At 38.9% G+C, this 142,620-nt stretch overlaps 2 protein-coding genes across 2 annotated transcripts in view; both read left to right on the forward strand.

The window, feature by feature from the left end:
- The first annotated feature begins 12,136 nt into the window (after nt 1–12,136).
- Nucleotides 12,137–79,999, forward strand: TPPP (tubulin polymerization promoting protein). The gene is made up of 5 exons (XM_027896355.1): nt 12,137–12,268; nt 25,681–25,935; nt 52,506–52,659; nt 62,434–62,624; nt 79,866–79,999. The coding sequence occupies exons 2-5, from the start codon at nt 25,685–25,687 to the stop codon at nt 79,879–79,881; spliced, it is 612 nt and encodes a 203-aa protein (XP_027752156.1). The 5' UTR covers nt 12,137–12,268; nt 25,681–25,684; the 3' UTR covers nt 79,882–79,999.
- A 37,346-nt stretch (nt 80,000–117,345) lies between these two features.
- SLC9A3 (solute carrier family 9 member A3) overlaps nt 117,346–142,620 on the forward strand; it is a 56,695-nt gene continuing 31,420 nt past the window's right edge. Inside the window, exons 1-2 of the mRNA XM_027896352.1 lie at nt 117,346–117,622; nt 142,123–142,425. Coding sequence (XP_027752153.1) covers nt 117,433–117,622; nt 142,123–142,425 — 493 coding nt within the window. The 5' untranslated portion in view covers nt 117,346–117,432. The remainder of the gene's footprint in view (nt 117,623–142,122; nt 142,426–142,620) is intronic.

Here is a 142,620-nt window from a genome sequence, read left to right on the forward strand (position 1 = left end):
ACACGGTGTCTGTAAGTGGATCCCTTGTGACTTCAGAAGTGAAACAGTTGTGGAAATCAAGCACCTTTGAGAAATGCCCAGGTGGTGCTTTGCCTTTTGCTGATTCTTCTGTAAAACAGCTTTCAACTTTATTACTAAGCTTTGACTGTATATTGTAATCTCTTGTTTGATTAGTTAAGTATAGCTTCCTAGGAGAAAGTAGCATAGATTTTTCTAATGGCAGATAATATTGCACTGGGAGGCAGTGTTTTCAAGAAGAGAGCTGTTAGCCCTTCTCTGTTTTCATATGAAGCTAAAAAGCTCTTGTAGAAGTGTCATGTCCATGGGATTTTTCATTCTCATTTCAGTCCAGGATTTCTGGAACTCCATCACCCTGCTGTGCTGATTGCAGCTTTGTTTTCCTTGTGAAGCTCAGCTCAAAGCTCTAAAATTGTTTTGTACCCTACTGTATTCCCATTTGATCCAAAGGAAGGGACTGTTGGGAGGGGATGGGGAGGCTGACCAGGATACCAGGAATGAAATTCTGTTGTAAATGAAGTGAGAGGGTGCATTTGGTCATACACACGAGGCAGGCTCTGGCCTCATGTAAATGCAGCTCTTCCTTGCTGCTATCAGGTTTGGGGGTTTTTTTTAATGTATTTAAAAGAGAAGTGAATTTGAAATGGCTCGAGATATTTATATTCCTTGTTCAAGCAGAACTGTGAAGGCACTGTAGGTGGTATCATGTGAGAATTTCCTGGGATTTCCAATCTATTCCTGATTCATTAGAATTGCCTGACGTACTCCTGGCCAGCAGGGGAATGGTGTAGGCATCACTGCTGTATTTTAGTCACTGTCTAGGGTTCTCCATACATGAAATTTCATCCTGACCTTTCTTTAAAGTTTTGCCTTGTTTGACAAAGTACTAGTAGTAATTATATTTAACTTTGTAAGCGTAATTTTTTGTTTCATTCATCTCTCTTGCGGACACTCAGTCTGAATACAAAGTTTTAAGAATGTTTTGTCTTCTAGTGTTTCTGGTTAGGTTTGTTGAAGTTCTAGAAATGTGCACTTTTGTATTCCAGGTCCTGAATATAAAGCTGTATAGACAAACTTCCAAACTGGATAGCTTCATGGAGAAATTAGTTGGAGGGAGAGTATTTAAGCGCTGCAACAGGTTCCACAGTGAGCTCTGCCTTTGGAGATAGCAGAGAAGTTGACTGAATCAAACCCTGAGCACTGAGCTTAGCCCTGCTTGTGCCATAAATGCGGAATGAGAGGATCTCAAGAAGTCATTCCTTCCAGCCTAAGTTATTTTACAATTGATCTGAATTCCTCCTACAGTGTTTCTGAAGGGAAATTTAATTTGTACTATTAGCACCGTAACATTTTTTGTGGGGGGAGGGGTGTTTAGCAGACTTCTCAAATTCTCAGTCTTCTGAGGAGGTTACCATTTGAAAATGCAAAGAATTGAAATTAAAGGGCTGGTGTTGATTGCAAAGTGAAACCAAATTTCTTTTACCACTGTTCAGAAGTCTTTTTGTATTTAAAAAAATGTTTGTTAGTGTTTAGAGAGAGAGGATCTGTTCAAATTTATTTTAAATCTTTTTGATTTTCCAGCTCTAATGAGCTTGAGTTTATGAAATGGAATATTGGCATTTTATATTCTTAAGAAATCCATTTAGTAGTTGGTAGAAATTCTTATCACTCTTATACCAGTTGATTTATCTGCTCCACTTGATCTTGTGCAATATTTCAGTATCTTATTTCAATATCTTCTTAACATTCTGATAATAGTGTATATTTTAAAATGCCTTCATCTAAAGAGGAGTACCTAAAGAGGCCTTACAGGGAGTCAGGAGAAGGACTTTTCACAGGGGCATTAGTGATGGGACAACAGGGATTAATGGCCTTAAACTGAAGGAGGATAGGTTTAGATTACGTATTAGGTAAAAATCCTTTACTGAGAGGGTGGTAAGACACTGGAACCGATTGCACAGAGAGGCTGAGGATTCCTCATCCCTGGAGGTGCTCCAAGATAAGGCTGGACGGGGCTCTGAGCAACCTGATCTAGTAAAAGGATGGTACGGGGTGTCACTTGTTGCTCTTGTGTTTTATTTCTGTCTGTCTTTTTGTTATTTCCCTTTTCATTATCATTATAATTATTATAATATTTACATTTATTTCAGTTATTAAACTGTTCTTGTCTCAACATATGGGTTTTACCTTTTTCTGGTTCTCCTTCTTGTCATGGCAGGGGGGAAGGGGAGTGAGTGGCTACATGATGATGCTCCGTTGCTTGGGGTTAAACCACAACATGCCAGAATGAGGAGCAATGGTTATTAAGTCCTCAGCACACCTCCTGGATAATTCTTGATCAGTAAGAATTTTCTAGATGGGTTCTCAGTAAGGTTTTCTAGACATACCCTTTCTACCTTTCTAAATTCACAGTGATTGTTATCTTTTGTTTTTTCGTGTCCTACCTGTGAGGATTATTAGACAACATCACTATTTTATTAATTATCCTTTTGTCTCCTTTTCTGAAAATAGTCTGTCCTTTGTTTTTCTAAACTAGGTGCCTCCACAAGCTGCATGTTTATGTGCTGAAACTGTGACCACCTGCTGTTCTGCACCAAGGGTGTGGGTGAGGTGAGAGGAGATCCTGCAGGGCTCTTTCTGCAGCTTGATAAGAAAGATCTGATGACAAATGGCTTAATAAAATAGTTGTTTTAAGAAGACAGAATAAATAAGACAGAATAAAAAGAGGGATATAGGTAGTGAGTAAACCTTTTGACCCTTCAGATGCTGAGAAGCATGCAGCAGCATCAGATGGCCCCTGGATGGATTCTGCCACAGTACACTAGGCAGAAACCTTCTATGGAGAGTATTTCCTCCTCTTTGGTGCTTTGAAATAATAAACAATTCTCTTACAAGAAAGCAGCTCTGCTCCTGAGAGTTGTTGAGGTGAGAACTTCTGGATGCACTGTTGGACACGGGCAAGGATGTTCAGGTGTTTCAGTGGCAGGGTTGCCTGTGGGCTCCTCTGCTGCAACCAGCTGCTGGGGTGACCCTGTGGCCACAGGACATCCACGCTGGATGTGCAGCACAGCACAGTGCAGATCTGCCTCTGGTCATGCGGGCTGAGATGTGGATCACCAGCTCCTCTGCTTACAGCAGGTGGTTTTTCAGTCAGGATCAGTACTCCCACTGATCTAGGTGTTACCAGCACTCGTGGTTTGTTTTTTCCTCTCCTCAGCATTAACTCTTCCATATTTCCATTCATACTTGATTCGTACCAGTCCCAGTGTTTCTGTTTCTCTGCAGCACTACACTTGTATGCTGCTCCAGGAAGTACAGTGCAAAATTCTGGCTCTTTCACTCAACGTCTTTCTCCTCCTTGACTCAAAAAAGATCCGTGATCGAGTTTATCCTTTGAAAGGCTTTGCTTGAAAAAAATAGCTATTCGTGAAATCAGATCTCCTCTAAATTAAAACCCACTAAAATGCATCAATCAGCATACCCATCTTTCCCTCTTGCCATCAAAGGAACAATAGGACTGGGTTATCTGTCTGGTGGCCATGAAACACAGTGCTCTGATTCGTTATACAAAATACTATGCTGGACATGAACTGACAGAAGTGTTCTGAGACATTCATTATGTAACCTGGATTTTCTTTTAGTTTCTTCTGGGTGTAGTTCAGTATATGAAGAATGCCAGGGCAAAATTTAGTGGCTTTATTGCTGATTTATTTTGTTGTGAAAAAAGTGTAGCTGGTGTTGCGTGCTGTAAAACTTTGCCAAATATTTTTCACAGAGATTTCTCTCTGTAATGCATGATGCCTTTTTTTTTTTTTTAATCTTTGTATTTAATTTTGGCTCTTTGCTTAGCAGTTTTCTGCTTTACCCAACTAGTAGAACAATAGTGCTTTTAAAAAATATCTTCCATTTGTACTCAATAAAGCAAATTAATACCATTTAAACCCAGTTACTTATGAATCATTGACTTACAGGGGAATGTAAGAATTCACAGAGCTTTTGAAACTGAGCTGTAGAGCTCAGTTGAGATGGTAGCTGCTAAATCACAGCTTTCAGGATTTTGCCTTAAGGACTTTGATATCCTTAGAAACCTGAAGAAGTTGCTTCTCTGATTTCAGTTATTTTCACATCTCTCTGCCTTATGAGACAAATTAATTTTTCTGGTTCATATTAGAGGTTCTTCTGCTGTAACAAAAGAGTCTAGGAGCATATTAAGCAAATTTCCAATGTTAACACTTACTTTGTGTGATAATTTTGTACTAATGGCTGGAGTTTTTTGTTAATGTTTGTATTTCTCTCGCTTCCAGCACATCAAGTATTTTCCCTCTGCATCTCTGATGTAATCAGAGTTATTGTTATAACCAACATGAAAGTACAAAACTGATAAAATACGTCACGTTTGCTCTGGGTAACTCAACTGACATGAATTTAGTGATCATTTAACCATGAGCATTTAAATGTGATCTGAGACTATTCCAGGGGAGGTCTGATCCCATGCTGAGGTCTGGTGATGCAAACAGCGTAGCTTTGTTGTTTGTCAGACGCGACATGTGTGGCTGCTCCATGTACACACACAAAAAAAAAGAGAGAAAAAAGAGAAAGCAAGGACATAGTAAACCTCAAGCTTCGAGCCTTTGAATGTCCTCTAGCAATTCATGCCTGATTAAACCCCATTTTAATGCCTGAGTTCTTTTCCTCCTTGTTTGCTCTTGTTCGCTGCAGGAGTTTTACGCTCCTAGAGCAAAAGTAGAGAGCAGGCTTCCCTCTCCCAGGTATTTCCACTACTAATCTGACACAAAATAACCCACCTGTAGCAGTACTTTGACACATCAGAGTATGAAATTACCTGTTTGAGACGCGGAGAAATGCTCCGCTCCAACATCCTGTTACGGTGGTGGTAAAAGTGGAAGAAGTCCAATCTAAACACCTGAATTCAAGGATGTAATGATCAACTTCAGCAAAATTTGACAGAGAATATGCCTATGTCTCTTAGCCTGGAAAGAACAGTCTCTATGTCCAACAGGTAACAGAAAGCATTCTTATATTAGGTCTAATTCGGCAACAGAAAACATTCTTATATTAGCTGTAATTATTGACCAGAAAATTCTCTGATTGTACTCTAGTTGACTGATACATATTTTGTAGTTGCTTGGATTTTGTTTGCAATAGATGAATACCTAAATCAAGAGTGGGACTCAGCTATTCAAATACTTCTAAGGAATAAGCACTAAGTGGCCAAATAGGACATTAGACCTAAATTAAATAACAGCACAGAATATGGGAACCTTTATTGTATTTGACCCTTTGCTTCACGTTGAACCACATGCTTCCTAAGCAGTAGAGAGCAGGTTGTATTTTGGTGTGGTTTTGCTTAGTTTGTTTTAATTTTAATGCGACTTTTCCTTGGTTTTATTTAGTAACAGTAAATAAGAAAGTAAGGGAATTACAAATGAAATGCTAACTCCTTTTATGCCAATCATAAAGCTCTCAAATTTAGTGGGGCTAGAACTTCACAATGATTTTAGGCTGCATTACAATCAGTCCAAATGTGGTGACAGCACATATTCACACTGATGGGATGAGCTCTGACAAAGGTCTATTTGTCTTAACACTGCTAGAAAACAGAAAGTATCACAACTAAATCTCTTGGATGGCCTCATATTATTGTCTGTAGCCAGGAAAAATTGTGGCACGTGGTAGCTGCTTGGATAACACAAACCTACACTTCTTATCACTCCGTTTCCTAAACGATGAACATTTTATAACAGTAGTCTGCTACAACATGTCACAGTAAAGGAATTCTTATTTTTACCGAAAGAAAATAGGAATTTAGTGCCAGGAGCAGTCAACAACATTTGAGATGAACAAACGGGTGACTTTAAGAAATACTTCATACATTTTCGTATCTACTGACACAAAGTAATTCAGCTGAAGTGAACAAAATAGTACCCAGCTTCTTAGATTCCAGCAGCTAATTGCTGCGAGTACCTCTTCAGGTACCTTCTTCTATTCTGTGACCAATCTTGGTACATTTTCATCTTTTCTTTTGACTTTTCCACCTCTCCTTGAAGCATTTGAGAATGTAGGTCACCAAAGGCAAAGCAGTGGTGAAAAAGCCTTGCAGTAAGGAAACAGCATGGCCTGGCCGTTTCCATATAAATGCCATCAAGTTTTGTTTACTCTCTTAAATGATGCCTACCCTCCCTGCAGTTTCAAGGTTCACTTCCTGGCCATTTCCCCTCCTGTCAAAAAGAGAAGTGCGATTTATATCTCCTCCTGAGAGTTTTTTAAGGCTCTGAGATAACAAAAATAGAGTAAAATTGGGGCTATATGTGATAAGTTGAATAAAATACCAAAAAAGGGACAACAAAATGTTTTCAATGGTTAATTGAGGGAGAAAAAAAATCAGAAAATTAACAAGACTGCAGCAACTGCTTTTGTCTTGTCCATTCTGTGGAATTGTATAGAATACAGGTATTTAGAAATGGCTAAGTGCTACAGGCTTTTGAACATGCCACCTTTAACTAAAAAGTCGGTGGCTTTAACTACCAAGTCACTTCACATATAGCTAAGATATTCAGTGAATGGAGGACGTGCCTCTTGTCAAAACCTTCACATCACTGAATGCTTCTCTCGTACAGACCTTTTTTCCTTTTAAGTAATGTCTTCGTGCTACAATAATTCTATGTTGCTCAGGTTTCTTGCTGCAAAGTGGATTATCCCCAATTTATATCTGCAAAATATACACAGAGTGAAACTGAATGTGTTGATACTTTCTCCATGTACAAAATACACTACTGGAATCCTTATTTCGGAAATGTTGGTCCAAAGTAGTGGATGTGCTGCAAAATTTCTCTTTTTCTAGAGCTGCTCTGCATTGTCCTAATTTTTGTTCATTTTGGCTTTTTGGTAGGACATTGGGGAAGAGAATATAATAGAGGTTGGAACAGCATTTGTCTGAAAGAAAGATCATGTGATGAGTTATTCCCAAAAAGGGTTTGTGTGCAACAGAGAAGAGTGAGAAAGGGTGTGTTTAGCCTTACAGCTCCTGAAGCTCTATGTGCTCCGATTGAAGTTTAACTTTTCATTATAATTTTTGATGGAAGGTTTTACAAATAAAAATTCTATCATGTTCAGTCACTTGCAGGACTATGCTCTGTACTGAGTGACCAAGTTATTTCATTATTACATGTGCACATCTCCTGAAGTCTGGCTTTTGCATCTGCGTGCTTTTAGTATTAATTTATATTTCAGTAAAATTGATGAGCAGTCCTGATTCCATAAATGTAATTGGATTAGCTGCTGTACAGTGTTACAGAACTGCATTTTGCAAAATACAGAACGACCTAAGTCAAACTTTCCGTGCATGGGAATGGCCCTTTATGCTTGGCTACCTACTTGAAATTCTGTCACATTGTTTATGCAATTAAATATTCCTTGAAATTTCATATATTAAAAAAAGTCATTGGTACTGCTAGTGGGTGCCTGGCAGGCAACTAGTTTTGCCCTCCTGTAAGTGACTCAGACTATACTTGTGGCTGTACATAAATTGATAACAAGCATAATATGACATATTGACCATATGTATGTTGCACGTATATATACAAATGACAATGTTTATGACCATTTGTATAACTTGCAAAATTGTACTTAGTTTTCACAAGATGGAAGACTGGAATAGGCTTAATTGATTTTTAATTTCTGTAACTATTCCAAGAAGTGATTAAAACAAGTTAAAAACTGAACAATGAACAACCCCTATTTTTCTAAATGAAGTGATCACCTGGCATTTAAAAATTATTCCACCGTTTTGATGGTAGTTTCAATAAAATTTTTTGATTCACACAAATTTTCTGATTAAAACTTAGAATGTTTGAAAATTACAAGTGAACTAAAGTGACCTTTTATAATAATAATAATAATAATGTAATCTTGGGGATACATTTCCCTACCCAGGCCTCATGGCTTCATAAAATCCTTTTTATTTATTGTTTAATACTTCTGGCTCAAGACAGGATGTATCTGCTGATTCACTGAGCACCCAGTGTTTATGTAATCTACCATTCTGTCAGTGTTGCATCTCATCTCTCTCAATCTGGGAACTAACATTGGCCACGAAGTTTTCCAACTCTGGTGGAACTGGCTTAATGTATTAGCAGAGGAGCTGCCTAAGCAGGAAAGAATTCTCTGTCTTGTAGAGAACGAGGGAAGGAGGGAAGAAAAGCAAAAAAAGGGATTTAAAATAGCAAAACTTTTGAACAGAATTCATATGAGGATAAACGTTATAGAAATTACAGGGATGGGCAGTAAGTACAGAAGCTTGAAAAGAAGCTGTGTCAGCTGCAGGTAACAGATCTGCATCCCTCCCAGAAGACTTTGTCTTGAAGACGGATTGGTATGTTAGCTGATGGAGAGAATGAAGCAGGGAAGTATTTACGGTTTTATTTTTAGTGGATCTGCGTACTTCTTGTAGTGTTGATTAAAATCAGTAATAATCTAGAATTCAGCATGAAATCTGTTTGTGCTTTTATTGTGTAGCTCTGGAAAAGGTAACTGCAGATCCAGTTTTCTGCTCTCTGTTGCCATCAGCCCAGAGGCAAGAAATCCTTAAACTGCAGCTTGTAAGAATTTTGCTCTCTCAAAGTCCCAGTGGGACCCAGGGTATGGGCAGGACCAGCACTCTGCTCCCTTCCTGGGTTCTAAGGATAAGTACTCCTGCTGCAGTGGCTTGTGAGTGTTTAACAAGAGTGTGTCAGAGAGAATGACATTTGATCAACCATATTTTCAAACGTCCATTTAGTAGAGCAAAAGAGAATTAAAAATGCTAGGTCACACTGAAAAATCATCAGGTCAGGTCTCATGGGAACTCACACAATAGCCTGTGCCAAGAAGAAAAGGTGGTGTCCTTCAGCCACAGTGACAGCCTGCAAACACAGCTGTGCTAACCTCCTTGGGAAACGCAACTCATCTTAGGATAAGATAGTGAGATCTCAAGGTCACGGTCAAAGGTCTTTTTTTTCTTGAGAGAGAATAGACTTCCAAAAGAGACCAAGATAATCAAGGGTTGGACTACTCTCTGGATTTCTGTGAGGTTCTGTTCTGTGGGAGAGCACTACTGTCTCATCTGTGTAAAACAGAATAGATTCTTTTCTGGACTGAGAAAAATCATTCTTTGTGTAAGGATGAGAGAGGACTTCTGGGAACTCTAGGGAATTAATTGTAACAGTGTAATTGTATCATGTAAAATAAGTGTACTGAGTGCTGAAGAAATACACAACATGGTTTTGTGAACATCGTGCATGGTCACATTCACATTATTTTGTTTTTCAAAAAGATGTCCAAGGCACGCATAGGACCCAGTTAATTTCCACACAGGATTAAGATGAATCTAAAGTTATTTTACTTTATTAAGGTAGTGTGATAATATGATGTGTTGACCTTGGCTAGCCTGACAGGTGCCCACCAAGCCCCACTATCAATTCCCTGCCTCAACAGGAGATGTGACAAAAGGCTCATGGGTCAAGACAGGGACAGGGATATGACTCAGTAATAACCATCGCGGGCAAAACAGGCTCAGTGTGGGGAAATTAATGTAATTTATTGCAAATCAAAAGGACAGAGTAAGATAACAGGAAATAAAACCAAATCTTAAAACACGTTCTCCCCACTGGTCCTTTCTTCCCAGGCTCAACTTTACACTTGACTTCTTTATCTCTTCCTCCTGAGCAGTGAAGAGGGATGGGGAATAGGGCTTCAGGTCAGCTCATAATGCCATGCCTTTCTCCTCATACTCGTGCCCTAGCATGGGGTCTCTCCCACGGGAGACAGTCTTTCACAGACTTATACAACACAGGTCCTTCCCATGGGCTGCAGCTCTTCATGAACTGCTCCAGTGTGGGTCTTTTCCATGGGATACAGTCCTTTAGGGAACAGACTGCTCCAGTGTGGGTCCTCAGGTGGGATCACAGGTCCTGGCAGAAAGCCTGCTTCATGATGGGCTCCTCTCCATGGGGTCACAGGTTCTGTGAGGAGCTGCCTCCAGCATGGGCTTTTTCTTCATAGGTTCACGGTTTCTTTCCTTTCTCCATCTGCTCCGACAGGGTGTCCTCCACAGGCTGCAGGGTGGTTATCTGCTCCATGGGCTGCAGGAGCATATCCTGCCTCACCGTGGTCTTCACCATTAGCTCTGGTGCCTCTTCATCCTCCTTCTTCAATGACCCTGGGGTCTGTGTGGGAGGCAGCTGGGGAGAACAATGATCTAGGCTGGAAGGACAGCCTATCAAATACACTGGGTGCTGCGTGCCCAGGAAAGATCCAGTGTGCATGTTTATGTGCCGCTGCGTGCAAGGAAATCTGAAGCAGCAGGTGGAGTAGGACTGGGGGGTCTGGGGATCAGTATGTGCAGATGTCAGCAACTGGGCAGAGCTGGGATCCACAGTCCTCACTGGACAGACTGCATGTCTGAGCCAAACTACTGAGAGAACTGTGATTCATGGGAGTGAGGAGGTCTGTACCAGGAGTCTGTACCAGGAGGTCTGTACCACGAGTCTGTACCCAGTCTAGGGTACAGCTGCAGGGGAGATCAGGGATCCAGGTATCAGCCGATCCGTAGTGTGTGTCTGTGAGTGTGGTCTGTAAGAGCAACCAGAGTGGGATTGTAAGTCTTGGGAGCTTGTATGTCCAGGATACAGCAGGTGGGGACACTGCAGATCCAGGGTTAGACTGAGTGTTTAAGCTCAGCTACTGGAGAAATGCACACTATATGTATGCGTATATTTTCTACTAATGGATTTGCATCCTGATTAGCCAGCGGGCAATAAGATGAGGCCATTGGTGCTATTTCTGTTTGTGTGAGTGCTGAGTATTTGTGTCTGTAGTGATCTGTATATGGGTGTATATGCATGCGTTTCGGAAATGTGTTTGAATGGGCCTACTAAGAATACATGTTTAGTCTCACTACCAAGTACCAATACAGGCTGGGGCACGAAGAGACTGAGAGCAGCCCTGCGGAGCAGGACTTGGCAGTGTTTGTGGATGATTTTGTTTTGTGCTCTTATGAGACATCACAAGTGCCTTTACCCATCTCTACCCCAAAACCTCCATTGGTAGTACAGCCAATCTCAACCCTAACATGAAGGTGCCTTTAAAGCTCCTTTATGATATTCTGGGTCATTTCAATAATTACCTTAAGTTACTGAAATCACACTTCATAAGCTAGTTCTATAATAGTTTGCAAACTATTGTTGTGCGTCTTGAAGCAAGTATAGGTATATGACCAGTTAAAAAAGTTAGCCATATATCTCTTCTGCATTTGAAAAATCGACTCTCTTGCACATCAACATTTTACTTTCCTCCTCTCCCTCACCTCTGCAGGTAGATTGTTTTAAATTCATTCCAGTACAGCAGACTATCAAATTATAGCCCACCAAGCTCTGCGGGGTCATTGGACTCCGCTTACAAATTCACAAATGAGGATGGACAAGCATTCATCGGACTTCTGCTGAATCCTGTACTGTCTCTGCGCTCTAGGATTTGGAATGGGATTGCTCCAGGCTCGGTCGTTGGCTGCGCCTCCCCGCTGTACCAGCCCAGGCAATCAGGCAAGCTGGTGAAAAGGCGAGGTTTTTATGGAATGCCCACTGTGCCACACAGCCCCATCCTCTCGCGGGGTTTTTAGCTGCGTGGACAACCCTAGCTTCGAGCACGGGGAGCGGAGACCCGGCCCCAAACCGGCCGGAGCCCGCAGGACACGGAGGACCCCCGGCACCCCTGGGTGTCTCGGCAGGGGGACACGGGAGAGCGCACACGGGAGGGAGCACAGGAGGGCACACACGGGAGGGCGCACAGGGCACTGAGGGCTCTGAGGGGGCACAGGGCACTGAGGGCTCTGAGGGCACACAGAGCACTGAGGGCTCTGAGGGGGCACAGGGCACTGAGGGCTCTGAGGGCGGCCGAGCCCCCCCCGCCGCCCCGCACCTGCCGCCCCGCGCGCGCCCCATGTAAGGCAGCGGCGCCGTCGGGCCCCGCGCGCCGCCTCGGCCCGTGCGCGGGGCGGGCCTCGCGGCCTATGGGCGCTCGCGGCGGGCGGCGCGGGGGCGGCCGCCAATGCCCGCGCGGGGAGGGGAGGGGGGGGAGGGGAGGCGGTACCGCCGCAACCGCCGCGCCCGCCCCGAGAGCAGCGGCCGCTGCCCACAGCGCCGGACGCAGCCCGGGCCAGCGCCCCCGAGACCTGCCGCCCCCTCCTCAGCCGGCGGTGAGTGCGGGGACGGCTCTCCCTGGGGCCGAGGCGAGGCGAGGCGATGCCCGCGCTGCTGCTGGGGGTTGGGTGGGTGGGGTGCGTGTCGCGCGTCGCGCCCCAGTGTGCCCGCTCCCTCCTTCGTATCGCGCCGATGATGATCGATCGCCGCTCGCTTATCGAGGGCGCGAGGGCGGGAGGCGATGCCGAGGGGCTGCCGGCCCCGGTGCCCCCCGCCGGTGCCCATCGCCAGCGGAGGGGCGCCCAGCCCAGCCCAGCCCAGCCCAGCCCAGCCCAGCCCAGCCCGGCATCGCCGTTGCCGTTATGTAACGGCCGCGGGGGGCTGCGGGCGCCGCTCCCCTCCTTGGGGTTCATCCCCGCGCTGCTCCCCCGATCTCCGGCGTGTCCCCCGCTCGCCTCCGGGCTGGCGGGGAGAGGGGCTGGACGCGGGGCTGCGCGCCTTCCCCTGCCATCGGCGTGGGCTCCGCCAGCCGCATCCCCCGGTCGCCATCGCGGGGGGACTCGCGGCCGCAGCCCGGTGGGGCCCGGGAGCGGCTTGTGGGCTCCCGGCGGCTGCCGCGGCGGCAGCTCCGCCGTGGAGGTTGGCTTCGGGCGGGTGCCGAGCCCGGCTCTGCCGCCGCGGGCATCTGGTGAAGGAGCCAGGGAAGGATCCACCTTGCGCATCACACACCGAGCGCTCCGCTGCGCTCCGGAGCCGACAACAAAGCCTCGGCCGCTGCTGCTGCGTGCGCTGGTGTAGAGGCAGCGGTCCCCTTTTATGGAGACCGATGGGTAGAGGCGACTTGCCTTTCTTTTTTTTTTTTTTTTTTTCCCTATGTAAATGCTGAAGGGGCTCCGTCTCCGAGAGCCGCTCCTGTATAGGGTCCTCCACGAAAAGCGACATCAGATGTGGGAGACTATTTAGGGGCTGCAGGGTAACACCCGCGGGTACGCAGCCGAGTACAGTACTCCGGGGTGGAAAACAAGGACGGGACAAAGTGCTGTGAATTAATCTGTAATCCAGGCTAGCTCGCTTGAAAATAAATTTGCTTGCCCGCCCCCCTCCTCCGGTTGCAAATGGTTCTCCAGACCTAGGTAAAAGCTCTTGAACCTTGGTGAAATTATTCCGAAGGGAAGTTGGGGGTGCGCTACGAGGTGCTGAACACACGCGAAAAGCGTCTTAAACGTTGACAGCTTCGATTCTTGCAGGAGATGCTGCTGACAACCGGTTTCCCTGTTGGTGTTTTGCAGGCTCTACATGGGCAGTTCTGGGAGGGGGCAATTTTGTGCGGGTTTTACAGAGGATTGCATAACTGCTCATGTTTATTTGAAAAGAAAAGGAGGAGCAAACCCAACCCCCAGCCTGAAATGACACGCACGATATATGTCTTTTACTGAGCCTGCACGCTGTTTTCTCAACTAGCATCATTAAATATCATGTTTTAGATGGTTTGAAAGGGTTAACGTGATAATGTAACATTAAGGTTTGGGGTATTTTTTTCCTCTAGCGCTGTGAAAACTTTGGGGAAAACCGGAGAGACACCTATACACTTTCATAGTCTCAGAGTTAAAATAGCATGGCTGTTTATCAAATGTGTATGACTTATTTTTAAAATGGTAGTGGCCATTTTTATTTCCTTTCCTGATGAGCCACTTCTTTATGTTTTTACAGGCCCTTGCAACCTTGCCTCTCCCCAGTCCAAAATAAAATGCTGTTTTGAATGCTTTTGTACATCTCCGGGTCACAGTCAGATGCTTTTAAATAGTCTATCATTTGTAACTGCAGAAGTGTATGTCCAGTATTAAATTATAGTACAGTGTAATGCTTAGACAGCATGCTATGCAAGGATCAAATTGCAGATAAAGTTCACACAGGAATCTCCTACAGTGCTTGCACTTGACCCTTGTAAATCTAAGAAAAGATATTTATAAATGGAAATATACATCCAGCAAGTAGTTGTTTCTGTGTCCAATTTAATCTGTGGATTGACTGTAGTAAAAAAGAATGTCTTTAATTTTTAGTAGATATATTCATTCTAGTTACTTTCTATGGCAGCTGTATGATAGAAATTACTTTTGCTTCTCGTATCTTGAGCTTAACTTGAAAAAAAATGAGGATTTTTTTAAGGAGAAAGGGAGACAGTTATGTCAACTTATGTTAACATTACTGTATTCTCATTGTAGGTAGAAGCAATTAATTGTACTTAGTATATCTCATAGTGCTTCAGAGAATAAGCCACACAATATCTAAACTTGATAACTTTCTCTAGGATGATAAACTAGGATAAAAATTAAAATAATATCAGATATTTTTCTTGCTTATAACACTGATTATGTTAAGTCTTCAGTGTGAGGATGTTACTGTATTCACAAGCCTCTATGTCTGTATTTATTTATATATTATTATATATATATTTCATGTATGATAACAAGAACAGTCATTTTGTGGTGTAGCCAGTCAACTCAGTGATGTCATATCCTTTCTATTTGTTCATGCCTACTGCTTGGACTCTTTTCAGCAAGCAACAAAATTTAGATTTTTTCTCCCCTCGAACCCCATTTATATACTGTGCGTAGTTGAAGTTAAATGCAGGTGTACAGTTTTCACCCCTCCTGTTTCTCTGCCATGCTGTCATGACTACCATGGGCATAAGTGCTTTTAGGTGCCTCTGCTAGTTGAAATATTTTGCTTGCTGTTTGTATTGCATAGTGTCTGGTAGCTGTGCTCAGGGACCTTAACTAATGGTTATGGTCCGGTATAACCATGGAATAAAAACTTGAGCCCACCCCACAAAATATTATGATCCAAAATACAGAATAAGCGATGCAAAAAAAGGAATCAGGTTAAGGAGGAGGATACGCTGGTACATGTGTGTATTAGCCATCTGTGTACTTTCTCATTCTCATATGTTTGAGCAAAGGGAATTGTAGAAGTAAGTATAAGACTTGCACCGTTCTCTGACAGCATTCTTGGGACATGTGAATGGCTTGGTTTTGGGGGGTCTCCAAATGAATTTAACTTGACTAAATGCTGAAAGTAAAAAAATCTACATCAATCTAATATGAAAAATTTTATCTTCAGACTATTTATTTTTACAATTTTTAAAATTTAAGGTAATATTTTAAAATTTTGAAATGGAGTTTTCATTTCAAATTTAAAGTCTTCTATGGGAAAAATCATATTATTTTGCCTTCTCCCAGTGTTTTCTAGCTTCTAGCTCTTTCTTCCTCTCATCCCCCTCATGTGTCAAATCCCTCACAAAATACATAATAACAAATATACCTTCAGCTGTAAGAAATTTCTGAGTGAATGCATCACTCTGCCCATCCCAAATTGCCCATACACAGAAGTACTGCAAGGGTTTCCCATTTCAGTATAGTCTGGTTATTGGAATACTTTGACATAGTAGTGAAGATAACTGTACATTGAGAGGATATTATTAGCAAAATCCCCCTATATAAATATAGTTTTTAAGTACCCAGGGCCTGTACATGTGTTACAGGACAAGTATGTTTATCCTGCTCAGCTTTTAGGACATCTTTCCCAGTGGGTGTTTATCTCAAGTGCTGACAGAGCAGAACAGACTGATTTTGTGCTACTCGTTTTTCTTAGCTCGCAGTGGTACATCCATCAAAACAGTTGGGAAGTTTTTCTTTATTGTTACGTGTAGTGGGTGGGCAATTCACTTGGCTGCTGCTAAGAGGGGTTCTTAACCGTGTCAGGATTCTGAGGCAGCTCTGAAGAAGCTTAGGCTTGTAGTCTTGCTAGTTGTCTTAAGGTTCCCTCTTCTTTTTCTTTTCCTCCTCATCTTTCTCCTGCCTCAGAGTATCCTGAGGTGTGGTAAGAGTTTACCTTGCCCTGTACAGAAACCCAAGAGCTAGCAACCAAAAGTGTACAGACCCAAGTTACAATGCATTACGGAGCAGATGAAAAGACAAACATGAATCTGCAGTATAGCTGTTCTAAATAATCTCTTGAAGATAACTCTTGCCCAGTTTGGCTAATCTCATGATTAGCCAATATGCTAACGTGTCAGCGTTCATATATTGGAGCACTTGGCAAAGCGAGAATAGAGAAGCTTGAAAAGAAATTAAGGATGTAACAGTTTTTGCTTGAATCTCTGAGGGTTGCAGTCCTAGTTCAAGGTCTTAAACGGTGTTTTATTGGATCAATGCTAAGGAAATTCTTTTAATGGAAATGAAAATACTTAGAGGTCTTGCTCAGAAACTTATTTCCTTGTTGTTTACTCTGTTCATTTTTAATTTGAAAACAAATATATTTCTGCCTGTCTCATCTGATTTCACTATTAGAAGGACTAGTACCCAAATGTTTCATCTTAGAGGAGCTCATAGGTGTGAAAGAACTTATCAGTGATTTAGCAAAGGAAGTAATTAATTCTTATTTTGTACCAAGCTGTTGGTAGTTGAAAAAATTCTGTACTTAAAGGTTGGTCTACTTTCTTGGATTTAGACAAAACTGAGTAGCAGACTTTAAGAACATAAGGGATCTTTGGACAATCTAATCTGATTCATGCATTGGTTATTTTCAGTTAGTTATCTGGGGGCAATAACCTACACTGATAAAAGTCTGTCTTTCTAAGATGTTTGATGAAGTGTATCTTCTGTATTAAATGAAGTCTAACGTGGAGACATGAAGATGTGAAGTATTTGCAGCTATTCTTGGAAGTTCCCTTTAGTATCTGGCATGGTTGATTGTCCTTCCTAAGGAAGTCATATTTCTAATTTGCACTGTCATACCCTGAATTTTCAGCTGTTGAGTTTTTTTGAGATCTTTGACAGCAAAGAGCCATTTAGTATGTGATAACCATTTAGTATGTGATTCAATTTGTCTACAAAGGTATTTGGATTCAAGTGACTTCAGTCACTTCAGGAATTCCACCAATGTAATTTGTAAAGTCTCTTATGGTAAAACATCTTGTCTCATGATTTTGGAGCTCTTACATCTCACCTCCAGTTCTTTGATCGGAGGTGATGCTTTCAAGTCTGTAAGCCTCTGTTAGCTCAGATATATCTAATGCTGTCCCTGTCAATAGCATCATTCTTGTTCTCTAGATACTTTTAACCTGTAGGGGGTTCTCAAAGTCCCCCATCTTGTCAGAGTTTGAAATGACCTTGATATACAAGCTCTGATGTCCTTTCATCAGTGGATCTTCATTACTCATGGCTTTCCCTGAAATATTTTGAAAGGATTCTGTGGAAGTTCAGGTTAGTAATCTCGTCTGGGCGGGGGTGGTGTGAGGATCCAATGTACAGCGTCTGAAGAAATTAGGCAAAGCAAGCTCTGCGATTGTAGTGGAACCTGTACTCAACTAATTCTGAAGTGATGACAGGTCCAGCATGTTATTTGGAGCTGTAAATTAATTGTATGACTAACTACTGTGGAGAGCAGCTGTTGTCATCCACTCTTTTTGAATCTGTGATTCCCAGATCTTTTTTTGATGCACTGTGAAAAAAAGAGCTCATCTAAACAGTTAAGTCTCCTCTTTTGCTGTGCTTTAATCAGTGTTGTATTCACTTTCTTCTGTGAAGGCTATTCTAGACACTGGCCTATGTGTGAAACTGCAGAATGTTTGTGTCCAGGTTATTCATATACCAATGACTGCTATCTGCTTAAGAAGAGTACTTAGTAAGCAGAACCTTCAAATGGAATAGTGGCATAATGGAAAAAAATGCATAATAAGAGTTGACCAGTACATATATTTATATATTTCGTGGATGCTTGTATTTATTCTTTACCTTCATAGTTGAAACCTTGTGTGATAGACATGGTGGTATTATAGTATACTGAGTATATAGAGCTAGTGAAGAGTTATTTAGTTAGAGAATTTTTGTGTAGCTTTGAGTGTTGTCTGTGTCTTAAGTGAACATGCATCTTTTAAAAGAAAAAAAGTTGTAATAGAACTATTATTGATAAATGTTTGTGTGTCTGTATACAGGTGCTTTATTTATATAAAGAGGTGATATTTCACAAAGTGGTTCTTCGAAATGGAAGAATGTAATTTACTAAGAACTAAATTTAGTTTTGTATGTAACTGGTGTCATAGAAGTAACTAAGTGGATAGCAATAGTTCTTAGAAATAGAACAGTAACAGTAATTTGTCAGCAGTCAAGCTAATCTCAGTGCTTGATAATGTGTTTTCTAAATTTGTTCCTTTAATGGTATGTGTCATGGCATTTGTTCACAGCCTGAAATACTGTTCTGCTAAGGAGAAACACTGGACAACTTGAGTAGCCACCTTTTTTGTTACTCTGTGTGTGTCCTGCTGAAGGTCTTAACCTGTCTGTATGATCTGGCCAGCCTTGCCCTTGTCCATAGTGCTTAGGTTCACATACATCGTTAGGAGAGCTTGAGGCTGAGCCTTGCAGTTCCTCATAAAGCCCAGGGAAGGATTTGTGTAAGTAAAGATGGGTTTAAATGCAGATAGAGTTGCGTTAGCTTTGCTTGTTTGGCAGTGCTCTCTGCTCTCTTGCCTTCTGTGTTACACACCAGGGAAAATGGATGACTCTCATTCACTTCAACATCACATGTAGAGGAACGTCACCACAGCAGATCTCTGAAGAAAATGCCGTAACTCTAGTTTTTACAGGTACATGTGAAGGAAGCTTTAAGAGCATTGCCTAAAGCGTTGCATTTTATTAGGAGGATGTTGCATTTCGCCATCTGTTTATTCCTTCTCTCAGCTTGAACGTTTATGCAAAAATGTGGGAAAAAAGATTCCAACTGTTGTACTCTGTCTCTGCTGTTTTTATTTGGCATAAATAATTACAGACAGAAAACTAACGAGAATTCCCTTTCAATGCAATTTTGTAACATTTTTAAAACAAGGAGAAGATAGATCAAGTACTAAAATAAACCAGATGCAGTCAGACAAATTCAAATGCCTTGCATGGTTTCATAATGTTATGAATCCAATTCACTCATAAAAATAGCACCTTCTATGCTCATTGAAAGGTCCTAAGAAATTTTGGATGACAACTATTTGTGGTGCAGTGGATAGGTTTTACCAACAGTGCAAAACCAGATTCTGATAAAAATTACATCCGAAGCACTTGCATGCTTACCAACAACTGATGTGCAGAAAAGATTAGCAGGAGAATGGAAGGTAAAAACAGGTAACACTTGACATAAAACTACTAGGTTGTGTGCCTGTGGGCAGAATGCTTTTAGTATGCCAATTTTCTGAAAGCCAGTGACCTGTGAGGTTTAAAACTATCTAGGAAATATCTTTAGGAAGGCTGGTAGTTTGGGTAGGCTAAGAATCTGAAAGTGTAAGTGTGAAGAGGCTCATGCATTTATAAGGGAATGGCACAGAAATAGGAAGCTTATTGAAGCTTATTGTGGTTAAAACAAAGGTAAAATTGCTAATGTTAAAAACATATGGTTTTTCAGGTCTTTATGCAATAGCAGACTTATCTCAACTTACTGGCTGTGTTATCTGCCTTGTGAGGGATCCACTATCTCTCTTTTTTACCTATTTTGTTGAGCATTCATTCAAATGTAATCAATGCATGAGAGATTCTATCTGATTGCATAGAGAATCCCATTTTTCTTGGCCAACTAAATAGATGTATAGCTGCTATTCCAGATTAATTGGTGATATTTTCCTCCTTTTGGAAGGTGAGGATGCAAGGAAGACCAATTGTATGAAATTTGCCTATCAGCTGGGGAATTTTGTGGTCTGAATACCCATTGCAAAGAGCAAGAGCGTTGTAATGCCTGCATGCACATAACTTGACTTAAAGACCAGCCTAAACGGAACAGAGTGCTTCAAAGATATGTTTCTTAACCTGCTGGTGACATTTTGCAGATAGTAGGGCAGTGTTTTCACTAAAGTCTAGGGTTTGTGCTGTAACTTATCTGCCTACCCTTCTCACCTAGCAGATAACGGAGAGAAACTTTGCAACAGTATTGCTGAGTGGCAAAGATGTTGCAGAAAGACTGGGGAACCTCCGTTTTGGATTTTATCTTGGGGGATATTTAGGGTACAGCTAGGGTACCATCTCACTCTACACTGTGACCAAAGTTTAATTCTGACTAAGCAAAGTAGAAGCTTGGACATTGTGTAAAAACAACAGCAAAAGGAATTGAGGAACAGAAGGAAGTCAGGGACATAATTTGTAGATTTTTGCTGTGTAGTTGTCTGGGACATATGGAAGAAGTGGTTAAGAAATTAGGACTACCGTTGAGAATCTGAGGAGATAGTGCATTTTAGTGTGTAGAAGCCTGAGGAATTTACACTGCAGACTTTGGACGTTAGCTGGAGGATGATGCTGATTCTCAGTGCAAATGTAACTTTGGGGGCTCATGTAGTCGTGTTGCAAGTTGCAATGGAGCTGGGTATTACGCCTGAGAAATAAGACTAGCATATGCAAGGGTGAGCATTACTGGAAAGAGTAGATGTTAGTAGTACTATTATTGCATTGCAGCTGTGCTATTGTGGTGTCAAATCTTTTATGCAAATTCAGCTATCTCAGCAATCTCCCAAACAAAGGTCTGCTTGATGCTTGAACGATTCAGCTGCTAAAAAGTTTGAACTGGAACATTCCCTTAGTTCACAGGTCTTTTCACCTTTTTTTAGCCAATTCTTGGTTGATCAATATTCTATAGAACAAACAAGTTTTAAAATAAGCTGCTTTTTTCATTAACAGGAATGTATCTGAGGCTGTAATAAGTATCTGCTATGGTGCTGTCTTAAACAATAACTCATAATTTCTGTGGCAAGATGACTTCCATTAAAAGATGTGTTTTAATACTTTTTAATACCTGCTGCAAATGAAAGCAATTCAACTTATATTGGGATAGTATATTCTTAGTGTGCTAGTTGCAAGCTAGACCAGGCAGATGAGAGAGTACATGGTAGAGCCCAAAAACGTAGGCATTCAAATTTTTATTTCCTTTTGATTTTTTTTTTTTTTTTTTTTTTTGAGAAAAGCATGTTTTGATGTGGAGATCCTAAACTGGTTTATTGGCTTGCAGCTAGTGAAACTATGTTTATATTTCCTTTATAGAGTCAGAGAATGTGGATTCTTCAGAACACTCCTTACACTCCTGTACCTGCTTTCCGTGGCTTTAATCATTAAAGCAGCGCAGAGTACGGGTCCCAGGGTCCTCATTATGTTCTGAACTCTGGCAGCAGAACAGATTTTTCTGTATCCCTCTGCTTTGGTTTCTCTGTCTGTGGCATGGCAGTGATGCAAACTTCTTTGACAAATACTGAGCTGTCTGCAGCTCCTGAGTGGATAAGCCATGACTTAGTTCTAAGGGACAGGGTAGAAAAGATGCCATGGTGAATTCTGACTAGTTAGGATATGTGCTTATTCAGAGTTGCATAAGCTGAAATCGTTGGGAAAAATACTTCGGGCTCTAGTAAGTCTTCAGATCATCCTTGTTGGTGCTGAGAGATGGATTCTTCTGAGAGCAATTCCCACAAATCTAAACCAAAGCTATACCAGAATTCCTGCAATATGTTGACACCTGGGAGGATGTGTTTAAGCAAAAGAGTGTAAATTAATATGAATCTTTCAGTAGAGTTTACAGTTGGCTTTGGGCCTGTTTATATGTACCTGGTATTCTCACAGCTATAGAAAATTGACAACTGCAGTTCACAGAAACAATAATTTCTTGTCCCCTCCCTTTTGGAAGAATCCAGATTAATGCATGACTCTCTCTAGTGGAGTTTTCCCAGCCATCTATCTGCAGATGAGGATATATACTGTAGTCTCTGGCTGAAAGGCAGTTTGATGAAATTAGAAAATTTTTTCTAATGGGTTAGGCATGTGCTGAGAACACAGATCTGCACTTTCAGTCTCTTTTAGCATGAGTTAGTCATGACATCAGTGGCTAACGTCAGTTAACATCAGTTACTTTGATCCCTAGCTTAATCTCTGTATAATGGACTGTATTATTTACCTACTGCAGAGTGAGGGAAGGGACAAGAACTGTTTTTTCATGATACTAAAGGAGTATTGCAAGACACAGACTATAGCAGTTCATAACACATCACCTAATTGTCTAAATATTCTGTGGGTTTCTGAAACTCCAGCGTTTTTTTGGGACAGTTGTTCTTTTACGAATTGCTGAACTGTATCGTTTGCTTATACTGTTTTCTTATAGGGCTGCTTTTGATGATGTGGACCTGCTAGGTTAGAGCCAGCAGTATTTGGAAAGGATTGGATCGTTGGCTAGTCCCACCTTTCTTCCTTCTGCTGGCTCTGGAAATTAGTATTATCTAATTGTGTACATCTTAGACTTTTTGGATGGTGATGAAAGGCATTTTTGGTTAGCTGTAGTTGTTACAGTTGGCATCTACACAGCTCATGCTTTTGAACAGTGGCTTAATTTTGTATTAATGAATTTTAGAATTGGTATTTTAGAGTAGCCACTTTCTTTTATCACTATCCTCTTGCTGTGGCCCTGCAGAAAATTATTGCTAATCTTTACTTCTAGCAGAATCTAGCAAGCACCTTTTGATCCCTTTATCCAGGGGAGAAGGGTAAAGAAGACTCAAAACTGCATTTGGTCTTGAATTTTTGTCAAACAAGTTATTCTGTATTTCTATTGGAGAGATAATTTCTCCAACATAGCATAATCTCCTTCCTTGTCTCTAATCACTTAATAAAGGAGCTGACTCCATTAAAAGTCTGATTTCATATCCTGTGTTGTGCAGTTCTTTAACTTTTAATTATAGAATGTTAATGAATATGTTTCTCTTCAGAGTGTGTTGTTTTTAGTGTTAAGAAAGAAAAGTTTAAGCTGAGAGGAGGTCAGTATTTTCATAAATCCAGGTAGCTTTGTTTTACTAAATTTCATACCATTATGTGGGATTTTAAGAAGTAAACTGCAATTATGATTCAACAAGGAAAGGAATACCTGTGATAATTTTTGGCAACACAGCAGAACCCTGGTTTTAATCTATTTTTGACCTTCTGCTTTAAATGGGGAGGATTTCTTTGAAATGAGTCTGCGTTGCATAGCAGATTTCACCATTCAAAACTGAAGCCTTTTCTGTAGAGTGTGTCTGTTCCCCCTAATCCAGAACTAATCAAAACACCCCAATACAAAGTTTATTTATTGATGTCTGAGAGAACTAAGTCTGAAAGTGAACTATCTTTCTCAGGGTGAATTCTGCTGTGCTGTGCAAAGTTGAGTTATGGTTACAGGCAACATAACTAAGCAAAATTGGCCCGAAAGACACTGATGGTGGCTAAAGAAGGATTTTGTTCAAGAGATACATAAAATTGTAGGCACGTGGTTATTTTTTCTAATTTCAGAAGAGACAGAGTGACACAGATATTTTCTTGTTTATAGCTTGTAAACTATGCTATTGTTGTACCTTTCAAAGATATTCTCGCTGAATATAGCTTCTTGAGAGAATTGCTAAGAGCAAGAGAGGGAGTTATCCCTGAAAATCTCAATTTATTTGGCACAAGATAAAATCACCAAATAATATGAGCTGTACATACTTTATTATGGCAAATCTCCACCTTCTGTCCTGTTACTTGTGTATGGTGGTAACTTATGTTTTTAATATTCTATACACACTTTGCTTTTTGCTATTCTGTACTCTCTTTCTTTCTCTATCCAGTTAGTGTTAGCTGGGAAAATTTCTGATGCTGTTTTTCAGACCCAATTGATTTGAAATGGTACAAACTTGGAAGAGACTTCTGCTTTGGGAGGTCGGGTTTCCTTGAAGGCAAAAGTACAACATAGATCTTCATGATCTGATTTTTGATGAAATACTCTTCATTGTGCCAGCAGTATTTTTCTTTTCTTCTTTCATTTTCTCACTACTGTTTTGGTAGCAAAAGAGTGTGTGTGTAGTCTGATGAAACTGTTTAATCTAGACTCTACTTTGGTAAAAGTATATCCATCTGTAATATTTGTAGTAGCTTACAAGTTACTGTGCATGCTTTTTGTTTTGGAGTTTCTGTGTTGGGATGCTTTCAAATAAGTTTTCTGAGGTGGAACTGCTGTTCTTTGGAGAGTAGGCATTGTGCAAAGGAAATAGAAATGGGAATTGATTACTTTTTTAAACTTTTTAATGAACTTGACATGTCCAAACCTTTTCTTCACCCTCTGTGCTTTTCTTTTTATTTCATAGGTGCACATATAATTCTTAGACTACAGTTAGTAAATTCCTGTCACATTGATTTTAATTTAGCATTGTGGTTTGTTGGCCAAAACCCGTGCTGACAGCGTAAAAAAACCCAGAAAGATCCCCAGGCTTAAGATTTTACAAGGTTTTTAAACATTTACTTGGATGTTTTCAAAATGGGCAATAGTGCTTTGACCACGCTCCATTTGTTCAAGACAGAGGTTTAACAGTATTGGAAGAGGCAGAGTTTTAGAACTTTCCATTGCCGAAGTGTTTGTGTTGATGTACAGTACATAAGCCAAAGGCACTTTTTATCAGATGCAGAAATAAAACCTTATGCAGAGATTGGTAAGTATTTCTAGTTATGTTAATCACACCCCGTGCAGAGCTCAGACTTTGGAAGAAAGGCCAAGTATGGTGGACTTCCTCGATATTTACCAAAGCCCTGATACCTTAAGCACCTCTTTGTGGGTAAAATCTGTAGCAGCACCACAGACACGAGTCTTGGCAACAGTCTGCATGCAACTGTTGGGACAGGCAGACAGTGTACCCTGTGCCTAGACTTTTCAGTGTCTCTTCTGCCAAGTGAAGAGTGCATGGGCAGAAGGTACTTCTGGAACTTAGGGGGTTTTTTTTGTTTATTTATGAAGACACCTGAAAATAACATTGGTGTTCTCTTGCTCAGTTTAAGGTTTCATTTAAAAGGCAAACCTATCCTGCATGTACATAAGGTAGTCTGAAAGTTCTTCTCTGCAGTAATGACATCCCTTCTCAGAGCTCCTGCACTGTGGATGTGTTCCTTCCAAATGGATTCCACAGCTACAGTTCTTTGTGCCTAAACTCGAAAATTGAATGGTTTTGTTAACAAGAAAGCCTTGTCTAAGTGTTTCTGAGGCCTCCTTAATTGTTAGCCCTTACATAATATATCATTAATATTTTTGCTGCACTTTCAAAGTATTTAATTATTCAATAAGATCCACAGTCCAGAAAATAAAGGGATGTTTATTCTTCCTTCAGAAATAGAAGCAGATAGTAATGCCTACAATGTAAAGGGCGTACTTTATTAAAATTATTATTAATATTATAATATTAATATTAATATTATTAAAAAATATGCTAAAATTTTTTCTGCATGGCCAGAGAGTTACCTTGTTCTGTTTTTAGACTGATGTTTGGTGAAAGAGGGCAGTGAGTTCTTGCTAACTTTATAGACCATGTATTTTGCATAAGTTTGTCATGACTGTAGCATGCAGATTGACAGAAAGTAAACTAGTGCAAATTAATGTAATGAGTTTGCCCTCCTCTTCTTTGCAGCACCATGGCTGACAAATCAGCCAAGCCAGCAAAACGATTATCCGCCGATTCAACCAACTCCCATGAGGGAGCCACGGGAGGAGAATTAAGTGCCCTGGAAGAGGCCTTTAGAAAATTTGCCGTCCATGGTGATACGAGAGCCACAGGAAAAGAAATGCACGGGAAGAACTGGTCCAAGCTGTGCAAGGACTGTCATGTGATAGATGGGAAGAACGTAACAACCACAGATGTTGACATCGTCTTCAGTAAAATCAAGTAAGTGCTTTTCTGCCGTGATTTCCTTGTCTCTCCCACATGTTTTGTAGACATCATCTAAATTTACCTTCTGTTGCTTACAGATGTTGTGAGGTACTGTTTGTCATTGTCAAAATTGATCTCTTTCACCTTCCTTTACAAAATTTTATTGCTTTATCTGAAGATACGGCTTTCAGCTTATGACTTGCTATTTTAGATTGACTTTAGTTTCACAGGTGTTATAGTATACAAGCCTATGTATGTATTATACTATGCAGGCTATTCCAAGAAACTGGAGTAAGTGCTGTTGGTGTTTCCTGAAGGATGTCTGAATGAAGTCAGGACGATCTTGCCCGAAGCTTGGCCTCAGAGGACCGAGGCTAAGGTGCAATATGTGCTAAAAGTCAGTATTCTAACAAGAGTCCTGATGTCCAGCACAACACTAACTCAAGTTTGAAGTGTAGGGCCATGCCAAGCTGATGGTGAATTTGTGATGGAAACCCATGGCTGTGACAAATTGATTAGGATTGTCTTTGTTGTCTATGCTTATTCTTGTGATCAGACTGGTGCTTTAGTGAAACTTTATCTGCAGGCTGAAAACCTAGGCAAGCTTGGTCAGAAAAACTCATCAAATCTAAGACAAGATAGTAATCTGTTCTGCCATATTCTGTATGAAGCCCAAATAATTTTTCTGGTTTTGTTTCATATGTAGAATTGGATTATTTTCCCCTTCCCCCTTCCCCTGCTATCTGATACAATAATCTTGTCTTTTCAGCATTTTTGTTACTACAGCGACTGTTTAAACTCATTGTGTTGAGGGTCATGCTTTTTATAAGAGTCCCTTAATTGTACCTGTAGCTTGTAGTAACACTTGGCTTGTGCTCTCAGCTGTGCTGCAGTGCTGGGGAGGACAGGCAAACCGAGCTGCTGACAAGGGTGGTTGGAAAATCTTGCTACGAGCACTGACCCTTTTCAGTGCAGCAAAGCGGAGAAAGGCAGAGAAGAAAAGACCTTCAGTCTCGAAAGCTGTCCTGTGTAACATACACAGAATGACTTATTTGATTGATTTCTTTGTTTCTTTTCTCTTTGGGGATCTTATCCAGGCAATTGAAGACACTATATATGCGCACTCTTACTCTCCTGCTTTTGTGTCAGTCCACTTTCTCTTTGAGTCTCTACTCATATTTTCTTGGAAGTTGTGTTGCCAGAATTAGGTATACTATCAGGGAACTGGTTTATTTGAAATGCATATTTAGGCTGTAGGGTTTTGTGTCTTTCTTGATCTACGAGAGGCAATGTTGGCATTTCCTTTCAAATGTTCTTTGCCTTTCATCAGCTTAAAAATTTGTCTTATTATTTCCTTTAATGATAGATACAGTCTTAGTGCTATTTTCTCATATCAGTTTCTGGGCAAGTTAATGATAAGACAACCCCATGATATAGCATTAAAAATATGCAGCATTAGCAGATAGAAAGATAGTTTTTGCCACTGCTGGGATAGAAGAAATCCAGTCTGTTTCACAGGAGTGAGTTCTGAGGTGGCAGGTACCTGAGGCTCCAGGGGAATGCCAACATAGGCACTTGGGCTGTTCAGCAATCTCAACTCAGCTCGGGGCTTCTTGTCTGCGTCTCTCAGGGGGAGAGCAAGCTCAGCAGTTTCTCGGGCCTCTCTCCTGTGACCACAGTCTCGTAGGATGAACTTCAGCCTGGGATTCTTATGGTCAGTGGGACGGGGCTAGTGGATTTTGGCAGTTGTAGTCTGGCAAGGGAACACAACAAAGACAAGATGTGTTTGTCATACCCAGCTACAGTTGCCGTTTAGCATTGTGTTAGAACTTCCAAATGCATTTTCTGTCGGTTCTTACCAACAGGGTTTGTTTTCTAGCCAGCTGTACTTGGAGTTTATGACAATGGCACCTGTTGTTCAGACACTAGAAAATAATTAATCTAGTAGAAATGTTCTTTGGCTTTATGAGTTACTGTGTATAAAGCCCACGTTTGTCGTCTTGTTAACTTTTCCAGGCTTCATTTATTATTATGCTGCAGATACTGGCAAAATAGGTGGGAACTAAACATTGATGATAGTCAGGGTAAATTAACAAGGAAATTAATAAGAGATATGTTTACCTAAGAGCTACTTTAAGATAGTGTTGTATTCTTCCGATTGATAACTTTCTCTGCTCCAGGAGAGATTTTATCTCAGTAGCAATGAACATTTTTGTGGGCTTAACACCCCCCACCTCCGCCAAACCAGGTGAACAAAACTTCTGAAACTTTTGAGCAGTCCTTGATACTTCTTCAAAGCTGGGACTCTGTGTCTGTCTTTAAGAGATTAGTGAAGTTTAATGTTATTATAAAGATTGAAAAAATTCCAGTGAGCCTTTGGTACAAATAAGAAAAAAGTTAAAAATGCAGTTTTCCTTCTGTGTGAGGATGTCAGGTCAGACTGAAATGTAATTTGTCTATTTATCTTGCATAAAAGGTCCACTGAAACCTCCATATAAGCACAACGTTTATATGTACTTCAGGATAAGAACAACAAATGCAAAGAATCCACAGTAGTAGACATGAAAGAATTATTGCTAGAATTGCATTCTTTGGCAAGAAAACATGCAAACTGGGTGATCTCTTCCCTCTCTGCAAGAATTTTTGTTTAACAGTAATTTGTAAGTTCTTAAGGGTCTCGTAAATGCTTTGAATGTAGTGCATTGCAATATAAGCTGTTCTTTGTTAAAAATTGGTTTAATAGATTCTTTTTCTGCCTATTTTTTTTTTTGTTTTCTATTTCAAAAACTTTCTATTGTCAATGCAGAAAATACAAGAAGTGAACCGACAATGAATTTTACAATGGAATTACTTGAAATGAAAAGCTACTTGTGAGAGTAGCTACGTGTATGAATATTTATGATTTGCATCCCTAGAGAGCAGAGAAAAAAATACCTACATTTATGCCAAATATTTGGATTGCATTAATAGAGTTGGGATAGAGTGCGGTTTCTATAATAAGTAGAAGGGTAATATTTTTTTAGGTTATAAAACGTACAATAAAGACATCTCTTACAATATTGTTAACTTTCTGTGCATGTTGCACCTGGAAAAGCAAAAGAAATTGTGAAGAGTGAGTTACAAAGTTCTGCGATATCTTATAGGATGGAATCTGTAAAAAAGATGCAGCAACAAAAATGTACATAACTGTAAATATAATTATGCAGTAACCTTTTTTTTGTAGTTTCCCATTCAACACTTGAGATGTTGTACTCTGTCCTTTGTATGTTCATTGGACTACATACAACAGTAACACTGATTGCAGGGTAGATTTTCATTTCAAAGCAGTTACTTGCTTATGTAAAAATCTCTTTTGCTGGTTGGTACCAGGATAACTCTTTCTCTTGAAATGGCAAAAATGAAACAACCTCTTCTCTGAAAATTCTGCTACTATGACTGTTAAAAGAAGCGCCTGGAAATACTTTCTAGGAAATTTTTAACTGGTCTGTATATTTACTGCCACACTTGAAGATAAGGCTGTCACAGTCACATTCTATGAGAATGGAAGTTTTCATAAATTACTGCCTCTGAAGTTTTCATGACAGCTGAAAGGGGTATTCCCATGTTTTTTTGTAATGGCAATATCTTCAACTGCCCTGTAGCTCAAGTTTCTGCTAAAATATAGGGGTTTAGTATGAATACCTTAGTAATATTAGATCATTCTAAGCGTTAATTTTTCATGTACTATCCGAGCGTTATATATACATCTTTCTTTGATATTTTGTAAATGAAGAGTGATAATGCCATCTGGGCCAACTGAATTTAGAGGCATACAATTTACAGACATGCAATAGCATTTGAAAATTGATGGGTTTCATGAGAGTGGGTATTCCATGGATATGTTTTTAGTAGCTGAAACACTTGCCTGCCTTCTTGGAAAATTTCTTCATTAACTAACTGTTCTTTTTCTGGTACAGAGTTGCAAAAATCTGTCGGCTGTTTGTTGTGTATTGTGCTTGCAGAGTGCAAATATGGATTTAGTGAGTCTTGTTGCCTCGGAGAAAGCAGCTTCACTGGTGACATGGGAGAAGGGCACTGAAGGGTTCTGTGTTTGGTATGAAAAGCAACGTGTGGCTTAATCTGTCTTATTCTAGCAAGACAGTGAGACATAACAGTCTAAAAACTTCGGGATTTTTGTATTAAGGAAAGCAGAATACCCAAGAATAATAGATGCTACTGACCTCTGACCAGCATTCCAGCATGTTGCCTTAGGAACTTAAATTTCTTTGTTTAGTGGGGTCACCAACTGCTCTGGGAAATGTGATATGTTAGCTATGCCATACACATACTCCACTTGTTGTATGTAGTTAACATGGTAATAGTAATAGCCCTGATATAAATACCTCTGCTCTTATTTTAGAAGTGTTGCCACTCAGCACTGCAAGAATATGTTTTAAGCACTGCCATAAAACTGCTGATTCTATGACATTATTAGATAGAAAAATAAAAATATTTCTGTTTATACTGGCATGTTACTATGGTTGCAGGCAGGACTGGGTGACGTCACACCTTGGATCCATTGTGAGCATTTATTTAGGTAGTTGTCTCCATGGAAACATTTGTTTGTTTTGATGTTACTATGTGTTGAATTTTAAACAAATTTTTGTGGTTCTATACTGGTTTGTTATTGAAGACTAGTTAAGCTACAGAAGCTTTGTAAATATACCTTACTCTCCACCCTCTAAAATATTCTTGGTAAAAGATCAAGTGAAAGCATAATTGTCCTCTGAAATTCCATTAATAGTTCCTGATGTTGCTTTGACATGTTTTCTTGTTGCTGAGGAAGCCATGTATTCTAAAGGCCAGAAAACTCTCCTCCATCTTTTTGAGAAAGAAAGGTTTTGTTCCCATGGAGAATCATCACAACACACTTTATTGTGCCCTGACTTTTGAGCAGTCCCACCCGTCTGTCCTCACAATGTCTTGCACACTTAGCTGCTTAGCCTGGTTCCCACAGCCTGGATCAGGGAGTGCTTCCACCTGAGACCAGCTGGGCCTTCATTCACCAGTAGTTCACCATTGCTGCAAGACTGTGAAGGAATTGAAATGGATAATGTTTGGTCCGAGAAGCTGGCAAGAAAACTCTTGGCAGTAATGGTACATGCTTTCCCCATTTGTTAATTGTAATGTAATTGTCTTTTATTTGTATTGAACCATTACAATACTTCTTGCTTTCTTCATATATTTGAAAGGACTAGAGTACTTTGACACCTGAGCTCATTCAAAACAACTATCTATCGAAAGAGCAGGTTTCTCTGAGGTAAACTGTTTTTAGCAGAGATTTTGCTGAAGCCTTTCTTAAATTTTTTAAATACATAAAGAGGTATGAAGTGGTCTTTCTAAATAAATAAAGCACGTAGTAGTTTCAAGATGCTCTTCTCCCCCTTCTGCCAAGAGGCATTAATTCTAAACTAAAACTGTGATTGTATATGAGAAGGAAGATGGTTTTAAATTCACTTGCTGTTACGCAGGTTTGTTTTGTGCGTGTGTAATGGGTGAATTCTGTACCCCTAATGATGTATGCTGATTTTGATTTTGAAAACACTGTTTTTTGTGAGCAGACATCACATGGAAACCTACAGCTACAGTGGTGGGCGATTCATTTCCCAGCTGAGATGGAATGCTGCATGATGTCATATACAGTGCTATATATAGCTGCCTGCTTGCTATTTGCCATACTTCGTGGCATATTCCACTTGTGTGCTACAAGAACTTCTGGTGGCTTAAAGTAGAAGTAGGTCTTTTGAGTTTTTTTGCAGGTCAGCCTTATTTCATCGTATTGCACCATTATATAAAAATGCCCGTTTTTCATTTATAAAAGCAGCCACGTGAAATCTGTGTTAGTTTTACTGATTAACAAGCGTTTTCTAGTGTTAAACATCACTCTAGACTTTGATCTCATGGATCGAAATAGAAGATGATAAAGATGTAGAGGATGAGGCAGCCTTGTCTGCAGCAATGAGGTGACTGCAGAGTTTAAGATCACGAGATGAACAGAATTACAAACCTGAGCTTCAGAAAGGCAGATCTTGGCCTGTTGAGTTTCTCACTGGAAACTGCACTGGAGAGCAGCGGCACCCAGGAGGAGCTGGTTGGTCTTCAAGGCATCTTCAGCAGAGCACAAGAATAATCCATTCCCATGTGCAGGAATTCAAGCAAGCACAGCAACGGGCTAGCATGGATATATAGACATGGAGCCTCTGACTGAACTCAACCACAGGAAGGATGTACACAAGAGGGGGAAGCAGGGAGAGCTTATGTGGGAGGAATATAGCCCGAGCATGAAGAAACTTTATGAGGAGACCCAAGGTTCATGCCAGTCAACATAACTTCAGTGCCCATAGAGGTCGTGAAGAAAATCCTTTTGGATGTCCTTTCTCAGCACACGAAGGACAAGAAGCCAGTGTGGATATGCCAAGGGCAAGTCGTACCTGATTGACCTCATTGCTTTCTCTGTGAAACCACTGGCACTGTGGGTAAAGGGATGTAGTATACAGTGATTATGACGAGGACCTGGCTCCAGTCACATCATCACAAAATTGGTGAGGTAGGAGCTGGAGAGCAGGCCAGCAGTCTTAAGAGGCAGCTCTGGAGATAGTGATGGTGTCACCGTCAAGGTTTAACCCCAGCTGGAAAATAAACACTCCACAGCTATTCACTTAGTCCCCCTACTGTGGAATGGGGAAGAGAATCAGAAGGGTAAAAGTGATAAAACTCATGGGTTGAGATAAAGACAGTTCAATAGGAAAAGCACACATCGATCGCACAAGCAAAGCAAGACAAGGAATTCATTCACCACTTCCCTCTGGCAAGCAGGTGTTCAGGCTTCCCACTGGCCTGGGAAGACAAACACCATCACTCTGAACATCCCCTGCTTTCTCCTTCCACAGGCTTATACGCTGAGCATAATGTCATATGGTCTGGAATATACCATGGATCAGCTGGGGTCAGGTGTCCTGCCCGTGTCCCTTCCCAGCTCCATGTGCACCCCCAGCCTCCTTGCTGGAGGAGCAGTAGGAGAAGCAGAAAAGGCCTTGGCTCTGTATAAGTGCTGCTCAGTAACAAAAACATCTCTATTATAAACATTGTCCAAAACACCTCTTCGTACTAGTCACTGTGAAAAAAATAAACTCTACTCCAGCCAAAACCAGAACAGATGAGCAAACCTTTGAATGTGAGGTGACAGCAGTCCTTGCACTGAGAGGATTGTAGCAGCAAGGAAGGATAGCTGCATGAATGGCGACTTGTGGAAGAAAAATGATGAAGTTTCTTTATGTTCCTGTATAGGCAATAGAAATTAACTTCTTGTTCTGAAGTTAGAGAATTTAATAGGAAAAAAGTGTGTTTGTATATATGTTGTTTGACTCCTAAAATACAGACATGAGCTAGAACTCCTCCATCTGGTAACGAAGATTAATATATTACAGCTGTTGTAATTAAGTTATATTTAATCTGCCTGTGTGTATCAAGCTACTAAAAGAATTAAGATGTCATCTGCTTAGAGTGTGATGCTGGTGAGTGGAAGCATGCTGCATTTGATGCAGTTTTTACCTTCAACTGTTTTGTTCGTTTCTTTGTTTTTCATTAAAAACCAACAAGGTGTTGACTTCGTAGAGCCTAATTAATGTCTTCTTCCTGTTATCTAGAGATTTAGGAGGTCTATTTTGTGACTGAATTGGAACAAGTCTCATTACAGACTGGTTGTAACATTAAGTTCAAGAGGGATTCAACATCCCAGCTTAAAAAAAGAGAATGTGAATTTGTACTGCCTTCCCCTCTGGGTTTTGTCTTCACCACTAATACGAATGTCAGACTCCTCAGAGAAGTGTTAACACATTGTTTGCAACTTTGTGGAAGGCTGTGGTAATCAGGCTGCTAGACTTGGGGGCTAATCTTGGAGAGCAGGAAAGAAAAGGGGCCCTTGTAAATGCCAAGTGGGCAACACCTGATCTGCCCTTAAGGCTGGGCGCTACATGGTCTTATCTTGATAGAGTTAGACCTGGGCCAGGCAGGTTTGACATATTAATTTGAATTTGTTGCTGGAAGTGATGTCACATACAAGGCACCTTCTTGATGTTTTTTGCTCTAGCTCTGGTTGGACTCCTGGCTGGTGAGAAGATTTATGTGCTGTATATAGAGCTTGGGCTTGCAGTGTTAAATGACCTGAGTGGTGTTACTGGGAACGACTCCTTTGAAAGTCATCACCAGGATTAATGAAAGTGGTGCTACTGCTTTCTGGCTTTATTGAAGTGGAGTTGCTTATCGCTTCCTTCTGTGTGTGTCTGTGGTAAAATGAAGGAACATGAATGAAATCTCAGTTTTTCTTTGAACCCTGATCTCTGTTTCTGACTTTCTGAAGATTTCTACTGCATGTGTATGTATTCCCATGAATTTAAAAACAAAATAAATGTAATTTTGATATGGAGTTCTGGTATAATCTCCTCTCCCCCCAAAGAGAAAAACTTTCTCTTTGAGATTTTTTTCCCCCATTTTATAGTCAGCTTTAGATTCTCATTTGTGCAAAGGTTGTAGATGCTAGCAGCAGATCAGTAATTTTCAAGAACTTGCTAAGATTGCAAGTGTTGGTGCTGATTCTGAAGGATCTCAGAACATGTTAATTACATAAAGAAATCTCCATGGCAACTTTTTCTAGGAAGACACGCTGTTGGATACTGAAGTTTTATGGTTGAAGGAACAAATGCAGGAAGCCGTTCAGCTTCAGTGAGGGAGAATGACTACAGCTGACAGAGTGTAGCCAGGCTAAGATGGTGTATCCTTCTAGTGAGGAGTAACAAAAGCACCTCACCTCCTGCCTGTCACCAGCGTTTCCAACAGTGCAGGCACTCACAGCGCTGGTTACTAAACAGACACGGTGCCTCAGGCAGGAAGGGAAGGTTTCTGTAGTATTTTATTTGCGCCTGATATTTGTAATTCAGGCACCTAAACCTCAGCAAACCTAACTGCAGGGTTTTGCATCAAGGCCGTAAGTTTCTGCCTGAGCTGGGGAACAGCTTTAAATCCAACCTGAATCTTTGTGGGTGGTGGCAAGCAGTGGAAAATATCCTCAGGCAAAACTGTTTGGGTGGAGCCACGAGTTCATTGTGAAAACCAATGCACTCCATGTCTGTTTTGAACGTGTGATATTCCTGGAGTCCAGGAGCTTTTCTTGGGGCTTTTGCTTCCCAGTAATTGGTTGTGGAGATGCTTTTGGGAACGGTGCCATGTTGTGCACAGAGCCGCATGGCACACAGGTGTGGAGAGCTTGGCAGGGACTGTGCTGGCTGCTGAAAGGAGAACTGTGCAGCTGCAAGTGTGTGGTGCTGCACTGACCTGCTTGTCCAGCCCTTTGCACTGTGCAAGGTGGGTGCTCCAGCTTCCTTGGCATTCACCTGGTGCTTCCAACTGTGTGCTTTGTAAAAGGGACGGCAATGCACTCTGACAGCAAGTGCAGAACACTGCCTCAGCAGCACTGAATCGTCTCCCTTCTTCTTTGCCTCAAGTTTGTTCTGCAAGGAAAAGTCCTGAAAGTGTGGGAAATCTTGTATTCCTACCCTGTTAGCTTATTTTCATGATTGTGGCATTAGCTTCATAGGATGCTCAGAAAAGCAAAAAGCTTTCTAGAGTTCTCCTTCTGTGGGCAGAAACCTAGACTACTGTAAAGAAAAGAATAAGCCACCACCATCATCTTTTGAGGAGGAGTTAGTCCTGCAGACCTGTTCCTCTCTTTGTCTCTGCTGATACAGCAGAGCATTGTACCACTTGGTGCGATTTGTGAGCATGGGCACCAGCAGCTGCAGAGCAGTGGTAATCTTTGGCACCAGGCTGTGACTCTTATGACACATGACAGCACTTGCTTCATTGCCCAGATGTCTTGGGTCTTTATTCTATGTCTTCCCGTTGCCAATATTGTTTAAGAATAAAAGTAAGCTAATAAGTAGTTATTGTGCTGTCAATGGCTGTAGGTTTTCTATGCTATGTAAATGATGCAACTGATGGCTTTTATATCATTATAATACTTTGTATAAGATAAGTCGTTTTTCTTTCAGTTAACAACAGATACTGTAACACGATCGTTCATTACATCACAACTGAAAAATTAGTATGAGAAAACGATGGTTCTGTGCTTATTGTCTGGATTGTCTCAGTTATACAAGATCTCCAGATCAACTGATTGCAGTTCCCAGTCCAGTACCAATTAACCCTGGATTTATCTGCTTCATGATATTCAACTGTTTGTTACTCAGTGTGTGTGTATGGGGGTGTTTGTTAAGCTTCTGAATGGAACTGGCAGTGCTAAGAATGGAGAGTTTATCTAACCCAGACCAGTGTGAGAGTAATACAAGTGGCTACTGATGAGAGGATCATAGAGGAGAGGGTGGGCAGCTCTTATTCATCATCCTGTGTGGTATTTCACAAAAATGTATTATTGTGTACTTGCTTCTGCAAGAACAAGCATCTGTGGCACGGGCTAGCTTAAAAGTGATGATTGCAGTGTTTACCATTCCTCTACAATCACTTCCCCGTGCGCAGCAACTACTACTGCGACAGCCTCAGCTAGTTTGTGTCACCAGGGGAACTTGAGGAGCCCTATTTTGAAACTCCTTGTGTGCAGTTTTCCTGTGACTCAATTTGAAGCAGGTAGTAACCTTTCTTCCAAATTTAGGCTGCATCCTGTGATGCGTGCTGTATGGAAATAGATGCCTGGAGCAGTTGTAATCCAGTGGAGATCAGCGTGTGTCACACTGTTCTCATTTGGCATGGTGCCAGTTGAAGGTTTTGTAGGTTTGTAAGCATTGATTACATTATTAGAGTGTTTACAGCTCTACAGGAAGGTGTCTAGGGGAGCATGTTTTAAGTGATTTTTTTGGGGGGGCTTTTTTTTTTTTTTTTTTGAGGAAGAAATTAACAGGTGAGTTGATATTCTTAAAAGAGCCAATAGATAGTAAAAGTGAGAAAAAGGGAGTAATTTGGCATTTATAGGTTCTGACTTTTTTTCTTAGTCTGAAGTAAGTACTTTGTAAGTTGAGAGATAGGTTTCAAGCCTAAGAGAACAATAGGAGAAGGTACTGAAAGGTAGTTATGGTAAAAGAAAATACATACCCCATATGGCAGCTGATTGCCACCGTATTAGGTGATAGTTTTGTGTGTATCCAGAAACAAGAACTTTTTATTCTAGGTGTCAAATGTGATTTGATCTTAGGACATTTTTAATGCTAATAATTAAAGATAATGACTGGTGTGGATGCAAATCTGAGATTAATGACTGTAATCTGATTAGTTTTTTGCTCACAGTAAGTCCTGGTACTAATTTAAAAAGAACAATGAAGAGTATTCAGTTAAGTAATTCCTTGAAAGGACCAATGCATTTGCCATGTGTTTCAGCAGTTCATCCTTTATTAATAAAATATAAGTAACATGATTTGTTTTCAAAGATTTTAAAGTAAAAAGGAATAGAAATTATTTCATTACTTTTACAGAAAAGCTGGAACTGTGGTTTCCACTTTCCAGACAGATTGCTTTTCTTCCATCACTTCACCTCAGCTGAGAGTACTGGAAAAGCTTTACATTATGCTGAAGTGGAAAGCTGTTGAACTAAAATTAAAATGCACAGAGCTAGTTTGATTTTCTTTTTTTGTTGTTGTTTTTGGGTTTTTGTTTGTTTGTTTTTTGCTTTTGTGTGGTTTTGTTGTTGGGTTTTTGTTTGGTTGGTTGGGGTTTGTTTGTTTGTTTGTTTGTTTGTTGTTTTTCCCCTAAGACATCAGACTGTGACTCTGCTGGGTCTCCTCTAACCAGATGAAGAAAGCTATAGAAAGCATACTGGGCAGTTAAATAAACTGCTTCATTTTCCTCCTTCTGTACTGATAAGGTCAACTCTGTGTGCTGATTTAACAGTCTGGTTTTGAGTTTGATCTGCAAATTCAGCTGACTGCAACTTCAGTCAACACTGGCCATTTTGAACAGTTTGTCTGGTTTTGATAATTCCTTTTTTGATGAAGTTCTGTGTCTGTGCCCAACAATACAGTATCTCATGCATGCTTGGGAGATTGTTCCTTTTATTCCCATTTTAGATGCTGCACTGTGTAACCCAGTCACTGGCTATCTTGTGTTCTGGTTCTACATCTTCAAGTACTAATCTGTGAAAGGCACAGTCCAGACGTACAGTGAAGTGACCGTCACTTGAGGTAAACAGCAGAGGTATATAAGAGCTATCAGACCTAAGGACTACCTATAGAGAACTGGATTTCTTTAGTGTTAGAGACACTGACTTGATGTTATCTAACATGACATTTGCACTTTTGGGAAGTTTTTCAACTCCATTTTTCTAAGCCTTGAGATAAAGAAGATGACAAGATGTACTTTCATCTTGGACAGTTGTCCAAATAACTTACGCCAAGTGTTGATTAGATTCCTATATGTGCTTGCTCCTAGTGTAATCTCCTGATCTTGGAAAAAGTCATCTGCTGAACAGTACAGTTTCTGCAAGATAGATGTTGATTTTTAGAGGAGTTACGGTACTGACTAACCTCTCAACGGCATCATTCATTGTTGTAAGCTGTTGTTTAAGAAAATGAAGCATGTAGAGTCTGCCTGATTTGCATGTAGTCATGCATATAGCCAGAAGAATTCTAGCCAGCATTTCTGCTTGTCATCTTTGTTGAGCTCCATTTGAAAGTCTGAGGGGCTTTCTGGAACTAGGAAGAGTGAGAGGATTTGGCTTGTGATGCCTCTAAAGGAATGGACACCCTACCTCTGCTGCAGGTTAGAAAGGCACAAAGCCATACTAGTTTTTGCAGTTGTGGTCTCACAGAGCTTTGCTGACTTTTGTAGGTGTTGGATACTCTGTAGGTGTAGGATAAGATGTTCAGGAGTGCATAAAGCTTGCTTTAGTTGTGTTCTACCCCATGAAGCTTTGTTTAGTAATGGAAGTAGAGCGCTGGCCTGAAACATTTGCTGTTGAATTCCTCCTGGTTTTGCTATCCTGACTGTGAGACATTAACTATAAATACCTGCATGAAGTACCTAAGCTAGTTTTAAATTAACTACTTGTATAAACAGTCCTCTTTTAGAGGGTTTGTGATAAAAATGACCAGCATGTAACGCTGCAAAAATGTTTGTCAGTTGCTTGTTTTTGGAGGTTTCAGAGAACACCTGCACAGACTGGTATATGCAGCACAGCACATAGAGCTAAGCAGTGTGCAGGTACATGGCATTGTCTTACTCTATTGGTTTTTTATCATCCTTTTTTCCTGCAAGAGCCAGTTTGAAGTTGTGCTTTATGGGTTGTGAGGATATACTTGTCTTGCTTATGAACAGTGATCTACCCTATTGGCAGCACTAGTGGAGTGTGAGAGACCATATGGTGAATGAGAACCCATGGAAATTCATCAGTGGTCCTCATTCAGAAGATTTTATATCACAAATAAATGAGTATGTACCTGGAAGGTAAGGCAGTTTTCTGACATATGCACTGGAGTAAGAACACAGAAGTCTAATACTAATTGCACCATTAAGTGTCTGCTATTTAGAACAGTTACCCTCCCGTACCACACATTGTGGGAATGGATACATTGAATATTCTTGCACCAAAATACCATTCTCAGCAAATGACATTTTGGAGCAATACTTACTGCTTTTGCTGGTGAAATCAGAGGCTTTGAAGAAAACACTAGCTTCAAAGTTGAGATAGTAATTCAGGAAAAAAAGGATGTGAAGTCTTAGTTACATTCAGAAAATAAGAACTGCTAGACATGGCTAATGTAAGAATGTACTAATTGCTACTTGGAAGCGAAACAAAGCAGAAATCAAGAGGGCAGCACACCTTACCCAGCACTGGCTTGATACCTTCTTTCAGTAGCTGTTGATCTAAATAAATTACAGATTTCCAAAAGAATATCCACTTGTTCTTTCATACTCTCCTCACTGCTTTCACAAGGCATTCCAACATCTTGGAGTCTTCCCAGTTACTTCTTGGCATTTTGGTTTGTGATGATGATATCCGCAACATAGAAAGCTGCTTGGGAACCTCCATTTGTTGTAAACTTTTGCATCTTTTGACTAGAGAAGTATGATGCAAATGAGAGAATATCTATATTGGTGTTAACTGTCATAATTTTCTGCCTTTCTCTGGATTGGTTTCAGATGCACATGAGTCAGCAGTGCAAAGACCAATGAACAGATCTTTAACAGGGGAGGTGATAAATTCCCATTTGGTCATTGTTTATAGCTTTCACAAAGTGCCAAGACATTATTGGCGTGGACTGTTCTGCAGATTCTGTGGTACAACTGAGAATTCCAGTAGGAAAAGGTGTTCCCCTCTTTGGACACAGAGAGAGGATCAATCTCTCTCACCCAAGGAGAACTGCATCAGAATAAAAATGGCTTCTTTCTGAAGCTGGATGTAGCTTTACTGTACCTACTTGTTTGGCAGACTTTCTCTAGAGTTAGGATTTTTAACTTCAGCTTAGATTTTTTTATCAGGAGATGGATAAAACTCCATGCTTTGCAAACCCTCTGTTTTTTTCCTCTTCAGTCTCGGCTTTGCCTGTGTTGAATTGTTACGTCTCAGAGCTCAAGCTCTTATTATCTGTGAGGTATATTGGGCTTCCTGCAGATGTTTTTGATTATGATTAGTAAGGGAGTCTTCATTCAGATTGGTGATTGCCTTGTCGGTTGCTGCAACCTTCTGTTGAGATGGAAAGCACATAGAGATAAATAGCTCTTGAGGTATACAAAATCAGTAAGTAGGCAGATACATTCTCTATTTTTTCCCTAAGCTGCGCAAAGGTAGATATAGATTTCCATAAGATATGGTAAGGAGAAATGATAGAGGCATAGCAGGGGAACTTACTAAAGAATATTCTCTGCATCTGCAATTGCATACATATGGAATTGTCTTTAGACTTGTGGTCTATAGAAGAAACGAGGCACCACTTTTCTCAAGTGTTGCTTGGCATTTGCTGCTGTATAATTTAGCCTGAACATTTCCCAGCTTTAGGTGCATTTTGTTAAAGTAGTTTGGTTCTCTTTGGGTGAATTTACTCTCTTACTGTCATTTAAATTGTTTGAGGGATTGTTTTGTCCACAGTCTACCTACTTTTCTGTCTTGCTTTTTGTTTTGTAAAATGGGAATGAGACTGCTGGCAATGCAGACAATTGGATCTCTAGCTGTGGTTTCAGAAGACATGACGATAAGAGAGATATGGGGAGCTGAACATTGTTGTGAATGCTGGAGTTTTAACATAGATTGAAATCTCTTTTACAATGAACACATATAGAATGGGAGGTTGTACAAGATTGGAGACTGTCTGCATATCTAGAACTTTACTGTGACCATCCAATTTTCCCTCTCATATGGGAAGGCAGTCTTCTAGTAGGGGACAAATATGCTGTTTCCTCATTCTTTTGGTTATATTTTTGTTTTATTTGAAAGAAAATGTGCTGTTTCTGCTGTATGCATACATGCAGTCTGGATTCTCCTTTCTTGAAAGTTGTGGTTTGGTCCTTGGCTGTTGATTATGACAAACAGATGTTCTTGTGTCTTTCTCTGCATGTGACCTCTGGATATGTACTGACACTGTGGTTAGTTTTTGTTCTTTCACTTGGTGTGTCATTCTTGATTTCACACCTTTCTATCTCCAACCATGGTAAATCATTCCCATAGAGTGAGATTGTGCTGGTGTCAGTTAACACCAGCTGTCTATTTTTAATGCTGCCAAAAAATGTTAGCAGATATACATACATCCATGTTTCCCTGTCATCAGGATCACTGAAACAACCCCTGCCACATACACACAATTAATTACTTACCTGAATGTATCTGACCACTCAGGAGAATTCAGTTATTGAGCTGTCACTGGGTTCAGAAATTGCTTTCGTGGTTGTATGTGATATGACATGGAAAAACATCCAACCTTGTGAAATCCTTTGAAAAACTGGAATTTTGCTGTTGTGAAGCCATCTGACAAATTATGTTTTCGTATTGAGGCAATCTGATAAAGCTCTCTTGGTTTTATATTCTGTGTAATTAACAGCTAAAGAAAAATTCCACCTTGGATTAGGTGAGACTGATGCTCTGGCTGTCATAGTAGAATTTTAGTAAGTAAGAGTTGCTTACTGCTGAGATGCAGTTCCTAAATACATCAAGCTGTGTTTAAATTGTATTTCAGAAATAGCTATGAAAAACTCTTTCTGAAACATATGTATACTATTTCTTGCCTATAGTATTAAATGCTATTACACTTTTCTCTCAAAAAAACCCCACCCCAAACCAGTCTGTAAGTGGGAATACTTACTTGGAGGGTAGGGAGCGACGTCCTGGAGCTGGTTACTTCAGCTCTCAGTGCTTTCTAAATTTCTTGGCCAAGAAATACAAGTAAACTTGCTGTGTTTTGCAGTATGGTCGTTAACAAACAGCTGCCTTGCCTGAATAGTAGAATGAATATGCTCTGTGTGAAGTTAAAGGTCCCTTTATTCCTCCCTTTCCCTTATTTTTCTTGTCTTCACCCAGGGTTTTTTTTTTTACTTTAAATTGACCAGTGTAATTTTTTGAATGGGAGTTTTGTGGGAGGCCTCACTGAAACAGTGTTGCAGACAGCTTTCCCCACAGCAACGAGTTTCAGAAGCACTTGCAGTTTTACTTGAGCTTCATAGTGATTTAAAAACTTATCCCCACAATACTCACCCTTTGCCTTGCCACTGTTTTACACTGTTCTTTTCACGTTGCTCTGGTGTGGATTGGCCCAATAAAGGCAAAATGGCCATTTTGGTAGCTATAAAATTCCTGCCTGGAAATTAAAGATCCCTCATAATATTAGATATTTTATGGACACAGAGCTAGTCTTTTTGATGAAGCATCACAAGGTCTCAGGAGGAAAACAAGAAAGAAATTCTAGGAAAGTCAGCAGCACATAAAAGTGGGTGTTTTTTTTTAATGTAACTTTAAGGAAAAACTGAAAGGAGAAAAAATTTTGGATGATATATTGCTCTAGCAAGAAGCTAGATCCAAAGCTTGGATCTTCACTGTTGTTCCAATAATAAAGACTTGGATTCAGTTATTATTCTGTTCTTTGTGCAGTCATTTACTTTCAAGGCCCAATTCGGTTGTTAATGAATGCATAATTTAAGTTCCAATATCTTGAGACTTAATGAATTAAGACCTTACTGTGTCTAGTCCTGTTTAATAATGCCATTGTTCTTTGACCCCTTGTGTTTGAATTTTCTCTAAACTGAGTCAGATGTCATATCATATAATCATTCAATATCTGGTTCTTAGTGAGATTCTGAGCTTTTCTATTCTGAGTCTCATTAATAAAACCAGCACTGTCTTATGTAACTCTTTGTTTTCCGCTGTGGAGATTTCATTTTTCTTTTTCTATCAAATGCCATGTCCTGTTCTTGGTTAACTGGTCTCATCAAAAGAGGTAACATCTTCCCTGAATGTCAACACAGTCAAAACATTGATACTGTATGTAGAAAGAAAGCAGTGAGGCAAAAGCCTGAGGGGACTGGGTGCTAACATGAAAGTTCACTGAATTATGTCTCTTTTTGTATCTCTGAGCATCATGTATTTATATAAATTCAGGTTAATAATATAAGCCCTGAAAAATAGCTAGTAATTCCTTGAGAATCTTGTTGTAGTCATACTTAGGAACAGTTATGTGTAGTTTCTGTGGATTAACTCTTTGGGATAAAATGCATTCTTTTACTCAGAGGATGTTGGGCCGTGCAGCGTTGGCCTTGCCCACGGTCATGGCTTGCAATGGTGTTCTAATTTTCTTTCAGTGGTTTTTGTGTTGGATGTTGTTTCACTGTATCTTGATTGGTCTCATTTTTAACCAAATATTTTCTCATTAAGTGTGAAATCAAGAAAGTGAATCAAAATAAACATAGCTGCTGGGTTTTTTTAGTTCTGGGACATGAGTAAGACATGTTAGCTCACATGGGATTGCTGGTGAGCTCTAAAAGGACACCTTATCTGTGTATCCTATTTTTCTTTCCCTGGCTTATCAGACTGTAAGTTCATGTGCACTCCTTTAAATGCCAGAGAAAGTACAGGTGATGTTGGTTCTTTGCCCTGTCCTCTCAGCTGTAATGCCTTTGCTGTAAGCCCCTGCACTTCAACAGCAGAAAGAGCCTTTGAAAATGTAGCAGCTGTGTCAGCTTCTTCACCTTTCTGAAGATAAAATGGTGAGTATTATTATGTGAAAATAGCTTCTTACCATTAGCTTGTGTAGTACACTCAGCCTGGAAAAGACTGCCACATGAAATGATTAGCTATTGAGAACTCTTAGGAAATCTTCAGCTGTCCTTATCTGCTTTCATTTGTTTGTATGAGGCTGACTCGCTGAGCAGTGTGACATCATTCTCTTGGATTTTTGTGTTTTGGATGTGCCCAGCAGTGTCTCTGGCACCTGTGATCTGTATTGGGTTGTTATACTGTGGTTAGTTTTTGCTCCCTTCCCCTATAATGTGTGTGTGTGTGCCTAACCTAGTGCATATCCCTAAGATGACAAGAACCAAAGAGAACAGCAAGTAAATTGAGTCCTCTGGAGAAGAAACCAGCATATATATGCCAGAACCCTGATTGTGAGGCATTTCTTTCTTCTTCAGCACTAGTTTGTCCCCTACCATTTGGGTCTAAGACCTGCCTGCAGCCTCTTGTTTTAATTGCTCTGAATTTCCTATGTCTTTCTGTACTTTGACTAACCTTCCTGCTGATATCACTTACATGTCCTTTATTGTCTTAACTTCCACCCCAGTTGTGCTGACAAATAGTGCCAGTTCTTCGTACACCCAAACAATGGATTTCTGTGTTACTGAGTGACATTATCTGTAAGTTGCATGTCACTTACTGGATTCTTTCACAGGAGTAGACAGCATTCCAAGGAGTGATACAGTTACTATCTTTTATTAGTTGTGTGTGTACAGTTTTTACATTCTTTGCATTGAGTCCAGGGGATCAACAATCAAAAAAAGATCTCTCTTCTGTAACAAGAAAAGTTGAAGTACTCCCAGACTACTTGGTAGCACCTGCTTCTATCTCTTTTCAATTTCAGGTACAATGTCTGTCATGTGAAATATACCTGCTGATTCCTTCGATGTAATTTGGAGCATGTGCTTTTTTCAGTTTCGCCAAATTTTTCTAATACTTCTTTTACAGCTTTTTGTCGATAGATAACCATTCACACAGATCTTAATTTTAAAGTGTTCAAATGTAACATTTTTTTTGGTCCCTTAAACTGAAAAAAAACACCAAACAAATGAAATAAGTGGATTCTGCTAGCCTTTTCCTCTAAACTGCATGTAACCATCAGACCTGCTTTCCGCTTGGACTATCTCTTTTCCTCATCCTCTCTAAATCCCATTAATCTCTTAAACCCCTTTAATTCATTCTGGGATTTGCTTTTCTTTGGAAGCATTTACTTATTAATGTTTTTGCCAAGTCATGCTCTTTCTCCAATTTCCCCTTCATTCCCTTCCCAATACTGATAAGCTCATAGCTGTTGTCTTTGTCTTTGTCTGAACTCCAGATTTTATTTTAGTGGAAACCAATTTTCACTGTAAGTGAAGCACATAGGAAGGAAATGCCACAAAAATGAATCCAAAAGCAGAGAAAGGTTAACTTCAAGTATTGGAAAAGAGAGTTTTCATCAGAGAAGCTTAAAGCATTTAAGTTACAATGAAACCTGATAAAGATATTGACTGGTAGTTTGCTGATCTTGCTTCAGATTTTCACAGTTTGTCAGTTGTCCCAGTTTCAGATACTCAGAACAGACTAGGCACACTGTGCTTTACCTTTGCTCAGTAATGAGACAAAAAGCACCTGGAGGGAAACTGTCCCTTCCAGGTTCAGTTTCTGAGTGAATGATGTGAGGTGTTCTGCCCTTGCTGCCCACTCCCAGAGAGGTTTCTGCAAGTTACGACTATCGCTGTTATATACTGAGAGAATTTTGTACTGCATTTCACACTGTCTGGTTGTTTTTCTTTCCTAGAAAACCAATAATGGTATTGCCTTGTGGTCATGGGGTATATGAAGCCATCTAGTCCAACTCCTAAAGTCTGACTTGGCCAAGATGCTAGAAATTATAGAGACTAATTGTGAAGGTCATCTGGATGTCTTCGTTGTCAGTCCTACCCTTTCCCTCAAGGGAATACACTTGTGGTAAATAGCCTTGCACTCTAAGGTGCCTGTGTTCCAGAAGCAACCACTACTTTAGCTGAAGATCCCTGTTGTAGCTTCTTCCTAGGGTCATTTTTCTGAGGATATCTTCTAGAAGAATATCTCCTTTCCTAACAATTCGCCAAAGACTCCTGCTTACATCAACGTACAGATGTCTAATTTCAGTATTCTGGTTTTACCCGTTAATTGCGCAGAAGTCTCTGATACAAGGTGATATATATGTCAAGTTTTGTTATCTTAATTGTGTGGTTTAAAACCATCTCTCTTTAGAGCTGTTAGTGCAGTGCAAAGAACCTGATAGTATTATCTTTGTTTTCTCCCCTGCTACTGTTGCTTTCTTCCCCTGCTCTTCTGTCTTCAGCTGTATTTGTCAAATTTATACATAAGCTTGTGCTTTGGGTTAGTCATGCATTTTTCAGTTTTATCCAAGAAACTGTGTTGTCTTTTTCATTTCTAAGTTTTTTTGGCATTGTATATCTAATTTTAAAAATTTACTTCTTGTCTGCTGCATAGCAAAAATAAATACTCCATTAGATTGCAAGGCGCTATCAGCCTGGTTAGCTACCCAGGGACCTAGGTTTAGTTTGGGATTTTTTTGGCAATGAATTATGGGGCTGATGGCCAGTAGAAATGCTGAGCTGTGTAGCCCAAAGAGAGCAGAAAGTGAAAATTGTAAACCACACAAAAAAACCCCCAAAAAACCACAAGCCCTATGGCATAATCTGCTTCCAGTTTAAACAGCCTTGGACTTTGTGGTGGTAACATTACAAACAGACCTTGGGAAAAAAGGAATACATCCATTAGATGAGTGATGTACTTTGCAGAGACCAGTGCAAACCTATTTTGCTTCAAAGATTTTGTCTGTAGTACTGTCCATGTGTACAGTACAAGTAGCTCTAACAGTTGTTACTGGTGAACATTATGTTCACAGACTACATCACAAAGACTTGTGTTATTACAAGTAGCAAGAAAGAATTAGTGTCTACTGTACTAAATGAAGAGGAATGGATGCTTTGGGAAATACACTAGTAATAATCATAAAATTGCTGCAGTAAAGCGGTAAAGAAAAGTCTTCATGTGAAAATCAGGAAGTTTCAACTGTAGTGAGTGTTTAGGATGGCTTAAGAAAAAGAGCTAAGCTTTTAAGTCTGGTCTAAATGTCATAGGAAATATGCTTTTGGTTAGCCCTTGGGGTAAAAAATCTGACTAATGATCTGGTTCTCAGTTATCATGATACCTTTATATGATTAATATGAATAATTTCAGTGATTAATTCTGATAATTTAGGAATGCTTTTTACTATTTGTTAGCAGTTCCCTACATGGATGTGGGAGACTACTACAAATCAGAAATGGCCTGATTAAGCTTACTGTGCTGGTGAGAAACTGTGACAAATCAGCTACTCATGCGTTTTCTTACTAATGCAATCCTTTGTTCTGTCTTCTGAATGAATGAGGCTGCCTTTGGAAGGGAATAGAGGGAGTACCTGAATTCCTTTTTGTTCTAATCTACAGGAAAAGACACTGTTGAGTTTTACTTGACTGCTCAGTTGACTGAGACACTCAAGTCCACTCTGAATTTAGAGTAAATAAACATCACAAACAAAACTCCTTGAATGAGAGTTTATGGAAAAAATATTTGTTGGTCTCCCACCTCTAGTTATGCTGATTTTAGACCCTCATCAAATTTTCTATACTCCTTAGACCTACGTGGATAAATTACGATTTCCACAGCAAAACAGTGCTAGTTAGTGTATCCTGCTGTAATCCCCTCTGTCCTGCTAACAAAAATAGAAGCTTCTCCAAGTATTTCTACATCTTCTTTCCCCTCTTCAATCTAAGAAAACTGAAAAGTGTCCTTTTGGGATGGGACTATGGGATGCCTTTTTTGGGGTAACTCAGAGATTATGGTGGGAACTATTAAGTTGGAGACTTTGCTTGTTAAGATTGAACTGCATTAGTGCTATGAAGATAAAGATCTCTAATACTGGTCAAGGATTTTGTGTATTACTTATGTGGAGTGTATTTGTGTAGCTTTTCTTTTCAGTTGAAATTGTAGACATCTGTTAATTCAAATAGTACTCAAGTCCAAATAACACATTTATTCATTTATTCATTTGCAGCAGTACGCTTTCACACTTACAAACTCAGGACACTGCTAGTAGTAATATTTGCAAGTGAAAACTGCATAATTTGCTATTCCAATCTAATTTGGACCAATGTTTGATAATTTGCACTTTGTTTACCGTGCTGATGCCTGGACTCAGAACTGATGCTTTCGTATACATGAACTTGGGCTTCCAAGAGCAAAACAGGGATTTCAAACTTTAGTTCAGAACCTCCCCATTTGTAGTGGTCACACATGGAGAGACCCATCAAGGAAGGGGAAGTGATGGGGAGCTTCCTAAAATTCTTCTATATTCGTTCCATTCCCAAACGTAGGCATGGATACAGGAGGCTGTCATTAGTGTACCATGACCACCCTGTTTCTGCCACTGAAGGATGAGGCATTAGAGTAATTCTGGTTTTTGTAAGAAGCAGAGCTTAAAATAGAATGGTATGGTATGTAAGAATGTATTCTTTCTAAACATAAAGGCTTCTTTGTGTCATAATAAAGTACAGACTTTAAAAATTTTTATTATTAATGTCCCTCAAATATATTTTGTTCTTCTCATTGAAGTGGCCAACTTTATGATGCCTGGTTTTGTAAAGGCCTTTTTTTTTCTCCCCCACCTTCTCTCTTTTGTTACTATTTTGCATTTTGTCTCATTTTCCGGTCAGTTTTAATTTTCATTTCCAGTGTCTGACTTTTTAATATTTTTTCAATCTAAAGTATTTTACCTCCTTTTTAGGTCTGTATTAACTCTCTGGAGTGCTAAACCTAAGAGAGGAGTGTTAAGAGCTGAGTGATCACCCTTGGCATACTCAATTGTAGACAACTTGTTTGAACTGGTAACACGTGAAAAATGAAAGTGATGTATTTGTTTTGTTATTTCCATGGAAACGAGATATGTATAATGAGCTTCTGAAAACAAGTCACAAATATACACAAAGAAGCTGATTCTTTGAAGCAATTTTTTAATAGAAAGAAATTAGTTCTTTTGGGAGGGTTACAGTTGGGGGCTTTTGTGGTGTGTTTATTTTTCTAGTTTAACTTCATGGCCTCTGAAAAGCTGGTATTAGGAAATGGTTTTCTGAATGTGAACAGGGTATTAAAAATACTGGAAATAAACTGAGGGTTTTATTGCCCTTGTGTGTTCTGCAGTGTTCATAGTATTATAATTTTTCATACAATAGTTTGGGCTGGGAGAGAACCTTTTACAGGTCATCTAGTTGGACACCACTGCCCCTGCCACCTCCCTCCCTCTCCCCAATGAGCAGGGACATATTCCATGAGACCAGGGTGCTCACAGCCCCATCCAACCTGACCCTGAATGTTCAGGGGCATCTATCACCTCTCTGGACAACCTGTTCCAGTGTTTTACCACTCTCCTAAAAAAATCCTTCCTTATATCTAGCCTGAATCTGCCCTGGTTTAGTTTACAACATTACCTTGTCCTATCATAATATCCCCGTCCCCATCTTTCTTATAAGACCTCTTTAGGTACAATTTTCCATCCAATAGTACTTTCAAGTCATTATCCATAGGGTGTTTTTATGGATCTGAAGAGGGCTGATCCTCTGGCCTAAGTATGTAAACTGAGGTTTGTTGAGAGACTTACTCTGTCATTTCTACCTACTCAGTCTGTTTTCTCCTCTGCATTCAACCCAGGACTGTACAGACAGAAGAGAAGGTAGTAGCATGCTGTTAATCAAGAGTTACGTTCCTAGTCAACATGAATTTCAGCAGGTTTTGCTGAAAGTGATCATTCTCTTTCCCATTGTGATGGTCATCACTGACAAGCCAAGCTAAATCTATGTGCTACAGAAAATTATCTTTGAAATGTTTGTGTGGAAGACTTGGCCATAAATCCGCAGTGAAGAAGGGCCTTGGGGTGTTGTTATGCTGAAGTTTCGCACTGATTGCCAGTTCTGTCTTTTTCTAAAGGAGAGACAAACCAAAATTATGTCTTGACTGCTTGAGCTAGTTAAAAGTTCTTGTATGTGTTTCATCAGAAGCGAGATGTTAATCCTATTAATGAAAATCCTGGAGAAATTCCAAGTAGTTAATTGCAGTTTATTCCATGCGTCTTTCTGATTAATGAAATACTGGATTATATTCTGCATTTTTACTGTTGTGATGTTCTTTCACTAGCTAATTCCCTGAGATACTCAAGCACATGCTTCACCTAAAGCAGACAAGTAGTTGCCAAAAGTGTTGTTTGGTCAAAAACCAGAAAAAAATTATTTTGTGGGGCTTCTTGGGATTTGCTACACACGTGGGGCTGCACTGGAAATAAAGCATGCCAGCGATGAATGGTTATGTATAGCATTCTGTTAGTGTTGAATTTTGTTGTGAATAACCAATTTCTCCTTCTTTTGAAAGCGTGGGATAAAATTTTGGTTTGCGTTGAATTAAATGAAGTAGGAATTGCTTCCTAACTGATGGTCTCTAAACCAGAGATCTCACTTCTTTCCACCAGCGGAGGCACCCTTCCACTGAGAGGGATTTGACCACAGAAGGTGTCTAGGAGAAGATCAAAGATAAAGCAATGACAGATAGTTGAATTGCTCTTCACAGTGGTCTTTTTGACACTTGAAATCAAATTAGATTTCTCTGCATAGTTTTTCTAGCCCACTATTTCTCTTACCAGTGCACACTTTCTCTATCCTAGCATCTATTGTTTATTCCTACATAAACAGCTGTCACTGCTGAAAGGACTGGTCTGGGCTGTGTGGTGGTGGTGGCTGGTTTGTTTTTTTTCCTGAAAATTTTTTTTTTGCTTGAAATGCTCTCTCAATTGGCATAAAAAGAAATACTCAAGCAGCAAACAAAACTTGTGTAGTAGCATGTTTCCCAGCAACATGGACTCTCAAATATTACTTTGACTTTGAGGGTTTTGTAATGTTGTAAACATTTTCTGCTTTTGAAGATGGTCCTATTTAAGACTAAATCAGTGTAAGATTTTTGAAAATATTTCTAGCTCTTAAATTTTATCTATTAATTTAATCTATTAAATTTTATCTTAAAATATAAGGCAAAATTTTGAGGTGTAAATTCTTATCCAAAAGACCAGGTAATCCTTAATTTACTGACACAGGAACAGGTGTGGTTTCTGTCTGCTGTAATTCACAGAAAAATAAAGATAGGAATTTTTTAAATGGTGAGTAAACTCACTAATGCTGTGGCCTCATACCTGAATTTTAAAACGATGAGCACTAAAAATAGCTCTGTACTAGGGGATAGAATAGAACAGTGTGTACTCCTCCACAACATTATCTCCTGCCTAAACTGAATATTTTAAAATTCTAGAGAACAGGCATGCATTAACCTGCTGTGGGTTAAACACATCTCTGTAGCGAATGCTGTGTTTCCTTGTAAGAGTTCTATCAGTTGGACCCTCTGGTCTGACGGGACAAAAAAGATCTGCAGCAATGACAGTATAAATTGGTGTTTGTAAAGTGTGAATTTCCTACTGGTCAGATTTTGCACCCTACACTGCTATAACAAAACCCTCTCCACTAAAAGTAAATGTAAGCAAGTAATTTACTAATGTGGAAATATGGTCTTCCTATTAGTGAAACCAACAGCAAGTATTCAGCTCTGAGTTTAAAGGGGCTTTATGAGTTTATCAGACTGCTATTGTGTTTTCCATGCACCTGTGAATGTTTTTTGAAGGTGATGGTCTAAGAAGCAGAACATGTATTGAATTTCAATGTGTCATTTAAAAATTTTGTCAGTCTTTAATAGAGGAGGATTTTCAAGTTTTTAAATGCTTTTCAATAGTTTGCTTTACACAATAGCATTATTCTTAATTTACTTGTGAATACATGAATAGTGACCTCTGAATAATATGATAAACAGTTATTCAAAGAGGAATAAAAATTAGTAAATAACAAGACTCATCTAAGATGCTTCAGTTATTGTCTTATGCATGCAGGCTTTACAAATGATCCACCAAATGAGGCTATATTTGATTTGATGAGCTGCAGGCATTTTAACAGCAGATCAGCTCCCTCTGTTTCCTCTTTATTTCTGAATGTTTGTCAAGGGAATTATCTGAAGTGCTGTCTTATTGATGTACATAAAAGCCAAAAGTGGTGTTCCTGGGATATGTTTTATTTGACATCATAAATGGGCTGCATGAGTCTTCCTGTTCTGTTGCAGTTTGCTGTTGTTCACCGTGGTAAACCAAAGCCATTCTGCTATTCCTGGAATATTTTTGTGCTCTCTGGTAATTTCTTTCAATTGCTGTTTGTTTCAACAGGGCAAAGGGCAGCAGAACTATTACTTTTGATCAGTTTAAGGAAGCTCTTCAAGAACTCTCCAAGAAGAGATTTAAAGGCAAGAGTGAAGAGGAGGCGCTTCAAGAAATGTATAAACTAATTGAAGGAAAAGGCCCAGGTTTATCTGGAGTAACGGTATGTTACTGATCTAATGGATGCATTGTTCCCACCTGTCCTTTGTTCCACTGCAGTGTTGTTGTATTCACCTGCTTCCCTTTACAATCCACAAATCCAATTCCTCTGCGAGCCCAAAGGCAACAAATACTGAGCAGAATGGGAGCGAAGATTATGCAACAGCCAAGTATTGCACTGCTATTTATTCTTGTGTGGCACTGCTCCTGCTCAGAGTTTTAGTACCACCCAGCAGCACTGTCAGGAAACTTTGGAGCTCTTGTGGATGGTTAGAAGAAAGAAATGTTCATGAAGGGGGTATATCCAAGCCAAAGAGAGTAGAAGGGAATGAAATTTAGAACCTCATTAGACATTTCTGAGACGTTGTGTGAAATACCAAAATGACTAAAGTAAAGCCATCATAAAATACATTTAATTGCATCATGTGAATCCCAGAACACTGGAAATTTGAGAAAAATTATCATGTGGTCTGTCTTTGTTTTTTGTTTATTCCAAGTCTGTCAGAACTATAATGTTCTTTCTTTTTCATTTTAAAATATTGCTATTAAGCTTTATGTTTGACAAGGAAGTTATAAAGCCTACTGTACATAAGTTTGGTTGTCTTTTTAAATGCTCAGGCTAGGCAAGCTTTTACCCTGTAGCTTAGGACATACTGGAGTGTTTACCATCAGCTTGAATAGTACTGCAGTTTAGTTCATCTACTCAAAATCTGTGATCCTCCTGAATTTTGGCTTTTGAACGGTGAATGAAAATATAATCTTTCCAGAAATTCGTTCTGTACAAATGGTCAGGGTAAATGTCATGTGGAAAGGTCTCTTTTGAGTTGTACAATTTTTCAGATTTTTACCAGATTTTATTATATTGCTCTTTTTACTCTCATTTAAAACAAGTGGTAGTTTTGATCCTGATTTAAAATGTTGAACCTTCCTTTTTGTTCTTCACTTATCTTAGTAAATTTGAAGAACTTCATCTGTTCAGGGGTTCTCCTTTTGAATCATGTACATTATTCTAGACCTCACTCCTGATTCCATTTCTGGTATTACCTCAATCAGACATTGAAATTATCAGTGTCTGCTACTAAGGCAATAGCCTCTCTCTCTGTGGGGGACAGGGTGATGAGAGAGCTTTGCAGATGCAGGTGATGTCATGTGGGTGCTGCAGAGGTATGGGAGTGTGGCAGCAGCAGAGGGAGAAGGAATGGAGGGGGAATATGAGCCAGCAGTGTGAGGCTTGCCTGTACTCCTGTTGTATGTACAGTCCTGGGGAGAGTTGGAGAAGAAGTAAAGAAAGTGGGATCACAATATTCTCTCTTGCTACCTGGAAAAGTAAAAGACAGGAGGCAGAGATTAAAAGGGAGGGAGATTGCAGGCTTGGGAATGTGTGTATGTGTGTGTATGTATATAGAACCAATTTTCATGTTTGCTTTATCATGCTAATTTAGTTTCTGGAGGGTAAAAATTACATATGGACTTGGCTATTAAGGGCATTAAAATAAATACTTAATACATGGCCACTCTGTCCCTGCAACCCAGGGATGCAGATATGAAATATCTATACAAGCGTTCTAATGCTTTGTTTGTTTACTATGGGAGGTCTGTATCCTGGAAATTTGAAGTTGGACTGCTTTCTGTATGGTTAGCCAGAGTCACATGAAGCTTTTCTTAAACTGTTCTAGGATAACTCAGTCATGCCATGTAGTGTGTGCCCTGCTGTGTATAGCTCTGCTGTACGTCATGTAGATTTGGTTCAGGTTCCAGACAGAAAACTGAAGTGTAACTGCCGACACATTCATCTAAACATATTAGGGAAGGAGATGAAAGCATAATTAAGTGAAGCTGGTGGATAAGAATACTTCAGCAGCATGTGGGAATTTTTGTGTCTTAGGTTCTCATTTCTTGTACTGGATATTCTGGGGAGGCAGTCAGGGGAGGGCATATGTCTGTGCTGAATGGCAACCTGGGGAACCACTGCTTCAATAGGACTGTTGGAAAGTTTACCTTCATATGAGGATTTTAGTGTATGCTGCAATAGAAGGTTTTTTTTTTTTTCTTTTCCTGTTTATTATTTTTCTTTTCCTTCAGAATGTTATGGAATTACAGGAATTCCTTGCCAGACGTGGTTGAGAAGGCTCAGCAGCCAGACTGTGAATTTTGGGCTGCTTTCTAATGTGCAACAGAAAGTGTATGGTTGGCTTGGTCACACAGGAAGAAAAACAAAAGGAAAGTGATACGGGTTAATGAACCCAGTAGCTTTATTAGCTCATTTGATAGTGATCTGTCAATAAAATATACAGTACAGGTCGTGTAACTTGGACAGCTTATAATCAGACATGTAAATGAAGTCTAGGGCCTTTTAGTTATCCTCAGTCCTACGCAAAGGTTACAAGAGCAAGACTGAGGTTCTTTCTTTTCCTGTGATGGCTTTGTGCCATAACAATGTTGAATGCATTTCTACACCTCCCATGGAACACATACTCTTAAAATAAAACCACTTTGGTGGTTGAACTTCAGTGTGTACTCATCAGGTCCCCTGACAAAGAAACGCAGAATGATTTCAACTGCAAGAGACCTGGGGTGGTGCCATTCAAAGCTGCTGACAGGATGGCAAACTTCAAACCCAGATCAGGGTATTTGGGGCTCAATCCAGTTACATTTGCTGTGAGAGCGGTGTGGGTGGCAGGGCAGTACAGCAGGGACAGCACTTTAAAAGCTGGGTGATGGGTGCTTAGGGTAATGGTGATGTGGGCAAGATTGAATTCTCACAAAAATGGACCTGTTAGGGAAAGGGTAGGGAAGCCTAGAGGCTTAGAAATTCCACTTGAGGCTATGTGGATCTGCTTGAAGACTGTACAATGGTAGTCTGAAAAAGCTACAGGATATATTCTGTCCAGCACATGGACATCAATTAACAGAAGTCTACAGAACTGCCATTAGCACATCGGAGTCCTTGGCTTTATAAGAAGGAGTCCTATATCCAGGTCCTGTGCTTCAGAGCTCCTATGTCTTCCTGGAGGTCATGGCAGTGGTTGCCTCTCTTGTGGGAAATGTGCTGTGGTCAAGGTGCTGAGGTTCCAGTTTAAGGGGAACGATGAAAAGAAGACTGACATTGTTTTTGTGGAAAACACAAGCTACACAACCTGAGGAAGGAGCGACAGCTGGAGACCAAGTGAAAGGGGACTGTGGAGATAGAGAAGGCTGGCAGCTTGCGACCTCTGGCAACAGTTGCAGATTTGTTTCATCTACAGTTCTCCAATTTCAGAATACGTATAGTATTCTGAGCACTGGTGAGTATCAACAAGACCCATCAGAGTCAGCTGAACCTGAACTTAGTGTTCACACAAAAGCGAAAAAAATGAGTGATGGTGTCAACCAACACTATCTCACCATGGGGACAGGCAGGTTCTTTTAAGGATCTGTGGTAGAATGAGAACTGGCCACAGGTTTGTACTTATAATTAGAGCTTTATTACTATAGAAAGATTTTTTCATTGCACCTAATTTCTAGCAATTAGGATAACTTCCCTAATTATTACCTAAAATTGCAGTTACCTATAATTTTCAGTCACCTAAACACTCTGCAGATCAGGTCAAATTCTTAATAATCAGCGTGCAATATAATCATCATAATCTGGACTCAAACTTTAAAAAATATATAAGAAGAACAATGACAGAGGGAGTGTTGTGATTGTCTAGCCCCCGGTGAGTTCCCCTCACTCTGTTTCCTCTTCTACGGAGGTGTGAGTGTCCCCTGTAGAAGCACAAAAACCTTAGCAGTCTGTCTGCTCTTGGATCTGCTTCAAAAACCTTTTGGATAAGCTGATGGATAAGCTTCTGGGCCTTTGGTCTATATGAATTCCTTAAGTTAGTGGATTCTGAAGGGGCTGCCAGACAACCAGTATGCGAGAATTTTGGCTGCAGGTAGCAGAAGGTTGCAGGTGATAACGACTGCATGATGATCTTTATCTCTTTCAGTCCGTTGTGCTAATAGTGCTGCTCCCATCATACTTTAGGCCTTAGCATGAGCTGTGTGTTAGCCAAAATCTGAAAAGGAGTTGAGTGAACACTCACGGGACACATCCCTGACCACCGAGGGATCCCTGCTTTTGCCATCCCAAACATGAGTATCTCGGGAACTATTACACCTCCTTGTTCTGTAATGGATGTCACCACACCCTGGCAACAGTGCTGTGCCAGGTGTCAGAAGCAATGGGTACCAGGCACAGGGAGTTACTGAAGATTCCTCTTGGGGATGATCAAGGCATGTATTTTCTCATCTCACCTGATATCTCAGGAGTGTTGTTGCTTGGTGGATGCCAGGATCTGAGATTGCTGCGGGTGCACTCACAAGATTTGTCCAGCCTTCTGACATGGACTTGTTTTGTTGTGGGTACCAAGGGTACTGCTCTGGAGGTAACCTGGAGCATATGAGAGACTACGGAAGTCAAGGGATGAGGGTGAAGAGCAGAGAGCTCTGATCTTGTCTTCCCAGTCCAGGAAGGAGAATTGGACCGTATGGCTTGTGTTGAAGAGGAGGCTTTGGCTTCTGTGGTCAGAGGAATGAGGGCTACTGAGCAGAGATGGAATAATTCTACCAAAGTGTAATGAGAGTATCTTTGCAAGCTAGATTTACTGATCTGCTGGGGAGATTATTAGGCTGGGTATGGAAGGTTACCATAACCTAGGGATAAAAGATCATAAGGGGTAGAAGAGGTATGTCTAGGGGACAAGCCTGACAAGGAAGGCTCTTACCCATCTTTAAATGTAGCAGGACATGGGGCTCATCTCAAATGCCTGCACACAAAAGTAAATAGCATGGGAAAAGCAGGACAAATTAGTAACCTCACTGAGATTCTGCAGGTGTGGTAGGACTGCTCTCCTGGCTGGAGTCCTGCACTGGATGAATAGAGGCCCTTCAGGAAATACAGAGGGGAAATGAGGAAGAGGGATTGTGATCTATGTAAAGGTTTATCCTGATAGCATCTGACTTCAGAACAAGTCTCATTAAAGACTGGTTGTAACATTAAATTCAAGGATTCAGCAACACACCCATTGAAAAAAAGAAGGGACTCTGTACTATCTTCCCTATTCTGTTTTGTGTTCACTATCAGTAAGAATATGAAACTCCTCAAGAGAAGTGTTAACAGGTTGTTTTCAACTTTGTGGAAGGTCGTGTTAATCAGGCTGTTAGATCCCATGATTTGGAGTGCTGAAATGCTGGAGAGCAGGAGTTGAGGGCTAATCTTAGAGGGAAGGGAAGGATTAGGGTTAGGTTGCTTCTGTGTGTGTCTGTCTGTGCATGTGCTAAAAGGAAACAACATGAACAAAATCCCAGTTTTTCTTTGAACCTTGGTTTCTGTTTCTGACTTTCTGCAGATTTTTACTGCATGTGTATGTATTCCCATGAATTTAAAAACAAATATAATTTTAGTATGAAGATCTGGTATAATCCCCCCTCCCCCTGAAAGGGGGATTTTCCCCTATTTTATAGTCAGCTTTAGGTTCTCATTTGTGCGGATCAGTAATTTTCAAGACCTTGCTAAGATTGCAAGTGTTGGTGCTGATTCTGAAGGATCTCAGAACATGCTAATTACATAAAGAAATCTCCATGGGAACTTTTTCTAGGAAGACACGCTGTTAGATACTGAAGTTTGAAGGTTGAAGTTTGAGGTTTGAAGGTTGAAGGAACAAATGCAGGAAGCCATTCAGTTTCTGTGAAGAACTGAGGAAGGGTATCTATCAGAGTGTAGCCAGGAATGTCATGGAGGCATTCCACCTGAGATGGTGTATCCTTCTAGTGAGGAGTAACAAGAGCACCTCACCTCCTGCCTGTCACCAGCGTTTCCAACAGTGCAGGCACTCACAGCGCTGGTTACTAAACAGACACGGTGCCTCAGGCAGGAAGGGAAGGTTTCTGTAGTAATTTATTTGTGCCTGATATTTGTAATTCAGGCACCTAAACCTCAGCAAACCTAACTGCAGGGTTTTGCATCAAGGCCGTAAGTTTCTGCCTGAGCTGGGGAACAGCTTTAAATCCAACCTGAATCTTTGTGGGTGGTGGCAAGCAGTGGAAAATATCCTCAGGCAAAACTGTTTGGGTGGAGCCACGAGTTCACTGTGAAAACCAATGCACTCCATGTCTGTTTTGAACGTGTGACATTCCTGGAGTCCAGGAGCTTTTCTTGGGGCTTTTGCTTCCCAGTAATTGGTTGTGGAGATGCTTTTGGGAACGGTGCCACGTTGTGCACAGAGCCGCATGGCACACAGGTGTGGAGAGCTTGGCAGGGACTGTGCTGGCTGCTGAAAGGAGAACTGTGCAGCTGCAAGTGTGTGGTGCTGCACTGACCTGCTTGTCCAGCCCTTTGCACTGTGCAAGGTGGATGCTCCAGCTTCCTTGGCATTCACCTGGTGCTTCCAACTGTGTGCTTTGTAAAAGGGACGGCAATGCACTCTGACAGCAAGTGCAGAACACTGCCTCAGCAGCACTGAATCGTCTCCCTTCTTCTTTGCCTCAAGTTTGTTCTGCAAGGAAAAGTCCTGAAAGTGTGGGAAATCTTGTATTCCTACCCTGTTAGCTTATTTTCATGATTGTGGCATTAGCTTCATAGGATGCTTCTAGTCTTTTGCCACAAAATTTGAGTTAGAGGTTCTGTTGAGTCCATAAAATTCATGCTGACTTAATTGTATTGATGTTGTTTTTCTGCTGCAAACAAGCCAAGGCAGTGCAGCAGTAGTGCTTTCAAGTGGATGTGGGTTTTTTTCAGCAAACTGCTATATTCTTCCACAGTAGTGTAGAAAAAAATACATGATTTTGGTTTCTGTGCTCCTGTTTCCTTTTTACTGCAGTTCCTTTCAATTTCCTAAGGATGGATAGTTCATTTCTAATACTGATTCACATTCTTGAAACTGATGAAATGGGTTTTGTGAAGTGCTCCTTGATTCATCAGTTATCTTGAGATAGAAGGCAAAATTTGGCCAAGTTTGCAGAGTTGTCTTTCATGAGAAAGGACAAGGGAAGAATGTGGTTAAAGTTTTCAGGGTTTAAAGACTCTACAGCTTTCACTTCCTGTCTTTGATCTGAGGGTTGTTCTAGACAGACAGAAGTTGGAACATAATTTTGGTGGTTTGGATAATTTGGATGAGATGTTGGATTTTTTTTGGTTTGTTTATTTACCTGCAGTGTGGTCAAACACTGGAATGAATTGCTGAGAGAGGCTATGGAACCTCTGTCTTTGGGGGTGTTCACGACTTGACTAGAGATGTTTCTATACAAGTTTATTTGAGCCTTGCTATGAGCAGGGCTTTATGCTAGATAAAGACTCATATTCAAAGGTTCTTTGAATCTAAATTGATCAGTGACTTTGTAATCTGAAGTTTTGATAATCCGTAGGGACATAGTGTCCCTCGCTCTTTCTATGCTTGACCAACCACAGTGGTGAAACATTTTTTGTCACGTGTCTAGTGTGAAATCTGTGATGCTAGTTGGAACTTCGCATCTTCCAAATCATGCCTCTTACTGTTTACTTCTGAACTGTAATATTACCCATTTGTTGAGGAAAGGAATTAGATTTGCCTCTCCTTTTTTTTATTCTGAGTCTGAATAAACACCCTTCTATCATCTTTTCCGTATGTGCCACATGATCCAAGACCCTTGCTGTCTTAGCAGCACTTCCCTGTAGACACTGACATAAGGCAAGGCAAAATACTGAACTGCTAACAAAAAGTGCATGATTGCTTGAAATCAGCAAATCTACTGGTCCAAGTAAAAATGGTTTCTTATTTTCCCCATAGCTGCTCCTGAGGCTGTGGCCTATTATGATCTTCTCAGTGAGGTTTTAGTGTGCAAGGAGTTTCGGTTAAATGAGGCGGGAGGCATACATACCTTTCGTGACTCAGCTGAGATGTTTTTGTGAACTTGGAGGTCGTGTGATCGCACCAGTGGTTGGAAACTGACAGTAAAGGGGCAAAAGTCATTTTTAAAATATTTTTTTTAAGATTTGGGGGAACACAGTGGCCCAGGAAAATACCAGTAAAAAAAAAAAAGTTTGATGAATAAACAGGTCTTTTGTCAGTGATCTCTTCTTTTGATAGTCAAAGACGCTGAAACTATAGCTGCTGGTTTGTGTTAATGGAAATAACTGAGTGAAGAGAAGAACGGTCAGTCTTGGAGAACAGAAATATTGCTATTTATGGAAAAAACCTTTGGTTGATTCATTGTGTAAACTCATTTTGTTGAACATTGAATGACTATATATAATACTGTTTTGCTAAGTAAAACTGCAAACTTGTTGCTATCATTGTGTTGATAGGATGCACCTTGATTTTCTGATAAGTCATCTGTGTTATGGTCTTATTAGAATGCAGGTATCTTGGTATAAGCAGCACATTTCTCAAGTTTACCACTGGGAATGATATCCTGGGAATAGTTTTCTGGGAACATCCTTCTGTATTGACATGGGCCATTCTATTAATCCTATTTTGACTGTTTCTTCTTGCGTGTTAATATGTGTTCATTTCCTTTCTTATTGCACTCACACAACTTTTATTATGTATTTAACAGATATGTTACTGTACAAAAATTCATATGTGTTTTTATTGTAATTTGTGTATTGAGACAAATTACATACCTTTTGTGCCATGCCTTTGAAATAAAGGCGCAGAAGCTGTAGTCTTTCTTTTGGAAATAGTAATTAAAATTAACACATATTTGCTTTCCTTGTATTTAAATACCACTACTTTACAGAAAATCAGTTTTATCTAGATGTGCACACACTGTATTGTCACATCCAGAGAGAACTCTCAGAAACTCTGGTTGACTGCCTTTTCCTTAACCAAATTAATTCTCAGGACAGACTGCTGTTCTGAGAATTTGTAATGGTAGGTTTAATTACTATTTGAAAAATTGCCTGTAAGTGTAGAAGACCTTTTTCAGAAGAGTTATTCAAGGAGGAGGGAATTTATGTCATTCAAGGAAGCTTTGCTGCCTGGGAAAGGACATCTTCCCGTTGGTAGTTTGGTGTTTTTCTTCTCCTGCTTTACAGAGAGGTTAACTCCCTGAAAAGATAAAATTCTTACAGACAACCTTGTAGGCCCCACGAGGGGGGCAGGCAAGCCTTGAAAAAGGCCTGGAGAGGAAAAAGCAGCGCATTTTTTCATGCCCAGTGTAGGTAGCATCATCGTGTCAGTGTTCTTGGCTTTCAGAAATAAGTATTCCTAAATCCTTCTGCTGCTAGTGGATCTGAGGTACCTGTGCACAGTTTCTCTCCCATTGCCCTTGGATATAATTTGAGTATTTGAATATTACTTTTTTTGCCTTTCATTTAGAGTCTTCCTGGTTGTAAGGTGCTACCAAGTCAATGTGAACAAGAAAACTGTATGTTTTAAGAGCCAGCTGTGTTGATTTACTTTTTCTATATTGATGGAGCAAAGCTTTTATGCTTCAGTGTTGACATAATGGATTTTGAACATGGCTATTTCCTATGACTTCTTCATATCTTTGGTGCTTGGAGCTTTATTATTAATCAGAAGTATCTCACATCGAAGTCTCTTCCAAAAGGTTTTGACATAATTTGTATTATTTTCTTCTTTGCTGTATGATTATTGTCATTGTATGTAATGGCAAGAAACAAATATTTTTTGTCTCCTTTTGCTGGAAATGAGTAAGTATTTACACGGTCTTTGCCATTTTCAAATATTTAAGTGTTGGTTACATGCACAAATATCTGTATTGAGAATAATTGATTTCTGATGTGTGTTTTTGTCTTGTTTCTTCTCTTTGATAGAAAACCGTTTCATCTCCAACTGTATCACGCCTTACAGATACTTCAAAATTCACGGGTTCTCACAAAGAGAGGTTTGATGCCAGTGGGAAAGGAAAAGGCAGAGCTGGCCGAGAAGATCTGGTGGATAACTCAGGATATGTATCTGGTTATAAGCATGCAGGCACATATGATCATAAAGTACAAGGAAACAAGTAAGGCTGAGGGTTTACAACACAGAGGGGGATAGAGTATATATTTGTAAGAATGATGTTATAAATCCCACATGTTTTGGTTATTGTGAATGTTGAGACTATGTTGTCAAGAAGTTGTCTTCAGGAACTGGAACTGATTTCAACATCTGCTAAGCTACTAGCAGCACAATGCCACTTCATTACATTCCTCATGCATATATTGGCAAAAATAAATAAATATATAGGTACAAGAATACATCATTTTGTTGAGATTTAGACAAAAAAAAAAACACCAACAAACAACAAAGCCAAAGTCAAGAACAGTTATACCACACTTTGTTAGTTCAAGCAAAGTATCTCAAACATTCCTAGATGTCCAGTTACCCTGAGGATGTCAAAAAGAACCTCTTGAAAAGAGGACCTTTCATAGCAGTCTTTCTGAAGAATATCCCATTACTTACACAGATTAATTTGACTACTGTTTTGGATTTTTTTCTTTTTTTTTTTTTGATGTCTTATATGGGATCTAGCACTTTCCTTAAAACATTCACCAATGTACTATTGGAGAGTAAGTGGTTGTAATATACTAGGTGCTAGCCTGTAATTGTCGTACACCACTCATGGAAAAAAGTAATTTCTAGGACAGTATAGGTTCTAAAGTATTTTATGTCAACAGAAAGAAGTGGAAAATACCAGCCCTTACTTTCCTCCTGTCTATACTTTGTGCTTGTCACTGTGTGTACTGTAGCATGGTTCTGACTGGCTGGATTTGGATGGAGCTATTGGACTAACCTGAGGAGTGAGGAACAAGACATTACTAAGAAAGTCTGTTAAGGCTTTTTGCAGTCTGTTTTCAAGTTTGCACTGCCTCATGTTGGAAATGAAGGGGGCATTAAGTTAGTAATGCTTTAAAATAATGGGTTTTGACTAAACACTGCCAATCAGATTGCTATTAAATGAATGTTATCGTGCACATATGTTGGCACATGTAGTCCCTTCAAGCTCTAATATATGTAGGGAGATCTTATAGCCCCTTGGAATAAGAACATTTACAATTAATATCCATATAATTAGGTGCATTTTGCCCATAAAAAATATGCCACTATAAGTGGGCTGCTTCTTATGTTAGATTTGTTTTAAGCTAAGGGCTTTGATTCTTTGTTCACTTTTGCTGCCAAACTTGCAAGTAACAGTATTACTGGGATGGCTTTCCACTGTCAGCAGGAGAACCAGTCCCACAGGCTTAAGGTACAGGCAGCTGAGTGTGACCTGCCTGGGGCCCAGAAAACCGAAAAAATTATTTGGAATAAAAATAAGCTTTTTTTAATGTTGGCTGAAAAGTATAAAAAAGGCTGCTCCAATTTTCTGCAAGAGCTGAGCAAGTACCCTGATGTATTATCCTGATTCTCTAAAGTTATGAAAGATACTCAGTATTCCAAACCAGCTGCTTGCAGTTCTGCTTTGCTTTCTTTCAAAAATCACGCCCTGATTTTCATGTTCAACTCTGAACACAGGTTAACAGATGTATTGCTCTCTCTCTCCCCCCTCCTGTATCAGCATCCCACTCAGAGTACCTACATTTAGGTGGGCAGTGTGTGCTGTCATGTGCCGTGCAGGTCAACAGGGAGCACTGGTTTTCAGCCCTTACTCTGTTCGTGCTTTGTTCTGCTGACATTGCATGGTGGCCTTTCTTGTAACTTTGCCTTCAGTAACCCTTTGAGCCCATACATCATCCTGAAACCAAAACAACAGTAGCAAACAGAAGGCAGGGGCTTCCTTGTGGACTTGGAGTTCTTTTTGTTCATTTATAATTTAATTTGGCTTTTGTTTTTAAGACGGAAGGAAGTTTGCCAAAACTCAGCACATGTTCTTGTAAAGATTTAAATGGCTTTTCCCATGGACAGCTCTGGTTACCTGGGAAGATTTTTGATGTGTGTAAGGATGCTCAGGATGAGAAGCGTCCAACTTTGTGAACCCTTTCCAAGAGTTACCCACTGTTCTTGAAGAAAAATGTCCACAGAATGAAGGGTTATCCACTCCTGTGTTGCACTGGTGACCTGTCACACCCCAAAGCAGAAAATAGCATTCTTAATACCAACAATGGCAGAGTTATTCTGGCATGGTAGTGAACTGTCTAAATGTAGGAAAGCTTCTTCTACATCACTGGTGCCTGTGCATCTGAAGAAGGCTCCAGGACAGTCCTGGTTTTTTTATGAATCAAAGGGCTGAGCCTCTAACCCTTGATAAATCCTTCAGCTAAGCTACAGGCAAAACCAGTGACCGTTTATCCCATTGACTTTAAGACTTGATTCATAACTCAGTGGTAACTGAAGAGATCTAGACCCAGTCTGAATAAAGGGTGAAGTTCAGCCTTCTGCAGAGCCCTGTCAGCATGCTGTTGATCTGGCTGTTTGTTGCTAGCTAGTGGCCTTTTCTGGCACATCAGGTGACACTGAAGCTGAGGGGCACAAGGGACGGGCTTTCTCAGGTACAGAGTGTCAGTAATGTCAGAATGCTGCCATGTAGGAAAAGTGATTGCTTAGGAAGGTCTTAAGGTACAATTAGGTTTAAGTTGTTAGTTCAAAGTGAGAGAGAGCAGGACATTCGTAAGATAGAAGGCATGCAAAGGAATTGAGAGTGCAGACAGATCCAAGCTAACACTGTCTAGAAGTTGAGCTACTCTATTCACTTAAAAGAGGCTGATGGAATGTGCTGGGGTTCTGCCAGAGATTACTTTGCACTGCTTGTGCTTTATAAAATCCCTGCCACAAACCTAGGCACTTTGTAAGGATGTGATGCAAACTTTGAAATTCTTTCAGTGGCATGGTAAGCTTGGGATCAGGACCTGAGAAGTTCAGATAGCAGTATTTTATTTTCAGGAACACACTTCTTTGTTTCTTCTTCGTTTCTACAGTCTGATAGTTTTAAACCTCAAACTGGTGCATGAAAAGAAGTCATTCTGATATGACAGTTAAAAAGAAAAGTTGTGGTTGGAAAGATAGTACTTTGTAAAGAATTTTCTCTTTTACTATACTTGGTGTGAAAGATAATGGCTATGAATAAATGCACTGTATGCAGCTGTGTGTGAGGGGTTCAGCCACCTACTTAAGCTTGTACTTTTCCACTAAGATCTGACAGAAACTAAAAGCCTAAATACTAGCTTATTATTAGCTCTTAAGTTCCAGGCCTGCTTGGGAATGAGGCAAAGTACATTTTCTTATTCGCCTGCTATTCCCTCAACTCTCAGGACAGTAAGTACAGCTGGTACCTCAAAGGTGATAGGAAGGGACAGCTGGGGAGGTGCAGGAGGTGTCCCATTTTCAGCCCTTGAATTGTTCTGGAGCCCTTGAATTGTCTGCCTGTGCACCATGCTGCAGACTATAACTGGTGTCTGGAGTAAGGACATGGGTACCTAATAAGATTTACTCTCATCTCTTTTTTTGGGGCATCTCAACTCACTCCATCTGAATTTCCAGCATCTTACACTATGCAGCACTATCCTATGCGACAGCTTCTATAAAACCCTGTTTTTCCTAATTATCTTTGCTTTCATTGCTACAGAACATGCTACCAAAAGAAATGTGATCAGAAAGTTCAGGTAGCTTTTAGGAATAACCGCCTTACAGAACAAACTCAAACTTTATTTAAATACTGTGGCAGTACACAGTCTTACCTATATGTCCACTGAAGGCTTTATCTGACCATCCAAAACCTTTGCAAGATTAAGGACAAGAAATAAAAACCCTTATTGAGGCAAATGAATAGTCCTTACAAATAATTTTCTAAAAATAACCTAGTTTTAAAATTAAATATGTGGAAGTCAAAAGAGATTTTCTTATTAGTGCTTGCTTACTAATTCCCTTTAGTCACTCCATGAGCTTCAGTTGAGAGTTTTGCAACCATCAGTGTGGAAATATCTAAAATAAAAATTATTGTCCTGCTCTTTGTGATTATCAAAGTTATCACAATAGTGTTACAGAGAAGCAAACATTAAAAAACATAAATTCTTTCAACAGTCCTATGTGAACAGCTGTCATTAATTATAATCATATTTGGAATCTCAAGGGAAATGTTGAATATTGGTCAGTGACGAAAATCTAGCCCCCTTTTCTTTTTAAACCTACAATATTTCTATCTAGTTTTCATTTAGGAAAGGGAAAGGGCGATTTCGAAACTACTCAGATGTCACAGCTTGTGTTTTTCATCAGCATAGAGATGGTCCTTCAAAGACATTTTGTATTGAAGTATGTATTTTACTGACCTTACCTAAATTAAAAATTCCTCTGACAGTTTTTTTAGCTTTATTCACAAATCAGCACTTCAGTCAGCGATATTTCCCCTCTATTGGCTCAGTTAATATTTTTTATGGTAGCTGGAATTAGGCAGAACAAAAAGGCAAATGACTACTATGGATTTGACTTGCAGGTGATAAGTATCCCAGCCATCTGCAACCATCTGTAGAAAAAATCCTCATGTACCTTCCTCCAAAAGCAAAACTTTAAAGTTGTAATTAGTAGGTTTTTTCCTTAAGGCTTTTCCTCGTCATAATTTTAATTCTTTGTGCCTGCATGTATGGTATTCAAAGCATAACATAACCCTGCCTTCAGTGATGCATGTGTTCTGGGGGCATGTGCCTGTCATCTGTGAATAAGAATTCTCTGTTTGCACTGGCCAAAAGCAAACCTTTTACCTTCATAATAGAGCAAATGTAACGTGTTGCACTAGCACATGTCCTCTTAACTGACTGTTAGCCTTGCGTGTGTGCCAAAATGACTACACCTTTGTGTACGTTGTTTGTAGTGTGAATATTATGTTCTTGGCTCGTCAGTTAGTTGGTAATACACAAGACTTAGGTAGGTTTGTGTGTGTGTGTGTGTGTGTACACATACTCTTTGGATCTGGCTAAGTAGTTAAATTGTATAAATACTGATGCAAACCTTAAATCTTGTTAAAGCCAAGCTCTAGTCCCGCAGCCAATGCTTTTCAGCTTGGTCAGTTGGGGACATTACCATTCTCCCTTCATAGCACGAGGGTGAAGATCTAAGGAGACTTTTATGGTTTTACTTGACTGCCCTGTTCCTGTTTCTGAGGGCAATCACTCTTCACCAATTCTGACACAGACTTGGTGTGACAAGAGGGGTTTCTCCCAAGTGAGGAAGTAGGAGAGAGAAGGTGAAAGCAACCTTTCCTCTGAGTGTTCCCAAGAAACCATTTAAAATTATGCTCAGCGTGCTGAGCTAAGCTTTTCTTTGCCCAAACTTCGTGAAGCAAGTTGGCACTCACTACGTACACACATAGTTGTTCATCATCTGTTAGTAAGTATAAAGTCATGGTATAATGAGATAGGAACAGGAAACAGGAGTGTTATACAATGCCAATGGACTCAAGTCTTTTTTTTTGTAAAGATGAAATTAAATCCCTGAAGCATAATGATAGCCCTCAAACTTGTGTGAAATTCTCAGTCTGGAGTACCTGAACTTGAAACACGTGTACCTCCTGTATTTGGAGCATTGGCCCATAAAATAGCATTTAGACATTCAGTTGTTCATTTTGTGCACCCTCACGTGCCCATTTGGCTTACCTAATATGAGCTGGAAATGATGGTCAGGGTTGTTTTTTTTTAAATTTTCAGAACCCTAAAACTAGTGAGAGACCTGTAGTTGCACCCATGCTTGCTCATTAAACTCAAAAACAGTGCTTTGAATAATGTCCCAGCTAAGAATGGTGCTTCTGGAGGCAAAAGAATATTGCAGAGAAAAACTCCATGTCTTAATTGTCAAAATAGTTCGTTTTTTCAGGGAGAAATAACTGTAATATATTTGGTGGGTTTTTTTATGTTTTTCAGTGTATTAACCTTGCCTATATTGCTTCAAACTCCCTGTGAAAAGGTGGATTTCAAAACAAGTTTAGGATATAACTCTTTGCTTCGTTGTCAGAAAAGATTTAAATTGGCTTGTTTCATTCCAACTAATTGATCATCCACTCAAGGTAGACTTTGGCAAGGGCAATCCTGAGAAGAAGTAAAAGGGGAAAAAATCCAGCCTATTTGCTGAGCATTCTTGACAGACATTTGCAGTGTTGGTAATCTGAAATGATTTTAAAAAAAAAGAAAAAAGTTCTATTTTGTTTTCATGCACATGCACACAGACACTACTTTGGGGTATGTATATACATGAGGGCAAAAGTACAGAAGAGGCTTTTTTTTTTTTTTTTAAAAATACGTTACATTTGGAAATTGAAATTGAAATGCCCAGCTGACTAACCTAATCTGGAAAAATGTTCAGCACTACAATATTCCACTGCAGCTAAAAAGCCAATGAATTAATTTTCAAATGCAGTTATACAGCATCTCTCTTTTGTGAGTTACTGTAAAGTTTATGGCACTGTATAGAGTGAGTTTTGATGTAAACATTTGTAAAGGTCTTAAAGATAGCTCTTATAACTTACCCTTACCTTCCGTTATCTTTATGCAAGATTTTTCTATTACTTTTCACATTTTTCAGAAAAGATTAGAAATATGAATAAATTTACATTCAAATTAATTACATATTTGTAGCTAAAAATACATGAAGTTAATCTATTTTTGCATTTTGATCAGCATCTATATTATGGATGAACACCAAACTAATAAAAAAAGATGGCAATCTGTATGCCCACAGTGGTGAATTATTTTAAGTTCCAGTTTACATCAGATGAGTTTCTGTACGCTTGCATTTGCTCCAATGCTATTTTTAAACAAAGTAATTAAATAATGTGAAATAATGCAGCCTGGGCTCTGTTACAATAGGGTTATATTAATACTATTGAAGTGCTGTGTATGTCTGTAATATTCATGCTAAATAGGTACTAGCTTTTTACAAAGGCTTTGTGTAAAGTCAGTTAACTTACAAACTGATGTCCTGTGTAAAATCGTGTTGGCAAACTACTTTTGTTAGCACTGTAGTGTATGAAAAGGCAAGATCATAGACAAAAACAAGTTTATGGGGTGCAAAAAATGTGTTTGTTTTTATCTTTGTGCAGAATATATCAGCTTTGGCAAACTATTGCAGCAGGGAAAATTTTTTGTATAATGCTTATAATACAAAGTAATTTGTCTTTACATTCTGTAAAGTAGAGAAATGGTCAGTGTTGGATAAGTATTTTGAAGTTTATTCTTAGCAAGGTTTTATGTTTCACAGATTTAAATATTAGAGGAGAAATATATATTTATATGGAAGTATAATTTTTGAATGTTTGAGATTGGTTTTCTTCAGTCATGAACCGTTTATTTATCCACACTAAGCTTTATTCCTTTGCTAGCTTGTTTATCTGTCCATGCTGTTTCAACATCCATTTATAATTTGGTTGAGATGTTTTGATTCTTGATTTGCACAAATCTGGATGTGCATGCTGTCAGGACCTGATCATAAAATGCAGAGGCAAAACTATTTTGTCTTTGATTACCTAGAGCACTAATTAAAATTTAATTGTTAAGCAGTTGGGATATGGAGATAGGTCTTGACATGGTCTTCCTTGGAGCACTGTACAGTATGATAAAAACCTCCAGTGATGCTTACTAGTTTCTGTTCTTATTTTCATTTGTCTTTCATCAACCAGGAAGCTGCTGTGTGCTAATAATTACCTGCAATTTTTATAATTGCAGGCATTGCAAACATTAACATTCAGCTGTACTAACCTACTGTGTTCACTGTGAAATTTTCAACACAGTAAAAATTTTACATGATCATTTAACCTTCCAAGTTTACTTTTTTTTCTCACTAATTTTACACTGAACCTTCTTTTCATTATTGCAAACGATCGACTTGAGCGTAGGATTTCTTAATCTTAACTACAGTAGATAAGCATGTCCTAAGCAAAGATGTTTAACCACTTGATGAAGGGGGCCAGGCACCATCCAGTGCAAAACACACTGGGCAAAATCTTATCCCCACTGCAGTCAGTGCCAAAGTTCTAACTGGTGTTAGCAAAAATGGAACCACTATTACCAAGGGGTTAATATGCTTAGTAACCACGACAAGCGGTTATGGGGGAGCACAACAGTGATTCTCTATTTCCATGTCTTTTTTTCTATTAATTTAAAACTACTACTTTTCAATCTTTAAAATAAGTAAAAGAAACTTGAAGGGGGGGATCATATGCTACTAGTTTGTACTAGGTTTTTTCAGGAAATGGAAAAAAATTTATATATATATATATATATATGCAATATATTTTTACACTGTTTATTAATGCTAGAAAGTATTAAATGTATCACTTTATCTGTGTGAATGTTAAAGTAATGACAATGTTATGGATGTTTTAAACCTTTTGAAGTTGTCTTGTTAAATTTAAACCCACATTAACAATGGAAAAGCTACTTTGTCTGCAGCATTATTGTTGATGTTTTAGGGAAAAAGTTCAAGTACAGCAGTTGTTTTGATTAGCACTGTAAAAGCTTGGCTTGAAAAATTGTAGTGAAATCCATATTTTAAACACCATTTTTTAAAGCATAGCTTCTCATAAAGTACGTTCCTGCTGTTGACTGACTGTATAAAATTGTATCTTTAGTTGGTAAAGTGATCAATAAACGTGTTACTATGTCAGTTCTGGGATTTATTGAACTAAATGGTATTTGCTGATAAACTATGTTAACAACTGGTATTTTACAGTTCAGATGTTAATTGGTGCTGCGTATATAAATTACATCAAAATACTCTCTGAACAACTAAAATACTCTCTGGTTCTGAGCAGAATCTATTTCTTCTTTACCATTTATTTTCCTAGTTTTCATAATGACTGAAGATGGGCATTTATATTTTGGGAACTCTAGTGTGATGCTTGAATAGCCATGATGATGGTGATCCACCAAATGAGACCTGTCAGGGATGAAACAATTTGTTCCTAACTAGCTACTTAAGATAGGTTGATCCTAGCCTGAGTTACTTCTCTCACCTCCTCCAAATGGTGTTGAAAATATTTTACTTGTAAGGAATTTGCTACATAGAACATTGTTTTAATGATGTTACATCCAAAAGCAAATATGGACCTTTTCTTTATAAACAACAAAATTATTCAGCTTTTCATTAGCAATAATACCGTGTTTTTTTTCAAGAAACAGAAGACCAAAGTATTTAATTAAACTCAGAACATCACAATAATGTAATTAATAATGTGATAATAGAAAAAACAGGCACAGTGCTGCTCAAGAAATATAGCAGTCAGTTCTTAATTGCCAAATTGAGCAGTCAATTGCTAATCCAGTGATTAGCAACTACAAGGAAACACAACTGAACAGCTTACAGCTACACTTTTGCAGTTGTTCTCAAACTGGAAATGGTGTTCTCTGTGCTTCACATGCTAGACAACCTTCTTTAGAAATGCCTTTTCAGTGAAATCTAATACAACTGTGTCCTGAGATAGCTTTTCTTCCTGCACAAAGACCATGTTCCCTCCTGTACTCCTTTTAACTCTGAGCATGTATGGTTACTGAAACAGTTAAGAAACATAGTGAAGCAGAACCTTTAGGGTTTATTAAAGGAAAAATCCATATTTTTCTTTACAAATCAAAAAGTTGTTTTAAAAATGGGAGATAGTACTTGTGTGCCCTATGAGAATATGACATATTCTCCACAACTGTATTGCATATATGTGGAAGAGTTCAAAGGCAGGGATATGAGTGGTCTGGGGAGGAACAAGCACGGAAAAATAAAAGGATAAGGGGCCAGTCCCTGGTCTGTGCAGTTATTGGTGATGCCCTGGACCTCATAAGTGCCAGCTGCCCTGTCCTATTAAATTTCACTTCTAACTGTTTTTCTTGGGTGAGGTGATTCTTTAATCTGTGTACACATGTTCATATGGAGGTCTAATTGCCATCAACTGCAGTCAGCCATGGGTCACAATAGTGTTACCTGTGGTGCCAGCAACTAAGGGCAGCTGAGGCTTTTTGTGCCAGCAACTAGACTGAAGGCTATGAGTGATAGGAACCCACGTGCCTGTGGTGGCACCTACTGGCTCAGGTGAAGGGCTGGATTACCACCATTTGGCCGCCAGCAAATATCAAACAGAGCCTGGACAGAACGTGGGTGAAGGGGCTTTAGCATCAGTTACCAGAATAGTCATAAGGCCGGGCCAGGTACGTGCACGTCTCAGAGACAATTGGGAGAACATGCTGAAGGGACCAGGCAGTCCAGAACAACTACTGAGGAGGCCCCAAATCTGAAGGTGTGTGTCTCTACACAAGATGCAACTGGAGATGACAGAATCCGTGTGCTAGTTACTCATCTAGCTGCACATCTAATCCCACTTCCTCAGGGGCTACGGCGCAGTCTGCATAAGGTGGGAGGGCAACAAGGACATGGGACTGGACCAGCAGATGATGGATAGCTGTGATCCTTACAGACTTACATGTCCAGGTGCCAGAGCAGGGGAAACAGGGATCCATGCGCTAGCTGTTGGGTAGACTTGTCTGGAGGGAATCACACTAAAAATACGCATGTTTCCTACTATCAACCCTTCATTCTAGTCACCCACAGACAGACTGTTGGAACCAATTTTGGTTTTGCTGGTGGTGTTGGCTTTGGTTTTTTTAGCTGTGAAGGGTTTCTGGCTGTGTCCATCAACAATATTGTCATGAAGCGACTTTGCCTTCTTTGCAACATTACTAACATTTGTTGTTGCCTGTAGTGTTGAAAAAGTTGATTTGTTGTGTTTTTGAGCTGATAATAGCTCCAGTTAAATTACTTAAATGGAGTCTCAAGGCATGTGCATGTATCGCTAATTCTTGCTAGAAATTAAAGTTCTGTACATTAAAACAATTCAGACAACCAATTTTGTTCACTTCCCCAGCTAAACTAATGATTTTTTAAACATTTCAGTAGTATTTTGGTGGGTTTAGTCTATTTTAGTACTACTACTTTGAACTTTTACTACAAAGCAAATTCTTTAAAGGAACCTTTCTTATAAATGTCCTAGTAGAAAAAAATTCTTTTAGTCATACCTTGAAATTCATTGAGAGTAGGGTTCATATGCTGAAGTCACGGGACCAGTGAAATGGGAAAAATATAAATATTAATTTTTTATATAATATTTAGATTTCTTTATCTGTATAACATATCCATAGTTACATACTTACTAAAAATTGGTATAAAATGTTTCCCATTATTTGAAGATCTCCCGCTGTTCTTAGGCACTGTCACCAGCATGAAGTGATATTCTGTGTTAATTTTAGGTCCTATTTTAGGTAATTGCCATGACACAGACATCCTGAAGGATGTGATCTTCTTTTACTAAAGTAAATCTTGTCTGCCTTAAACCATCAAAGCAGCATTTTGTTCCCAGTACAATCTTTGTTACTGCTTTCTCATTCTCAATCTCATAAACAATGCCTTTCATGCTGAGCTGTGTCTCATTCTGCTCTTCTCAGATTCTTGTCTGTCTCTCTGGGACATCTCACCCTTGAGGGGAAGGAAGCACCCAAGACTGTGAATGCTTGCAGTCAAAAGGAATGACAAAAGTCAGAGGGTCCACAAATAAAAATCACAGTTTTATTTGTGTGTTAGTCCCTGACCTACTATGTAAGCACCTGCAGTGGGTTTTAGATAAAGGGGTAGGGTGAAAGGGGAGAAAAAAAGAGATGAGTTAAAGAGGAGGAGAGAAGGAGAAAGAAGGAAAGAAATACAGAGGGAAAGGAAGGAAGGAAAAAAGGAAGAAATTAAGAAAGAAAGAGGAAAAGAGACCATCAGTTCTGCCAATGGGATATCCAGCACCCTGGGGGCACACACCAAGGCTTGGTGGAAGTACCTTTAAATATATATGTTTTCCCCCCCTGAAGACAGGTTTCTTGCTTTCTGTGCGAATTAGTTACCATCTGCAGTCTGTTCTTTCAGACCTTCCTGGAAATGGGTCTCAGAGGGCTTCAGGAGTCTTTGGTGGTCTTGTATGCCCCTATTGGATTGACTTTTGGTTGACAGTTCATGCTCACTTCTGTGCTGACCCTGTCTTTTGTTTGTCATGTCTCCAGGGACTAGAGCAAGGATGTTTGTCCCTGCCCTACCTCCGTATGATCCTCTTCTCCAGCCACATCTGATTCTTTCAACCTTGGGTTGGCTCCTCAGCTACCTGGTCATTGGTGTTTAAGACATAACACATTGGCCCTTTTTCTTCTGGGTTTCTACGTGCTCTTGGGCCATAACTTCATCTCATTTATACACGACTTGAGATCATTTTAGACCAAATAGTGTTTCTAATTCTTTTTGGAAGTAATATTGAGATTGTGTTTAAAATTTTGTTCTAACCCGAATTTTTTCTCCTCTACTGATCCACTAGAATGCAGACCATTTACATTTTAATTAGTGAAAAAGTAGCTGTTTTCCTCAGGTATTTTACACAAACCAGAATGTCATAAATTATGGTTATCGATGCCATACGTTAAAGTAAGAACACTTTATGATGTTGATAAACATAACTGGAAGCTGAACAGAAAGGCATAAATTAACTGTTTTTGTGATGAATTAAGACATATTTTGTCACCAGACTGTGTAATTAGGTTGTGAGTTTTGTTCTTGCAAACAAGCAAATCCTGCATTTCATGGACCTGTGAAAGGATAAATCTTTGTCAGGATATTAAAAAGAATCCAGCAGGTGGTGCACAAGGCATAAGGAAGACCTAAATCCTACTTAGAAGCTTGTTTACTGTTGAGATGTTTAGCTGGTGTAACATTAGATAAATATTTATATTGTAGCAAAGAAAAAAAAATAGGTTTGCTATCAAATAACTACAGATAATTTAACATATGGATATACACTAGAATACGCAAGAGAAAAGGGTGTTAATGGATCACCTAGGCAATCCTGATTTTCCATGTCTGACAAAATAAAATGTGGTATTTTTTGAACAGAACTGAAATGCAGCTTTTTAAAGCTGAACCACCGACCAGGTACTCCACACTTATTGATTGTTCAGGATTATAAGGAAACAAAGTGATAGCAGACTGATAATGTTCTAATTTTGTGCTACACTGTATTTTTGCTTTTTTTCCCTAGACTACTGACACAGTATGCTGTATTATTTTCTTATAGCACATCATGTTAACACTACCATGGTTAAAATTGCTTTTGTTGATTCAGAGCGTAAGTACACTGAACTCATGGTTGCATGCAAAATACTAGTATAATCCTCAGCAATTTCCACTACACTGAAATTTCATGCTCAAATAGGGATTTAATGCAAAATTCCAAGCAAATTCTTAATACAGGTGATTGAATATCATGTAAATTTCTCATGCCATGTGGTTGGTTGTTTTCTTTTTGTAAAGCTCCATAGCTCACAGAAGAATCCTGCTTGTATCCAAGCGATAGGGCGAAGGAAAGGTGGAAAGGTAGTTGCAGAAGCAATGCAAAAGGAATGATGTCCTTGGAACCATCAAGTTCCTGTACTTCTTAATACTTCTTCCAGTTTGGATCAAAAAAAAACAACTGAAAGGGAAATCAGCAAGAGCAGTTTCCTGTCTGTTATGTAAGACTGAGCCCAAGTTCGCATTACGACAATACTTCATATTCTAATAAAAGTTCAGAGGAAAATATTAAGATATGTAGATCAGGACTATTGCTGCAGGTCCTTTCTGATTTTGGTTAATCCATGGGATTTTTCAAAGCTTCTAGCAAAGAACATTCTACATATACATTCACTGGATTGTAGTCAGATATTCTTGCAGTTATGGCAGAAACAATTTATTTTTAATTAGAGGTCTGTCAGAAAATCTGTGAGTGTTCAAACTCCTGTTTTATAAATATTTTTTCTGACTTATTATCTGTGTCATTTTTCACAGCAGTTCTGTGTGTGACTCCACTAATCCAATTACAGCTCCAGAATAGGGTTTAAATGAAAGACAATAATATATCACAAAATTTTCCAACACCGTCTTGAGAGTAAAACTCAAATTTAAAATACAAAGTTGTATGTAATTAGCTTGTATCTTAATTAGAATCATGAAATAAGTCAGGCTATAAGGGACCTCTGCATGCCCTCAATTGTCCAAACTTCTATTCAAATGACCTCTAACTTCAGTGTCAGACAAAGCTGCTGCACAGTGTTCTGTGCAGTCCTATTTCGAAAGTCGTCCCTAGATGTTTGACCAGTGGAAAAAATTATTCTCTTACATCCAGCTGGAATTGTCTTTGTTGCCATGGAAATGCTGGCTGCCTGTTATCATTTTACTGTGTGTATTTGTAAAAATCTGGCTTCATCTTCTCCATACGCCCCCATGTGGAAGACAGCAATTAGATTCTCCTCCTGCTCCCCTTCACCCAGCTCTTCTCCAGGCTACACAAAACCACATCTCTCAGCCTATTCCTTGGATATCAAATGTTCCAGCCCATACCATCTTAGAGGATCTTCTGTGGACTCTTCAGTTTTATGTCCTCTCTTTTACTGGGAAATCCAAAGTGGAACACGGTGCTGCCTCTTAAGTGTTGAGTAGAAGGGATATAATTTCTTCTCTCAGTCTGCTCTTGTTAATGAAGCCCAACATGTACTGCAGTCAGGTTCCTCTCATTATCCAGGAAAAGCCCAAATTTTCTGCAGACCTGGTACCTAACTAGTCAGATCTTGTACCTCCTCTAGAAGTTTATTCTACCCAAGGTACTGGACTTTGAATTTGTTTTTGCTGAACTCAGTGATATCTGCCAACTCCTCAAGCTTGGTAAGGTTCCTTTCTAGCAGAAAGCCAAGTGCAGTTTGTTCTTTTGTTTTAACATGCTGAGGAATTTATGTAAATTCAGTAAATGATAGTGGTTTTTTTCTTGTTCCACAATTTCCTGGCTGCATGTCCAGTAAAACCAAGTTCTTAGGAGGAGCAAGAATAGAGATATTGGAGTCTATGGATTCTGCACGTGAGCAAGTTCTACATATGATACATGCTGAAGAGTCATTTCAGCTGAATAGGAACTAAGACAACACAACATCTTGTTGGAAGGCTTACATTGCTTAACTTTCTATATGCTCCCCATAGCTGTACAGAAAGGAGTCTGATGGAAGTATTTCAGGCAGTGACAGCTCTGGCAGAAAGATGCAGTGGGACTAAAAATCCGATAAGTTAGCCTTCTCCACAATTAAAATCAGATGGCTAAAATAAGTCTGCTAATTTAGACCAATTAACGGCAGGATAGTCCACCTGAGCGAGAACAGCTCAGGAAGATGCAACAATGGGCTAGGTAAGAAGGAGACAACAGACCACTGCTAAAATGGAAAACACTGAGCAAGCTAACAAATATATTATGTCTGTGTTTATGTGAGTGTGCATATAAAAAAAAGATGAAGTTATCAAAAAATGCATAGAAATATGTAAAAACAAAATACTAAAATTACTGTAATTGTAATTACTATATTGTAATCGTGTCTGTTGACATACCCAAGTGACAGTACCAAAACTAACATGCATAATATGAACTTGTTTTTTATTGCCAGAGGGATGCTTAAAGGCACAATATGCAACTACATAAACACAAAAGACCAGCACAATGGAAATTTAAATGCATCCAAACATCATTCAAACCGGATTATCTCAAAATAGCAAACCCATTCTGAATACATCAGAAATCCTTTCTCCTCTATCCTAACTAATGATACTCAGTTTCTAAAATTTTTGCAAACACCTTCCAAGTTTAGAAGAAAAGCTAGCAGGAACACAGGATGCTAGTGTTGAAAATTAAAGTCCTAATGAGTCCACAAATTATATATAAACACCAAGAGACTAACTGGCAACATGTGATGCCAGCTGAAAAGGCACCACCAAAAGTAAATTAATGCACAAGAAGTGACAAGACTTCTTAGATGTCTCTGACGTATCTGTGCTGCTGAGCGTGCCACAAGACAGCTATTTTTAAATGAGACATGTGATGTCCTGGAAACATTCTAGCCACTGAAGCATGAAGCTGTATGTAATCAGTTCACCACACTGGGAGGCTCCAGTGCTATAGTTACGTGTATCTTCCAAAATGCTTGAGAAAAATTCAAATGATGAGTGAAATCTTGTAGATTTTTCAAATGTTTGACTACAATTTTTTTTCTGAACTCACCTAGCTATTCACTTTTGAATGAAGCTCAAAGTTCTGTGACAGCATTGCAATATCACTGTTTCAGTTAATGCATTTGGACCTTTTAATTTCATCTGTTCAATTCTGTTCCTGAGGAAGACTTAATTTTAATGCATGATCTGTACTAAAATGCACCAAAGATGCACTTCATTCGGTTATCACTCACTAGACAATCATCTCCAAAAGGAATTGCTTAATTTAGGTTTTTTACAAGTGTTTAAGTCAGGAAGTTAGAGCAACACCACAAAATCTTAAACTATCTTTTAATTCGATAACATTATGAGTCAATAATGAGGTAGGTAATGAATGTTAACAAAAAAAAGTTAACAAAAAAATGTTAGACAAAAAAAAATAGCGTTGTAGGACGTGAAATCGATGATAACATAGCAACTATACACAAAACCTTGACAAGTTTTGTTAATCTAACCATTCTGCAGAGGAAAGGAGATTTTAATTTTTTAAACTTGCATGTCAGGGAAAAGTTACTTCTTTATGGTCATTTTGATAAAATCTATTATATTACATGAGTTGCTGAAATTATTTTCCCACTGACAGCACATGCTAGAGCTGTATAGGAAGCAGTAGGAACAAACTTGCTGACTTACGTTAATGGCACTTTTAGATTATCAAGGAATATAAGAGAACCTTGACAAATATAGAACAACAACATGCAACAGCAAAGCATGTAGGAAATTTAGGTTGGTATTTTACAACGAACATTTTTGGCAATAGAATCTGGAGCCAAAATTGATGGCTAACGTCAGTAGCATTAGGACTTCATATGTAACTAGGAAAGCTTCTGAATACTTTGTTTGACCATGATGACTATTCTTTAACTTAGACTTACACCTGAAACAATGTGATATCATTTATAGAAAAGTAAGCATGCAAACTGTCTGCTTTGAAATTTGGTAGCAGGGAAAAATTGAACAAATAACTTTTACTTGCAAAAAAATAGTCAGAAATAACTAGAAAAGTCACAGAAAACATAGGAAGGTCTCACAGTTAACATCCACTCAAAATATACATTTTACTATAGTGCTTAGTCAGTAGTATTAGCTATAGTAGTAAATATTAATAGAAGTAGCTATCTTCACTGTGGCCTTTGCTATCAGTGACAAAGCAATAAACTACTATATGGATGACAGATGGAAGTTTACAAAGCAGTAATACCAGCAATTTGTTTTGCAGCTCCAGAGGCGATTAAAACCAGCACAGCTTCCCAGGAGACGCAATCTAGTTTTCTTCCCTGATGCTGCTGTGTGCACAAGACATTTCAAAGGAACACATGCAAACAAGAAGGAAATAAAATTATCTTCTCAAAACATTTGCGTATGCAGTCAATTTGTAAATGGGGTGTGTGCATACCTGTGAATTAAATTAAGCCATATCCTCACAGGACAGTAATATGAAAGCTGAACTGCAGAATATAGTACTGCTTTGTTTTCCCTGAGTTTTTCTTTGAACGCTGCTTCAAAACCCCTTTAGTCTGAACTAATTTTGTATTTACAAAATACAGTCCAGACTGACAGAATTAATGGAGTCTGATGTTTTACAGAAGCCAGAGTAGTCTAAAACAAGAGCATTTTACTTTGGATGAGCATATAGTCAAAAGAGAATTACAAATTCTGTTCTCCTTTAATATTGGCACTGATCAGCCTGAGACTGTGGCATATCAAGATGACCTTATCTAAAAGCTCACAGACCCTGGAAGAGAGGGAGACAACAAACCTTTTCCCCTATTTTTCCATTCCATGCTTCCAGTCAGAAGTTGTCAATGCACATATTTTTTACCTTGCACAAACTCTTGTCTTCTCTGGATTCCTCTGCGAGCTCAGGCACTATGTCAACTTGCCAGAGAACAAGTTTATCAGGAAAAAGAAGACTCATCTCTGCTAGATTACTGAACTGAACTGACTCACAGAATTGTCTGATGAGTGCCAGAGACCTGGAAAAGGAATGTGCAGGACTAGGTAGCCAGCAGCCATGGTCGAGGGAGGGAGGGAGGGAGGACCTCTGCTATGGGAGGGGAACAAAGAAGGAAGGTGAACAAAAGGTATCCCTTGCTCCAGCAGCAAGCCGTTCATTTCACTCCATTTTTTCTTGAAAACATGATTGTTACAAACACGGAAAAAAAGAGGGATTTTATTTTTATATTACCTTCGCAGAAAGCTATAAAAAGTAGAATTAAAATTACCAAATTTCATTTTAGTTACCAAAAAAAAAAAAAAAAAAAAATCTCAGGGAAATACATGTCAATCAGCTTTTGAAGCAGCATGTGAAACCCAAGTACTTGCTGTTTCTCGCTTGACACTTCCAATCCCTTCAGTTCTCACACCGCTTTCTACATTGCATCTCTTTAATGCCAAGTGTTACATCACTACAGCAAACCAAACAGGAAAGCTAATCCGGTTGAAAAAGTTGAAAGATAACCACCTGGGGTATTTTTTGGTATTATAATGCACATACATACATGCATACATACAAATATATACACACATGTATATGTATTTATTTTAGATTTCTTTCAGCACTCAGCCATACAAATGTCCATCTTACTGGTTTTGATAGGGAAGCAGCAGATACATTTATTCCAGCAAGACTACTACTCAACTTCAGTTCACATATAGACAATTGCTATCTCACTCGAGTCAGAGAAACTTCAAAAGTGATAATATACTGGTGGCATTTTTCAGTAAAAAGACTTAAGTAACTCAGGTAATTCTAAACTGAAACAAAACCAGGTAATATCTTCTACACATTTTAATACTTAATATGGTGAATACAAAATGCATGATAAAGCTGTTCTGCAGTAGGTCAAAAATTCAGACATTTTTAGGGCTAAACAAAAATAGGAAACAGGTTAATTTCTTGTTGCTACAATAGGGGCTTTGTAGGTATTTTTTAACGGTAGAACTAGTGATATCAAGTATGTGGTAACCATTGCAAAAAGATGCTAGAAGGAAGTATTACATCTTTCAATTCCACTTAATATCAAGCCAGCACTTCTGCAAAACTCTGCATATCCACTTTCCAGGACGAAATAACCTTTATGATTCCAACTTTTCCTTGTAAACAAATATCTAAAGCAGGTGCATATTAAAAGCAAATTAAAGCACTATCATCTTGTATCCAGGGAGAACACACATCAGCTACACAGACCCGGGCTTCATCTTCCTTAGGAATGAACCTGTGGGGCAATAAACCTCAGTTTCTAACTGTGTGAGGATTTGCACCACAAAGAACAATTTAGATGTGTCTTATGACACAGTAATCACAATGACATCAATAATCGACTTTTTTTTTTTTTTTTTTAAAGGCAAATGTAAAGGTAATATATGAGAGAGAAAATGGATTGTGCTTTCCCTGGGTTCTCTGATGCTATCGGGACTATCTCTGCTGGACTCTGTGACAGTATTTCTGTAAGAATAGGTGTAAAGAAAAGGTACTGAATACAGTGCAGGAGAAATCCAGGGTAAAATCTAGCCTGGAAACAAGAAACAAAGTATGTATTTCTAAACTGGGAACTCCTACTCCCTCTCTGCGTATCCAACACTGCTTATACCCCTCCCATGGTTTAACTGAGCGTGTACCATTTTCTTTTGTGAAGAATTCATAAGCCTTAATGAGCTTATTCTCCATATCTAGCATGCTATTCCCAAATACCTTGGGGTGTTGCATTATTACATCCTTTTTTAAAATCTCAGGTTTTTAAACATCGAATTATAAGAAAACACTCCGTATTTTGTGTTACTCAGAGCTTACGAAACGAACATGTTTAAACTCTGAACTATGCCAGTGGCACGTCTAAATTAAGTCAGCTGTTAAAGTCAACTGCATCCAGGGCTGTATCAAAAGCATTGCATCCAGCAGGTTGAGGAAGGTGATTCTCCTCCTGTACACTGCTCTGGATAGAGCCCACCTGGAGTGCTGCATCCAGCTCTGGGGTCCCCAGCACAGGAAGGACGTCGACCTGTTGTAGCAAGTCCAGAGAAGAGAAACAAAAATTATTCGAAGGGTGGGACACCTCTCCTCTGAAGAAAGGCTGAGAGATTTGCGGTTGTGCAGCTGTAGAAGAGAAGGCTCCAAGGGAGACCTTTTTGTGGCCTTTCTGCGCTTAAAGGAGGCTTATAAGAAAAATGGAGACAGGCTTTTTAGCAGAGCCTGTTGCAATAGAAAAGGAGAAAGAGTTTTAAACTATAAGGGTAGATTCAGACTACATATAAACACGAGATTTTTTATGATGTAAGTGGTGAAACACTGGAACAGGTTGTCCAGAAAGGTGGTAGATGATCCATCCCTGGGAACATTCAAGGCCAGGTTGGATAGGGCTCTGAGCAACCTGGTCTGGTTGAAGATGTCCCTGCTAATTGCAGGGAGATTAGACTAGATGACCTTTAAAGGTCGCCCTTTAATGGCCCAAGCCATGATTCTGTGATCCACAAATTACTAATAGAGGTAAAGGGTTACTAATGTCAGCTCAGCCAAAACAAATAATAACAGCTGCTAGCGCTTAATTATTACCTGGAAACAGATGAAAAAGGGATTGGAAACAATGCTGGTTCCCCGCCCTCATCAGCTGGGCATATCGACTTGGTTATATACTTCTTCCTTTGCAAAACCCCCAGACCTGGATTAAACGATCTGCTGACATGAACCACTGCAGTGTCATTGTAATGCATGAACTGTTGACTGGGGGAAAGCGACACCACTTAAACTTTTACTGTGTTACGGTCATTGTTGCCTCTCAGGTTCGCGGCAAGAGCCGAGAAAGCACCCCGCCCGCTGTAATGGGCTGTGAATGCAGCCGATCAGTTTTTATCGAGTGTCAGTTTAAAAATGTAAGCTTACGCTCAAGTTTAGTAAACTAATTACAAGGATGTTACTATACTAAACAAACATTATTATCTTAAGCCATGAAAGTGCCCTGTCGTTTTACCTGCCTGTACTGCCAGCCTTTTAAAAAAAACTGATGCAAAGCCAAACTCTCTTGAGCACTGATTGTCTAACTGATTTTATTTCTGTCAGTCTTCTCAAAATATTTATGTTATATTGACTATGGATCGGGTATATTTCAGCATCAATAGGGAGTCTTTCTCTTGGTGTAATGAGAGCTGTATTAATGATAAAGAACAGATAAAACCTTGCTTTTCAATAGTGGTGAATTTCTTAAACAGTGGAAAAAAAAAAAAAACCAACAAGAAAATCCTAACAGGGTCTGATCTTCTCTCATTAAGGTAAGGTGCTTACAAAATCTATACCATCAGAGTTAGGCAAGATGAACCTAACCTCATACCAGCACTGCCTTGAGAACTGCTAAGTGTCAAATCTGTGCAGGTGCAGTGAATTGGGAGAGATGGCCAGGATGTATGTACTTATGTTACTGTGCAGATGGGTTATTACCCTATTCCTATATAACCTGAAATACAGGTTATCTTTGTGTATAGCGTATCTTTGACTGTTTATCTATTAAGGGATGTTAGGTAGAAGGAAGAGAATCAAAGGGTAAAGTAGTTCCAACATTATTACCTATCACTGTGTTTAACATTTGACTTGTGTGCTTTTTTCTCTTAATTCCATTAAATAGGACCTTTATTTAGATTACGCTCTTGTCACTTGAAATACCTGTATACTGAATCCAAAACCACAGAATCCTAGGATATCCTGAGCTGGAAGGAACCCATGAGGATCATCAAGCCCTGACTCCACACAGAGCAGCCTGAAAGTTAAACACATCAAAAAGCATTGTCCAAACACTTCTTGAGCACTGACAGGACTGGGGCCATGCCCACTTCCCTGGGGAGCCTGTACCAGTGCTTGACCACTCTTGCAGTGACAATCTTTTATCTAATACCCAATCTGAACTCATGCTGACAGAATTTTTTGACATTTTCTTGCATCCTGTCTCAGTTTCCTAGTGTTGTTTCTGCTTATTAGGAGATATTTGTAATGATTTTTTCCCCTGATTTCATTGTTCACAGTAACCATAGTTGTTCCATATAAGACTTTTTGTATCTGAAGCACCTTATTTTTTTATTTCATCTACTTTAGGCTATCTGACATCCTTTATGTTATAGGGCCTAATTTTATCACCATTATAATATATGGCTGATTGACCATGTAAGTTTTTTCAATTCTTGTTCAGATTTTGGAAATGGAATAATATTTTATTGCTAATGGAATATACTCATCAATCTATTAAAGCCATTATCAGTTACTTTGACATTAACATGCAATGTTTAATTGACATTTTTAGGGTACAAGATAAAAGCTCAAAAGTCAAATTTGAAAAGCAGCAGGGCCAAATAAATACGAACACCTTTAAAATAACTTATAAAATTAGAGTCAGGTTTGTTTTCATGTTATCATCTTCAAAGCAACCAATCTGACACTTTTTTGCTAGTAGGTCTGGGAAGGATTTAATCTCTTTCCTTATGGGCAAGGAAAGCTTTCAGAGATTGGCCTACACTTTTAGATCACTCCCTATCCTAAATAAACCAGGCCTTTGGTACAGGTTTGTCAAGGTTTTGTCCAGATTTTAGACTAATGCTAATCTCAATTCAGGTTCTGTAGGTATTAGTGTAAAGTTAAGCAGACAGTGTAGAGCTTTTAAAAAGTCAATTTGTTCCTTAAAAGAAGACTGTTCTGAAAATGTGACATTGGCAAGGCCATTTCTATGCATTTTGCAGGAGGCATTTACCAGCAGTGAATCAGTGTACACTGAGGTCTGGAGCAGAACGCAGAAAGATGTAAAAAGATCAAGTCTTCACTGTCATATTGTGGTATGCACTTGTACAGATCTGGGGACAGGGTTTGCTAAAGAGTCCAAGAACGGTAAGTGCTAGAATCCTTTTTAATTTCTCTAAGTTCCATTTGCCTAATTCCTCTAAAAATCTCTGAAAAATCTGAATTTCGTGACTGAAAGAATACAGTAAATTAGAATTCACCAATTTCCATTAAATTCTGACTTCTAGTATGTACATATATAGGTAGACTTTATACAGTTACATATGTGTATATGCATATAAATATAAATCAATAAAGCTGTTATCTTTTCTCACTGTTATTTTCTCTCTTGAGTTCTTTGGCAATTTCAGCTGCCCACCAAAGATATTTGATAGCCACTAATAAAAGTCTATATGCTTTAGTGAATATAAAGTCACAATTGATTAAAGTGATTAAAGGGCTGAATATATTTTGAAGAGAGAAGTGTAAATAACCAAAAAGCAGTGATATAACTGTAGTACTTTAATGCTTTTTTTTTTTCTAAATATTTCTACCAGATAAAAGCCCAAAGGAGTTGGTCATCCAAATCAGCAGCATACCACAGTTTTTACTCCCTTTTTTAAGTGATTTGACAGAAGCTGTAGGTAGATTAAGGATATTTATAACAAGTTAAAGCAGATAATAAGATGCCATATTGTTTCAAGATAGGATGGGAAGGAAAAATATTTCTTACTGAAATTACAAAATAGCTTGTTAGAACAAATGCCACCCTAGAATAAGTTACCGCAAAAATACTTGGGTCATTGTGGTCCTTTTGGCAAGGATTTTCTGTTAGGAATCTGGGCTTGATGATCTTTATTATTCTTTTGAAAAATGTTGAAATTTGGAAAGGCAAGTCTAATATTTTATTTCTAAATTCTCAGTAGTAAGTCGTTACAGTTATCCTGCCTTGTGCAGCAATCGAGAAAGCCTGTGTGAGTCCAAATTTACAAATAAAAAAAATATCTGCATGGAGTTCAGGTAAAATGTTTCATGTAGACAAACTTGCTTTCTTTTGTGCCTAGTGGTCCTTTGTGTCTAGTAAATATCCCATCTCCCCAAATGAGGAAAATGTTTTTTCTGATGTCTACTCAAGTCTTACGCTCACACTCCAAGCCAATCGGACACCACATTTAGCTCAGTCAAAACCAAGAACCTGGTACAGCCTGATCAGAAAATGGAAAGTGCCTTTTGAAAAATAATAATAATTAAAAAATCATGTCCTTATGTGTAAGATTGACAACTAGAAACTTTCCACTCATAGCCAAAAATAAATCAATTTATGAGTGTCATGCAGCTAGTGAATTAAGAACTTTATTTCCTTGGGAATACTGTATAACTGAGATACTACATTGATCTCTTACAATCACTTGGGATTTTAGAAGCAAGTTTTAACAACAGTGCTGACATGGAGCTGAGCAAAATTTCTTTAGTTTACACTTCCATACCTGTAATGTATCTGTATCTAAGCTAACAGCCCCTGATAATATTCTTTTAACAGCTTTTATGTGTGGTGACAAACTGAGAATTCATTTCCAGAAAGGATATTATACTCCAGATCCCTTGCTGGCAGTATAATGTAATTTCTGTACTTTAACAATTTTCCCAGTAGATGGCAGTAGCTGTTTATGGGCTGATAAATTAACCACATCACAGTGCACTACATGAGCACTAAAACTCCAATACGTTCCTATGTAGGTACTTCACACATAACTGATATGTAATTGCATCTGTTCCGAGTGTGTCACCTGTTTCCCATACCTGAACATGAAATCTTTTCTGGATATTTTCCTTTTGAATCTGTTGGTTTGCTTAGAATTAAGTGGCAGTGTAAAACTAATAAACCTGTTATAGGGCTATTAAGGGTTAAGGACAAATATATCTCAAAGCATGCTTGGTTCTGAGGTCACTAGGGTTTGCCCACGTTTGAAAACTGTTGTGGGGTACTTTTATATAAGACATTTTACCATATAAGTAATATAAATAACAGTATAAGACATTTTACAATGTCTTATGTTCAGATTAGAATGCTTTATTGTAAATTAGCTGGCATTAAATTGTGCTTTTATGATTATCACTTTAGCCAAATAATATTACAAGTTTTCTTGCACCAGAGCCAGTATGGAAGATTCTATGTTGTGAAACACATCATGTTGCAAGACTGTCAAAACCTACCACTGTTTTTCTGTTATGTTTTGCTGTTTCTTGGCTTTCTGTCCATCCATGCTGCCTTTTCTGTCCTGGAGGCATGATACAGAAATTGTTATTGTGCTGTTTTAAACACTGACCTGAAGACTTTTATGTGGTTGCACCTATTTCATAAGGAGTTCACCAACCAGAGCTCTTGGTGCTTCATCTGCCGTGTGTGATGTTGGATGGAGTCGTGTGCTGAGAAACTTTGAGAAGTGACTTTTTTTCACCAGAATGATCTGCAGTTATAAAAACAGTCACCATTATGCAGTTGAAAGAATACATGGGATTAAATCTGGTTTTACCAAGTATCTCGTAAGGAGATGTTGGACAAGAATGACCATGATCTGGTATTTTCATGAAGAGTTTGATAGTATCTTGCTCACTGGGCTTTGGCAGTCTCAGTAACACAAATACAAGAATGTCAGACACCCTGGATCTCAGGAACCCTGACAGAGACGTGGAGAACTAGAAGACCCTGGAAAACACTGAAGAATCCACCTGAACCACAAGCAGGGGACAAAAATCAGTGCATGGGGCCAAATCCAGTAAATAGAAATTGATACCGTGGAATGTAACTTTAGCATAGAGGGTAGGGAGGTTTAAATAACCTCATGGCACTAGCACATTTACCCAGCTTTTTTTGTTTGTTTCATGGATTAAGCACCTTCCTATCACCTTGCCTGCATCCTGGCTTCTATTCACCTGTCCTGCACAGCACCTGCTGTAAGTGCACACAAACAGAAACGCCGTCCCACTCTGTGTCCCAGATCACGGTGCTTCATCTCTTCATTTCTGCCTAGGTGACCTTTAATTCTCTGAAACGGGTGATGTGCAGCAAACTGTTTTAAAGACACACGTACAGAGAAGGGAGACTCAGAAAATGGTATCTTTGAGAGGATCAAAAAGCACATATAACTCTCAGATTTTCACTAATATAGTGTCAATATGTGTCTTTACGATAATATTCGCAGGAACCAGCAGATTGTCAGTGGTCATCTTTTCTCCGTGTTAGCAGGACAACCAGTTTTTACTGTGCTGCTTCCTATCTCACCTGGGGAGTATCTATGCATGTGAGGAAGTCAACTATTTCTACTTTTTGCCTTACAGATCTAATGCCATGAGAAAGAAAAGGTGAAGAGAGTGAAAGGATAGTGAGTGATGTTGCAAAGGCAAACAACTTCATGATGTGCATAGTGAGATGGTCACTTCAATGTATATTATCCTAGGAAAGCCTAGGCCAAGATTTTTATAAGATTTGTTTTAATTTTTTGGTATTGCTATCTGTTGAATAAAACTTCAACCTTGTTGCAAGAACTGTATTGCAAACTATGCATGAAAGTGCAGCAAAAATAACACTAAATGTGGTAACACTTATCAGTCTGATTAAGCTATGATAAACAGGACACTGAGCCAAGAAGACATGTAGCATTCCAAAGACATGTCCTCCATAAAAAAAAGTATACTGATGAAAAGCTGGAATTAGTATCAGTGTATGAGTACAATACATCCCTCATTTTTTGAATTTCTTTCATTTCACTGAGTTCTCCTTTCTGACTTCCTAGGCTTGCTTTTTCTCCTACTCCCTTGTGCAAGGTTCTCTCTTACTTGCTCTCCTGAGCTTCTGCAAAACATATCAAGCAGCAGTCAAGAGGAACCTGGTGTTTTGGGTTTTTTTGTTGTTTTGTTTTTTTTTTTTTCTTCTGGAATCTCTGTCTTTCAGTCTTTTAGATGTGCCACTGCATTGTGTCTTGGTCTTTCTTATATGTCTCATTACTGTAGGTAATACCCAGGCCAAACACTGGCATACTGCAGAGGAACATTTTTCTCTCTGCCACAACAGACTGACCTTTCCTGCTCCAAGTGTTTCTCTCATGTGCACACACATCTTGATTTCCTGGAAGGAGTATTTAGAATACATGTAAACTTTGTTGAAATGCACTGCTTCTCCTGGAGATGATAGTTTTTTTCTAGGTGTATAAATACGTGCTTTATGTGTAAATCACTTGGCTGCTCAGATAAGCAAGTAGGTTACTACACCTAAGCTCCTATGAGTCAACAAGCTCCTGTTGCTAGTTACGGCCTCTAAAATCTGTTTATAGAGCTGTTTGTCTGAACAATTCCTTAGGCTTTTCATTCATACTTTTTATCCTGATCCCATCCACGCTTGTTTTACTGTGAGCTTTATGCTCAGTACGGAGTATGTAAACAAATATACTGCTCTGGGGAAGACTGACCATGTGATAAACATTACTTAGTTTGAATCGGAATTAAAAATCCTGCCTTAACGCAGGAATGCTATAAATGCAAAAATACCATCAAAGTATTTCCTTATATAATTTGACAAATTCATTCTGTCTCTTTTTCTTTACCAAAAAAAAAAAGTCATTTCATGGCAGCTCTGTGTAGTTTTATGCTATAAAAATTGGGTTATTCTTAAATGCCACAAGTCAAGCAGGCGAAGCAGAATGCTGGCTTGGCTGAACAGGAATCTTCTCTTGGGAATAACACAAAAGGAAGGTGTGTGCCCAGTGGAAGCAAGGTCAAGTGATATGGGAAGAACACAGAGATGCTGCTGCAACGAAAAAATTTGTTCATCCAAAGCTCAGTTGGAGATGAAGCTGACCAGAAATGTGGAGGACAATAAAAATATTTTTTTTTTTCAAATGTAATAATGGAAAAAGGCAGTTACAGCCCATTATAGGATGAAGATGGTCACCTTACAAACAGGGACAGAGACAAGACAGAGGTGTTTAACACTTTCTTTGTCTCTGTCTTCAACAGAGAAGGGGGTCTCTCTTGGAGGACCATGACTGTGAGAGCGATCAACTCCCAGCTGACCCTGAACTTGCGTGGGATCTGCTCCTCCAGCTGGATCCCTGCAAACCTATGGGGCCTAATGGGATTCTTCCTAGAGTCCTTAAAGGGCTAGCTGATGCCGTCGCAAAACCTCTCTCGGCGATTTTTGAGCAGTCTCGGGAATTCAAGGAGGTCCCAGCTGACTGGAAGCTGCTGATCGTTGCCCTGATTTTCAGGACAAAAAAAAAACCGAGACAGGTTTCAGGCAAATGCTGATCCCTGAAAAAAAACAGATGTGACAGGTATGTAGAAAAGTCACTAATGTATATCCTTTCAAAGGATTAAGGAAAATTCTTGCTTTTGTTTTTTCACCCATAGAACAAAAGGTTATTATATTTAAAAGAAAAAAAAATGTTGAACTAGTGTTCAACTCAACCAGCTGGGTAATTCACTTAGTTTGTGGAATCTAAAAGCAGCCAAGGACTTCTGCTTGAGCAATAAACTAGTGCTTTTCTTCAATTTTAAGACTGACATGTTCACAATGGTGCAACACAGATGAGAACTACATTAGAGTTTAAAGTGTAGTCTCTCTATAACTCTATGTAGATGTGAAATGTAAGATTTTTAGTTTTGTTTAGCAAAAGATCTTTATTTAGCAACACTGTAATTCCAGAAACACTGAATGAACAGGGTATCAGGGTTTTTCATGAGAACCTGAGATTCTGACCTTTATTTTTCCATCCTTCGACAAGAAGCAAAGCCTTATGAGTGTTTCTCTTCATCAGTTGTCTACTTTTGAATCAGAACTTCTGGATTTGGTACAGTAAAAGCAGAAGAGATCCAGCAGTCCAGACATCTCTGCTAGTATGATCTAGATCTTATGATCCTAATAGAAAACGTTTCACCCACAATGGGACGTGATGAATCACAGCACTGGAAATTTGTCATTCACCTGCAGCTGGAAGGCATGAGATTTGAGAAGGAGGGAACTGCTGAGCCATCTTTGCTAAATAATGTTCTTCCCTACTATTTTGTCTTCTCATAAAATCATGTATTTCAGCAAGTTCTCATTCCTGTATCCTAAAAGGCCTCCTAACTTATACAATTCAGTTCCATTTTAACATGTGTTTAGTAGTTAGCTTAAGAAATAAAGCATTTTTAAACTCTCACATGAACGGCATTTAATCATTGCCAACTCTGCACAGACTACATTCTTCTTCAGTCTTCTCTGAGGGCTTCATTGCAAGCTGCAAGAATTGTTACAGGTCACTATCTTGAGACTGGAGTATATATTGATTAAAATACAAAAATGAGGATGTTCTTACATTCCAGTATCAGGAATATAATTTACTGATGTAAGACCATTGATAACACGTTCAGTGATTCAGATAAAACCAAGACTGTCGCTGCTGCAGAGTTTAGTACTTTCAAAAAGATAGTACATAAATATTAGTAACAGGAAACTGCTGTTCTGCAAACACTGGTATATCCTCTGCAATTAAGAGCTAGGAAGCACTTAGGATTTTACTCACATGTGCACATACAGACACAGGCACATCCCCCTTGTAGAAGAGTTTAAATGTCCTTAGAATTCTTGCAATTTTGGCTCAATTTGTTTCAGATACAAGCTTTGAATACTCCACCTAACTTGCGGGAAATCCTTTCCCTGTGTTTACAGATGGGGTTTTTGTGTGTTTACTTCATGCGAGCCGAGAACAATGGTGGCTTTTTTTTTAAATTCTTTTTATCTTTTGGAATCGTAAGAGGTCCCACAGCTCTGCTGTCACTAGGTCACTTAGATAGTTTAGCTTTTCCCAGTTGTGTGCACTGTAACAGAAGCAGAGCACCTCTGCTTCAATACCTAATGTCAGACTTCAAAGGCTTCATCCAGTTTTTAAAGCTGGCTGAAGCACTGAATTTTCATAGAAAAAAAAGTAAAAAAAAACTATTTCCTTTTCTAGACACAGCTTTTCAGCTGCAACAACTTTTCCTAAAGTGCATAGTAATGGCAGAGGGATGTGCTTTCACTTCTTGCATCTGGTGACAGGGTGTCCTGTCATGTGCCCTGCATTAAGCTAAATGACACAGTCATGCTTCTGCATTGGCAGTGCATAAATTAGGACCACAGGCACACCCTGATTACAGCCATCCTTCCTTAGGATCTGTAGCTTCATGAGCAACAGGAAGAAGGGCTGGTCTGCTCTCAGCTCAGTTTTTGAGGTAAGCAGTGAATTTAGGCAATCATGGTATCTTGATTTGCAAATGATAATGATTTTGACTTCCTTCCACTGCATATTAAAAAGTTTGGCATAAGATCCGAGTGAGAGTATTGTTCAGCTTCTCATTTTGTAAAAACCCGGGGTTTAAGTATCCTTATCTGATATGGCAATCAGAGCTGCTCCTAACCCCGGGGACTTTATGTTACATGAAATATAGGCATAGTAGAGACAGAAACATATCACTCAGACATCGAGGTTCTTTATAGATCAATTTTATAAATTTTGATTTTTAATTGGATTGTGATGTGAGTTTGGCTAAAAGATGATGATGTGATGTACAGATGATGAATGGGAAGCTCTTCCTATTCAGAATAGCTTAACATTGACACAAGAGCATTTAGAAGTCATGATGTACATACAATCTTGCAAGAAAAAATTTGTTCAATTTTTTAAAAATTATTGATTGCCAGTAGTCATATGTATAGTGCAAGAACCTAGCATATGAAACAGAATTTCAAATTCTTTTTCGTTCGGGTGTTGATGAGCGGTATTGTGCAATTCATCTAGGAAAATGGAAGGTGATCTTAAAGACTTTCTATACTATTAGTTCTTCACTAGAAGGTAACTCATGTACTTTCTAGAAAAATGCAAAGAAATAGCCGGGCAGCAAATGTGTAAGGGTGACCCATGTCTTTTGCTTGTAGTTCAGTTTAGTTGTGAGAGAAAAACATCCTTCTGAGATACGGTACTTAAAATATATTGAACATAATATCCATTATTTTTACTGTGTAAACCAATAACTCAGTAAATACTGCTAGTGAGTTTCTTAAACCTGATGTACATGACTTATGTCTTAGCTTGTGTGTTAATACCTGGGGAACATTTTTCCTTTGTTGATGCATTTCCCTTTAGACATGATATTATGGAGGTCTGAGTATGTCTTAGCAGATTTTGAATCTTGTCTTTTGTTTCTTCCAGGTTAATTTTTCCTTGCTTGTAGCATTTCCTAAGTGTGTTTGATAAGACTCAAAATCTAGGTCTAGTGTGGTTTTGCTGCAATTTCTGTTGTCTTTTGAATTGTTCATTATGAAGTCTGCACCAATGCCAAACAGGGGTGAAGAGATGTAATCCTGTATCAGCCTGGTCATTTCACATGGAAACATGTTGTGTTATCAGGTTATTAAAACCCTACAGGTCACTTTACACATCTGAACGTGATGATACCGATGGGCAAACTGGAATGCCATAGAGCTGAAAGTCCACACTGTAGGCCTTTGCAGGATAATGCCTTCTGAACAGAAACAAAACAGGTTGTTGGAGTTAGCTGCCTGTTCTGTGCATACATCTTTGAATTTTCTTTGTGCCTGCCAACATACAGTATGTTTAATGTGCAGTAAAAACAATAACACTATCTCTGTTTTCGACTTGCCGTGACTTTTGCATCCTGCACATTATGCTTTTGTGCAACAGGGATTATCAAGATTTCTCTCCAGTCGCTCTCAGCGAGATATCCTTTGCTAGACACTCTATCAGAGCTTCGAAGTTTTTCTTTCATTGGGCAGTGGGCACCTTTTTCAGATTTTACTCGACAGTTTTGCCAGCTTTAATGGTAGGGTGGCTGCTTTAAAATCACTGTTCTGACTTCAGTTTTTCCTTTTGCTTCTCTGTTTATCAGTTTCTTTATTATAGTCTGTATCTCTCACACTTCCATTGGACATCAGATTGGTTCATGTGTTTAACCAAAACCGAGCAATGTGCTGAGTTAGCGGGCTGCGAGAACTCCTTTGAAATGCTGTGCCCATCCACTTATCTGCTTTATCTTAATTATGAATAATTTCATGCTGACTGAATAATTGGATATTACCAATGCACACAGGCAACCTGACCTCTCTCACGTTTGAGTCCCTGATTTCTTCAAGACTGTTTCAAGAGGTTGGGTTTTACCGCTTAAAACAGCAAACAGTAAGAATAATTGCACATCAACAGAGCTCCAAACTGAGGTAGCCACAATGCTGACCCCTTGGCTAATTAGTTTTGAATTCGCATAAATATCTTGATGAGTCTGTGCCTCATACAGGTATTCTATGCTGCAATGCTTATATGTTGTATCATATTGGGGGTTTGAGCATATATATGAGATATGTGATAAAAGAGTAAAACCGCCCTAACTGATTCAAGTCTGCTTGTAATTTCAGACTTCAATTCAAATATTTCTCGGAATGCCACTGGTAAGGAGCATGCTGCTTAATTTCAGTGCTGAAAAATAAGTAATTATTCCTCTTTCCCAGAAAAAAACATTGAGTCAGCTATCGCAGTCCTGGAAAGGGCAGAGCCCACCTTAATTTTATTAAGGTTGCAAGCTGCTATCTCATCAGTGCTCAGCACAGGTCTGTTCTCTGCTCTTTGCCCTGAAAATAGTACTGTAGTTGTGCTGTACTCAGACTATATATAGAACTTAAAAGATATCAAGGGTTGACGTTGACCTCAAGCCCTCAGAGAGAATTAAGCTTTAAGGAGTCACGTAAGGGAAGATAAAAGAAGCATGTTAGCCCATTTGCTCCTTTTTGAAAATTTTATTATCAGTGTTTGGGGAGACCCACTGACCAAATATTTCACAAACTGCCATGTTTTATGTGCGTTTATTGAAAAAGCCAAGGGAGCCAATGGTTGCTCTGATGGTTTTGTGTTACTCTGTTTCTCTACACTGAGTATTTATTTTTATAGTGTCCTCCATTAACAATAAAACCTCTTTCCCTCTGCTTTTCCCCACCTAAGCTCTTTATAATCAGCACAAATACAAGGTTTTCTCCACTTTTTAGGAAAAAAATTACCAATACAGTACTGGATTACATAAAGTGCGCCACAAAACAAACGGCCAAGAATTGACTTGCGTGCTGTCAGCACTTGCTATAAGAAAAAAAAACCAACTAAACAAATTTTATCCAAATCCAGACAAGATTTTTTTAATGTAAAAACTATGTAGTTGTGATGTGTGATAGTAAAATCAATAGCAACACGGTGCCTTACTCCAGCAATAACTTTGCCTACAACAGTAAGTGCAGTAATAATAAGTTTTCACATACTGAGAGTGTGTGGTTTTGTGCCTGTGTTGGAGTCACCTTGCAACCAAGATCTCTGTGTCTATGCTCTCAGTTGTACAGTTGCCTCTTCCCAGCTTTTGATGACACTACTCCTTTGATGACATGATAAGATGACTCAGTTCACTAACCAAGCAAAAATACGTGTGTGTTTAGCTTGAATAAGCTCACAGTGCAATCAGACGAGTGCCAGAGTTAACAGAAGGTGAAAACAGTGTTTGTCTAGAAAAGGGAGATGGAGGAAAGAGGAAGTGGGATCTCTCCTTTTGAGTGCTGAAAAATGATTAATTTGGCTCACTGTAATAAAAGCTTGTTTAGCTATACAAGTAGACTGCAAGTACAGTGACTGTTCTGCAGAGACAAGGATTGTATCAATAGAGAGCACGTTCTAATGCACATTTCTCATTTCTTTAACTTGTGTGCTTAAGAATTTTTAAAGTACAGTCATTTGGAGAACGGTGCACAGTAATTATTAAGCAAAATTTGAATGCAGCTGGAGGAAAGTTACACATAACTGTTCACTTATTATGGTTAAAACCCTGTATTTTCATCTATATGTAATATATATAGTATATGTAATATATGTAGTAATTCAAGTATTGCACTCACCAACAGGCATGAATTAAGCGACTTGTTAGGCTACATATTGCTAAACTCTGTTTCTAAAGAGTAAATACAGTTTGCCAGAAAAGAGGAAGAATATCTGCTGTAGTTCCATTTCTAAAATGATCTCCAAATTTTTTTCTAATTTTTTTTGTTGTTCAAACAAATCATTTGAAGGCCTGAAGCACAGAAACACGCAGACCTTTCTTTGAGCAGCCCTGCCAAAGGCAGTAGAATAACGATCAGAAAATTCTGTCTGTGACTGTTCACTTAAATCTTGCTCAAATTTTGGATAAAACACAGCTTATGCTAAGGCCTAATGCATGCTGGGAGCAGTGCCATCAGCTCAAAGCGAGGTGGCAACACGTGGGCAGGATATGATGACCAGAAACAGCTCAAGGTCTTTGTGAAGCCACTATCACCTGTAGCTTGTGATCTCCTCCATAATCCTTGCATTAGCAGTTGAGTGGCAGCTGCTGCAGAATCCACTGAAAATGGATGGAAACAGACCAAGCTTACAAGCTGGAAGGTATAATTCATTAGTTTACCCCAAAAATTTCTGAGGTGGATCCAAAAGCAACCGTAGCCCAAAGTTTTCGTGTTTCCCAGTGGGATAGAGGTGATGAATGCATCATGAAGGAGGACATAAGATCATGATTCTCACCATCAGCTAGGCATATATTGTTCATAGGTACGTGAGTTACAGGTTATGATTTAGAGAACTTGTGAGTTAGAAACCTCATGAATTAAGTGATGAATTAGTGAATTCCTGTGTTCAGCTGCTCTCTTCAAAGGGGACTGAGTCCTTGTTTGTCAAACTTGCTAGTTTTCTTTCACGATGAGCTCATAAAATAAAGTTCAATTTGCAGATTATGTTGTCCCATATCTGTGAGAGATCCAAACAGAAAGTGACAGATGAGCTAAGAACTCTGGGACTTTTGGCCTTACTTTAGGCAAATCACTAGCAAGTGGGGAAGAGGAGGCAGATGTTACAGAGGGATGAAACTTGTGTTGAAATGTGCTGGACAGATCTGTTGGAGCCTGACCAAGTCCCGTGTGTGATTCTTGTGCCCTGTATGGCAGATAGCCAGGTAAAACTAAATAGAACATCAATGGAATTACAAGTCAAATTCCCAAACTTCTAGTTAATCCCTTTAGGGACGTCTGGAAATTCAGAAATATAAATTTAGCAAAGAATATTTTGAAGTCATCTTACCTTTACAACACTTGGATGTTAGAGACGCACTCATCCTGTTCTGATTTCTCTTTCTGTGTGAGCCCAGATTCTCAGTATCTTAGATCAGACAAAGGTCTCTTGCTTGCAAGGCTTTACTTCCTTTATTACTGCTTTAATTTGCCGTCCCATTGCTTCTCAAGCACAGTCTTTCCTGGAAACATTGAGCTTTCCTGCAGTGTGACAAACGTCAATAATACAACATGATAATTGTTGCAGACAACCTAATACATACATAAAATGCAAACTGGATTTATAATTTTATTTAGTCTTTTTCTCCCTCTATCATAACCTGTTCTAGACAAAACCATTTTTTATAGTATAAGTGTATCTATATGTGCTTTTCCAAACCACTACATTCTGTCAATTTGGAACACTCAGGATTGAATTTTACTTATTATTATCATTATCTAAAAGTATGTACTTCAGTTATCTAAACTTAAAAAAACCCCAAAAAACAAGAAGTAGAGTGATTATTGCCTGACAATACATTTTTCCTTATACACCTCTACAAGAGAGAAGCTTTAAAGCAGTACAATAAAGGTTGGATTCTGACATCTGCACATCTCAAGATGGTAAATAAATAAAGGAAATGGTGTCTTATTGGAGTTTGAACAAGGATATGATGATTTGCCCAATGGAAGATTCTTGGTTTCAAGGTTACTAGTCCATTGTTTGCTTTCAGATCAGACAATTTTAAGACAATGCTTAAAATACTGCTTCCTCTCACGCAGCAGGTCTGGTATGGGGAAAGAATTTAAGGTACTTGTAGAAAGAGAAGTAAATGAAAGCACATCCCACTCACCCAACTGTGCTTTTAGTAGTCAGATTTATACCTGAAGGGGATTAGACACCAAAACAAAGACTATTTTGCCCTTTTTTTCTGATCACTGATACGAGCAAAATAAAAACAGTTTGAGTGAGTCCAGACGAGGCCCTGAGGATGATCAGAGGCCTGGAGCATCTCTCCTACAAAGATGGGTTCTGAGAAGTGGGGTTGTTCAGCCTGGATAAGAGAAGGCTTCAGAGAGACCTTAGGACCTAAAGGGGGCCTACAAGAAAGCTGGAGAGGGACTTTCCCCCCGTATTAGGAAGAAATTATTTCCTGTGAGAGTGGTGAGGCATCGGAACAAGTTACCCAGAGAGGTTTTGGGTGTCCATCCCTGGAAGCGTTCAAGGCCAGACTGGGTGGGGCTTGGAGAAATCTGATCTAGTGGAAAGTGTCCCTGTCCATGTCAAGGGGACTGGAACTAAATGATCTTTAGAGTCCCTGACAACTAAAGCCATTCCCTGAGTCTATATTGCACATGAATCACAGTAGTAATGTATTCTATTCATTTTGTATTCAGACAGGTGTCATCTTCCTGTGTTATACTTTAGAAATTCAGAAGTTTCAGAACTGAATCAACTGAAGGTGCATTTTTTAGGAATGGACCTACTCCAGCAGTGTCCAGGCTTGTAAATTCTTCCACTTCAGCTGAGTTGGTAAACTCTTGAAAATAAATAACAAAAGGTGGCCTTCCTTAATTTTTGTTAATGGAGATCAGCACTCTACAGAAAAATGAAATAATAAGAAGAAGGTTTTGAATCACCCAATTATAAAGCCTGGTTTCACCTATTGGCTACTGCTCTGTTTCTTAACCATTACAGTGCCTTAATTATATTGGTTATCCAGTTGCCATGAAGTCTGTATGATAGATAAGACAGCAGTTTCAGTCTAAAATATATTTTGTTTGGTACAGATATGTACATATAAATATAACAAAACCATGCCAGGTTTATTCACATCCATTAGTTCCTTTCTGCTATTCCTTTTACAGGAGGATTTTAGAAGGAGATTATAATTATAATTATAATATCAGACCATCTCTTTTCCCATGTGTTGTTAGGTCAAAACTGTAACACATCACGTCACATTGTACTTTAGATTTCATGACCCCTTTTCATTATTTAGTTCATCAGGTATCTTCAACCTTCCAAGGAGGTTCCTGTCAATCAGCAAAAACAGGATAGAAAGAGACCCTAAACTCAGCTTTTTCTTAAAAGAATGGAAAATAGCTGTTTACCTGTAAAACTTATTGCCCTAAAATTTTATCAAATAATTTTGCTTTCCCTTCTTCAATTTAGTTTAATTCTTTACCTCAAAGATAATAATGCATGTAGACTATTGCAAATTAAAAAAAAAAAAAAAAAAAAAAAAAAAAAAAAAAAAAAAAAAAAAAAAAAAAAAAAGACAAAGTAATTCACGTTTAATAGAAAAGGAATGCTAAACACCTACACCGTCTTTTTGGTAAAATTGAAGCAAATTTTTCTTTATAACACTCTTTGAGAATTTTTATGGGTTGATGAGTTTCAAAGTGAAAACAAAGCAAGGAACCAACCAACTAACCAAAAACTAAGTCAAATTTCTACATGCTAAGATGTCTGGCTAAGGTTGGAAAAAATCTTAGTTAAATCAAGACTTTTAGGATTCAAACTATTTCATCTGTTCTAGTGGATTTTGTAACCTTTTATAAGCTTTCTATTTTTTTTTTCAGTAATTATCTTGTCCTAAGATTTTGCAAAGTATTTCTGACTATTTTTATATATAATATAGTCCATCACATGAAGACTTAATTTTGATGCTATTTGTATGAAATAAATAAATAGAGCAGAACAAGTACGTTCTTCTTCCCTCTGGGCCTTGTTTGATCACCCTTTTCCATCAGTACATGCTACCTGCTATTTCTTTGCCTACAAGTAGGTAAAATAAGGAGTTAGAAAGCAGCGGTAAATCTAAATCACTTAGAAAAGATGAGCCATAAGGAACGTGCCAGGCCTTGTGGAGGCCAAAATATCTGCGTAAATTCAGTCGGAGATTCAGTTCCCTGGTGACTTATCTGGACTAGGCTCTCACAAAAGTAATCGAGGAAGAGAGTGTGTGTCTCATACACACTTTCATTCCTTTCTCTGTGCAAGATACCTACCATGACAACATTCTCGACCCTGTCAGAGCATGACAGAAAACATGGAAAAGGAACAGCCCAAGCCTGACATGAGACAGATGATGGGCAATGCTACTGATTGAGTAGTAAATTATTACCCTCTTGAAGCAATGAGGAAATGATGTCTATAAGTTTGGCCTCTGAGGTGTGGCTCTGGGACACATTGACTCCCGTGACTCCCACTTGCATAATGAAGGTTAAACACCAACCTTTGCTTAGGGCTGTGCCCAGAGGTATAGACTGTCTTTTGGAAGCAAATTCAGGCTTTTATTTTTGGACTCAGCTGTATGCAGTCCACCAAGATATTGAGTGGGGCCCTTGAGTTCTCTTCTTGTAGGGGTGCAAGGCAAAGGCTGACCAGTACTCAGATATTCCTGAATCAGTTTTGCATCACTGTGCTTGGTCGTGCCTGAAATGTTGTGGCTTCTGGAGCTCTAACTTCATAAAGGTGCAGACGACATTTAGTTTCACTGCATATTTTTTTGGCTGTTTTGGCTTTCCCAGAAGTGGGCTGAGCTTTAAATGTCAGTGAGGCAGATAACCAAATGATGGTGGTAGCCTGGGCTGCAGAAAACTTTCAGCTTATAAGACTTACTCTCTAAAGGCTTGTATATTCATTAAAAAATTCATGATAGGGACAGTGGCCCTTCAATCCTGCTCTGCTTCCTATACGTATGTGGTTGTGGAAGCTACATGTAATTTAGAATCTTGATTTTCAAATATTCCCTCAGATTTGAGTTTGGCTGCTGATGGGGATGTAATACTATATCTTAGCACCACTATGTAGTGCTGTTACTTAGTACATCACATATGATGGATATGCTTCTAGGAGTTTTTGACTGACTCTGTGTGTGGCCAAATAAAGCTCAAAAATAATGTGAATACATTCTACTCATGCTATTAGTTGCTTAGAGTATTCAGTAATTATTTTGCCATAATCTTCTGCAAAGTTTCTGTGGTGCATTTCTACATTATAGGAATTTTACTGTGTAAAATATGTCTGTGTGAAGCTAGGAAGAATGCAGAGGCTTCTGACTTGCTTCAGCACTCATTTCATCCTGCTTATTCTGTATTTCAAGGCTGCTGTATGGCTTAGGGCATCCATTAGGAAGAAGTCCTACATCTTAATGTCTGCAGTATCACAAGCAATTTGCTGGATATCCTAAGCTGATGGGTCGCTGAAGGCAGCAGTGTGAATACCCGATGTTTTTAAGTTTGCATATCTCTATCAGGCTAAGTTGTTAAGCTTTGGGGCACATGGTAAATATTGTTCTCGAGAAGAAGGGTGGGGAGGATTTCACCTAACGTCACACCTTCTGGTACTAGTAATTAAGGAACTTACAGGATACAAATTGATGTACTCAGTATGAAAATGAGCATCCCAGAGCTTCCTGAAAGTTGTTATTAAGCCTCCACATGTAGTACTTCAGTTAGTTTATTCGGAGAGATTCCCAGGTAAGAGCTAAAGGTCACGAAATGGCCCTTTGCTCTCCCTGGTTAATGATAGGCTATGGCCAGTAGAACTCCCTGATTCATCAACAATATTCCAGTGTCCTGAAATACAGAAGGTAATGAGGCGTTAAACAATGATGCATGCTACTAGGTGATAATGCAAGAAGAGAAACATATTCCTAATGGGAATATCCATGCACTAGTCTATTACAGCAGTTGGAGAGCAATTTCCTATTCTTTTGTCTTGGCTCTGGTTACTAATATACTCCCTTTTTTTGCCTGGTATGTCTCACTTTGATGTCAAAATAATTGTTAAACAAGTACCCCCATTTGGCAAATGGTCTTTATATAGGAAGTCTGCTCACAAATATAAAAGGGTGAGTGAATGACACATAAGTACACCTTGTAGCAGTTCGTGCAGATTTGCTAAAATACCAGCAGAAGCCCCCACAGAAAGAAACTGTAAATTGACTTTTAATAATCCTGTCACAAGGAAGAATGTGTATTGTCTATGAAGTGCGAGTAATTTTTAGTAGTGACCCACCCCACAAGAGCCCTTCTAGCAGTTAAATGTGGTTTAAAACAAAGACTCTATGGTCTAATGTCTTCCTTTGGTAAATTACCAATTACTAATGCATACTGAGAGAACACATTGCGTCTGCCAATCTTTATTCAGGGGTCTGGGCACTAACTTCGAGCAGTTATGAGTTTTGTCTGGTTTATGTGTATTTTTGTTCCTGTAGAAGTAAGGCTCTGAAGTATTTTTTCCTCCTTGGCACAGAATAAAGACAACCATCTATGTTCTGTACGAGCGGTTCCCACCTGTTTGTGGAGCGGTTCACAGCAGTGAGACTAAAGATGAAATACAGCACAGGACCCAAATAAATGGACTATCTGCTTGTGCCAGAGCGCAGTTCTGCTGCCTGCACCAAACCCTGCTGGGAGCAGATGCGTTGAGGCAGCACAGTGCAGGGATGCAGCGAGAGCTCTGAACAGCATCAGCTCATCCTGTTTGACTGGCCTTGGAGGGCAGAAAGCAGCAGCAGCAGCAGCTGCTCCGGAGCGGTGCGAGGTTAAGCCTGACGGTAGAAAACCGAACCCACTGAGATGCAGAACACTGGCACATGTTTTCACGTGGCACAAGCAGATTCAGAAACCACAACCTGCAGCTGCGCTGCCTGTTACATGGTGTTTTGAAGCAAGCAGTTGTGTGCCTTATTTGTCGGACAGTAACTATTTTTTTTCCTTTTTCTTTTTGCAAATGTAAAAGCGCTCGCTGGTATTTTTGTGTATCTGTTCCACAGCTTGAGAAAACTGTTCTCCCTCTCAGCTGCAGATTCCCCTGTACACCTGCTATTACTTTAGGGTAAAGGAACAAGTGTACCAGAATACCAAGATCAATGTGCTTTAAGGGATCTAAGCTTACCAGAGCCACAAGACCTGATTTCAAGGTATCTCAATCAAAGCTGCAGTCCAATTAGAACATTTCCATAATGCCCATCTAAAGTTATGTTAAAAGACATATTTTATTATATTTATATATTAACTCTCAATCTGTTAAAGCAACAGGGGGGAAACTTTACCACTGAAAGGGGTTTAAATGAATGGTTCTTAGTGTTACTTAATTTCTGTAGTAGCAGACCATGTATACACCTCTCTTTCTTCAGGGGCAGTAATTTCTTTATCTAGTGTTATGGTTCAAAACTCTGACTTGACTAAGATGAGCAGGGGAGCAGCAGAGTTTCAGAAGCAACAAAGTTTGCTTCTGGAAAAGCAAAACATACTAGAGGCTCTGCCTAAGGAAATTTAGGCCAGTTTAAAAGAGAAAAGCCAGCAGACTAAATTGAATGGGTGAACAGTGACTAGCATGTAACTGCACTTAGTATTGTTTATGCTACAAGATCCATTTTTACTTGATCAATGAGTAACAGAAGGAAAGATAATATTCATTTTCAAATGTTATTGTTCACATTGCAATTTGCAGTTTTAAAATTTTTATTAGTCATATAAAAAATCATCCTTTTGTTGCCTTGATCCCTTTAGTATTGATGCCCTGTATTATTGAAGAAAACACGAATGTTCTTTCTTAGAAATGTAATTTTTTCTGTTCAAAAACATCTACCTGCCAAGATCAGATTGTTGGATAGCTGTGATACTCAGGTATGCAATTTGAACTGTTCTGGGAGTGGCAGCTAAAACGAGTTTGAACAACAATGCCTGTTGAAGACAGTCCTCATGGCTATGAGCAAACCAGCTGAGAAATCCCAAACGCAAGTAAACTATTCACAAAATTCAATGAAGTGTGCTAATGAGATGGCTGAATTATCTTGCCTTCATTAATAGCTGCTCTTAATTGGCTATGAACCACAGCTGTAGAAGAAACAGTCAGCAGAGCCTACTTCTCTAATGCAAACAAAGGCAATTCAGTTCCAGGAGGATGTAAAATAGAGGAGAAAGACAGGATGGAAATGGTATCTGCAATTGCTGGTAAGAAATCCAAGACTGGAAAAATCAGTAAGAAGCCATTTTCCTATCTCATACAACAGCATTATAAAACTGAGACTTCCAAGCTAGTAGCTGGCTCTTGTGATGCTATATTGCATTCGAGGCCCTAATATCTCCCTTACTCCCAGTAAGCCTGGGACAGATTCAGTTAAACGAGCTAATGAGTTTGTTTCTTATATTCAAGGTTTTATAAGCGAATCGTTTGACATGAACACGGCAGAGGGCAGACATGTAAACAAATACAAAGCATTGCTCGAGGATGTGCATCCTGTGGTAATAATATCGTCTTTATTTCTCCAAACAACATAGTGTCTTTACTGTAACCTCTAGTTTGTGTTTATAAAATGAGGTGGATTTCCTTAAAAACTCGTTTTGGCTGAGCTTTTGAGTTTGTTTCCTTAACTACACAAAATCAACTGATTTCATATAAGAACTCCTGTAATTTCCACTCATTTCTGTATGCAAGATTTAAAAGTGTTGGATCCCTTGTTCTGTTGTGCGGGGTTGATTTTTTGGTTTGGGGGCTTTTTTGAGGGGGGAAGGGTTTTGTTTATTTGTTTGTTGTTTGGTGTTTTTTTTAGTCTTTCACTACTGGAAGTAAATAATTGAAAGCAAAAAGCAACATTTCTTAACAGTTCAGTTAAAATAATGATTTTTCTCAGTTTTCAATTTCTTGTTATGTCAATATTTAATTGGTTCCGTGGTCATTACAGAATAATCTTATTTATAGCTATAATCTGTCAAGAAATAGAAAGACAGAAAAGCCCCCTCTTGAGTGTATTCAATTCCAAAAAATACCAAAATGAAAGAAGGAGAACCCCTTTAATTTCTAGATACATTTATGATCCCAGGCAAAATTTCACATCAGAATTTCACAATCAAAAATACTGCAGTCTGTCTTTGCAGTCTCAGGTGCAGAATAGCCATTTGCTTTCCTGCCATGAGCTATCAGTCAGCTCTCAAACATATTTCTATGAAAAGTGTCTTAATGGTCATAATGAAATCTCTATATATTTTAAACCCAAAAAGAAGTGCAATAAAGCACATTTTCTGAGGAAAAAGACATAACAGCAAAGTCTGTTTTTTTTCTTTTGAGTGAAATCTTATAGTTTCTGCTAAAACATTGCAAATATGCTAGATAACAACACAACTCCTAAAGGATAATGTGCAGGAGGAAAAAAAGGTTCTTCAGGTAAACAGATCTTTTTGCTAAGTGTGTATTCCCCACGCCTGATATCTTTGTTGGGGTAGTCACTGTATTCAATTTCCTAAGCAAAACAATTTACAAAGACCCCCAAGAGGGAGAAGAATGACCAAGATTATATTAAGCTTTGTGTTTGATATATGGGAAGTTACTCATAGCTGCAAGGAAGAACAACATGTAGAAGTGGCTTTGTTGTTGTTGCATTTGTTACGTTGCCAAAATTTGAGTTTACTGAGTCCTACAGTTCAGTTTGCAAACTAAAGTGATGTCTTATTTGATCTAAAATAGGATCATACTCTCATCAGTTCAAAAGCAAATACAAGCCATTTTTATATAACTGTGAAAATGCAAAGAGATTTTAGCTTTTCAAACAGTGCTGCTGAGAACAAGCTTTCAGCTGATATGGTTTTCTTGGTAGCAACTGCCTAGAAACTTTTGAATCAGTAGAAATCAAGCCTTTGGAAATCAATCACTCCCTGATTAAAAATGTTTTAAGTTCAAATGTATTTAAACTTCAATCTTAGTAAGTAAACTTCCAATTTAATACACTTTAAAATATCCAAGTGACATGTTACAGAAAGCAGTCAGGGAAAAACATAACTGTGAGAAACTTCACCAGTGATGAAAGCCAGTGCTGATTAAAGCAAAGTATTTGACTGGGGAGGATCTGAACAACCACTCAGAAAATTCTAAAGTAAATCCCATAATCTTATGGATAGGTTGTATGGAGTTATGTTTTGTCAACTCAAAAAAAGTCTAAAAAACAACAATGAAACAACCCTGGCAAGTATGTAACAGTAAGAAGGAAATTAGAATTATTTTTAAAAAATTAGGAAAGGGAAAAGAAAAATGAAAATCTTATTTAGAATATTTTATTCACTGCTTTTAACTTCAGTTACCACATTTTTTTTTTCAATTAAGCGTATCATTGAGATGACTAAATTATGAAAATAAGACTCCTTAACCCTACTTCCAACATAGAGAGGCACCTCCAGAAAGTAATATTTTTTTTTTATTTTGGAATATCCTGAGTTTCCCTATGGGCAGCTCATGCCTTTCCATTGAATAGAGAATGCTGAAGTGAATAACTGAATGTGGTCCTCACTTCAGTGAGGTACAGAATGTACAGTTAAATGAACCCATATCCAGATCTAAAATATCAAAGTGGTAGTTCAGAATGAGGCAACACTGAGGAAGCTGGGAAGCATGGGGAAAAAAAATCTTCCATCTAAGGAACAAGTGGGAAGAATGATATGGTTTAAGAGAAAAGAGAATAAGAGGGTATACAGCAAATGCACATGGGAAAATAACACAGGAAACGAGACGGAATCTTTTGTTCTTCCTATCAATAACAGGAACAAGGAAATATTCGGTGAAATTGTAGGCTAATAAACTCAAAATCCATGAAGAGGAGAAAAATCACTCAGCCCATAATTACAAGTCCTAGAAATTAGAGATGGGAACAACAAAGACGGTAGTCAATTCTAATGGGCACCAGCCACTTTATTTTGAGTAAATAATAAAATTACTGAACACTCTGCTCTGCAAATATAAATCCTATCTTTTTATTTTTTTTAACAACTTCCGAGCTTCCTAATTTTATGAAAATGTCTTACTTATATAGAGCCTAATCATCCAAAATATTATCTAAACTCAACACCTGCTGCTGATTTTAATTTTTTTTTTTTTAACTGTATTGCTCATACACTACTGCATTCTAATTCAGAAACTTTCTGACCTTCCAGAAGCCTCCCCTATAATGAGACGCTGATACTATTCAGCTTCTTTTTCCTTTGTTAGATTATTTCCTAGGTCATGAAGCTTCATGTTAAATGTTAGTGACGAGCACCACTGCTAGAGCTAAATGTGATATGATTATAAGAAAGGTCACCCTGATTCAAACCAGTCACCTTGTTATCTTACAGTGGTAAATACCTGCTGCTTAGTAAGGAGTTCAAGAGCAGGATAAGTATGCCTCTGGTATCTTTTCCTGGAAGGAAACTGTGTGTTTAATCCTGGGGTTTTGTTTGAGTGTTGGTTTCCAATTCTTATTACAACTTTGAGCAGCCTGCAGGTTTTGAAGGTGCTTTGGCAGTAGTTAACTGGGATTGTCTTCTTCTTTCTCCGTAGTTTATAAGCTAGAGAATATCAAAAGAATTTAAATTACTTACTTCCATTTAAATACTTTTGGGCCTCTTCCTCTTTCCTGTCTCCCACAACCTACAAACCATTATAAGCATATTCACATTGATATAACTGAAAAGTAAATATGAGTTTGTGAGTAGATCCCCATATTAATATCATCTCTTAAATTATGATAAACCTATTTAGACATAAAGAGAGCAAAATTTAATCTACCATAATTTATTATGTGAGAGAAAGAAAACACATTTGCTCAAGAGAAAAATAAAACCCAGAGATGCCTGCTAGCATTTCTTGTAGATCTATCACCATCAAGACTAATCAATCTTACCTAAAGATTATAAATACCAGGATAAAAAAAAGAGATGATATGACAAGCAAATCGATTCATCCTTAGCTTTGGTGATCAGCTTACAGTAGTCAAGGATGCAGTGTGGATCCAAATTAATTAATTAATTAGATAATCTGATGTAGAACAGAGATATGTTTTTATATCACACTATATATTTACTTTTTGATGTTTGTATTTTAATGCCACTAAGGCTATATGTAATGACTCTACCAAAGTGACACAACATACACACTGGGATGTTATAATTTCTCTTAGCAATCTGGGAGCTGTGTGCGAGTAGGGCCTGAAAGCCAAATCCTGCCCTCGGAATCACAACTACGTCATCCTTGAGGCTCGAGAAGATCTCTGACTTAGCTGAGGAGTGAGAACTCTAATATGTAGCTTGTATTTACATCTGCACAGGACACCAGTTTATAGTGCATTATATGGCCTGTGCTTGCTTACTTGATTGCTTTAGGAGGTACTTATTACCCTGCCATGGCCAGGCCTGTTTTCACCCTTGATCTGGCGTGGAGGAGCGGGTTGGTTGCAAGGCCACTAGCACAGAACACGATGATGCAAAAACTGATTTAGAGCAAACCAAGGCTCTTATTGCCTGACCCAAGAGATGGACCGTCATGGCTGTTGTACAATGGAATAAAGAAGTAAAAACTCGTAGCTCGTGTGGTTTCTTTCAGATGCGCTGTTGAAGCAGCATTCTCTCTGTCTCTCTGCCTCTCTCAAACAATTAGCTAAAAAAGGAAGTTAAAAATGGACCTGTAAAAATACATTAAGGAAAATTTCAATTTGTTTAAGAGGAGAAAGAAGTAAAGCATGTGGAATGTTGAGATCGTAGTTTAAAAGGTTTTAAAATTATTTTACTGAATCTCTATAAGGAACATGTGAGTTGTACTTCTCAGTGATTCCTTTTTTCACAGTAAAAGTGAAACGAACTATAAATAAAGTATATTGATGTATAAATAATGTATATAAATGAAGTATAAATAAGTATAAATTTCATAAAAAATGAAAAGTTTCATTATGCACTGTTTCCTACCCTGTATTGATACTAATATTAATATCAAGAACGGTAACTCTATAAATTTTTCTGGGTCCCTACAATAATATTTGGTGTTTCCTTTGATAAACACCTAATTATTCTAGGAGTCACAGAAGGAAAAGTTAAAACAAGATATGAGGTAAGGGGCACAGGGAAAAGTAGAATTTTGTTGATGCCCAAGTGTGATGCTAGTTTCCTAAGTATGGCATTAAAAAAATCCACTCTTGCAGGGAAAACTTTGGGGACTATGATTAGAATATGTAAATGTTTACCACAGCTCCTTGCAGGAACACCACATTTTCAGTGTTTGGCTCATCAAGGTGCTAAGCTATTTTTTTGCAGATTGCAAGAGTCTGTGGAGAGACATACTACTGAAAAAGTAGGGAGAGAATCAGGCTGGAAGGAGGCCAAAAGAGGACTACCTCAAAGTTACACTTCGGGGTCCATCTTGTTTAATATTTTCATCAGTGCCTTTAGCATCCACAGCTGATTTACTGATGATGCAAAGCTTGGAGTCACCATCCATTCAGATGAGGACTGTATTGAAAGGACACATTGATGCTGAGGACTCAAGAAACATAATGAAATTCCACACTGTGAAATGAAAACTCAAGCAATAGCAACATAATGATCATTAAGCTACAAGTTCATTCACTGGAATCAGTGGAAAAGAGTAGCACTTGGGTATGTTCCCTGATTTCAGGGTGAGTATTGTGATAGGTTCTGGGATGTAGCCACTGAAAACAAATATTCTGGTGTGCTTCAGGCCACATGTTTGTGATAAGGAAGTTTTGTTGCCAGCATAAAATGTTTAGTAAAACCTCACCTGTGTGTGTCCTGGTTGGTTCTGTTCAAGAAGGATTCATTGAAACTTATTTTCAAGCGTATGATTTCTTTCGTAGGGTAAAAAACAGCAGTGGTAAAGGGCAGTGATCACACAGTACATAGGTTGGGAACTTTCTGATTAAATTTAGGCTAGAAATTATATGAATATGCCTAACCATCATTTGAGTAACATTTTCAAGACAACGTGTGGTAAATTTATGTGGGACATAATACACAACACGATGCCTGTAACCCCAGAAGGCTGGGATAGTCTCATGTTTCTGTATCTCTCTTTGGTGTTATCTGCATTTCCATGCATTTTTCTTCCCTTTTTAAGACTAAGGTACAGTCCATAAAGCTTGATGATGTCCTGAACTAAGATTAAGCTAGTGAGGGCCTTTCAGAACAAGCACCTCTGATTTTAATATCACCTCACTTCAAGACTGCAGTGGACTGAAAGCAGAGGTGGCTAGCCAAAAGGTCCAGCAAGCAAACAGAAGGAACACAGTAAGGATGTGCATCCGGGGACCAAGTGATAGAATTGAATCCTTAGTCCCTGGAACAGATTCTCCAGCAGCTCCTAAAACTGGATGCATCTGTGTCATCATAGCAAACAAGGTGGCTATGACAGTTAAAATTTAGAAAGGTTTCCCAAATTACATCTTTACTGTGTAGATTCTTATTTTCATGTAGCAGATCAAATTAGTACTGCTTCTCTGCAACTGTGCAGCTTTTTTTTCTGTATTTCTAATAGTGTGACTTCTTAGGAAGCAGCAGTTTAAAACACATTTATCTGACAAAACCTGAACCCACTTCATAGTTTTATTTGTACAGCTTCATGAATTTAATATTCTCATAATTTCCATTCTTGTTTTCACTTTAGAGTTATCATGATTTGATTTTAAATAGTACCTTGAAAATTCAGTAACAGTAATTATGATTAAGGCTTCCAGATGCCAAAAATTTGTCACAGCAGATTGATGTAGTTAATTATCAAATATGTTAGTGTCAAATTATTTTCCTTATTTACACAACATCACTCTCCCTGTTTATTTACTTACTCATTTACTGATCTCAGGTAGTTTATGGCTGCTCTTTCGGCAATGTGGAAGTGCACACCCTGTGTAGGCTGCACCTTGTGGCCTTTGGAACCTGGATGAGATAAGCAGTGATGCAGTTCAGATTCCCTCAATTCAAAGCAGAGCGCCTTTTGACTTCAAAGAATCTCTGTCACTTTTTACACCAGTAGCAATGGACTGTCTCTTCCCATTCCCCTCCATTACTGTCCCACCGACTACAAAACATGCACTGTGTTCTTTTTATAATATATATAATAAATCTAATATATAATAAATGTTTTTAATAGCCCGAACTGGTGGAAAAGCAGTTTTCTTCCCCCCCCCCCCCCCCCCAAAAAAAAAATTGAAGTTTCAACAACTACTTTTACTTCAGTGCAGGAAAAAAAAATAATAAAATCAGAACTGTGTTAAAATTTTCCAAATCATGATTACAGCATTCACCTGAAATATATGAGATTCCAGATTATGTCTTTGCACTGAATTAGGCAAATTATTGATATTGTCAGGTCTGAAGTTTTTCCTTCCTCAGTGGCTTTGGCCAGGAATGCCCTTCTGATCATGTGAAAACTTCCTAAAGAAATATTCATAAAAATATGTATGTTCTGCTTAAAAGTTTTGATTTTTATAAAGTGGAATTATCTAACAAAACTCCCCGCTACATCTAATGTATCATTCTTAAACAGCAACAGGTTTTATACCATGCATCAACAACTAGGAAGTACTGCCTGCTATTTATGTATTTTTTTGTTGATAAAACTGCCATGATCAATACCTTAAGCAATAAACTGTGTTGGCAGATTTTTGTTTGTATCTTAATTAATTTAATTATTCGACTCTTTGGTTTATGTAATTTAAGTTCAAAGTAACTGCCAATTATTACGTGACTATTGCTGCAGCCAAGGGTCACTCTTTACCACAATTTAGATAAAGAAAAAAAGTGCAAAATTTTGCCCTCACAAAATCTCAACTGCCTTCGAGAAATATTTCAGAGGAAAACTCCTTTATGTGCAATGACAGAGGAAAAGCTCACATTGGGCCCTTTGACACCGAGAATCATCCTGAGGGCAGGAACAGCTCTGAACTCTCACCAAATCCGAGATGCTTTGAGAAGCTCCGTCCCCGCGGGTCGCTGAGCGCCCTCAAACCCAGGCACACCACTGGGGCACTTCCTGCTGGGACAAGCTTTGCACTGCAAAAGGTGGGTGAATTTACTCGTGCTGCTGAGTTTTCACATGCTGCTTAAACCATCCACATCCTCTCCATGGCCTGGCAATAGAAAAGTCACTGCAGGGCAGTGGCTGCTGCCACCTGTGCAGAACTCAGCACGTAATCCATGGAGGGCAGGGAGGGCAGGAGTCACTTTGGAGAGGCTGGGGGTTATCTCCCTCCACCTGTCGGTATCACAGCTGATTTTGAACAATCAGTACGTGTGCCTGCTCAAATAGGAGCACTGGGGATTGGTGTATTGAATCTGTAGCTGCTTTAGGGGAAATCAAGCGAACTTCTTCCTGTGAATATGCACATGTTAAACCAGGCAGGGAAGGCACGACTGATGGATTTCACAAAGGCATGGTCTACAGAGAATTTAGGAAAAGGAAAGATTCCCACTCCATAGGTCAGCCAAAAATTAGGATCAAGAAGCATCTGAGCCTAGATACAAACCTAAGAAATAAGTGTAAAATTATCATGCTAGAAATTGAAATTATTCTACTTAGCTGCCTTTGTTATTTAGGGATCATTTGCTTTTTCCCTAAGAAATTCCTCTGTTTTGCTTTTCTTCTCAGTTTAAGCTACAGAAAGCTGAATACCCGTACACGGTAACAATTCCAAGATGCAACTTTACTTTTTTTTTTTTTTTTTTTTTTTTTTTTTTTTTTTTTTTTTTTTTCTTTTTTTTTTAATCCACTGGATCTCTGAAATCTGTGGTTGTGGTCTCTGTCACAGTCTTCCCCCAGGTTTTTTAACAAGTATGGAAGATGCCCAGAGGAGTCCTAATACACAATAGAACAATTTTCATTGAAGTTGGAACTGAAAGAGTACTTTTAATACACCTGTCATTTTATGAAAGGTTTTGGGTTTTTTTTTCTGAACATAAATGATAAAAAGGGTCAGGTGTCTAGTGCTATGGAACAACTTTCTTCTTTCCTTCTTCACTGCTCATTGCACTGCCAGCTCACACAGATACAGTCCCTTATAGAAGGAGCTATCTTTGATGGAGGTCATAGGTGGTGTCAGTGTTTGTGTTTTGTACCACCCCACTCCTACTAGATTAGATTCTGATGTAATATAAATGTGGGAGTTCATTAAAAACAATAATAGCAGCAACAACAACAAGAAAAGTATCACAAGCCGCCTGAAATATCTGCCAATTTCAAAAAATTTGGTGCTGAAAAGGAGGGTTCTGGTAAAAATCCCCTCCACTTACTGTCCTTAATTTCGGCCTTGTCTTGAAATGAGTCCAGAAAAATCCAGCTAATTTCCTCTGCCACCCTACTTCTTAGCAAATACCATTTTCACCTGCCTCTCTGATTAATTCATCCTTACCCTAGCCTTCATTTTGTTCACTTAAACTGGCAGTAATGTGGACGTCAGCAAGGGATGAATTAATACATTGCTTCTTAGTGTGATTTCAGAGGCTCATATTCATAATACTGTAATATAGTGCTCTGTAACATCTCTTAGTCCAGCAAGGGATTTATGAAGGTTTGTATTGCATCAGGAGATTTTTCAAAGTTCACTTACCAAATCTTTTCTGGTTAGATTTATTTATTTTCCTTTATGAAAGTTCTCGGTTTAACAGGGTTGTGCTTCTTAATTTCATTTCAGCTTAAACAGATTTGTTTCAAATGCTAATATTGAAAAGTTAATTGTAACTTCTAGCTTTAAATTAGCACAACTGAAGTACTGTGTGTGCTTTCTAGAGGAAACTCACATGAGTTGAAGGATTTCTTTTATTTTTTAGGAGTTGTTTTAACTGAAATTGTCTTTTACCTCAGCTTTGAAAAAATCCCCAAGAAGTAATCATTACAGGACACAGATTACTTGAAAGGTATGTATAATACTAATATAACACTTATAGTAAATAGAAATCTTCCTTGTGCAATCTTTCTGAAAGATGGGAAATATCAGCTGTTTTGTGATATGATATCTTTATTGCAAACATAATACTCAAGCTAGTGCTTTTTATTACTGATACAGGATGAGGTCATGGGAGACTATATAAGGGCTTCCATAAAAAAAAAAAAAAAAAAAAGAAAGAAAATGGAATCTATTAATAAATACATAAATGCAAACGTCTTCTTGTACAACTATGTATTTTGTACGAGTTTATGTGTACTCAGCAAACTCTTGGCTTAGCGTGTTTTGATGTACCTGCAGCAGATCCATGGCTGTCAGTTCCTTCCTCTGTCCTCTCTGTGTCCTACTGAAATATTAATGAATTGCACAAGAATTCCCTGATATCTACAGTCATTCGATACCGGGCCGACTTAAAAAAATTCAGTAAGCAGTCACAGGTACACTTTGAACTATTAACTCGTTGTTGTTAAATAAAAATACAGAGTTGGCATTTTAACAGCGCTATAAACCTTTTTTTGGAAGGTTTTGTGACAAGCAAAATTATATACTTTTGTAGCAGTTTGGACCAAGGCCTTAAAAAAAAAAAAAATCTTTAGAAAGCTGAAATTCCCACAACATCTCTTTGAGGTAGGTTGATGGGCGTTATACTGTCGACTGAGGGGCATATTAACAGCTTGTCTGTGCTAACACGGTACCTATCACCTTTTTTTTTTTTTTTTTTTTTTTTTTTTTCCCCTTAGGAGTGGTCTATCTCCACCAGCAAATGCAGAGTTGTCCTGTAACTCTAGTTCCTATTGTCATGGGTAGAACACCGCTTAAGGGCAATCAGAGGTGTGATCTCAGTTGCAGCTCTTCCAAGAGAAGTGTGAGCCTTTGCTTATCTGTAGAAAAGATCCACTGGAGGAGGCTTTCTCACTTTTATAGCTCTGCGGCAGGTATTCCTGATCTATGACATATTTGTCCGAACAACCTGGTTTAGCTTCGGCACTTTCCACAGAAAGATTTATTTCCAACCCAGTTAATCATGTTGTGGAACTAGATTTAAGGAAGAATCATGAATATAAGATAGGACACTGGCAGTTCTGGTGCCGTTTTATCATCTGCAGCTGAAAGGTTTGATTGTTATGTGATGGTACTCGGAATAAGTTGTGACAATAAAAACAGTGCTGAGAACTAGTCGCTACTAAAGTTCATGTTTCTCTTAATATCAGCAAACAGAATCGATGATAACAACGACATTATCCACAGGACTCAGCAAAAGGCTGCACAGATGATCGGCTGCTATTTACTTACAGCTGTAGTTTTCTCTCTCTGATGGCAATGCACAAAAATGTTACTCTCACATTGGTTAAGGCCATTTGTGGAACCTTTACAAAACTTCAGAGCAAATTCTAAAGGACATTTGAGTGCCCAAGTCATACTCTAAAAAAGATAAAAAAAATAGAGATAGGATTTAAGTTGTTAGACACTGAAGTATTTTTCAGGTCTTTGTCTACCACATTTACTGAAGGCAAAGATATTTTACTGTCTTTCATGGTTCCTAAAAAGAATCACCAATTTCATCTTCACACTGGTTCCTATTTCAAAAAATTCCCGTATAACTTCCTTTCCTGTAAGTAATGAAGAACTGGAAATAAATAACCCAAGATGTTTTATTATTCGAAAAGAGAGCCAGTCCGATTCGAGGCCTGCACTTGCTTTGAGGTAATAATAACAACAATTTCATGGAAATGTATCGTTTTAATTAATCAGTTAATTGATTTAGAGAGTGTCTGCTCAGGTCATTTAGTCCATGAAAAACTATTTAGCTTTTCTCCCAAGTGATTGAAATAATCAAAATAATTTCTCAAGTCTTCCAATGATTTTAAATGAAAACTTTATCCTCTTCATTTTTGACCTCCTGGTAGAACCAACTGCCATTTAAGTAAAAAAAAAAAAAAAAAAAAAAAAAAAAAAAAAAAAAAAAAAAAAAAAAAAAAAAAAAAAAAAAAAAAAAAAAAAAAAAAAAAAAAGGTAGTGTTTTTCCACAGAAAGACATAGAAGCAGTAGAATGAACGTGTGGCCAGCCGGGTTGTTTTGGGGCACACAATAGAGGAGAGGAGCTGCTGCTGTGGTCTGTGGAAGGATACCCTCAGATCTGCCCCTGGGAACACCGTGGTTTGCTGCCTTTTTACTGCAGGGTAAGGATTATTATGGGCCCATCTGCCTGCAGCACATAACGTGGATCATGCACGGCGTCAAGCGAACGCTATCAGCAAGAAAACATGTTTTAGGGGGAAAGTGAGAACCTTCTAAAAGGTCTCACGGAGTAATCATCGGGGGTGGGGTGGGGACAAAAAAAGAAGAGGAGAAGCAGCCAGATAATGTTTTTAATGTAGCACATCTCAACTAGCAGCTCCAAGCAGACCTAAGTGGAAAGCCAAACCTTGCCTGCTGGTGTCCTTTCCCTGAGCACCGTGGGAAGAGATGCTCTCTGGTGGACGGAACGAAATGCTGGTTTGAGAAATCTACTGCTGCGCCCTCGGTGAGCTGGACGCTGCTCAGGAGAGGGCTCGAGGCTGAGAAGCGGCAAAGAGCGCGTTTCAACCTGTGCCAACCTGCCGGGAGAGTGGGATTGAGGGAGGGAGTCTGACCCGCTGCCCGCTCATCCGAAGGGAGGTTTGAGGATGTCCTGCGGACCCCGGGCTGCCCTAGGACGTGCTGGAGGGAGCGCCCCAGCCCTGGCTCCGAGCGCCGGTAGCTCCGGGCCGTTCCCTGTCCCTCCTGCCCTGCCCAGCGCCCGCCACCACCCCCGCACCGCTCCCCGCCGACCCCGCCGGCTGCTCTGTCACTCAGGGCATCGCCGTCCCCGCACGGCAGCCTCGGCGGGAGCGGCGGCAGGCTCCGCCTCCGCCCGTCCGGGAACAGCCTGATAAAGGCAGGTGCGGGCAAGCAGCGGGACCCCAGCTCGAAGCATCTGCCTGTGCGCGGAGCCCCTGACCCGCCTGATCCGCCCCGCGCAAGGCGATCCCCGAGCCCGCCGGGACAGCCGCTGCGGGACGGGACGGGACGGGACGGGACTGGAGCCTCCCGCCGCCTTGAGCCGTCGGGCGCGTCCCTGCGAAGGGACAAGGACCTCGCCCCCAAGGACCTCCGAAGAGGCGGGATTTCTCCGGGAAGGGGAAGCAGGATTTTGTTGTGTGGCTTGGAGATGAGGCAGGTATCTGGAGTGGGGCTCCTCCTGGGGCTGATGGCTCTCCCAGTGGCGCTGGGACAGAGAAGCTCGGAAAGCGCTAAAAATAGCAACGAAAGCTTTGCCATCGTCTCTTTCAAATGGGATCACGTCAAGGAGCCTTATATCATTGCACTCTGGATACTTGTGGCCAGCTTGGCCAAAATCGGTAAGTCCGGAGTTATATATTAATGCACGTCCTGTTCCTTTCCCTTCCCCCTTCCCCTTCTCGCACCCAACGTAAATGAGGAAAGCTTGTCATAAGTCCGCTGACCCGTTTTCAGGGGGTTTACTGTACTCTGTCCTGATTTCATAATACTGCCCTACACGGTACTTAGTAGAGTGATTTTCACCTGCCTCAAGGTGTTACCTAGATCGTTTTCACCGCCCACGACTGTGTCTTCTGCATCTGTCTCCTTGTTAAACCCTTGCAGTTCCCTGAGACCCTTCATTCCTGTTGCTCCCGGGAAGAACTTTTTGCAAAAGTGAAACAGAAATCGAGGCTTATTGCTTTCACAATACCTATTCCACTTTACGGTGTGCTATTCTCCTGATTGTGATTGTTAGCTGTATCAGCTAGTAACATCAAAAAATAAACACTGTAGACTACCCGTATGAACGTAGCATTCTCATCTTTGAAGTGCATTGCTGAATTAGTGAAAGAGCGTGGTTTATAGAGAAAGATAATATATATTATCAGGCCATCTGATTAGCTGAAAAAATACAAGTTTAGAGCACACAGAAATTGGAACCAATGAAAAGCGAGGACTTAACCCAACTTCAGTGTAGTTTAAATGAATTTTTATAAATGCTCTAACTCCTGTGTCTGGAACTTTGTGACTTTTCTGAAAGCAATTTTATATCAATAATGCTGTTTGCTGAACTGGAAGAGTCACCGTTTAATTGGAATGTATTTTATCTGATATATGCTGTTATTTTTAGACCTTTTACCTTGAAAGGTAAAAAGACTTCTAGTTTGGCCGACACTGTATATGTTATTTCCATTTTCAAGAAATCTTCTCTATAATCAGTCTCAACTCAGAAGGTCAGCTGAAAGTCCTACTACTATTTTTCTGAACTTGTACTCTTAATACTAATTTGATGTGCCAGAATCAAATTCAATGGATTTTACATGTCACGGGGAATGAAAGACGTAAAAAGGTATACTCAGGTGTATTCTGTCTACCACATAAGATAAGCACAGTAAGACTTGGGTGGAAAATGCTGTTTCCAAATTCAAATAAAACATCTTAAAAATTAGTATTAAGTTCTATGTAGAAGTGATGCTGTACAGCACTTTTCAGCAGTATTTGCATCATGGGTTTCACTTGATTAACCATAGATATATAACTAAATACCTTTATCTGAACCTTTATCTAAACCACACAAATAGTTTGTGTTCAGATGGTTTCTGCAGCACCTAGATTACACAAGAACGAGTTTTGTTTTAATTGGCCTTTATTGACGGGCTATAGCAATTAGAAAGCAGGAGAAACCACATACAGGAAAAAACTGGCAACCCTGAGTCCCTATGAAATTGTGCAGACTAAACTAATAAACAGGCTGCTCATTTGAACCTTCTTTTTGAGATACTCTTCTAAATAAGCGCAGTTATTAAGGCTTTGTGTTACTCAGCGTTTGCTGCTCTGTACATGTGCCACAGTTGTACAGAGTAATATTAGTGCTGCACAGCTGTATCAGTGTGTCTCTGAAATCCAGGGAAGCTAACAGAACAGTTAGATTGTACTGTATTTATGTTGCCGTGGCCTGGACTGAGATTCATTGTGATTAAGATGAGCCATTTTACCATGAAGTCCTCAATATAAACTCTTAATAAAGCACTAATTGTCAGGAGCTGAATGATGCTGATTCTGTTTTTAAGTTCTTTGTGCTTCTTTCACAGACTTACAGAGCATGTCACTTACTAGTAGATAGTACCTATCATCAACTCCACCACTTTTCTTCCCCAAAGCTCTCAAGCTTCGTTCTTTTCTCTCTTCACATTTGTATTTGCGATTCTGTACCACTCTGGACATTGTCTCTGAAGAGGCAATGGACAACTGATGTATTCCCCTGAGAGCCTCTGAATGCTCCTGCTTTCCCCATCAGTCACAAATAACAGATAGACAAGCAGGAATGTTCACTCACTTTCAACAGCTCATTAATGGAGAAAGCGTGGAGGTGTTCATAAAAGTGGATGAGAAAGGGAACAGAAGAAAACTAGCTTGTCACCCTTCTATCTGCCTTGGTGTGTCAAGGGTTCTGGAAAGTAGGTCAGAAATCTATCAGAAGATTTTGAGTGGCAAGAATCCTCTACTGGTTCAAAGAAGATTTACATATTCATAAAGGAGACAGAAAAGAACAGAGAAAGAAAATACAGAACAGCTGCCCTTGGGTCTCTTGCTTTACTACCTGAAGGAGGGCAAAGGTAGTGCTGTCAAAATGCTGGTTTTGCTCTAGGTTTTTCAGCAGGGGAGGAGCTGATCTTATGTACGGAAGCTCACTTTTCCACGGCTACAGAGATTGGCAGAGCTATTTTACTGGTGGATGATAGGCAACTGGGTCAGCAGAGAGCGTTCTGGGAATTGCAGTTGTTAACTGGGGATAAATGTGGATGAGCATACTTTGCCTTCTCTTGCATTAGAATAGCCTTAGGGGTTCCGTGTTTGTTTTGTTTGGTTGTTGTTGGTTTTGTTTGTTTGTTTGGTTGGTTTTTTAAGTTTTGTTTTGTTTCATTTGTGTGGAAGTTTTTTTTTTAAAGTTTCAGTTCATGATGTCATATGACTTGGGGAAACCTGTATTTATTAGGAGATTCTTGAAGATTTTCTGAGGTTTGATGTTTATGTTGTTTGTATTCAGAATACAAACTGGTGCTGACAGGGTATTCTGCAACATGAACTATTGTGTGTGCAATCTCATAAGCATCCCAAAGCCTAGTGTTTTGGGCTTTGTGGGAAAGAAGCTGCTATCATAATTTACTTTAGTTTTTGGTCAAGTCTAAGTATTGCTACAAATGAAACTGTAGAAGAAGAGTCTTCATGCAGTTGGCTTTCATGCATTACAGGAAATAAATTAATTTGTGCCTCCTATGAAACTGCTGATGCATCTTGGTGTACTGTTTTACATATTATAATTTATTTGATTTGACCCTCTTCATTTGAAATGTGCCAGCTCATCGTTCTTCCACTTCAAATGTAACTTTCATAAGGTTCACAGTGTTCCACTTTGGCTAATGGTCTTTATTTCCTCTTTTGATAGGCTTTTTTATCACTACAGATGAGTATCCATGTGGGATAGGGCCAATGAACTACTCCCAGGTGTAAATCTAAGCCAGAAAAACATCTTATCTCTGTGAAGAAGGTACATGAGGTACAACCGAAAACTCTCCTAGTGGACTTTACGTGCCCACTTCCTGATACTTCAGCTCTCCAGCTGAAATAAGACGTACCACTGAAAAAAACCCCAAACATACAAATAAATGCATACAGCTATGCATTTATAGCTATAGACTAGGGGCATTTCCTACCAAAACTATGTAGGTAGTTTTAATTTTTAACCAACATGATTTAAGATGAAAGACATGTGTACACTGACCAGAGCTGCATACGCTTTCTAAATTCACTTTGTCCTGTGCTTTCCTCTTTCTTTGTATGTCTTTCATGGAACACATCTGGAAAATAATCTTTTAATAACAGACCTGTAGAAGATACGAAGAGTGTCTTGGCAGAAAAATCTGCTATAGAAAAAGACAGAAGTAGGCAGGGAATCAGAAAACAACTTTGGAAACAAGTGAAGAAGGAAAGGAATAATGAGTCATATTGTAAGCAATTTTTTTCCTGAGGGAAAAAAAAAACAAAAACAAACCAAACTTGTGGGTTATCCAGTGCATGCTTCTATACTTGTTCAAAATCCTAGGTAACAGAGAAAGATTGTATTTATATTTTCACTGGAGGTTATGCTGGGGAATTTGTAAAATTCCTAAATTCCTTCTTGTGCTTTAAATCTTTTTGTTTACTATAACATTTTTACGACTTTTTTTTTTTTCAGAAGGATAGGCAATTGTCCCAAAATAGTATAATAATAATAATAATAATAATAATAATAATAATAATAATAATAAAATTTCAAAGCAGTCTGTCTGTCTAGCTCCCTGGATTTACTCAGTATGTGCAGGTAAACAACTAGAAGAAACAGCGGGAGAGTGACTGTGAACAGGAATGAGGAAGGGTACATAGCCTTTTCATTCTTCGAGGCAAACCTCTTGCCAACTGTTTTTGTTGGTATAGTTTATGCTGAGTGTAAGAATGCCACAAAAGCTTTTTTTTTTTTTCTCTTTTTTTATTTCTGTGTATTTGTGTACAAATTCTAAAGGCTTTTATATTAGAAATTTAAAAGTGGGAGTGAAACGTGAATCCAGGGCAGCCGGTAAATCTGTCATCAGGAATGCCACAACGCTTTGGAGGAGGGGGAACAAGTGATTCGATAACAATGAACAAACACTTAGGAGAAGGCTGGTGAAGATACTGTGTCAGATGGACTGGTTGAGTCCACCAGCTCTCGAGGCCCGAGGAGGACGTGATCTGCAAAGCACAGTGCATCTCTAAGGTTAGAGATATGGATCCCTACAAACACACGAGTTTCTGCATGCCTAGGCTCCTTCACATTGTCTCAAAGTACCCTGAGAAAGGAGCTCTTTAGAGTATTTTGTTAACACAAACAATTGCTGTGGAGAATTTTAAGCATGTTAGGGATGGGCTAGGGAAGGAACTGTGAAATGCAGGTCTAACCACCCATCTAATTTCGACTCCTGGGGCAATATTTTCTTTGAAGAAATCAATAACCCTCCCTCCAAAGCAAACTGTCAAAACAAAAGCCCATTTGACTCCAAAGTTTCTCCTGCTGGCGTTCTAGGCTACTGATAAGTGTCAGTTACAAAGAGAAAGTGATTTAGGGTGTTGTTTTAATGAAACAAAACGTGAGAATAGTTCTTCTCTTGCCAATGCTTCAATAGATAACATATTTTAGGAAGAAATGTTGAAGGATGCTTGGCATAACTCTATTGGGTGTTTTTAACTGAAAATGGAGTCAGAAATTAAAACGGTGTGGATACTACCAGACCCTGCAAAGTTTAAACTACCTGCCTTGCCATGACTGTAGTAGTGCTGGTTGGAAGCTGCTTTCATTAGCAAGTGATAATATGAAAAAAGGCTTTGTATTGTGATTTAGGAAGTCAAGAATTGGCTACCTTCCCCCATATCCTGAACAAGATAATAAGGGAACATCTTTTACCTTTATTGTGAAGCCAGTAGAAGCTGGAACTTCCAGTGGAGGCATATGCATTTCCTTCCTGGATATACATAGAAACGTTATAAATTAGTGCTGGCAGCTATGTTATATATCTGCTACGTGTTCATTTTTGGAAGATGCTGTATGTCCTTTTGCAAGGTGCTGTCTAGAATTCCTGTGAGCTAGGAATGTTAAGTACTGTAAAATCTCTGTCTTCTAGGGAATTATCTTTTGTATCCAACATTTTATATGTCTTAGGCAACTGAAAAGAACATTTCCAATGCAGAATAATTGCTTTGCATTTCCAGTGCTAGGAACAACTGTGTAAGCCATATTTTTATTGAGTTTACGAACTGTAAGTGCCCATTCCCACACTTTATTTCCATTTTACTCTTGTACCTTACTCATCCTTCCCCTGTACTTCCTGTCTCTCCGAAACACACATCTCTCTTCTTCCCCACCCCCCCTCCAAGTCTTGCAAGTCCCAAGTCTTAATTATTTAGAGCAGGGAAGAAGATATCAGGATAGTATAATTTGACAAGATTCAGATTACATCCCCTGACTAATAGCAAATGTACAATGGCAACTTGTGTGAATTACATAAGAAAACAATGGCATTTTGAGAATGGCCCTGAATTGAATACAGTTCAGGCATGCATACCTAAGAAAGGATCTCTGCCATCAATTACTTTCAGGCACCTGTGTGCAAAGTGCTCGGCGTTCTCTGCAGAACAATGGAATCCTTTTAATACTGTAGTCTTGGGATTTTTGAAACCATTGATTTACTGTCTTCAGAGCTAAAGCCACTTATTACTAAAAGTGATCTACAAACCCCCTAAGTGACTGTAAATCTCCCATGGAGTGATGCAGCAGACCACAGCCCCTGCAAGAAATAAGGGCAAGCAGTGTACCCTTTCAGGTGTACACAGGTTCTTCAAGTGAAAGGGTTTGGAGGTCTCTCTTTGGTTTTGTGGGTCTTTTTGAATCAGAGACGCTTAACAGGGAACTGTTAATGTAAATCCTGAATTATTACTTTAACTCATGCAACCAGAAGCCAATATAAAAGTCAGTGAGTTTCCCCACCAGTTTGCTTTGAGAAGTGTTTTGAATTCAAGCACAAGACTTCCTTCGCCCCTGTTTACCAGAGTTTTAAGTGCTCTGAAGTAAAGGGGTAATGGATTGCTGAGTTCTTCTGTATCTTTCTTATGTCTTGCTCTATTCCAAGAGGGAGTGTTGAGTCCAAAGTCATAGAAGAATATTCCTTATCTGAATATTCTGTTTCCTTTCAGGAAAATGTCTCTGGTTTTTTCTCATCTCTCTGCAGCAGTGCAGTTAAACTAAGGTCCCAAAGAACTGGAGGCTCTAATTGTTCTTCAGTTTTGCTAACAAGTGACAGCCATTTAAAACTAGAGACCATGAAAACAGTCCTGGAAAACCGTGGAGCATGGCAGGTTGGCTGTGTTGTAATATTTTGGTTGGGTTTTGCAAAGCAGTTTGCAGAGTATTCACCCCTATGAAAGGAGTGACTTGATACCCCAGTGGCTGCTATGTAGAGCACTGTAAAGTCATAAATACTGAAACTGCAGGCTGACAAGGAAGAGCTGACTGAGATGGAATGCAAGACATCAAGTGGAAACACTTTTAATTAACGCACGAATATTTAATGTTCGTTCGTGGAAGAAGAAAATGGGAAGGTATTCTGAAAGACCTGCTCAAAACCAGGGTTTTTAAGTAGATGGATCTGGAGAGTTTTTTCCTTTCAGTAGCTGAAAATAGAAGCAGTAGTTCTGGATCCACTAATATGTGCCTAGGAGAGAAGTTCTACATTTATTTATTAAAAGAAAAAAATGCCTTGGTTTTTTGTTATAGATGAATGTTAAAATAGCAGTAGTCATACATCAGGGAGGAGGATTGTATACTGGTTTTCAAAAATATGTGGTTATAATTTTTATTTTCTTCAATTACAGTTTTTTACAAATGGAAAAAAAAAAGTGGAAATTAGAAGCTTTATGGATTCATTCACTTCCATAAGTTGGGCTTTGAGGAAATTTTAAATATTCAAAAACCTTAAAGGCCTTGAACAAATAAAATTTCGTAATGAAAATCTCCCAGGTGCGAACAGATTGTAAACTCAAAACTCACAGTTAAAATATTTTAGCTCCTTTATTAAAATGAATATTGTTACGCTGGTTTGGTGGTATAGTAGTATTCCAGGGACTAGGTGACACAGATTGGTATAATGTGTCTTTATGTTAATATTATATTATGCTAATGTTAATACTGATATACTAACAATTGTACTGGAGGTATAGTTGTTATGTGACCATACATAAAACTAAATATAGTTGTAGTATGGAGGTGTTACAGTCTTCCTACTCCACTGGAATATCAGAATTGCTGAATATTTGGAGGTAGATTTTCAGGCCTTGACAGCTTAGATATTCTGGGGATGACTTTGGGACAGTAGTGAACTGGGGAAGAGTGATCTTTTAGATTGGGTCAGTCACTGACAAGAGGCTGTTAAAGCTGAAGTCAGTGATGCACTGCTCATGTGATGTAACTTGTCTCTGAAGCTGATGGGTAGGGAAAAAGAACACAGCAGTACATGCATTGTGTCCTTTAACACAGGCATCGACTTGATATTTTTTTTGTTACTGGATCTCCTGTAGATTTCACAGAAATCATGGAATAACAGAATCACAGACTGGCTGAGGTTGGAAGGCACAGCATCTGGTTCAGTGCCTCAGCTCACCCAGGGTGACTTAACCCCGTGCCCAGGATCATGTCCAGGCAGTGTTTGATTGTCTCCAAGGATGGAAACTCCACAATGCTTCTGGGCAGCCTGTCCAGTGCTTGGTCACACTCCCACCCTCTGCCAAGCTGCTCTCCAGCTGGATGGCCCCCTACATGTACTGGTGTGTATGGGGCTGTTGCTCCTCAGGTGCAGGACTCTGCGCTTCTCCTTGCCAGACTTTACAAGATTCCTGCCAGTGCATTTCCCCAGCCTGTTGAGTCCCTCTGGATGGTGGCCTGACCCTCTGGCCTGTCAGCCACTCCTCCCAAATTTGCGTCATCAGAAAACTTGCTGAGGGTACGCTCGTCCTCATCGTTCAGATAATTAATGAAGATGTTAAAAAGGACCAGTCTGTACCCAGTACAGACCCCTTGGGTACACCGCTAGCTGACAACCTCCAGCCATACTTTGCAGCACTGATCACCAACCTCAGTGCTCGGCTGTTCAGACAGTTTGCAATCCACCTCACTGTCTGCCCATCCAGCCCCTACAGCACCATCCTGAGGGGCTGTAAGGGTTTTATAGAAGACTCTGCTGAAGGCCTTACCTTACTGATGGCTCAGTAGACACTCATCAGTGCTCTCCCCTCATCTTCCACGTGCATCAGTCCACTGTAGAGTGTTATCAGATGGCTTCATGAAGCCATGCTGACTACTCCTGGGCAATTTCTTGCCCCTCATGTGCCTGGAAACGGTTTCCAGATTTAGTTGCTCTATCAGTCAGATCTGTAGATCCTGGTCTTTAAATTAGCAGTGTTCACACATGGGTGGACCTTTATCCACATCCTACCTGGTTGAAGCAAGCACCATTTCCGCATGCAGTTTTGATGCAGTAGGCATACTTTGGATAAGTGGTGCAAAATTGCACGCTACCAGAGGAGAGAAGAATACACGGTGACCATAAAGTGACCGCGATGGTCATGCCATCATGAATTAAAGGAATGACAGGGTACAAATACAAGGTCTATCTGCCCTCCAACCTGGGTGTTCCTGGTGAAAATGGCTTCAATTTCGTGTTCCAAGTGGCTTCCACTCATGTGTCATTCACTCTTCTGCCTTTTCTTATCTGATACAGTATGAGTTTCATCTCTTATTTTAGCCAAACCTTTTTCCAGGAAGAACTGATATTCTAATGAATGGTATTGCTTCACGGGAACATGCAGTGAGATCTATTAACTGGTAGTTAGCTCAAACAACAGCTAAATGAGTCAGCACGAAGATGTGTAAACCTGGAGTTGGTGGTTGTAGGGTACGGTGTTTCCTACAAATCTCTTTCCTGCACGCAACTGTATGCCAGAAAACACATCTCTATAGTTCTCCTCTGTACTATGCAGGTATTACTTCTGGGTCTTCCACTTGCTGCACTGGCACTTTGGAATCCTGTCTCAGTTTCTCTGTTTCTAATGGGATTTTTCTCAGGAAAGCTGCCCTTGTTCTTCTAAGAAAATAATCCTAAAGCAAAAAAACAAAAACAAAAACCAACTAAAAAAAACTTCCTTACACAAAACTCTTCTACAGGCAGAACCATGGAATTTCCAAGTCCATGATAGTTAGTGACCTTCTATTTCTTCCTTAAGTGATACTCATTTTACTAACTTCACTTCACAAAAGACTGAAAACTCTGACTCTGGATAGGAGGACATTTTGGCTATTGAACTGGTATTTTGCCCAGAAACATTATTGAATTGTAAATGGAGATATTTTTGAACTCAGTTACCTGTTTAGATTAGTTGCCATGAGTAAACATTAGCAGAGGATAGTGTTTTCTTTTTTTTTGGTAGAACTATTACCTAAAAACTCTGTTTATTCTCATGTTTCTCCAATCGCTTCACTTAGTACCATAAAAACTATGTAGAAAAGTGATCACAGATATTTTTATAGCCAAACAGCTAATTTAGGTTGCATGCACAATCTTTCTGATGTAACAAGCCAAGTAGGATAGTCTACATTTAAAAAAATGAACGCTTTTTGTTGATCAGTACTCTGATCAATAACTGAAAAAAGTAGGATAAAAGGTGTGAGAGAAAGGGCAGGATGGAAACTACAGATGAGGGTGCTGTTATGTGTGCTGCATAAAAATGAGGTAATTAGATCGTGAGGGAACATGCAAAAGAGCAGAAATCATGTCCATACTTACATTTAGAGTCTATTAAATAAAGAAATGTATTAATTAATTTCTTAATATCTGTTGTTTCGTTGTCACAAAGAAGATAAATATTTGTCTATAATTAGATGTTTTCAGTTAGCATGTCTTCCAGTCATTGAAAGGATTTTGTCATACACTACTGCCTGAGAGATTCTATCAGTATGTCCATTAGTCATCATCTCTTACCACGAGTTAGCAATATAAGATTTTTAAGGCTTTGCTCTATGGAGCTTCGAGAGGATAGCTTTTTCTCTTGGGAATCTGTCCACTGGGGGCTCTACATGTTGTCCTGTGCAGTGCAGTATATCTTAGAGAATGTTATCTTTTAGAGATATGAAAAGAACACGCATTAGCAATGCATGAATAGTCAGCATCAGCAGATGAATAGTCAGCATCAATTTGTTCTCCTGAATGTTATGCTTCAAATGAGAGAGCCACTTTTCTATCTGCTTCCAAAAATTCTGTCAGTCTCCTGGACTATTTGAAGGTGGATCTGCCAGTTGCTGCATGGAGTGGTCTTATGGTTCAAAGCAAGAATGAACGACAGGTTGTAAAACAAGGAATGTGGTAGCTCACTCAGGCCAGATATCTAAGTGGTTGTGTAGCATCCATAACAGACATCCATGAAACTTGTACTGGTGAAAACTGACATTGCTTATGCAGTACAAGTGTCTGGAAAAAAAAAGGCTTGTTTTGTTACTTTCTCCTTGATAAAATTTAGGAAAAAAGCCATTTCACTTCCAAAATTTTTATTAGAAATAAAGAACATAGCAAGTTCAGAAACTACACTGTTTTATTATTTCACAGTGAGGTAGATATGGCACTGAAGTCAGTCAAAAATAAACCTTTTGCAATTCACCTTTGCCACTCCCTTGGCTCAAGCTAATTGAATCAGTTTTCAGACATCCTCTGATCTGAGGATGAGGTTATTACACTTCACAGGAGTCTGAAAAAAAACGGACTGTCACATTTTCCATGAAGTTAAGGGGAGCAGCAATTCATTAGTACATAATATACTAATCTTATTCAAAACCTTTTGTTCCCTAGCCTTTCGCTAAACAGAGGTACATCTTGTTTTCATGTCTTGAATACTTGTACTGAAGAGAATGGTAATGAAGTGAAAAGCCAAAGCTTTTTTCTTTAAGAAAAATTATTACTTTTGAGCACTCAATAAAGCATCTTAATTCTTCAGCCTTTCTTAAGGAATAAAACGTGTTTGGCCTTACTAAAACCCGTAATTTTTAAGACATGTTTGCTTGAATCATGCTGCTTGGTGTTTGAAAGTAGGAGGATGTAAAAACAGCAGGAGGAAGTATGAAGTTTCCTTCTGTTTATTGTGATCTATGAGTAAAGATTAAAAGTAGTCCAAGATAAACCTACCACTGTAAGTGGAAATTCAGCTCATATGTAAAGTACTTATGTCAGGAAAGACCTTGGCAAATGTGAGGATGAAGGATCTTGGAGCTGTGTTTTCCTCTTTCTGCCTGCTGTAACACGTGTTGTCTGTCACATAATGGAGGATCCCAATGTGTTGAAAGTCAGTACATCTTGCCTATATGCCCTCATCTGATAAATTTTTTCTGATTATAGGCAAATGAAGAAGTACTGAAACCCAAGAGTCAGGTTTGTTCTGTAGTGCCTAAGACAGTGTCCTCGTTCTGGCCAGGACAGGGTTAATTTTTGTGGTAGCCGGGAGGGGGCACAGCTAGGACTGGGAGTTACCCTGTGCCACCTCACATCATTTCCCAGGACCCTGGAAGGGCTCCCATTCTGGGTCCTAGGGTGGCAGAGGGAGCAGTTGGGTGTTGTCAAGGGTTTTCTGCAGGGAGTGAGCAATAACATTTGAATCATCCACCTTTTTTGTTGTACGCTCCTGTTGCTGTTGCTGTTCATTGTCTCATTTTATTGCTGTTTTCAGTAAATTGCTCTCACCTCAACCTATGATCTTTACCTTTTGTGCCTCCAATTCTCCTCTCCAGCCCAGAAGGGGGAGTGATCAAGTGTTGTGTGTTTTGGAGTGTTTCAGTGGGAACGCTGAATTGGGGGATACCATTCCAAAAACACAACACAGTGTCTGTACCTGGCATTAAGAGATGCCTGGTAAAGACCCACGTGCTTCAGGAATTGCTTATCGGTTAAGGATATTGTAGAAATGTAGATAAATCATCAAGCAGATTCAGACACTGAAAAGCTAAACACTCAGAAATAAAAATTCTAAAATATATTCTGTATATCACATGCTTACTTAAATGTTAGTGAACTGACAGAAAATGGAAAATCCAGAAAGTTAAGGAAAATTCAGCTGAAACTTGCCTTCTGTCTTGAATTTGTTCATCTTTTTTTGCCTCCCTGTCAGGTCTAACAGCATATTCAGGTGCACTGTTTCAAGACATTATTGAAAAAAACCAATATTAGTAGAAAATGGTGAAATTTGGCTCTTCATAACACTTTATAGTTCAGAATAAAAGAAGGACTTAATCCACCAGCATTTTTTATTTTACAGTTGTTATGAAGCAGTATCACTTCATCCAGGTCTTTCTGTCAGGTTGACGCTTTTCCATTCCAGCATTCTTTTTCAAGAACTTAGCCTGGCATTTCCATGTACATGAAGATGCTACACTAATCCCTTCAGAATTAAATCTACATATATAATTTTTATTGGGTTATAGGCTTTCTCTCATTCATGATTTATCTATGTGTAAATAATTGAACTCCTTTTATTGGACATGACTCCTCAGTGTGCATTCACAACCCAGAAAGCCAATCACATCCTGGGACACTCACTTGTACGAAGCAAAGAATCCTATGTTAATATGACTTCTTACTATGTATCATAGAATAGAATCGTGTTTCATCTATGCATGTGACACTGTGGGATGTTTTTTTACTTAGGAAGGGATTTGTGTCTGGTTTCTAACCCTCCTTTTTCTCTTGAAATAAGCAGTCAAGTAAGCCAAAGGTTTGGGTTGTGAGCTGCTTCAAATACAGCTTTAGCCTGTTGTTTTGTTCCCCTCCTTTTTTTTTTCTTCAGTGTGGAAAATCTAAACTAATCTCCTCATGAACTTCCTTTTGCATGCTAACCTTTCTCATTTTGCCCAAGTATGCACTACAAAACACAAATGCATTATGGAAAAAAACAGCTGTCTTACCACCTTCCTTCTCCATTTCAGGAGCTATTTTCAATGTACTACATTTTGCAGTATAAGGACACGATTAAACTATGGTTCTTCCTGCTGTTAATATCATGTACTTCACCTCTCAAATGAGATAATGAAGGTATGAGAGTTAACATATTACTTAATCAGAGAAGCTGTAAGGACAAAAATCAAAAGCCATGTTAAAGCACATCGAATGATAGCAGTATCTCAGAGCCTCTTGCAGGAAAAACATCGAGTGATATAAACTAAGGTCCACCTTGCTCTTCTTAAATCTGAGGGAAAATAAATTATATACCTGGATTTCTGAGCATATTTACTTTCTTATGGGCAGGAATGAGTGCATCAGTAACAAAGCATGTGATGTCTTCTGTTCTCTGTTGCCTAAGCCAGAAACTCACAGGCTTGATAGGTGAAAATGGTGATTCTTAATAGACAGAGTAGAGTAATGTGAGAATCGTTGCCTCTTTCTTTCCCAGATATCACCTTGCCCCCTTCCTTACTATATTGTTTCTGACTATCAGTAGTGATGTTAAAAGAGCTATTCTGTCATTACCTGAAACTCCACAAAGGAAATTGTATAGGGAGGAACAGGTGAGTGGCAAGTGATGTCAAAAACATTCTTAAAGAAAAAAGTTTCTACTTGCTTCTCCATTTTATCACATTTTGGACATTTTCTGACTTTGGAATCATTCACTGAAGAACTTTCACAGGCCTTTAAAAATCAGAGAATCATCAAATCACAGAATGGTTTGGTTAGAAGGGGCCTTAGAGACCATCTACTTCCAACATCCCTGCCATGGGCAGGCACATTTTCCACTAGACCCAGTTACCCATCCAGCCTGAACACCTCTGGAGACGGGGAGTCCACAAACTCCTGTTTCACTGGCAACCTGTTTCAGTGCCTTACCACACTTACAGCAAAGAATTTCTTCCTAATATCTAATATAAACCGACTCTACTTCAGCTTAAGGCCATCCCCCCTTGTCCTGTCACTACGTGTCCATCTGAAAAGTCCCTTTCCAGCCTTTTTTGTAGTGTCCCTTTAGGTACTAGAAGACACTATAAGGTCTCTTTTCCAGACTGAGCAGCCCCAACTGTCTCAGCCTGCCTTCCTAGGAGAGGTGCTCCAGCCCTGTGATCAACTTGGTGGCCCTCCTCTGGACCTGCTCCAGCAGATCAATGCTTTTTTTCTCATGGGGACTCCAGACCCAGATGCTGCATCCAGGTGGGGTCTCACTAGAACAGAGCAGAGGGCCAGAATCACCTCCCAGTGACCTTCTGGCCACTCTTCTTATGATGCAGCCCGGGATGTGATTGGCTTTCTGATCTGCAAGGACACATGGTTGGGTCATGTTGAGACTGGGAGAAGACTCTTCTCTGTCATCATTCTGGATGCCTTATGTCAAGAGTGAGTGTTTTGCTTAAAAGTGTTTAAAAACATCTCATCTGGAAAACCTGAGATGACCAAATTCCCACCAAATGTAAACAACGTACTTGAGTTTCTGAAATTACACACAAGAGTTCTAATCCATCATTAAACTCTTCTCTTATCAAGCTGCTGGAGACTCCTCCAACATGAGACTCTCCCCCCACATAAGACTCTGGAAGAACTTTGAAGCTTTTCAGGGTGCACAATAGTATTTACTTTCAATAGAAACTAGCCAACCACATTTTGTTAGTTCTCTAAAATTAAGGGTTTTTTCAGTTTTAAGCAAGAGCTACTTGATATTTGTGGTGGTTTGTTGTTGTTGTTGGGGTTTTTTGTTTGTTTGGGGGTTTTTGTTTGTTTGGGGTTTTTTGGGGTTTCTTTTTGTGGTTTTTTTTTTTTTTTTTTTGGGTCTGTGGGCATCACTACTAAATTTGAATACCCTAATGCTTACTTATTTTACTGCTGGATTCAGGAATACTTCCACTGTAATTCCATGCTATTGCAGTTGTAGGAAGTAAAATCTTGCCAGAGCGGAATGAAGGGGACAGGAATGTTGCCAGTGCTTGAAAAAAAGGTGCTTTCCTACGCCATGACTTGGAGCAGCCTTAATAGCTATTCTCTCTAGCCCCTAGGCTTTAATTACGTCCCTCTTGCCCTTCTTAACAGGAACAATTCAATGCCTTGCTAGAAGCAGTACAGGGGAAGAAGAGGAAGTCCTTATAGTATGGGGTCATATTCACAATACCGTATTGGTATTCACTAAATTATTTCTTCATCATCTTCTTTTTCTTCTTTGTACAGTAAACATGAATCAGGGAGAAGAACTTGTTCTCTTTAGTGTTCAGACTTTGGTAATTCCTTGCACAATTTATCAGGACACGAGAACAACTGTTTCTATATTACTAGTATCCCATTTCTTTGCAGTTTTTTTTTATCTGTAGGAGCAAATGCCAAAATATTCCCAAAGGGAGACCTTTACTTCAATCAATTTATCATATTAAAATGAAGGTTAAAAGAAAAAAAGAAATCTAAAATTCATAGTGAGAAATCAGTTAACTCATTTCTTTATTTGACTCTTGTTAGAGGAAAAAAAATTTGGTATTTTGAAATAAAAAGTTTGCTTTCACTATGCTTCAGTAAATTTCAGTGAATTTTGAAGACAACTTTACAACTGGAGCCGTTGCAATATGGACCATTAATAGAAAGTAAATTCTACCTTGTTTTCATGCTCCTAAATGCTTTTTCACTTTATGCTGTAATATCAGCTGGATTTTTAGACCTCAGACAATAATTTTTGTCATAACTGCCTTAAAGATCAGAAAATAAGCACTAAGTCTGCTTACAGTTATTACTGACTCTTTAACATGCAATGGGAAGAGGTTATGACAGAAACATGCTGGTTTTATTCTTTTGTATATAGAGTGGTTCTAGTATGTAACATCTTGGACTGTGTTTCTTCATATTTGTGTTCAGTATGGAATATTATGCACTGACAGCATCCTAAATACAGAAAATTCATAGTAACCCTTAACTGAGTTCAATCTGTGAGGAATATTAACTTGAGCAAGAAGACTGTCTTTCGGACTTAATTTTAATGCCTTTGGATAGGGAGCGAAGCAGTTTTAAGAATCTTTTGCTGTCCTGCTTTATATCCTCTACTATACTTCAAGGTGTTTCTAATGTGTACTTTGCTCTCATTTTGAAATATTATTTTTGACTGTTCCCATTTTTCTTTCAGTGCCGTTCAGCTCCATAAGGGCCAAATGCTACCACACTTGCACTGCAGTGGGACTGCTCCTTCAAAAAAGAACTATTTGGCATAATTATGATAAACTGTACCTGAGTGTTTAAACTTCATTATGTCCTGAGTGCTTGCAGCGGTAATAGTTGCTTACTCACACACTTCTTTGAATTTGACTTGAGGCCATCTTATTATGTTACGACCTATCAGCTGAGAACATTGACCTGTATGTCGGTTGCATTTTTAATTGCTAACATACTTTGTTAATGGTTCGCCTCCAAAGAACAGCGACCTGAAACCTCCCGCTTAATGAGCTCATTACGATGCTGTATGCTTTGTAAATGGTGGTCACATTACATATGTGACAAATAAATAGCAAGCTTTCTTGAGCTGGATTAAACCAAACTCAAACCAGTTCATCTAAACAAGTTAAACATGAAGGACTTTTGTACCTTGCTTATGAAAAAGATGTCCAAGACCAGGTATAAATAGTATTAATAGTCATATTCATGTAGTGTATTTTAAGACAGTACCCAAGATCCAATACCAAAAATGGTTTTTATAGCTTGTTACACAATACATGTATATTATACTACTGAGTTTCTTCAGATGTAAAATAACTCCAAGTTTTTTTCAATAAATCTTTCATTTTTTGCTAGATTTGGTAAAAGGATAAGGTACTGATTCATAAAATAATTTTGGATTTGCCGAAGTAATATTGATTACAAGAAATTCATAAAAACTCTTGTGTTAGGGTTTTTTTACCACTTGTATATAAACAATTCAAAATGGCAACATCAATTCACAGTTCTTGCAGAATACTGTTGTTGCAAGGTCCGCAGAACAGAATCTAAAGGACTATAAAATATGCTATTAGTCTCCTGACCAGGAAAAAAAAACCCTGAGCACACTTTGTTGATAAAGATTAGAAAGGCAAATATAGGTAATAATGATCAGCTTCAGTTATGACGAGTCTGCTCAAACACTTCCTGGACAGACTAGAAATGCAGTTTCCCTAATGCTTTGAATCCTTGCTTCAACTGAATCCCTGTTAGGACACAATAGAAGATTTTTTTCCCTTGATTTAGGCGTAAGTTCATCCACTAATAAGGCAGAGGGCCGGGTGGGTAAGGAAAGGATGAGATAAAAGTATGAAACCATAAGAAGATTATTATCCGGTCATAAGAAGTCACTAGAATTTAGCTTTTGGACTGATCTTATGCAGGGTTTTGGTTTTGCTCTTTTTTTAATTTGCCACTGCACAAAGAGGTGGGGCATCTTGCTGAAGGTTTTCGATGACACGTTTTTGTAAGCATTACCAGTATTCATGTAGATCTGGCTATGGTACAAGCAAAACCATATAAAGTTGAGGATTAGGGAAGGGTTGAAGTTCAGTAATACTGTGGGCAGTTTCACTCAGGGGCCATTGACAGGAATTGGCATGAGGTGGTGAATGAGAAGAGAGGTGCACATCTGTACAAAGTGAATACACAGTGACTGTGAGTCACCAGTGTGATAATGAATCCAGGATGTAGCTGAACTATAGATTGTGATAGGAAATTATTAATGCTGTTGGACCTGCTTCTGCTATGACTCATGCAGAATTCAGTCTATATTTCTGATGGCTCTGAGTCCACAAAAGTTAACTCCGAGAGCTGAAGACTGAAAATAAGTAGTTTAGTTTAACACAAGCAAATAAAGACCGTATGTTTTTCTCTGTGCTTATATTACAGGACATGAACAGATTAACAGTAGGGGAAATGAGCTATTTAAAAAAGTTGATATCACTCTCACAAAGGAAAATGGCTATAAAATAGCTGTGAACAGGCTAGAATTTAGAATGAAGTCCCTAACTCTGCGATGAGGGCTGGTGGTGTGCCTTCACACAGACTTAGCTGGGGCAAAAATCTTCTGAGATGAGGACCATTAAATAATGGTGGTGGGATAATGAAAGCCTGGCTACACAACCGAATAGCTCTTCTAGTACTTATGGTCCTAATTAAAATTCCTAGATACTCTGTGCAGGCTGCATAAGCAAGTGTTATTAGTGGAAAGGTATGCCTACGGCTATGCAGGCAAGAAACGTGGTGTTTGGTAATGCACAAAACTTGGGAAGTCAACTCACGAAAGAGATCTTTAAAAAGAGGTCAATGCACAAAGATGAAAAACTGGGTGCCTCATGTGAAAATAATAAGAGTTACAAGGATAAAGCAGAAAATGAAAGACATAAGAGTTTAAAGAAATCAAGGATAGCAAGTCCAGGAGGTTTATTAGAGGACTAGTAGGTGGGCATGACGGTTGAGAAGGGAGCCATAACAAAAGATAAGAGAAATAAAAATAGGTCAAACTTCATTAAACAGGAAATTGTATCAAAAACTTTCCCTTAGTAAAGAACTGAGTAAGTAGAGATTACACTTATCAGCAAAACTTCTGGAGAGATTTGATCTTAAAGTGATATCATGGAGCTATGGAGCAAGAGAGTGTCCAGGCATGCATGCCTTCTAGGGATGGTGGAAGCAAAATGATCCCTTCTTGAAAATGCTTGCTCTGTGTTGTATTTGCGAGGATGTGCCCATTTTTTAATCAGATAGACCCATACAATAGGAATTGACAGAGACTTTCCAGAGCCTTTTGAGCTACTTTAATGTCCAGCTGCAGCTGATTACAGCTGCTACAACTTAGGTCACAAACTGACCTATTCATGTACTTTCAGCTATTATACAAGCAAGATGAAGCAGATTTTTTGCAATGTATGCTCTTGGATTTTTTTTTTTTTTTTAATAATAATAACATATCTGCAGAAGACACCACTGAAAGAGTTGCAGAAAGGGCAGAGCTAAACAGTTTTTGAATGGAATTCCCTCATTATAATGCTAAGGAGAACATGAACAGGCAGATAAGGAACAAAAATTTCATGCTTGCTAGTCAGAGTCCAACTGCTGGAAGATGTTTAGGAGAAAGAGTTCCCTTTGGGCAGAATATTCTTCTGTGGAACTTATCATATCTTCTATTAAGAGATTTCTGTGTTGTGCTGTTACAAAAATCTGATTATATACTACCTTGGAGATACTATTAATGGTATGTCTGAAAAGTAAAGGATCACAAAGGAGTTTGCAGGATTTTGCTCTCACTTTGGTCAGTGGAAGGGTTTTCACCAGTTACGAAGAATCAAGTCTTGGATCTCAAATTTCAAGCACTCGTGGCTTAATTTGGTACAATAACTTCAACTTAATAAATGAAAATGAAAACTCAAACCTGGAAAATAGAATAATTGCATACTGTCAGTGGATATTTGACCCACTAACAAAAATACATATGGTAGACTACACAGCTCCCACTAGCAGTGATAGGAGGAGCTTAGAAATGTTTGCCAATTCATATCTATGCTTTCATGGAAACTATGGAAATTATAAGGCTGAGAATCTCTTAATTTTTCTAAATTATTTCGTGAGTCCTTGGATTTTATCCAAAGATACATGGAAAAGAAACCTCAGCAGAGAATTACTGTCATTATTGTTAGTCAGTTCCTGATTTTTGTGGATGACATGTTGTGTGCTGTGCATGTGCAGTAGGTTTTGTGATGGATTGGAACAGTGATAATAACTGGAAAAAAAATTTTTTATGTGTTTTCAGGGCCTTGATTTTACACTGTCAATGTTAATGGGAATATGATTTTTCACTTGAAATAGTGTTGAAATGACTGCATAAATCTTAAAATTTAGCAGCATTTTAAACAGGTAGCTTCAGATTTTCATTTTTATAGTGCTATATTTTCAAAAAGTGATAAATATACCTTGAATTGTTCATTTCAGCTGGAAGCAAAGCAAAAAAACCCTCTAGAACTAAGGCATTAAAATGTTCCATTCGATAAGTAAAAATCAGTATTAACTAAAAATAGGTTTTGTTAGAGATAATTTGGAAAGAAATTTGTGAAAATTCTACTTCAGAAAATTTTCTTTGTCTGCAAATATCACATTACTTGTTAATGAATTGTACAATATCTTTTCTTTATTCTTTTTAAATTTCTTTTCCTTGCTATTTAACCAGTCTTTCATTTCATTGAGTAACTGAGAAAAATTTTATTTTGTTGAATCACATTGCACAAAACAGTCTCAGACAGCCTTAGAAGGAATAGAATTCATTGAATGCTGTAAATTTCAGTGAAGAATTTCATCTAATTAACTAAATATGGCATTTTTAAAAGGCCGTAAAACCCAGCTTAATTCTTAAATTATGTTTCATTCTTTGACTCAAAAGAAACTGCTTCCAGCCACCAAATCATAGACTGCTGATTTGTTAGGTCTTTCTCATCAGATAGGTTAAATGCCGTAGTCCCTTCTTGTAGATCTCAAAACAAACACCTGAAAAAAACACACGGAATGTTTATATCATGCAGTTGTTTCCTAATTTTGTAGAAAGCTTCTAATTAAGCAATGCTCAGCCTGAATTTAAACACAATTTACCCACTAGCCACTCCAACCCACTTTCAAACTAGGCTCAGCATGTACTGGATGGAAGGCATGTTTAACTTTTTCATTAATACTGCGTCTAGACTTACATAAGTGAATTCTAAATGGTAAATGTTAAAATGGTAAATGTTAAAATTTATAGATCACAAAATTGTCCTATGCACTGTTCTCTTAACACCGTGGGCTGGCTACAATATTTGTTTCTTTAGCCTTTCCCTCTCCTCATTAAAACATATTAATGTACTTTTCCCTATTAACAGCAGTGAAAATAGATTTAATTTTCTCTCTTGACTCCTTGCAGAGTGATTTATCTGAGCAGCACTGTATGCTATCCTTCCTGATATTTGTAATTTCTTTCATAACAGAATCAAACAAAACTCCTTGTCCATTAGGAGTTTTCAAACTGTGTTGGATCATATTTTACCCTTCAGTCAGGTGAAATACCTAGTCATGCTATACACTGAGATGTAATCAAAGTTTCCAGTTCTACTTTGTCATAGGGACATGCTTCATTTGGTGGGAGTATTTTTTGATCTCTTCTAGGCAAGAAAAGGCAAACTTCACAAAATGAAAGTACTATCATTAGGTGAGTTTGCAACATCTCTTCAGGATAATGAATTGTGAAAAAAAAACATTAAGGAGTGAATTTGAAATTAATCTCTATCAATTTTCATGCATGTAATAACTACTGATAATGCACAATCTTGATTAGGTATATTTCAGGCACACAGCCAAAATCCCCCATCAATTATTGGAAGTGCAAATATGAACTCAAACATCAATATAAGTTTCAGGTGCATCTTAGTCTAAAGCTATTTTATTTAATTTCATCTACTGTGGTATTTTCCTTTTGTACATTTCTATTTTTATAGACAAGTTTCTACTAATCATATTGCACGCTATCTGCCTGAAGAGCTAGCTAGGCAGTTAACTTTTAAACCAAAGAGAGTCTAGTTTTCAGATTTTGCTTGGGCCAGATGCAATAATGAAAAGAAGCTTCTCTAGAGGCTCATTTATGCAATAACTTTCCTGTCCATGGCCCACGTCCCTAAACTAACAGAGTGGAAGAATTTATTACTGATAGTATTGAAATCTGGTACAGATAATCAGTCAATTTGAGTTAAAGAGAACACAGATAGATATGATAGAGCTGATTCCCTGGGAACATGCAATTTATAGGTGAAGACAATGTTATAACCAAAATCAGATTGGCTTCCCAGCACTCAAAACTGGTTTTGGTTGTAAAGGGGAAAATTCTACAGAATATAAATTTTTAGCTGGACATGATTCCACCACCCCCACCCCCCCTCCCCCCCCAAATCCCTAGTTCTGAAAAGTCTTCACAAGTTTATTTTAAATTTTTAACTTTAACATCTTGTAGTCATGGCTTATCTGCTAACATGAGAGTAGGAAAAACAGACTTTGGCTAGTAAGACTAGCTCAGCAACATTCATTTTCAGGGATAAGGAGATAATCCCTACTCCGTGAGGTGATAAATTAGTTGATAATTCACTGACTGAAAACTCAAGGAATCAAGAATGGCTAGTAGGAAAGATTTTTGAGAACTTAAATGCTGCAATTTATACACATGCAAGAGTAGCCAGTTTGTTTTTCTTTATTTCATTTCTTCTCTCTTTTTTTTTTTAATTTCTTAATGCAAGCCCAATGGATTTCATGACAAAGAGAAGAGATGAACTGAGAAAACCCACAGTCTTTGTTTCTGTGAAGTGTTATTCATCTCTTGATTACATGGCACAGATGACATGGAAAACTGGCGTGGTTTAGTCAGCTTCACTGAAGGCAGTTTGTTTTCATGACTGATTGCTATTCTATTAATCCCACTTTTTAGCTGTGTTCCAACGTGGCTTCATTTTCAAGTCTTGTCTACGAACGCTCAGGAGCATCTACATTCACGCTCACTGTTGGTGTAGGCAGGCTGCTGGAATTTTTCCTTTCATGTTTTCTGTTGTGATGAGAACAGGGAGGTTATCCAGCTCACAGTAACCACGTTGTTTTGGGGCTGTTTTAATGATGAGTGATGCATCGAACATTGACTGTAGAGATGCAGCCAAGACAAAAGCAGACAGTTAAGGAATGGGGCCCTTAAAACCTAAAGGTTTTAACTAGTAAATGTTTGACTCAGACAAATACTTGGATGGGAAAAAAAACAATGGTCTTTCAGTAAAGTGACCTGGTCTAAGATCTCTGCATGATCATGGGAAAGATTCTTCCACTACGGTTAAGAGTCTGGAAATCTTAATGATGGGTTCTTGTCCAAACTAGTTTTGAGCAAAATTGCATTAGCATTGTAACAGCTTTAACAAAGCTGATGTTCAAACTAGGAGAAAGTTCGCTAAAGTGAAACTCACATTTTCAACACAAAGCTATGTAAGTGAAGTTGCATTTAGTGGGTCAGTATCACAGAGTGGGTTCAGGGTTCAGATCACCTGGGACACATCATTACTTAAGATAAACTGAAGAACAACCTCACAGAAATCCCAAGAAAGTCAGTTAAATCATCTGTGTTTCCTTATTATCAAACACTTCTGCCACTTCCTTCTATTTCATATTCCATCTGTTTTTGTAGAGTTGACTCTGTTCTTTCTGCTTTCTTTTTCCTTTTACCTGATACCTTTACAAGTGCACTTTAAATATACGTTGCTACGCGTATTTGCAGTCTTGGTTGTGTTTCTGTCACCTTGAACAGTCTGTTTTTACTGTCTGGTTGTGCTGACTTTCTGTCTCTTTAAATTCACTTATGACACTCAGTAATATTCCCTCCCTCTGGTTATTGGCTGTATTAATAGTTTTACCACATCATACCATTACATGTTTTTTCTGTGACAGATACCATAGACTGATACCGGAGACTTTATTAACAAATTTGACATGTTACTGTAACACACAGATTTTATGGCACTTTATACAAAAGAAAGTAGCCTGTTGCAGAACCATTTTGCATGAATATATCTATATTTGAAGGCACCACTAAATCTTCCATTCCCTCAGAAAGCCTCTGAATTAACTGAAACCTGTATGACAGAGGTTTTGAGGAAAAGACTCAAAAGGGACCTCCCACGATATGAGCTTCAGTCTGCTCCTGCTGCAGTCTACATTATCAGAATAGTCTTTATAAATCTAAAGGGACTTGTCTTGAAATTTGTTCTTCTTTCAGCATTCTTCTCCCATCTTTCAGTACGTCTGTTAGCACACTGATCATCTTTAAAGACAATTATTTAGGTCAGATGTGTATTTTTAGATAGAAAAATAAACCATAAAGTCATATATTTCTAGCACTTACACAATTTCTTTTCAGCCTTGCACTTACTGCTTTACATAGAACACCATCTCTCTCTAAAGAGATCTTTATGGAGAAGATAACCCAATAAAGGATAATAAACGTTAATGAATATTGTTTTCATGTAAGTTAAAATATGCTGGGTGAAATCTGAAAATCAGCCTTTATTTTATTCTGTAAGTGGCTTTTAACACCATCTGTATCTCATGCATTTCATGCATGCTTTTGGGTCTAAGAACAATGAAAGCAAGAAGTCTGTGTGAAGTCAAAACTGCCAGCTAAAAACAGGCATTGCTCAAGTTGTTTCTCCGTTTAATTTTGGACTCATCTTTTTCCTTTTTCTTTGCAGTTTTCCACTTGTCCCACAAAGTGACTCGTGTGGTTCCAGAAAGTGCTCTGCTGATTGTCCTCGGTGTCGTCCTTGGTGGCATTGTATTGGCAGCAGATCACATTGCCTCCTTCACCCTGACACCAACTGTATTTTTCTTCTATTTGCTGCCCCCCATTGTTTTGGATGCTGGATATTTTATGCCAAATAGATTGTTCTTTGGAAATCTTGGCACAATCCTTTTGTACGCTGTCATTGGGACAATTTGGAATGCTGCCACAACCGGTTTATCTCTGTATGGTGTCTATCTGACAGGAATAATGGGTAAGTTTGATCTGTGAAGGCACTACTGTGTACCAACTGTTAGGTGGGTGATGATTTACAACTTAACAACTCTTTCCAGCAGAAAAGTTCAGTTTTGACAGGAGCAATTTGTAATATCTTTACCAAATTTAAGAATGACCTGAGAAATCTTCCCTGGAGACAGCACAAAAGCAACTTGAATCCATGTCTCTCCTA

The sequence above is a fragment of the Empidonax traillii genome, unplaced genomic scaffold (assembly GCF_003031625.1).
Source record: "Empidonax traillii isolate 1590-97213 ecotype Southwest subspecies unplaced genomic scaffold, ASM303162v1 scaffold494:size460735, whole genome shotgun sequence".
In the NCBI taxonomy this organism is placed as follows: domain Eukaryota; kingdom Metazoa; phylum Chordata; class Aves; order Passeriformes; family Tyrannidae; genus Empidonax; species Empidonax traillii.

Coding starts and splice junctions, on each gene's coding strand:
- TPPP (XM_027896355.1), top strand. CDS start 25,685: ATGGCTGACAAATCAGCCAAGCCAGCAAAACGATTATCCGCCGATTCA. Junction 25,936..52,505: donor ATCGTCTTCAGTAAAATCAA/GTAAGTGCTTTT, acceptor TTGTTTCAACAG/GGCAAAGGGCAGCAGAACTA. Junction 52,660..62,433: donor CAGGTTTATCTGGAGTAACG/GTATGTTACTGA, acceptor TCTCTTTGATAG/AAAACCGTTTCATCTCCAAC.